The 144,179-nt window shown below is 49.2% G+C and overlaps 1 protein-coding gene across 1 annotated transcript; it reads right to left on the bottom strand.

Moving 5' to 3' along the window:
- Positions 1–32,708: 32,708 nt before the first annotated feature.
- LOC119849046 (vasoactive intestinal polypeptide receptor 1-like) lies at positions 32,709–105,375 on the bottom strand. Its single transcript, XM_038385652.2, has 13 exons — positions 105,194–105,375; positions 90,831–90,954; positions 74,496–74,603; positions 72,192–72,292; positions 71,434–71,531; positions 54,615–54,747; positions 54,330–54,483; positions 52,269–52,329; positions 50,106–50,172; positions 49,805–49,896; positions 37,592–37,721; positions 35,484–35,525; positions 32,709–34,886 (listed from the first exon to the last, which is right to left on the bottom strand). The coding sequence occupies exons 1-13, from the start codon at positions 105,263–105,265 to the stop codon at positions 34,794–34,796; spliced, it is 1,275 nt and encodes a 424-aa protein (XP_038241580.1). The 5' UTR covers positions 105,266–105,375; the 3' UTR covers positions 32,709–34,793.
- Between the last annotated feature and the right edge of the window lie 38,804 nt (positions 105,376–144,179).

Raw genomic sequence — 144,179 nt, 5'->3', positions numbered from 1 at the left:
CATCACAGCTAAATGCAAGATTGTTTAGCATAAGTAGTTAGCACATATTGTAAGGGACCATTCAAGGGAGAGTGGCCCACTAACATTGCTGCAGTCACAGGACAAAGAGGGGGTTAGTGGGTTGAGTTAGGACTAGTCTACACTGGCAATGTTAAAGCGCTGCCGTGGCAGTGCTTTAACGTGCCTTGTGTAGTTGCAGCAGAGTGCTGGGAGAGAGCATTCCCAGTGCTCTAAAAACACCACCTCCACAAGGGGCATGGCTCCCAGCACTGGTGCACTGGCCACACTGGCGCTTTTCAGCCCTGAAACTTGCTGCACTCAGGGGAGTGTTTTTTCACATCCATGAGTGAGAAAGTTGCAGTGCTGTAAAGTACCAGAGTAGACAAGCCCTTAGTGAGCTCTGTGTGGCTCAAAAGCTTGTCTCTCTCACCCTCAGCCCAATAAGAGATATTACCTCACTCACCTTGTCTCTCCCATCCTGGGACTGTTATGGCTACAACTACACTGCACACTTATCCTTAGAGTTAAAAGTTTCTTAATATCACATCTAAAGCTCCCTTACAGCAAACAAAACCTCTTCTACCTTCAGTGGACATGGAGAACAAGCCTCTTTATAACAGCCCTGAACATACTGGAAAACTTATCAGGCCACCCCCTCAGCCTTCTTTCCTCAAGACTAACATACCCAGGGTTTTTTTCCAAATCTTTCTTCAGAGATCAGGTTTTCTAAACCTCTGATCATTTCTGTTGCTCTCCTCTGGACTCTCTCCAGTTTATTCACATCTTTCTTCAAGTGCAGTGCCCAGAATTGGTGGGTTCTCACAGTTTTATGATTATGAATCCTGCTTGTGGCATTTTCCCTAATTAACGTCCGGTGACTTTCCTCCTCTCATTAAAAGTTGTGTTTCTTTTCTACACTCAGACTCTGTGCTTGCGAGTGGGGAAGTATTGCCTCTTACAGGCACCCAGGGGTGGTGTGTAATTTTCCCAGGTTACTGTTGGGGGCTTGAGCTGGTTCTGTGTTGTATTGTTGAAAAGGAACCCCTAGATATTAAGCCAGCCCTCCCACAGTACCACCCTCCTTCTGCAGCTCCTCCCCAACCAAGCTCTTCCAGACTGCTGAAACCACCTAACTCCTTCCCAGGTGGGTCTGTTATTGACCAAAGCCAACTTCCCTTAAAGTGCCAGCTGGCCTATACCACTCCCATTTTCTCCTGTTGGCCAGACTCCCTGATCAGACTATATATCCCATGATGCATCTGTAGCCATGTGACCCACCCCCTTTGATCTCCCCCACCCTCCTGGGCAGGGGGAAGACTGCATTGCATCGCCATCATTCGTGGGAGATGCAGTTCAGACAAGCAACCCAGCCCACAAGGCAGGACACCATGAGCGGGCAATGCAGTTTAATGCTGAATAGATGCCAAATGAAATACTTTGTTCTTCCTGACAGAAAACTGAAAAATTTTCAGCAGAAACTGCCTTATCTGTTAGAAAATTATTTCTATGGGAATTTCCTAGCCCCCTCTAGCTGTGAATGCTAATGAAATGGGTGGCAAGTGACCGTTTTGCTGGTGTTGCTGTCATTTGAGTTACGCAATGACAATGAGGGAGGGTTGCAGCAGGATCAGTTAAAGTGGCCTGAAAAGCTAACTGTAAAAATAGCACCTTTGTATGCCCCAGACCTGCCCCGGGGGATCCCCGAGTCTCCCCCACTCACCAAGAAACCTCTCCCCTAACAGAAGAGCTGGGTGGAATTTTTCAACTGAAACTTTTTTTCCTGAAAAATGCAGACCTAGGTCAACCAACCAAAACATTTAATGAATTTGTCCTGAATTCACCAAGTTGTTTCAGTAGAAAGAAAAGCGCTTTAAAATTATTTTCTTAAAAAAAGGGAAAATTTTGTGTTTGTTTTTATTGACACTTGAAATTTTTTGATTTTTCAGTTCAAAATGCCTTTTTGTTCTGAAATTTACTTCAGTCTTATTTTAAAAATATATTAACAAGGTTAAAAGACTTTGAAGATTAAACATTTAGTTCAACTCCAAATGAATGTTTCTCAACTTTTGGTTAGCTGAAAAACGTTCATTTCAGGTCTACCCTTGAGTGGGCCTGACTGTTATAAAAAGCCAGTCAGCTGTGAACCAGCTGAGCAGTGAACAGCAGAGAGGCTAACAGAGGAAGTTTGCCTGGGAGTTCACCCGGGGAGAGCCCACTGAGGCTTACATCTTGCCGGCTTCTTTGAGTAGTTACTACAACTCCTGAGGAAGCTCATAGAAGAAAGGTAATATGGATGGGGATTGCTCATCTGTTGTGACCTGCACTGGATGTGCCATGTTTGTCTTTCTTCCACAGGACAGAAGCAACTTTGTCTGTACAAAGTGCAAGCTGGTCTCCATATTGGAAGAGAAGGTTCAAGGTCTGGAGCAATAGGTATCGACCCTGCGTTGCATAAGAGAAACTGAAGATTTCCTGGACTGATGTCAGGATATGCTTCTACAGACACAATGTTCTGAAGATTCAGAGCAGGCTGCACTGCAGGGACAGGAGGACGGTGAAGAAATTTGGTAGCATGTGACTTCCAGAAGAAGAGAGGGGAGCGTCCATGTACCAGTGACACAGATACAAGTAACAGTTTTAATGTTCTTTCCACAGGCACTAATTTGGAGAGTGGACTAGATGATACATCTGAGGGAAGGGAACAGAAGGAGACTCCGCCAATTGGAAGGCATGAGATGCCCTGTCCTAGGGTTGGGGGTTCCATGACCACCGCTCCCAAGAGAAGGAGGCGGGTGGTGGTGGTGGTCAGGGACTCTCTCCTCAGGGGGACTGAGTCATCTATCTGCCACCCTGACCGGGAAAACCGAGAAGTCTGCTGCTTGCCAGGAGCTAGGATTCACGATGTGATGGAGAGACTACTGAGACTCATCAAGCCCTCGGATTGCTACTCCTTCCTGCTTCTCCACGTGGGCACCAATGATACTGCCAAGAATGACCTTGAGCAGATCACTATGTGGCTCTGGGAAGAAGGATAAAGGAGTTTGAGGCGCAAGTGGTCTTCTTGTCCATCCTCCCTGTGGAAGGAAAAGGCCCGGGTAGAGACCGTCAAATCATTGAAGTCAACGAATGGCTACGCAGGTGGTGTTGGAGAGAAGGCTTTGGATTCTTTGATCATGGGATGGTGTTCCAAGAAGAAGGAGTGCTAGGCAGAGACGGGCTCCACCTAACAAAGAGAGGGAAAAGCATCTTAGTAAGCAGGCTGGCTAACCTAGCGAGGAGGGCTTTAAACTAGGTTCACCGGGGGTCTGAGACCAAAGCCCTGAGGTAAGTGGGGAAGTGGGATACCGGGAGGAAGCACGAGCAGGAGCATGCAAGAGGGCAGGGTTCCTGCCTCATACTGAGAAAGAGGGACGATCAGCGAGTTAAATCAAGTGCCTATAACAAATGCAAGGAGCCTGGGAAACAAGCAGGGAGAACTGGAAGTCCTGGCACAGTCAAGGACTGATGTGACTGGAATAACAGAGACTTGGTGGGATAACTCACATGGCTGGAGTACTGTCATGGATGGATATAAACTCTTCAGAAAGGACAGGCAGGGCAGAAAAGGTCGGGGAGTTGCATTGTATGTAAGGGAGCAGTATGACTGCTCAGAGCTCCGGTACGAAACTGTGGAAAAACCTGAGTGTCTCTGGATTAAGTTTAGAAGTGTGTGCAACAAGAGTGATGTCATGGTGGGAGTCTGCTATAGACCACCGGACCAGGGGGATGAGGTGGATGAGGCTTTCTTCCGGCAACTCACGGAAGCTACTAGATCGCATGCCCTGATTCTCATGGGTGACTTTAATTTTCCTGATATCTGCTGGGAGAGCAATACAGCGGTGCACAGACAATCCAGGAAGTTTTTGGAAAGTGTAGGGGACAATTTCCTGGTGCAAGTGCTGGAGGAACCAACTAGGGGCAGAGCTCTTCTTCACCTGCTGCTCACAAACTGGGAAGGATTAGTAGGGGAAGCAAAAGTGGATGGGAACCTGGGAGGCAGTGACCATGAGATGGTCAAGTTCAGGATCCTGACACACGGAAGAAAGGAGAGCAGCAGAATATGGACCCTGGACTTCAGAAAAGCAGACTTTGACTCCCTCAGGGAACTGATGGGCAGGATCCCCTGGGAGAACAACATGAAGGGGAAAGGAGTCCAGGAGAGTTGGCTGTATTTTAAAGAATCCTTATTGAGGTTACAGGAACAAACCATCCCGATGTGGAGAAAGAATAGCAAATATGGCAGGCGACCAGCTTGGCTTAACAGTGAAATCCTTGCTGATCTTAAACACAAAAAAGAAGCTTACAAGAAGTGGAAGATTGGACAAATGACCAGGGAGGAGTATAAAAATATTGCTCAGGCATGCAGGAGTGAAATCAGGAAGGCCAAAGCCCACCTGGAGGTGCAACTAGCAAGAGATGTTAAGAGTAACAAGAAGGGTTTCTTCAGGTATGTTAGCAACAAGAAGAAAGTCAAGGGAAGTGTGGGCCCCTTATTGAATGAGGGAGGCAACCTAGTGACAGGGGGTGTGGAAAAAGCTAATGTACTCAATGCTTTTTTGTCTCTGTCTTCATGAACAAGGTCAGCTCCCAGACTACTGCACTGGGCAGCACAGCATGGGGAGGAGGTGACGAGCCCTCTGTGGAGAAAGAAGTGGTCTGGGACTATTTAGAAAAGCTGAATGAGCCCAAGTCCATGGGGCCGGATGCGCTGCATCCGAGAGTGCTAAAGGAGTTGGCAGATGTGATTGCAGAGCCATTGGCCGTTATCTTTGAAAACTCATGGCGATCGGGGGAGGTCCCAGACAACTGGAAAAAGGCTAATGTAGTGCCCATCTTTAAAAAAAAAAGGGAAGGAGGAGGATCCTGGGAACTACAGGCCAGTCAGCCTCACCTCAGTCCCTGGAAAAATCATGGAGCAGGTCCTCAAGGAATCAATTCTGAAGCACTTAGAAGAGAGGAAAGTGATCAGGAACAGTCAGCATGGATTCACCAAGGGCAAGTCATGCCTGACTAATCTAATTGCCTTCTATGACGAGAGAACTGGCTCTGTGGATGAGGGGAAAGCAGTGGACATGTTGTTCCTTGATTTTAGCAAAGCTTTTGACACAATCTCTCACAGTATTCTTGCCAGCAAGTTAAAGAAGTATGGGCTGGATTAATGGACTATAAGGTGGATAGAAAGTTGGCTAGATTGTCGGGCTCAACGGGAGCGATCAATGGCTCCATGTCTAGTTGGCAGCCGGTATCAAGTGGAGTGCCCCAATGCTCTGTTCTTGGGCCGGTTTTGTTCAATATCTTCATAAATGATCTGGAGGATGGTGTGGATTGCACCCTCAGCAAGTTTGTAGAGGACACTAAACTGGGAGGAGAGGTAGATACGGTGGAGAGTAGGGACAGGATACAGAGGGACCTAGACAAATTAGAGGATTGGGCCAAAAGAAATCTGATGAGGTTCAACAAGGACAAGTGCAGAGTCCTGCACTTAGGACGGAAGAATCCCATGCACCGCTACAGACTAGGGACCGAATGGCTCGGCAGCAGTTATGCAGAAAAGGACCTAGGGGTTACAGTGGACGAGAAGCTGGATATATGAGTCAACAGTGTGCCCTTGTTGCCAAGAAGGCCAATGGCATTTTGGGATGTAGAAGTAGGGGCACTGCCAGCAGATCGAGGGATGTGATCATTCCCCTCTATTCGACATTGGTGAGGCCTCATCTGGAGTACTATGTCCAGTTTTGGGCCCCACACTACAAGAAGGATGTGGAAAAATTGGAATGAGTCCAGCGGAGGGCAACAAAAATGATTAGGGGACTGGAGGAACACATGACTTATGAGGAGAGGCTGAGGGAACTGGGATTGTTTAGTCTGTGGAAGAGAAGAATGAGGGGGGGATTTGATAGCAGCTTTCAACTACCTGAAAGGGGGTTCCAAAGAGGATGGATCTAGACTGTTCTCAGTGGTAGCAGATGACAGAACAAGGAGTAATGGTCTCAAGTTGCAGTGGGGGAGGTTTAGGTTGGATATTAGGAAAAACTTTCACTTGGAGGGTGGTGAAACACTGGAATGCGTTACCTAGGAGGTGGTGGAATCTCCTTCCTTAGAAGTTTTTAAGGTCAGGCTTGACAAAGCCCTGGCTGGGATGATTTAGTTGAGGATTGGTCCTGTTTTGAGCGGGGGATTGGACTAGATGACCTCCTGAAGGTCCATTCCAACCCTGATATTCTATGATTCTATGAAACTGTTGTTCTCATTTTTTGGAATGGCCACCAAACCAGAACACCCCCTCCCCCCAGTCCTTTGCACAGTTCTTCATACAAGACAAAAGAGGAACCTTTGCAGTGGCCTAGCACCTGAAGGCACAGACCAAACTGACGGGAAATGATATACTAGAAAAGGAGTAAATCAGCAGAGTTTGACTGGAATTAATGTGGCTGGGCCAATGGATGCCAGATGGGACACAGCGAAGTATTTGAACATAGGTGCAGCAGTGAATGTACAGTGAGCTCCCGTCAGTGGGAGTGAATGCAGCCTCTGATCCTGCACACATATGCTAGTGTAAAGCAGAAATAACTCTACTGAAGTCAATGGAGTGACTTTGGTGTAAGGGAGCTAAGAATCTGGCCCATGTGCTTCTTTTTACCCAAGTACTTTTGTACTACCTGCACCATGATTCAATCTAAGCTAACTCAGCCCCACTAGCAACAGGGCTGCAGCTAATAGTGAATGCTGGGTTAAAGCTCCTAAGGCTAATGCAAGTCCAGGCAGGGAGGCATGATCCACATCCTATCAAGGTCTAGGCTGTTTCTTATTCCTCTAATCAGCTGCAGCTGCAGTGTGAGCCCGGGCTGGATGGAGGAGACAGCAGCCCACAAACTGGCACAGCCAGGCCTGAAGTTGAATATGTCACATTCCCTGTACATTGTATCAGCTGAGATACTGCTGGATTACTTGCAGCTCCTCCGAGGTGAATTAGTGCCTCTCAGGGATATAATCAGAGGGCTAATTTGAAAGGCCAGGCCCCTAGAAATGGAGACATGGCAGCAGCTGGAGAAAAGGTCAACAAAAGCCAATTGTGTGCAAAACAGAAACCCTGTTCTATCATACGCACATTCTGCAGCCTGCCTGCACATCCTCCCAGATGCCCTATGATGCACATACGCACGCTGCATCCTCTTTACACACCCACTACATGGCCCTACAATACACACACTTACTGCAGCTCCTTGAACACCCACCGGGCTTCTCTATGATACACACAGTTACTGCACCTCCTCACACACCTGCTGGGCTGCTCTGCACACTGCCCCTGGCCCATGTGCTGCTGGGAACCAAGGCCAATGGGAGCTGCAGGGGCGGTGCCTGCGGATAGGGCAGCGCACAGAGCCACCTGGCCACACCTCCATGTAGGAGCTTGAAGGGGGACATGCCGCTGCTTCCAGGAGCTGCTTCAGATAAGCACCACCCGAAGCCTTGGGCCCTGACCCCCTCCTGGGTCCTAACCCCTTGCCCCAGCCTTAATCCCTCCCACCCTCCAAACCCCTCAGTGCCAACTCAGAGCATCCTCCTGCATCCCAAATCCCTCATCCCCAGACCCACACCACAGCCCACACCCACAGCGAGAGTCTTCAACCCCCTGTACTCCAACCCCCTGCTTCAGCCCAGAGCCCCCTCCCCTTCTCCAAACCCCTCGGCTCCATCCCAGAGCCCAGAGCCTCCTCCTGCATCCCAAACCCCCATCCCTGACCCCATCCCCAGTCAGAGCCCTCACCCCCTCTTGCAGCCCAACCACCTCACTCAGCCTAGAGCCCCCTCCCGCACTCTGAACTCCTCATTTCTGACCCCACCCCAGACCCTGCACCCCCAGCCAGAGCCCTCACCTCCTCCCTTATCCCAGTCGCATGAACCAGCCTGGTGAAAATGAGAGAGTGAATGAGGATGGGGTGAGTGAGCGACAAGGGGGGGATGCAGTGAGTGGGGGTGCAGGGTCTCAGAGAAGGGGTGGGGGAAGGATGTTCAATTTTGTGCAAGTACAAAGTTGGTAACCTTAGAGCACGCTCACCCCAGAATGGTACCATGCACTGCTCAATCTAACGGCTAAACACTGAGCCATGGGACAGAGATCAGCTCCTACAACCAACAGCTAGAACAGGAACTAGCCCCAAGACCAAACTGGAAGCTGATGAGCTAAGCAAGGGCCCGGAATTATTCAGGATTTAGACTGTTATAGGCTCCAAGCAGGGTTACCATAGTTCAAGTTCCCAAATAGAAGACACGGTCAGGAGGTGGGTGGGTGTGTGTATTCTGGAAGGGGGTATTTGGGGTGCTAGTGTGAGTATTTGGGGGTACTGGAGGAGTGTGTTGGTACTGGGAAGGGGTACAGTTGTGGGGTGCAGGAGGGGGTACCTGCGGCCTCATATTTGAGGTAGGGGACAATGGCGCACTCCTTGACATAGTGGGTGGTGCAGTCCCATGATGCATAGGCCCATCAGTTAGTGCCTCCCAGGGAGCTCTCCACCTCCCCCGGGTGGGGAGCTGGGGCCTGGCCCTGTCACCCCGCCCTGCTGAGCTCTGAGGCCCCACAGCAGGGCAGGTGACCCAGCTGAGTGGTGCTTGGTAGCTCCGCCTACCTGGTGCTGGGCTGGATCTGGCATCTGCGGATGCAGGGGAGGGACCAGTCGGAGCACGGAGACAGCTCTTTCCAATCTGCAGCGTCTGCTCCACAAGGAAAAATCCCGGACATTTCGTTGTATTTGAAAAAATCCGCCCAGACAGAGATCAGCAGACCAAAAAAGAGGAAGTGTCTGGGAAACCCCAGATGTCTGGTACCCCTAGCTCCAACAGAGATCAGGGCCCCACTGGGCCAGGTGCAATAGCAAGAAATAGCTGCTGCCCCAAAGAGCTAACTGTTAGATAACACAAGCAAAGAGGAGGAGGGAAGACAATTTATAGAAGATCAGAGGCAGGATTAGAACCCATGTCTCCTGTACGGTAGTCTAGCACCCTGGTCGCTACACCCCACTACCGCTCCTGTGGAAGTAAAAGTCAATCCTTTTAGAATTCTAATAGTGCCAAGCCAGCCAAGGTTGATGGGCGAGCAGGACCGTCATGTGGTTCGTTTGCATTCTATTTCCTGCACCGACTGCCTTCTACCCACATGTGAAATATGTAGTGTTTCTGTCTGGCCAGGCCAGGTCCCTGGGCTCTGTTCTTAGCCTTCACCATACCTGTTGGGGCCCTGCAGATCACGCTTAGCATCTCTAACCTGATGCTGTGCCTTATTAAAGACTGAGGCAAAGTATTTGTTTAGATATTGGGCCATGCCTAGATTATTTTTAACCTCCACTGCATTCTCAGTGTTTAGCGGCCCCACTTCTTCTTTCTTAGTTTTCTTCTCATTCATATGGCTATAGAACCTTTTACTATTGGTTTTAATTCCCTTTGTCAGATACTCCTGACAGCTACCAGAAGCTCCATGCTGGGCCTGCATTTCCCATTTAACAAGTACTTGTGCAATTTATAGATCATTCTCTGATGTCTGAGTGATGTTTTGCACAATGCTTTCTGTAACACAGCTTCCAATGGTTTATGGTCTCTGTCTGCCATATTGGCTAATATGCTCTGGGCATAACTTAAACATCACTGGGGTTGCTATTGCTTGCACCAGGGCTAAAATTGGCCCCATAACTCTGGCCACATTCCAGCTGGCTAACGACACTAAATTCCCCCTACCATTTCAATTGGGTACAGTGTTCTTCTTCACTTCCTGTCCTAAAATCTGTTCTAAGAACCTAAGATTCCTAGGATTACCAAAGGATGAGGAAGGAGATAACCTTATTGCTGGCCATGGGGAATTTTATCCTGGGAGATAAAAAAGGATCATATGTCTAGTGCTCATCCAGAACGCAGGGTGAAAGATCACATGCGTGAAGACAATCATTGCCCATGTCTCACACTTGTCGGACATAAAAAGAAAAAAGAAAAAGGAGGATTTGTGGCACCTTAGAGACTAACAAATTTATTAGAGCATAAGCTTTCGTGAGCTCCAGCTCGCTTCATCGGATGCATTCAGTGAATGCATTTCCATGATGAAGTGAGCTGTAGCTCATGAAAGCTTATGCTCTAATAAATTGGTTAGTCTCTAAGTTGCTATAAGTACTCCTGTTCTTTTTACAGATACAGACTAACACGGCTGCTACTCTGAAACTTGTAGGACAAAAGCAGCACACAGTTCTGGGGACAGCAGGCTGGTAGAAGGAAACACAGCACCAAAGCAACCATCTGCTGTTCTGGATTTCAGACCGTTACAGGCTGTGCTCACTCTGGTTCTGCCACTGTCCTGCTGTGTAACCTGGGGCAAGGCTCTGTGCCTCAGTTTCCCCACCTGCCCTTTGTCTGTGTCGTCTGTTCAGACGGCAAGCTCTTTGAGGTCAGGGTTGAGGCCTGGGCTGCAATAGAAAATTAGGTCAGTTTAACTACATCACTGCAGAGTGTGAAAAATCCACATCACTGAGCGACGCAGTTAAACTGACTTAATCCCCGGTGTAGACAAGCTCTAGGTCAGGGGAAGGATTCTTCTGTCATCCCAGCTACCACCTCTCAGGGAGGGGGATTATCTACAGCGACAGGAGAACCCCTGCCCTTACCATAGGTCGTGGCTACACTGAAGCACTGCAGCAGCAGCAATGCTGCGGCTGTAGCATTTCAAGTGTAGACAAGTCCTGTGTCAAGTACAATGGGGCCCTGATCCACGCTGAGGACGCCACGAGCTATTGTTAACAGATAGGATGCCAATGATAAGAGTGCAGATACTGACAACATGCATCAGCATCGTGCAAACCCTTGTGGATGGTCAGGGAAAGAGGAGCAGATGCCATGCAGGCAGCACTTCCTGCTACATCACATCTGAGACCTCTTCACCCTTCAAAGCAATGTCTCCTGATACACCAGTGCAGACAGTTGGGAGGGTAACTCCAAACCCTTGGATCCATCACCAATACATTCTGAAACTCCTACGCAAGCTAAAAGAGCCCCAAATGCTTTCAGTGTCTAGATTGCAAATAGAAATAATTCTCATTTCAAAAGCCACAAAATAAAGCTGATTAACATGGGACAAGATCAAAAATCACCATGAAACTAAAGTGACAGCAGCGTTGCCAACTCTCATGATTTTATAATTAGTCTTGTGATATTTGGGGTTTTACTTAAAGCCCCACCTCCTGCAGTCATGTGAATCTCAGCTTTCTCTCTCTTTTTCTTTTAAAAAAAGAAAGAAAAAGTAAGTTTCTAGCTCTGGTGGCTGTGTAGACAAGCTTGAAATTGTGACCCCCGAATGACCTAGAGGCTCAGAGACCTGAAGTTAAAGGGAAAGAGCTCAACATTTGTTATTATTTACCCTGCAATGACACTGAACGCAGCATTCAGATTCTGCCACCAGCATGATTTTTATCTTGTAGCTCCCATCGGAATATTTTGGTTCTTTGTCTGAAGGCTGGCTGAGACCAAGCTGCGCAGTGAGGAACCTAGGGAGGTGGTAGAATCTCCTTCCTTTGAAGTTTTTAAGGTTAGGCTTGACAAAGCCCTGGCTGGGATGATTTAGTTGGGGGTTGATCCTGCTTTGAGCAGGGGGTTGGACTAGATGACCTCCTGAGGTCCCTTCCAACCCTGATATTCTATGGATGCAGGATGCTTCCAGGCAGCATCAGTCATGCTGTGGAACTGAGTTAAACTATGTTGCATGCACTTTCCTGCTCCCCAGCAAAAGACCTAGTCTGCTTACTGCTGCCCTTGAGAGCAGTACTGGACAGAGCCTGTGCTTCTGAGCCAGCAAATACCTTTCCACGGCCAGAATAGATAGATACAGACTCCGCTATGGGTTTACTCTCATCAGGTGTCATTATGGTATGGGAAAAAAATCCAGATTATATGGGGTCACTCTCATTAGGTGTCATCATGGCCAAGAGCATGACATTGTACATATTACAAGAGGCTTCACGTTCCCAAGGCAGGAATACATTGACGTGCACACTTAACTTTACATGCAAGTTAAGTGCTCGGTAGAATCTGAGCATCCCAGGTTACAGAAAACAGTTCAGCTCCTTTGCATTATGTTCTGGTGTGTTATTTGCCAAGAGGTCTGTCTCAGCATGCAGTGGTGTGTGATCATGTCAAGAAAGCCCCAATCGTGGTGCATACACATAAGGGGGCAGAGTTCTGGTTGTTATGGGGCATGTAACTCTAAATTCCCTTACTGATGTTTGTAAAATCTTCAGCTCCTTTCTGCATTCGCTTAGCTCCTGCATTCCTTTTTAGAAAGGTAACTTAAAGCCAGTTAAGCCAGCCCCTCTTCTCCTCTGAGGAGATTCATTGCCACCTTGATCTTCTGATTGAATTCTAACTCTAAGCACCCAGTGCCTGCCAGCAAAGGGGACAGTTGTGATGGTGGTTTGGGGTCACCAGCCCCAGGGTGAGGTCCTTTAATCCTTGGTTCCCTATCACCCTATTTAGTCCAGAACACCTTCCCAAGCAGTATAAGATACTGTGTGCAGACAGGATTCCAGATGCAGCCAATTGTTGCCTACAACATGGCGCTGTTTGCTCCAGATTCAGTAACAGACAGCTTGTATCTTGGACTCAGAAATGCACCATTCCGAATCGGTCTGTTGATGGACAATCAACACAAGGCCTCCGTGGTTGGGCTGGGGGCTCCAGGAGCAAGACCATTCAGCTTGTTTATTAGCTCAGACTTTGAAAAGAGCTCACTGCTGGGTGTGGGTCAGACCCTCTCTGTTAAAAGGACATTGCAGGCCTGTGCCCATTGTCCACTGCGAGCAACTCCCTGGACTACTCTAAAGCATAGGGGCAGTAGCCAGCTGCTATGTAGGGTTATCACCTTTGAAATGCAAAAAACCCACCCAGCAGGCCCCCACCCCAGAAGACAAGCCCGCTGCCACCCAACAACAAGGCAATTCCGCAACCTCCCCCCCCAACAGTCACTTATAGTATCTAGAGATATAACACATATAGATAAGATTGAGGACATCCCAGTCTCCTTACTCTTGTGTGGCACAAACCCTCTCTCACACACCCATGCAGCGCGCTTGCATGGTGGTGGGCAGACAGGTGCAGTATTTCAACAGTTTTGATCCGTTATCATGTAACCTGAGGAAGTAGAAACACTGCAGCATCTCTGGCTGGACACAGACACTTTGAACATTAGCTAGCCTAGTGCAGTGTGAAAATAATTCAAATCTTTAGACCCATGTTAAAAAAAAACCTGGCAGATTAAATTATTTGTCTGGCAACTACTCAAGATAGTTAAATCCAAAGCAGACTGCAAAAAGTTACAAAGGGATCTCACAAAACTGGGTGACTGGGCAGCAAAATGGCACATGAAATTCAATGTTGATAAATGCAAAGTGATGCACATTGGAAAACAATTCTAACTATACATATACAATGATGGGGTCTAAATTATCTGTTACCACTCAAGAAAGAGACCTTGGCGTCATTGTGGAAAGTTCTCTGAAAACATCCACTCAATGCACAACAGCAGTCAAAAAAGCAACCAGAATGTTAAGAAAGAAATAGATAATAAGACAGAAAATATCATATTGCTGCTATATAAATCCATGGTACACCCACATCTTGGATACTGTGTGCAGATGTGATCGCCCCATCTCAAAAAATTGGAATTGGAAAAGGTCCAGAAAAGGGCAACAAAAATGATTAGGGGGTATGGAACGGCTACCATAGGAGGAGAGATTAATAAAACTCATCTCTTTTCCAAGCTGAAGAGTCCCACGGGGGGGGGGAGGGGAGAATACAATAGAAGTCTATAAAATCATGACTGGTGTGGAGAAAGTAAATAAGGAAGTATTATTTACTCCTTCTCATAAAACAAGAACTAGGGGTCACCAAATGAAATGTACAGACAGCAGGTTTAAAACAAACAAAAGGAAGTATTTCTTCACACAATGCATAGTCAACCTGTGGAACTCCTTGCCAGAGGATGTTGTGAAGGCCAAGACTATAACAGGGTTGAAAAAAGAACTAGATAAGTTCATGGAGGATAGGTCCATCAATGGCTATTAGCCAGGATGGGAAGAGACCCTGCCTATGTTTGCCAGAAGCTGGGAATGGGTGACAGAGGATGGATCACTTGATGATTACCTGTTCTGTTCATTCCCTCTGGGCACCCGGCATTGGCCACTGTCTGAAAACAGGATCCTGGGCTAGATGGACCTTTGGTCTGACCCAGTATGGCCATTCTTATGTTCTTAACTGGCAAATCCATAAAAAACCTGGCCAGGTTCGCCACCCCCAACATACCCCCTACACTAGCTCTACACTAGCCAGACTCCTCAGTACAAAGGGAAGAGCTCTGGAGGGCGACTATGTCTAGCTTGACTAAGGGTCTACTTGAGTGGGGAGGAAAAGACCTATGCTGGCACCCCCCTCTACTGGACAGGTGCTCATCCCCAGGAGGAGAGGAATTACTTAGGATGCTGCAGGGGAAATATCTCAGACAAATAGGATAAGCCTGAAAAGGGAGATGTCATGAAGCAACGACTCGCTGTTGTGGTTGTCTCAGGAATTAGCTCTCCAGCATATGGAGCATCTCCTCCTGCCTGGTGTCTCACCTGCCACTGGCCCCCCCATGTCCCTCCTGGACCCTGGTGCCCCTTTACCTTGGGGTGCTGCCCCCTGCCAGTGCCCCCACACTCTGGGTCTCCCCTCCCAAGGGAACCCCCAACCCTCTATCCCCACCTTGCCTCACTGGGGGAGACTCTGATCTGTAAACCACTCATCACTGGCGAGGGGGGTTTGGACCTGCTGCCTTTGCCTATCTCCTGGCTGCACCTCTGTAGCCCCAGTACCTTTGTAGGCCTTCACCAAGGCCTGCAGCTTGGGGGGTTTTCCGGCTGGAGCTCCCTTTGCCCTAGCACAGCTCTGCCTCCAGTACCTTGCTCCCAAGCAGCTAGCCCTTCCCACTCCAGGGCTAGAGTGAGACTCCTTCGGCTTCTGGCCCACAGCCCTCTTATCAGGGCCAGCTGGGCCCTAACTGAGCTGGCTCCAGTTGTGGCTGCTTCCCCAGTCAGGCTAGGTTCCCTGCTTTCACTCCCTTTCCCCAGCCACAGCCCTCTCCAGGGCTGCTTTTATCCCCTGTTCAGCCGGCGTGGGGCAGCTGCCCCACTACAGGAGGATTTAACCAGAAAAGCAGGAAAGGCTTCCTGGGAGCCAGCGGCCTGGTGTGGGGAGTGTCGTAGGAATCCCAGGAGGTGGGGTGCTGAGTCTGACCAACCAATGCACTAGGAAACATGCTGCAGAGGGATGGCCTACCAGGCTCTCAATGGTGATCAAGAGGCCTGACAGGTCTTTTCCTTCTTTCTTTTCCATGGGGCTCCCTCCAAGTCTGAGCTCTAAAGATTTGCCTGAGTTAAAACCTCAATTTCTGTGCTGCAGCTCAAGCACCTTCCTCACTAGTGCCAGACCCCTGCCCGGGTCACTGAATGGCAAGTCACAGGGACAGGGTGAACTACCCTCCCGCACCCCAAAACTGAAGGGCTCCCTTTGGGCTGCTCCTCCATGTGCAGAGCCAACTTCTCTCTGGGCAGCAATCGGGTGACTCCCCCTGTGCCTCAGGGTCTCCTCTGGGCCGCTCACTACTGCGGCCCCACACAAGAGGTGGGAAGCTGGGGGATGTAGGTGTGGAGTGCCCTCTATTAAACTGCCTGCCTCCACGTCAAACCGACAGCAGAGAGATCTAGGGCTGACCGGGAGAGCAGCCTGGGGGGGGTTAGTCGGGTAGAGGACGGAGGTGGGGGCGTCTATTTTGCTGCTAGTCAGGGTTGGGTTACGCTCTCAGAGTTGCTGGCTGTTTGGTTTGGCAGGCCCATTTCTGAGTGCCGCTATTAGATACCGGCTCAAGATTATTTCTGGACTGCGCTTTGAGCTGGGCTTTCAGACAGCTTTCAGTTTTCTTGCTTGTTTCTATAGAAACATAGAATCACAGAAATGTCGGGCTGGAAGGGACCTCAGAAGGTCAGCGAGTCCAACCCCTGCGCTGAGGCAGGGCCAAGTAAATTTAGACCATCCCGGACCCGTGTTTGTCCAACCTGTTCTTAAACACTCCAGGAGTGGGGATTGCACAGTCTCCCTTGGAAGTCTGTTCCAGAACTTAACTACCCTGAGAGTCACAAAGTTTCTCCTAATATCTAAATCTTCCTTGCAGCAAATTAGGCCCATTACTCCTTGTCCTACCTTCAGAGGCGATGCAGAACAATTGATCAATGTCATCTTCGTAACAACCCTTAACTGAGGAGTGTTCTCAGGTCCCCCTTTTGTTATCTTTTCTCAAGACTAAACATGCCCAGTTGTTTTAATATTTCCTCATAGGGCAGGTTTTCTAAACTGATGAAGTAGGTTATAGCCCACCAAAGCTTATGTCCAAATAAATGTGTTAGTCTCTAAGGTGCCACAAGGACTCCTCATTGTTTTTGCTGATACAGATTAACACAGCTACCCCTCCAAAATCTTTAACATTTCTGTTGCTCTTCTCTGGACTCTCTCCAATTTGTCCACATCTTTCCTAAAGTGTGGCACCCAGCACTGGATGCAGTATCCAGCAGAGGCCTCACCAGGGCTGAGTAAAGCAGAACAATTAGCTCCTGTGTCTTACATACAACATTCCTGTTAATAAACCCCAGAATTATATTAGCCTTTTTTGCAACTGCATCACACTGTTGACTCATATTTACTCTGTGATCCACTATAACCCCCAGATCCTTTTCAAAGGTACAACCACTTAGCCAGTTATTCCCCAGTTTGTAGTTGTGCATCTGATGTTTCCTTCCTAAGTGGAGTACTTTGCACTTCTCTTTATTGAATTTCATCTTCTTGATTTCACACCCATTCTCCATTGTATCACAGTCATCCTGAATTCTAATCCTGTCCTCCAAAGTGCTTGCAACCCTTTCCTTTTATAAGCATACTCTCCACTCCATTGTCCAAGTTATTAATGAAAATATTGAGCAGCACTGGACCCAGAACTGACCATTGTGGGACTTCACTAGATACGCCCTCCCAGTTTGACAGCAAACCACTGATAACTACTCTTTGAGTATGGTCTTTCAACCAGTTGTGCACCCACCTTATAGAAATTTCATCTAGACCACATCTCCCTGGTTTGCTTATGAGAATGTCATGTGGGATGGTGTCAAAAGCCTGACTAAAATCAAGGTATATCACGTCCAACACTTTATTCAGGTTTGATGGCTTCGTACCAACCAGCAGATGAAGAGACACCCTCTACTCCATCCAAATGGCCACCAAGCTGCAATTGATCTAGGACAATTTTTGCCCCCCAGCTGTTGGGATGGAGAGAGCCAGCCCCATTGTTCTTTGCAGGAGCGTGCTTTTGGGGGAGGTTCCTGAAGGTTCTCTAACAATTTTGCCCCAAGCCAGGAAGCTCCAGAGATGAAATTCTGAGGGCCCATGAAAGCATCCACCTCAAGGTGCACAGTAGAGCTCAGCATGTTGAGCCTACCCCCGGGCACCAGAACAGCACCTACAGACACCTCCACACACCTTCCCTGCCTCCTGAATCCTGGGTTACACTCAGGTACCTTTTCATTGTTCTGGCATTGGTGTAATTCCAGACCAAGCCTTGAGGGCATCTCAGCCTCCCTGACCTCATTAGCTCTTGTCACCAGCTCTCCAGATAGTGGCCACAGTTCTTTGTTTTGCAGCAGTAATGGTTCGTGTCTCTGGTTGGTTTTCATCCCAGTTGGGATCGGATCAGCTCAGACCAAGGTCATGTCTATACTACAAAATGAAGTCAACCTAACTTACACCGGCATGCCGCTGCTGCAGTAATTACAACAATTATGCGTGTCTACACTTTTCTTCTCGTGTCAGCAGTGTGGGTCCTCACCAGGAGTCATTTTATCAATTGCACTAACAGCGTGGTCCATTGTGGGAAGGCTCATGGAAGCCAATAAGTCGACATAAGCAAGGCAGTGACTAAACTAACACTGTGTTGGCCTAACTACATCGATTGTGACTCTACACCACCCATGGAGGTGGAGTTATTAAGTTGGTGTTGCAGGGCAGTTATGTTGGTAGGATTGAAATCTAAATGTACACTTCCATAGTTAGGATGGCATAAGTGGCTGTGGATTGAAGGGGGAAGTCGTAATTCCATCAGCCTTTTGTTTCCCAGGCATCAGTTGCCTCTTTGCAGTGCTAATATTGCCCGGGGATCCAGCCCCTTCCATCCGCACGGTCCCCAAGTGCTTTGCAAACTTCATAGGCAGAAACCACTCCACCCGGAAATGCAGCCACCTTTAGGTGACCCAGTGGCCTGGCAACACTCTGAGAAAGCACCGAGTGCCACACCAAGCTGAAACTGCAGGAGGGAGGTGGAGGATGGTGTGCAATCACAAACCGCAATGGGCTACGGCCCGCAGCCAGGGGCGCTGGAACAGGGGAGACCAGGGGGCCTGGCCCGTCCGCTTTTTGCCACAGGATCCTGCTCCCTTCCCCTTCTCTTCCCCCCAAGATCCACCCTCCAACCAGGCCAGCAGCTGGTGGAGCCCGGCCAGGGAGCCTGGGCAGTTGCGAGGAGCTGTGTGGACCCTTCACCTGCCCAGGGTGCGGAGGGCCCATAAGCAGCTCCCAGCCCATGTCCCAGCCTCCCCCACCCCCCAGGGCTCCCCACAGCTGTCTGTACGGCTCTTACCATAGCTGGGCTGCGGCTCCAAGGTGCTGCCCCCCGGCTGGAGCCGCGTCAGGGTAAGAGCCACACAGGCAGCTATGGGGAGCGTGGGTCCCTTCACCTGCCCTGGATGGGAGATCCTGGGGACAGGGACACTGGCCGGGGGTGCTTTCACCCCCCCCCACTCCAGGTGGGGCATGCAGGCTCCCCAGCTCTGCTCTGGCTTCCAGCTTGGCCATGAGTGGGGCCTCTGGGGGAAGAGGAGGGGCCTCAGGGAAAGGGCATGGTCTTTGGGAAAGGGGTGGGGCCTAGGAGAAAGAGAAGGGGTGGGGCGGGGCACCAGGGGTAGGGGGCCTGCCCTCCCACTTTTGGGAAGGCTCCGCCGCCCCTACTTGCAGTGCCCTGCTTTTGCTAGTACACTCCCGGGATCTCCAGTGACCCGGGTTCAATGCTCCTGTCAGGAAGTGCTCATCAATTAATCTCCCATCACTTAAGGGGAGCCTGAATCCCTCCACCTGGCCACTCTCTCCACCTAATTTTCAATGAGGCACCACAGACCCACCCTGAAAAATGCTCTGCACACTGCCCTAAAGGCTGGGAAGCCACTGGCCAACTTGAGATTGGAGCCTATGCCCACAGCACCCTCTCCATCCACTGCACAGGGCATCGGCACCCCACATTGCCCCCATTTGTCTTCCAAATATTGCCCATGCAGCAGGCTGCCCCAGGCCCTGGCTAGACAACACATTGCTCCATGGCTGACCTAAGCTCAGCATCTGCCCAGCCCGCTAACCCCCCCACACTCTTACCAATGGGCTCGAGGCCCACTCTGTATTAGCTAGCTCAGAACGGTGAGGGCAGGCAGGATCTTCCTACAACAAATCACATGCTGTTCTGAGCTGCTCCTGCTGCAGTGCAACCCCTGGCATAAGGCAGAGCAGCCCCCTTGGTTGCTCTAACATACCGCAGCTGCCCCACATGGGCTGCAGTATAGCTTAGAACTGCCAGGGCACGGCATGCTCCAGTCTCTCTTCCTTGCACCCCTATTCACACCTCGTATCCTCAGCCACATCCGCAGCACATCCCTTCCCCAGGGCTACCGGGCAGGGAACAGCATAAAAGCTGCTGCTCCTGCTTGGGAAATCCCCCCAGAGGCTGGTCCATGCCCTGCACAGTCCCAATGGGCCACCTGAGGCATCCAGTCCCAGATCCACACAAGTATTAAGGTGCCTAACTCCTACTGGTTTCACTGCACCCTCTCCCCGGTCACAGTATACATCAGAGATGGAGAAGATGATCCAGTTCATTCTCTGGGCACCAGTGCAGGGTTGTCCCCTCCAGGGATTTCTCCAGCCAGGTTTTAAACATCTTGTACACTGAGGGTCTGATCTATTCCTGAACTGACTCTGTCTCCATCAGGATCAGGCCAGGGCACAGACAAGACTGCACTTCGTTCATGCATTTAGTGTATTTATTTGCAGACCTTTTTCTGGTCCTCAGCCCCACCGGGTGGGAGTTAAAACAACTGCTATTGGGAGAATTGACCGCGAGGCCACAACTGAAGTTAAAGGCTGGCTTCCAAAGGAAAGTGGAGAAAGGTCTTATAGAACAGGGCAACGGCTCGAGGGATGCAGCAGGTTCCTGGCCCCTTGCATACACAGCAGGTACATGGTCCATTTTGTATAAAGCCGGTGCATCACCACTTGCATACACAGTAGGTGCATGGCCTCTTCTGCATAAAACAGGTGTCCAGCCCTTTGCATGCACATCAGGCGTTGGGCCTCTTATGTATACAACAGATGCATCAAACCTTGCACCTGAGGTGGATTCATAGCCCCCTGCATATACAGTATGTGCATTACTGCTTGTGTAGTTAGTAGCTGCATGGCCCCTTGTGTATGCAGCAGGCACGTGAAAATTGTCATCAAGTGTGAGTGAGTCCTATGCAGAATCTATCCAATCTGTGGTTTGTTCCCAGTCCCCCTCCCTTCTGGGTTTCCCTCTTTCATCCCCTTCCTTCTTGCCTTTCTCAGTCATCCTCTCTCCTTTTCCCCCTCCCTGCTCCAGTTCTTCATTTCCCTTCTCCCCATCTCCTAATTCTTCCGCTCTTTAACCTCCATCCTCTCCATGTTATCCCTGCACCAGGACCACTGTTCCCTCTAAACTGTGTGCATGTGCACGTGCGCACAGATCCTAAACCCCCGCACACGGCAAAACACCACACGCACAAAAATTTGCACAGAAGCACAACAATTTGCAATGAAGAAATTTTTTGCACACGCGGCCTATCAAAAATTAGAGGGAACATTGGCCAGGACCCATGGCCCAGGGAGGGACCAGTTGCCTGTGTACACACCACACAGTGCAATCTCAGGGAATCTTTCGCTGGGAAATAGGAGAGGATTCGCAATGGCTTCAAATGGCGTCTTCTCCTTGCACGTCACCTTATAGCATTTCGCAACAGTGCAGAAATTGTTCCCTCCTCGCTACCTTCCCCACAAGGGGCTCTTTGCACTTTCCCACGGGGCCCAACTTCAGCACAGAAGAGGGCCAAGGGACCTCTTCCACAAAAGGAGATGCAGCAAATGCTCCCTACCCAGGGCAGCCTGAAGACCTTTCATGCAACCTCCGGCTTAGCCCGGCCAAAGTTTATATTTAGAACCTTAGGAGGAGAAGCCAGGAGCCAGGGGATTTCTGACTTTAAAGCTGTGTTTTGAGCTATGTGCTTCAGCAGAAAGAAGATGGAAAAGAAGTGTAATATCTGCCCCCACCCGCAGTCTCCCCTGCCAGTAATACAGTTCGTTCATTGGAACAGCCAATTTGCAGTCACTAGAGTCTGTGTCCTACTGGGACAACTGGGATTGATTAGTCCACGTAACTCTGTATTTCCTTTCTGTTTATTACCACTCTCCATGGGGACTTTCTCCCCTTTTCCTAACATGACTGACCAAGTCTGGAGTGAGGGTCACCTGATGTCAGGAAAAGCACAACCGAGCGGTCTTTCTTCAGACACTGTCGGCTCCTTACGAGACCCCGGGGACGTTGCAGTGCTAAGTTAACAAGAGCAGGGTAGCGAGAGCACTCAGGCTGCGCTGTCATTTAGGCAAAGCACAGGGAGAGTGGGGGCTTGTTAGTTTGTACCAAACACCGATCTGTGCTACTCTAGGGAGAAAAAGCTCCGAGACACTGACCGGCTGCCTGGCAGCAACCCAGGTCATAATCAGATACTTACTTTTTGATGGAAAAAGCAGTGTCCCAAGGAAAGAACTTTTAGGGTCAGATTTTCACTCTCCTTCGACTCCGAGAGTGTGAGTGGCTTTGGCTCAGCTGGTGCTTGCTGGCAGGACAGCTGCTGCTGCTGTCAGATGGTCACGAGTGAAACCTGAGGACCTGAGGGGTTCTTCAGGTAGCATCGGTCTCTCTCGGCTTCAGCATTCGTCCTCTGTGCAGCCAATCAAGTGGGAGGCAGTTCCTCTGGCTCTGCAGCCCCATCGCAGGGTGCTGGACAGCGGGGACAGGCTCCCTGGGACACACACACAAGGGGGACCCCTTAGCCCAAACAGCTCCTGAGTGATCCATGGTGAGCAGAGTTGGGAGCAGCTCACTAATTGTGTCCCCAGCGAAAGGCTGATCCAGCCAGGCAGCTCCTGGGTTCAGGGCAGAACAAGGGGCAGGATCTGCTGGCCGGCGAGGTCGCTTCAGACTCGAGCTGGGCAGCAGCTGGTTTTTTGGTGCAGGAGCCGCCAAACCATCGAAAATAATCCGGTTCCATCTGTGCCACAATGACATTTTCTTTTCATTTTTTCAGTTAAACAAAACAACAAAATTCACTTCAGCCCAAACCAAAAGGTTTCTTCTGAGTTTGAGTTTGATACTGTCTTCTTTTTAAAAATAAAATAAAATGGAAGTCAAATTTTGAAGTGAAGGGTAGTTTCAAATCAAAGACAAAAAATGTTTCATTTTGATTGTTTCTTCTTTCTTTTTTGGGGGGCAAAAAATGAATGTGGCATAAACTATTGCAAACTATTACAGTTGACCTAAATGTGTGCTTTTCAGGGGGAGAAAGTTTTTTTTTCCCAAAAAGGGTTGCCCTGTTGCCCTCCTGACTGAGTCTGGCACATCAGGGATCCCACAAATTGCTACCAAACAGGAGTGGGGCAAACCAAGGCCATCACACTCCAGCTGTTCTAACGTGAAGAGAAATGACATGCAAACAGACAGGGCAGTAAGACAAGACAACTGTTAGGTAGGGGTGTTCTGAAACCACTGCCCTTTATGCCAACCAATACTGTCTCATTGCCTCCTTGTCCTGCCCCAATTGTACACTCCAATTGTCAGCTCTTTGGGGCAGGAACCAACTTTTTGTTGTGTGTTTGGACAGCACCTGGCACAATGGGGGGCTGGACCATGGGTTCCTAGCTGCTACCTGTATAGAAATAATACATACTAATAGCTGGAGGGTCAGGCTGTAGATTGAGAATATACCAGCTCTGCTCGGATCCAGGTCTAGCACTGAATGGCTCCCAGGGGCCAATTCTCCTCTCATTGCTCCTGAAAGAAACTGTCTGTTCTCAAGGGCAGTCATGCCGCAGCACCCAGCCCAGGAAACCAGGAAAGCACCAGCATCCTGGCCCAGAACAAACTCAGGTCCTATGTTGCAAGCCTCATAAATGGATGTGCCTCAGTAAGTGCCCCCGGAAGCAATGAAAACCCTACAGGGGAAGGGGAAGGCACCGAGAGCATACTATAGAATAAAGAGGCTGCTCATAATCCCAAGCTCTCATATAGAACTTGTCATCAGTTGATCTCAAAGCACTTTACTGAGGAGGTGAGTCTCATTACCTCCTGTTGCTAGGACTCAAACATGGTTCTCAGTTGTCATCAGTTCTCAGTTATCATCAAGTTCTCAATAATCTGGTTCCAGCTGTGCCACAACCCCCCTGAACAAGAGCTCAAGCAGCCCACCCCTCCCCCACCATAGGATAAAATCCTCTGAAGAACAAGTCACAAACCATGCCAGTCTGGATGGCTACAGGTCCCCAAGCAGAACCGTGGGCTGGGCAATTAACCCTCCAGGGTTAAGTGTGCAAAGCAAGGGCAGAGCCTCGGAGTGCAAATGGAGAGGGATGGTCAGTGTATCCAATCTAGGGAGACAGAAACCCAGAGATGCTCTTGACTCTCCTGACCAAGGGAGAAAGACACTGCCTCAGAATTGCAGAAATCATCAAAAGCCTCAAATTAAAACTGGACGTAAGCCCAGGGGAGGGACTAGGAAGACGGCAATGCCAGTCAAATGGCAAATGGGTGAGACAACCCCGCACATTGGAAGGAAACTCCACCCCAGGCACCTGCTTGCGGATGTATCCACCTGGTATGGAGGTGCATAAATCCAGAAGGGAGCACTGTGACCCCCAGTCCGATCTCCTGTATAACACAGGCGGCTGAACACCCCCAAAGTGACTCCTGTTTGAATTGGAGCAGATCTTTTCAAAATTTGATCTAAAACTTGCCAGTGCGGCTCCAGCTTCCTACCCTTGTTTTCCCTACAGAGACACTCATGTAGCTTGTTGGGGCAAAACTGATTTTGCCGCACACCAGAAAGAAAAAGAATACAAAGCTGAGCATCTCATCCACGTATCCCAGCTTTTCAAAGACACAAACCACCTTCTCTTATCTGTAGTTAGGACAGGTGGCACCAGGCAGCACTGTTACACAGCTTTCTGCATATTCTTCTTCACATGTGAGCAAATGTTCAGTCTTGGGAAGACATGCTGTGTTACTGTTAGCTTTGTTACATGAGGTTTGGGTATAGAGAGCTGTGGGAGCAGCCCTCTGCCTTGGTCTCTCACAAAGTCAATTCTTGGTGCAGAGTGGCTCTCTGGGACCTAAGCACTGGTGCTGAGCTGAGTTCCACCAAGTGGGTATTGCCTGTGTGCTGTTTGTGATTGCCTCCATCCCAGGACTGGGATATCCATGTTCTGTTCATTCGCTTTGTGGCACCTGGCATTGGCCACTCTCAGAAGGCAGGATACTGAGCTAGATGGACCATTGGTCTGACCCAGTATGACTGTTCCTATGTTCTAATTTTTTGCTAGAAATTTTAAAAATCAGGACTGTTTAGAGAGGCCTGGGTAGTAGTCCCTGATCTTCCTGACTCAGAGGAATCTGGAATGAAACACTGTGGTTTGAATCAAGCTGGGCTAGGACCCGAACATGGTTCTCCCACAGTCCAGTGAGCTATCTCCAGACTGTGGACACACAGACTCCTCAAGCTCAGGGGTTGAGCTGAAAAGTAACATTCGGACACAATTTGGTTGTCACAGAAAGTTTGGGGCTTGTTCCACAGCAAACCAAAAACAAATGTCAGAACCTCAAAAGTTGCTGTGAAGTGGGACTGTGACTCACTAGGCAGCTCTACTCACCAGTGCCCGGCTCCTCCTCATGCTTTCCACCAAGAGGTGCAGGCCACTAGCATGCGCTAGATTGGAGAGAGGCCCATGCCACGACAGAACAAGCTCAGCACCGCACAGGCTAAAATGTGAATGGGGAATATTGGGTCCCTCCTTCCCTCATGGCCTGCTTGCTTTCCTCCCCAAGAGCACAGGGTTTCTCCATGGTCCTCACTGGGGGCTCAGGATAGCTCTGCGTAGACCAAGGCTACTTTGGCTGGACTGGCCAATCTGAACCAGAGCAAAGGAAGCCACATGGATCTCACCTTTCAGTCTTTGAAGCGGTTTCCACTTCCCCACGGCACTTCCCCTGGCTTTAGATTAGGGGCTGTGCCGAGCCCAGGTTTGATCCTTGCTGCACATGCGCATATGTTACAGGCCTATGCAATCTGAGAGCAGGGTAGTGCTACTGTAACACTGACAGACCCCAATCATTGGGATCAAACCTGGGTCCTCTGGAGCTTAGTGCATGTGCCTCTACCGTATGAGCCTAAAGCCAACCGGCTGTTAGCTAAGGCTGTAGAACAGACTCATTAATCTCTCTCTCGCTAAGTGGTCTTGGCACCACTAGGTGGGACACAACACCACACCCAGAAGGTGTGTGGGTTATAGTACCAATTGCAGCTTTGTGACTGGTCTGGTGACAACTCCTGTGATTCAGATCAGGATAGGAATACACAGCTTCCTAAGGCAAAGCAAGTTATTTAGTACCGCCCCCAAGGTCCCTTGGCACACGGCGAGCTCCACCTTAGCTCTGCACTCCCCTCCCCTCTGCCAGGCAGAGAATATTCCCATTGCAAAGGCCTGCATGGATCTCCTGAAAAATGAAGGGCTAAATTCTACTCTCAGTACAATGAGCAGGGATCCAGCTATATGGCTCCCATCCTTGTCAGTGGGAAAGGCCCCGAGAACACAGAACTAGAAAACCTTCCCTGGATACCCTGGGGTGTCTAACTCTAACAGGATGCAGAGGGGACAGCAGGGCTCTCACTCAGGAGAAGCACAAACACTAGGTCACCCGGATCTTCCCGCAGCACAGATGAGGTTCTTGTGGGATGGCTGCTCCCAGCGCTGCCTGGCCTCCAGGTGTCTATCTAGCTGCCCATGGAGCTGACTGCCTGTGGGGGTGAGGGCTGGCTCCAGGACTTGACTGGGATCCTGACTAGCTGCTGGCGAGAGCTGCTGTGAGTACGCTGCCCAACCAGCCACAACGAGAGCAGCCAGTGGAGGATGCAGCAGGCCCAGGCTACAGGCTGTGAATGCACCTGATAGGGGCTTCCCCAGGTACCTCAGTGTAACAAGTTGACTTGCCCTTCCCTGAGCCTGGGGCCAGCCTGGCCTAATTGCTGAAGAGGCACACCTGAGAGGGGTCAGGTGCTTCCCCTACAAACAGCAACAGGGGACCCCAGAGGAGGTGGGGGATTGAGAGGGGTCAGAGCCGTGCCGTGCCGTGCCGTGCCGTGCCAAGCCAAGCCAAGCCAAGCCAAGCCAAGCAAGCAAGCACGCACGCACCAGCAGAGAAACCTGTAAGGGGGCTATAAGACTCACTCCAGGTAGGAAAGACCTTGCAGTGCTCTGATCAGAGGGTAACTGGTTCTATTGTGCCCAGGGAATTGCAGGTTTATTTTGAGTTTAGTTTCTGTCAATAAACCCAGACCCCAAGAAGGGGCCTTGGGAACAGCTGCTGAAAAGGCTGCATGAAGATTATTTAAGAAGCTCCTTGAGGGGGAAACTGAGGCAGGTGGGCTATAGTGTGACCCCAAACCCTGAGATGGTGTACAGGAAACAGCCAGCCTGGTGACACTCAGCCATAATGAGGAGGGGAAAATGGCCAAAGGGAGGTGGCCCTCAGGCCAATGGAAAATCCTGCCATGCTGTCTCAGCTGCAACCAGCCTCTCAAGGACTTTCATGGACTTCCCAGTGAACTGGGCTGCCTGGCAGCCATGCCCCCAGTGAGAGGGAACCAGGCGTGTCTGGGAGAAAGCAAGAGACCTTCTCCCTGGTCTGCCACAGGGAAGCCATGGGCGAAGGCGAAGTGGAGAATCTGCCCCAGAACACTTGGCTCCAGTCATTGCCAGTGGTCATCCTGCTGTGGCCCATCGGAGAAGAATGTCTCCACCCCGGAGCAGCAAAGCACAGAGTGCACACAGCACGGTTGCAGCAGTCCCTGGTACATGGAGTGGTCCGTGTGTCTTTCCTCGTTACATCATGCAGCTGGCTCAGAGCATACTAATGTGGCTTGTTGGGTCTCATTGTGGGGTGAGAGTACCTGAGGGTGCCCATGAGCTCTGGCTGAATCCTCCCATCTTGGCCCTGCTCTTCTACAGAAGGTCCTGACTCAACAGCTACCCAGTCAATTCAGTCAAGGCAGAGGGAGTCAATGCAGGCGTGGCCAGTCCCTGTTGTTCACCCCACATCAGACACCAGCTCTCTGTGCCTATTGCTGGCTCTTATGGCCTAGCAAGCCAGCTCCTAGCATGGCCCTGCGGCCCATCAGCAATGGTGCATATGCATCACTCTGATCCATTAGAGTAGTCATGTACACTCCAGGCAATTCTTCACCCCCAGGCCTGAGCACCATACGGCAAGGAGGGCTCACATCCCCACCAAGGCAGGTGGGGGTGCAGCCGAGGGACAGAGGGTGGTGGTGCAGAGAGGGAGAAGATAGGTCCCAAATACCCCTCAGAGGAGAACAGCCGTCTTTCCCTTCCCATCTCCCAAGAGCAGTGAACCTTGTTTGCTCGCCTACCTCTCCCAATGGCAGGCCCTATCTTGTCTCTCAGAGCAGCACACACTCCTCTCTGGAGCACCAGTCATTCACATTATAGCTGCATTGACCGAGGTGTTGAATTAAGAAAATTCCAGGGCGACAGATTTCAGGCTGTCTCCCCAAAACTGTGCCTTGCAGCTTACAGCTGGTCTGTACCATCTTTCCAAAAAGAAAAGGAATACTTGTGGCACCTTAGAGACTAACACATTTATTTGAGCATAAGCTTTCGTGAGCTACAGCTCACTTCATCGGATGCATTCAAATCTCACGATGCAATCTCACAAAAGCTTATGCTCAAATAAATGTGTTGGTCTCTAAGGTGCCACAAGTACTCCTTTTCTTTTTGTAAATACAGACTAACATGGCTGTTACTCTGAAATCTGCCTTCCCAAAGAATCCCTGGAAGAGACTGGCCCTTATATATAGTGGAGATGCAAAGTTCTTTGTCCTTTCCAAAGGCACCCTGTGCTACTGGTGTCTGGCCTCCCATTAGCCCCTGCCTGGGTATGTCTGGACTTGCTTCTTTCACCCTACCTCACCCTTCTGGGAGCCTCCTTGCTGCAAAGAAATCCACAGCTTTGACCTCACCCCGACCTTAGAATTGCCTGGCTTTCTAACCGTTATTTTGTTGATAATGCTTGTGGAAGGCTTTTTCCCTGTATACTTAGACTGTGGAACTCCCTGCCATAGGGTGACAAAAACATCACATGAGCCAAAGTGGGACTGGACATTTATATGGATCACAAGAATAGCCAGAAGGCAACGATTAATGCTAACAAGGAGCATTGGAAAGGAGGAAAAACGTTGTGGTTCAGGCTTTAAATCAGTGTCTTACTATTAGGGACCAAGACGAGACTTATTCTGGGGGGGAGATCATCCCACATTGGCTACTGCAGGTTTCCTGCTTTGTCCTTGCAGCAGCTGGTGCTGGCCACTTCAGAGACAGGGCACTGGACTGACTGGACCTTGGCGTTCCCGCCTATTCCCAGCCTTAACTTTGCCTTACCAACCTGCTTGGTCTAGAACTAGGAATGAAGGCCTAGCTGGGTTCCCTGAGTACACATGTCCTGCAGAGAATATCAGCTGCACCACAGGAACATTAATGAGCCCTGGTGAAGGGTCTAGCGAAGGCCATTCGGAAGAGACCCCTTCTTTGTGCTCCAAATGCTGCCATAGTCCTGCACGCGTTGCTGTGAGCCAGGCTAGGACCCAGGGAAAGGAGGCTATGCTCAATGACGCTAGCCCTGCTGGATCCCACGGACACAGCGGGCAGGATCATCCCATGCCAGGATCTGGGATCGAGGAGTTTGCACGACTCTCCCCCACTCCCGTGTCATTGCTCGTCGCGTGACAGACTCTTAGCAGCTGGGCGCACACAGCACCAGGCCCAATGAGTGCCCTGCATAGGCTCCATAGCGGGACGTCTGGGCACGCAGAACAGACTTGCTGGCTCCCTGTGTCCCAGCTGTGAGCTTCACGGGGCAGCTGGATGCTGAAATGGCTTGTGGCACATCACCAGTCAGCAGCAGGTGACTGGGGATGGGAGCAAACAAGGGGGAGGGGCGGAAGAAGCACCAGGGAAAGCACTGGACTTTTCTGGCTCAGATAAAAGCTGGCCTGTGAGCAGGACCTTTGGCTTATCCCCCATCCCAGTCTGTTCATTAACCCCCTAGCAGCCAGGTCTCTGGGGTGACAAGTGCGGAAACCCTGGCTCCCCAAGCTCTCCCTCTATTCCAGGTGGGCCCAGGTGCCAGGCGCTGCTGAGAGCAGCACAGCCTCCCCCACCTTCCTCCACGAGTGCTCTCAAGTCCCCAGAAGAAACACTCATTGACTGCTCATGACAGCAAGGAGAGGGCAGCAGCCAGCGCTACTGGGGGTCGGACAGGACTTTCCACTTCAGCTGAGCCTGTCTCCAATGCCCGCTGCTCTGGGGGCTGCTGCTCATTCCACAGCCCATGCTGCTGTATCCAGTGTCAGCACTGGCTGGACTGCTACAGGCTCACAGTGCCACCCGCAGGCTCTCAGCAAAGCCCTGCGCCGCTCCCCGCACTAAAGACGCAGCCCAAGCAGTTGAAGGGCCTTGTGTAGCCAGGAGGCTACAGCATATACTTCCCAATGAGGCAGCACCAGGAGGTGGCTCAGGTGCTTGTACCACCAAATCATCTAATGCTGATGCCTGAGCCTTGTCTGTACCAGGGCCTTGAACAATGCTACCATGGGAGCTGCCCCCGCAGGGAGAACAGCCCAGAAGCAGCCAGGCGTAGGCGAGAACTCAGGGAGTCAGGCCAGACTGGTCAGGGCAAAGAGCTCCACAGAAGATTAGCTGAGGCAGGACCATGGCCCAGGCTCCTTCCCATTCATCTGTGGATTGGGCCCAATGCACATCAAGGAGAGGCCGGGCCACCCAAAGTAACCTGCAGGGCCCTGGGGCCCCAACACTCTGTTGCTACAAGAACCTGGGCACCACTGGGAATAGAAGCACACAGCAGGCCAAGCAACACGGAGTAAGGGTCTGTCTGCACTGGAGCAGGAGGGGTGGATGTACTCACGCTAGCTCCACTGGTGCTAGTCCGTGAAAAGTAGCAGTGTTGCCATCCCAAGTACACTCCTTGGGTCTGCACCTGAGTGACTAGCCCATCCCACTGCTTGTGTCTGAAAATTACCCCCCTTGCTCCAGTGCACACATCCCATTAGGGGCTCCCACAAAGGATTCACCACCCACTTGCCTGTGTGTGTTGTGTCCTTCTTCTGTGCCCAGGCCACGGGGGCTAGGACTGTCCATAGCTCCTAGGAATGGCACTTAGCCGTTTAGCCAGACACATTAAGGCCAGAAGGGACTGTTAGGTCATCAAGTCTGAGTTCCTGTAAAGAGCACAGGCCAGAGACTTCCCCAATAGCTTCCTCATCAGCCCTTACCTTCCCTGTGAGCTGCAGAGTATCTCTAAGAATGACACCCCATCTTGACTTAAAGATGGCGAGAGATGGGGAATGCACCCCATCCTTGGGCAGGAGCTGCCGTGGGTTAGCTCAAGCTTCAGAGGGCTGTGATCTCAGTGTTGCAGAGCCTGGGGTTGGTCACATGCCAAGAGCATGAGAACAGTTGCTGCCAGGACCCTTTGCATCCTTGTGACGTGGTTCCATTGTCGGGGAAAGTACGTTGACACCTGCAGATGTCTGTGCAGTGTGGCGGAGTTAACGCTGCTGCGTGGAAGCCGACATTCCCGACACCCTGCCCCTAAATTCCCCAGCCTAGCACAGCACGGACGTAGGTCTTTGCATTGAAATCACTCCTATGTGCACAGATAATTACAGAAGGAGAAGAGCTTTTAGTCACCTGGGCTATGACCATGGTTACAGAGTGTGGCAGTATTGCCTAGTGGGGAGAGCAGTGGGCTGGAGTACAGAGACCTGGATTCTAATCCCAGCTCTGCACTGGCCTGCTGAGTGGCTAGATCTCTAGAGCTATTGATCTGTGCACAGGAGTGCGCTAATCTGTCTAGGGAGGCAATGTGGCCTAGTGTATAGCTCTTGGAGTCAGGACACCTGGGTCCTGTTCCTGGCTCTGTCATGGGCATGTTGGGTGACCTTGAGAAAGACACTTTCCCCTCTCTGTGCCTCAGTTTCCCTGGCTATAAACTTGGGATAATGAAACTGATATCCTCAGTAAAACACTTTGAGATCTACTGATGGAAAGCTGATTGATCAGGGCTGGCCTAGCCCCAGGCCTTTAAAGGGGCAGGCTATACCCTTACAAGGGGCCACAGGAGCTGGTTCTGATACTTTATCTATGTTAGATACCTACTTGCCCCTCTTCCATACCCCAACAAGACAGGACAGGGCTGTTATCCCCATTAAACAAATGTGAGGGGAGAGAGAGTGCATGTGTGTGTGTGGGGGGGGAGGATGCAATTCTCCAGCAGGCTGAGGACCCTTGGGAAGCTGTATGCACTGATTTTATCACAGGCTGGGCAGCAACAGGAAAAAAACCAGAGGAACTGAAAATCACTGGCCAGTGGCCACTTCACTGTGTCGCTCAAAGGCCAGACTTTGTTGTTGCTTTTGGCTCCCTCCAGGTCTGAGCTCTGAATGCCTGGGCTGTGGGGGCTCTTCTGAGTGGACCATAAAATTAAACAGTTTCATAACCCAGGAGAGAAGAAATCAGTAAACAGCTCAGGGATTAGGGAAGCCAGCGGAGTGGTCTCACAAAGGACAAGTCTTGCTGGACAAACATGACCGGGGCTTTGCAATGTTGTTGTAGCCGTGTTGGCCCCAGGATATTAGAGAGCCAAAGTGAGAGACAGTCAGAGCGTTGGTAGGTCAAGGGCTCTGGATTTCAGTGCAGCCCTTGACACAGGAAGTATCTGGGACATCTTTTCAGAATGCCCAGTAGTCCAGGTTATCTAAACAGGCATTTCTTTGGCACCCCTAGAGCAAGAGACAAGAGCGGCTGATGCTAGAGGCACACACCGTAACACAGTAATGTCTGAAGCAGCTTTATTACATCGGCATATAAAATGAGCTCAGAATAGGAACGACTGGCACAGTTTAACTCCTGCTTGATGCCCCTTGCAGCCAATGATTTTAGTTTATCATCCAGTTATTGGGAGATGTTATGATTAATTACCATGTTATTTGAGCATAAGCTTTCGTGAGCTACAGCTCACTTCATCGCATCCGATGAAGTGAGCTGTAGCTCACGAAAGCTTATGCTCTGATAAATTTGTTAGTCTCTAAGGTGCCACAAGTACTCCTTTTCTTTTTACATGACCGATAGAAATTGGGGTTCCGTCTGTTTCTACAGAACATCAGAACAATAAGGAAAAAGAGGGATGACACTTGCATGTCCATGTGCGGAACGTAAGTATAGGGAGAATCACATTATAAAAAAGGGGTGCCCAGAGCAGGAAAATTGAGCTTCCTATGGGCAAACTCCAGCAGGAAGCATCCCTGTACTGATGATCAGTCCATGAGAGACCCACCTGACCCTAATGCTGTCTAGGAGGATGCGAGTCTGGCTGCAGTTAGAACTGGTGCCTGGATAGATCTAGGCATTGTATATGCTGTGATACTCATAAGTGTGTTGGTAACGTTAATAAAATGGATACAAGATAATAGACCTTCTTGTGATTGTTTGTTACTTGCTTATGGCTTCATGTGTTCCTATAAGCTCTAGAGCTAAAACAGGCAGAGAAAGTTCTGCTGAACTGTAAAAACAACAAGAAGTCCTTGTTGCACCTTAGAGACTAACAAATTAGTCTCCAATTTGTTAGTCTGTTGAACTGTAGCCGCCAGAGCCAAGCCCTTGATGGTGTAATAGAACAGCACTAAAGTTACCTTTAAATAAAAATAAAGGCTACCTACACCCCAATGGTGTAGGAAGACTGGTGATGATGATGGCTTGACACAGGGTCAGATTTTCTGAGGCATTCAGCACCCAGTGTGCACCCAGCCTGTGGTGCTCAGCTCTGGGGAGAGACCAGATCAGTGTCTCACCAAATCCTGCTACAATGTGAAATTCACCCCGTGCACAGGACCTGTATGAAGCCAAGACATCATTAAAAGCCTAAAAGAGTGGGACTGAAGCAGGACCTCACCTTAATGCTGGCTTCTCGCACAGGAGCGAACCCTGTCCACTCTGATTCCACCTGCTGGGTGTGAGTATCCTGTCCTGTGGGCAAGGACAGGGCTAAAAGAACCAAAGCCAAAGGGGGAAGTATCAAATGAAGTGTTGGCCGGGGTAAGCAGCAAGGCACAGAGCTGGGAATGTGTGTTGTGCAAGGACTGGCCTCATCCAACATCTTCATTACTGGGCTGGGCAGAGGGAAAAAGCCACATGCTGACAAACTCTGCAGTTGGCACTAAGCCAGGAGGAGCTGTGAGCACCAAGGAGAGGAACAGGAATCACAGAAAATAAGATTCAGCTTGGAAACGTGCAAAGCCACCCGAGAAAAAGCATCTTGGGGGGAGGAGAAAAATCTGCCAGGTAACCAGGCTGAAATGCCCTGGGAGCGAATGTAAAGATCAAACGCACGATGGCAGCAAAAGAGAGGCCTTCAGGGCAGGTAGCACATCATGGTGCAGGAATACAATTGCCTTCTCTTTATGGCCTGGGCAGGCCATGCCAGGCGATGCCGACATCTGGCCCTGGGCAGGCCGTGCCAGGCGATGCTGACATCTGGCCCTGGGCAGCCCGTGCCAGGCGATGCCGACATCTGGCCCTGGGCAGGCTGTGCCAGGTGATGCTGCATCCCGTGCAGCTCAGGACCAGAAAGATGCAGAAAACCCCTAAGTATTTACAAGAAGGGCAACCCACCTGCTAAGGAGACTGGTGGATTGGATGTGTGTGGGGGACGTGAGTCACAACAGCTGAGAGCAGGGTGGGGGCCCATGGCAGAGAGGGAGAGGATTGAGTTAGAGCAGTTCATGACTTATAACTAGGAGGAAGGCAATGAATGGAGAATACAGCCTGAATCTCTGGAAACTTTTCCCAAGTGCAAAATCTTTGCCTGTGGGGTCATTTCTCCGAGGGAAGGGGAGGAAGGTCTGTTTCTTGGGACATTGAACACAAAGCTGGACAAACCCTGGAGAATAGAATGCAGAGTATGACCCTGCAATAATCTCTGGGGAGGGGCTAGAGTCGATCTACAAGGTCTTTTCCCTCAGTCCCCACCTCTGTATGTTTGGCCAAGGAAGCAGAAACAAACTAGGTGGCAAAGTGGAATGCAAGGCGCTGCCCTACTCCCCGCTGGGGCTGCTGCTGCAGGGCACGGAATAGCAGTCAGGCTTTGGAAAGCTGTTTATCACCAGCCTTTTCCCTTTTTAGGCTGTAAAGTCTTGGGTCACGAGGTTGAAGACGTTGCTCTCCATGGATGACTGCCATTTGCCCCAATTCCTCCGGATCTCAGCCTGCACCTGGAACAGCACAGCAGAGAATCACTTTGGAACAACGCTGGGAGAAGCTGGGCCTTCCCCACTTTGAGCTTCACTTCAACCCATAGGAAATGGAGGCCAGCACCCAGACCCCTCTCCCGAGGATTCATTCAGGTTTGGCAAAGGTTTTTGAGAGCCTCACAGGGAAGGGTCCACAGGGATGCAGGGGGCTCTCATACCTACAGGCCAATGAAAGGTGGCTTTTTACATCATCAGCTCAACTAATTTAGCCTCCCAGTGTCAGAAACCCCCTCCCCCAGCACTCAGAGAGCCCCCTTTAACAGCTACAGATGGCACCAGCTAGATGGGCTGGAGCCAAGGAGGGATGTGGTAATAAGGACACAATCCCTGTGCTAGACACTGCACTGGGGAGGTTAATTAGAAAAGGCTCCTTGTCTGCTAAAAGGAACCCTGAGACAATGCAGTGCGTGTGCACATCCTTGTATATATGTGTATATGTGTGTGCACTGCATGTATCTGTGTGCACATGCATGTGTTCACAAGTGAATTTGTGTGCACACATGCATGTGTTTGTGCATGCATGTGTGCACACGTGTGCATTGAAGGGAAATCACTCACCTCCCCATTCAGGAAGCAGTACAGCAGAGCCACCAGGAACCCCTGAAATACAATGGCAGGGGAAGAAGTTTCACAAAACATGTTGCTGCATTTCTCCACCCTCCTGGAAAGCCCAAGGGCTAGACTCCTCCCAGAGGAGTTGTCTCTGGCCCCATATGCCCAGCTCTGAAACCAGAGGGCAAATGAGCCCAGGACCTACCTCTGGGAGCCTTTCTGAGACCCTATCAGCTATGTCCATTATTTGAGAATATGGAGGTGGGCTTCTGATGATGGGCCCACCAGATCTGCCCTGGGACTTTGCCTCCTGCTGCGTTTGTTTGCCTGGAGGGATCTGCTTAGAATACGGCCATCGCCGAAGTGGATGAGGGGCTTCTAGGGCCTGCAGACAGGAATCTGGGAGAGAGTGTCCCTGAGGGATTCAAGAGGGCTGGGCTGGGAGGCAGGTCTTCCCATTTTATCCCAGAACAGAAGGCTGGCTGTGGACTTTGTCTGGTGGTCTCTGGGCCATGGGCCACAGTATAGGTGCATGCAGACTGCTTAATAGGGGTGGATCTCTCTCTTTGCGTTGGTCTTCCTGAATTATAATGACATCCTCCCTCTGCTTGATGCCAGGTTGGGGAGGTTCACCGGAAAAGGCTCCTGCTCTGCTAAGTGGAACTGGGAGCATTTGTGGAGTTTCAAAGTTGCCGGAAGAGAAGTTGAAGACTCAAATGTCCGAGGCTCAGAAGATTAGCACAGGTCTGAATCAGGGCACCAGAAAGCGAGGAGGCCAGAATCGGGCGGCACTTCGGAAAAGATGGGCATTAGGAGCCACAGCTAGACAAGGCCAGAGAGAAGCTCGGTGATCACATCTGGCATGGCCTGGTGTTCGTTCTTTTCTATCTTAGGTTTTCCTGTGGTACCCATCACGTCGCATCTAAGCAGTAGATGTCAAACTAACAGCCAGGGTGTGATTGGACAGGCGCAGTAGATCTCCTCCTCCTGATTTCAGCCATGGCAGGGAAGCATGAGCTGGCAGGTGTTTCTTGCAGCATCTTCCCAACTAAACTTTGATTTAGTCTAATGTCCTAGGGTAGCTCATTCCACAAATAAACCCCATGGACTGCCAGTGCCATGTCTCCAGCTCTTGGATGTGATGCTCTAAACTTGGTTAGCTGTGTTGGCCCGGAGGAATGCAGAGGTCTCAGAGTCCTGGATGCAGAGCTGGTTTCTGATGTAGCTGGGTCCTGACCCACAGAGGGCTTTGGAGATCAAGACCAAGACCTTCTGTGGTCACCAGAAGTGAAATGGAGACCAATGATGGGTGCAGGGTGCTGGGGTCCCATTGACCTCGGCCCAGATCCTCAAAGGTATGTAGGCTCTCAACTTCCATCTGAGCCACTTCTCATGTGCAACACAGGTAGCAGCTGAAGTGGGAAAGTCTCCTGTATCTTATTTTCCTGGGTATCCTCCATGCAGAGAGCGAGTCCTTGATGCTTGGGACAAAGAAGTCAGCAGAAGTGGGATGCAAATTTCACCTCTTAGCCTCCTAGCATTGCGGGTAACACAGTGTGGCCATTTTATTTATGCTATTACAAATACTCTGTGGATGTTTATCTAAAGAAGGTGGTTGCTGCTGTTGGGGCCTAGCTATTCATAGGAGTCACATGGAGTTTATCTGGCTGGTTTGCAGCCCTCACAGCAATGATACATTCTGTTCCTTGGTAAGATAGGGACTATGCCTGGGGATTCTGGGTAATTGCATCAGGGAAGGGAATCAGGGTAGTACTGAGCTGGTTACAATCACATCCTGGCTGTTAGTTTGACATGCAGTGAAAGGGTGATGCTCCGTTTGAGTTCATGGACAGTCAGACGTCTCCTTTGACTGTATTCCCCCCCCCCTTATTTTGTAGATGTTCTCTTTTGTAAAAAAAAGAAATAAGAGCCCATTTTCTCCCTCTGTCAGCCTGCGGTATCCCCCTCCCTGCCATGTTTTGATGTGTGGGCAGGGCACAGGGTGCAAGGGGCTGCACATGGGTGGCACAGGGAGAGAGAATCTGGGCCCAGGTTCACAGCTGTGGCTTCTGTTATTACTCCTCTCTGCGCCAGCTGCTCCCTCACTCTCATACCTGATAGGAACCAAGAACCAGTTCAAAATAGAGTCTTGCTTCAACGCCAATATGCTCCGGGAAGAGGGCGAACACCACGTAGTGAACCCCAAAGAGGGGGATGAGAAGCAGTGTGGATTTTGCCAGTCTCCTGGGAAGAATCAAAGTGACAGGTTCTGGTTATACAAGAAATCGCTGGGTTCGCACTGTTAGTGAATTAAATAGAGCTACTGGGAAAGTATTCAGAGTAGCAGCCATGTTAGTCTGTATTCGCAAAAAGAAAAGGAGTACTTGTGGCACCTTAGAGACTAACAAATTTATTTGAGCATAAGCTTTTGTGAGCTACAGCTCACTTCATCGAATGCATCGAATGTGTCACTTGGGGGGGGTCAGGAAAAGTGACCCACTAGTTGGAGCCATGTTGGTCCCAGGATATTAGAGAGAGACAAGGTGGGGGAGGTGATATCTTTTATTCCACCAACTTCAGTTGGCGAGAGAGACAAGCTTTCAAGCCAAAAGGAGCTCTTCTTCAGGTCTCGAAAAAGCCCTCCGAATGTCACAGATAAATACAAGGTGGAACAGATTGTTTAGCATAAGTAGTTAACACATTTCAAGGGCCCATTCAAGGTGAAGTGGCCTGTTAACACCTCTCCAGTCATAGGGGGAAAAGGAGAGAGAAAAAAATGAAATATTGAGGGGAGGTGGTGTTAGTGGGTTAGTGTTGTAATAAGCCATAAATCCAGTATCTCTATTTAGTCCACGATTTTTAGTGTCTAGCACAGTTATGAATTTTAGCTCCCACACTTGTCTTCTGAAGGTTGTGCAGGTCTCCTTTGAAGATTAGGCCTGAGAGGTCAAACACAAAGTGTTCGCTTTCTGTGAAGTGCTCACCCACACGTGAAAGGATGTTTTTGTCTATCATTTTCCTGTGCGAGTTTGTTTGAGAGCATAGTGATTGTCTGGTTTCACCACAGTGTTGTTGCTGGGACATTTAGTGCATTGGATGAGGTACACCACATGTGACAGGCATGTGTAGGACCCATGGATCTTGGAAGGTGTATTTGGGGGAGGACTTTGATCATCGTTGTAGCCATGGGCAGCAGGTTTGTATAATTTTTGGTGATGCCCAAGCAGAGCTGTCCCATCCATAGGACGGATTGGGGCACTGCCCCGGGCCCTGCGCTTTGGGGGGCCCCGCGCTTCAGTGGGACAGAGGGTCCAGGGTGGCCTGGGGTGCTAGCGGGGAGCCTGGTGCTGGCAGCAGCAAGCAACCTGGCCCCAGCATGCCCCGCTATGCCCCGCCTCTTCCCACACCACCCCCACTCCACCCCATCCTCCAAGCCCCAGCCCCTGAGCAATGCCGGGAGCTGGCAGGGTGGAGCGGAGTGGGCTGGGGCTGGGTCATCGCTGCTGCCAGTGCCAGGCCCCCTGCTAACCCCCCAGGCCGCCCTGGACCCTGTATCCCCGTGAAGCACAGGGCACCACCATGTTGCGTGACAGACACTTAACAAAATTACCGGACTTAGTTATGGACATTGGTGGGAGGTGGGGGGGGTATTATGTTATTCAATCATTCAACCCATAAAATAGCACACAATTTTTCACACTGAACCTCCCCCCCAGTAACCTAACTAATAATAACAACAACAACAATAATAATAATAAATTCAATTAATATAATTAATTAAAAATGTGTGTATATGAGATTATTATATGAGAAATGAAAATGACCTTTAGGAAAAATTATAAATGGACTTCTTTGTAAAGAAAATGTAAGTTTTCTTACAGGAAAAGCCACAAACTGTCTAGAGCAGAAGAGTCGATTGAATTACTTGCCTCAGTGAAATTAAATGCCCAGAGAATTGCTGGTCCTGTGATGATGACGACCTACAATTGCTCACCTGTGGCTACCCCTCCCAGTGCTGTGGAGGCACAACCAGGCAGGTCTGCATCTGCAAGCAGGGCCCCTGCCTCAGGTGCAGCTCCCATTGGCAGAGGTGGCCAATAGGCTGGGACCCTCCCGATCAATGGGCTGGGGGGGAGAGGGGGAAGGCAAAGGGGGAGATTGTAGGGAGCATGGGAGGTAGGGTGAGAGGAGTTGTCTTTGGAGGCACAAAGCGGGGACTTTCTGGAGAGGGGTGACAGAGGCACAGGGGTCAGTGGGGATTTTTCAGGGGGGCAGAGGGTTGTGTGTGGCTGGGGGGGAATGATGGACGGAGCCAGCTGCACCCTGGGTCTACTCTGCGGGGGGTGAGGGTGTTCATAAATTCATAGATACTAAAGTCAGAAGGGACCATTCTGATCATCTAGTCCGACCTCCTGCACAACGCAGGCCACAGAATCTCACCCACCCACTCCTACGAAAAACCTCACCTATGTCTGAGCTAATGAAGTCCTCAAATCGTGGTTTAAAGACTTCAAGGAGCAGAGAAGCCTCCCTCAAGTGACCCGTGCCCCATGCTACAGAGGAAGGCGAAAAACCTCCAGGGCCTCTTCCAATCCGCCCTGGAGGAAAATTCCTTCCCGACCCCAAATATGGTGATCAGCTAAACCCTGAGCATATGGGCAAGATTCACCAGCCAGATACTACAGAAAATTCTTTCCTGGGTAACTCAGATCCCATCCATCTAATATCCCATCTCAGGGGATTAGGCCTATTTACCCTGAATATTTAAAGATCAATTAATTACTAAAAATCACATTATCCCATCATACCATCTCCTCCATAAACTTATCGAGGAGAATCTTAAAGCCAGATAGATCTTTTGCCCCCACTGCTTCCCTTGGAAGGCTATTCCAAAACTTCACTCCTCTGATGGTTAGAAACCTTCGTCTAATTTCAAGTCTAAACTTCCTGGTGGCCAGTTTATACCCATTTGTTCTTGTGTCCACATTGGTGCTGAGCTTAAATAATTCCTCTCCCTCTCCTGTGTTTATCCCTCTGATATATTTATAGAGAGCAATCATATCTCCCCTCAACCTTCTTTTAGTTAGGCTAAACAAGCCAAGCTCCTTAAGTCTCCTTTCATAAGACAAGTTTTCCATTCCTCGGATCATCCTAGTAGCCCGTCTCTGTACCTGCTCCAGTTTGAATTCATCCTTTTTAAACATGGGAGACCAGAACTGCACACAGTTTTCCAGGTGAGATCTCACCAGTGCCTTGTATAATGGTATTAAAACCTCCTTATCCCTACTGGAAATGCCTCTCCTGATGCATCCCAAAACTGCATTAGCTTTTTTCACAACCATATCATATTGGCAGCTCATAGTCATCCTATGATCAACCAATACTCCAAGGTCCTTCTCCTCTTCCGTTACTTCTAATTGATGCATCCCCAGCTTATAACTAAAATTCTTGTTATTAATCCCTAAATGCATAACCTTACACTTCTCACTATTAAATTTCATCCTATTACTATTACTCCAGTTTACAAGGTCATCCAGATCCTCCTGTATAATATCCCAATCCTTCTCTGAATTGGCAATACCTCCCAGCTTTGTATCATCTGCAAACTTTATTAGCACACTCCCACTATTTGTGCCAAGGTCAGTAATAAAAAGATTAAGTAAGATTGGTCCCAAAACTGATCTCTGAGGAACTCCACTGGTAACCTCCCTCCAGCCTGACAGTTCGCCTTTCAGTAGGAAACCAATTCCTTATTCACCTTTTGATGTTCATATTGATCCCCATCTTTTCCAATTTAACTAATAATTCCCCATGTGGCACGGTATCAAACGCCTTACTGAAATCTAGGTAAATTAGATCCACTGCATTTCCTTTGTCTAAAAAATCTGTTACTTTCTCAAAGAAGGAGATCAGGTTGGTTTGGCACGATCTACCTTTTGTAAAACCATGTTGTATTTTGTCCCATTTACCATTGACTTCAATGTCCTTAACTAATTTCTCCTTCAAAATTTTTTCCAGGACTTTGCATACTACAGATGTCAAACTAACTGGCCTGTAGTTACCCGGATCACTTTTTTTTCCTTTCTTAAAAATAGGAACTATATTAGCAATTCTCCAATCATTCGGTACAACTCCTGAGTTTACAGATTCATAAAAATTTCTTGCTAATGGGCTTGCAATTTCAGGTGCCGATTCCTTTAATATTCTTGGATGAAGATTATCTGGGCCCCCGATTTAGTCCCATTAAGCTGTTTCAGTTTTGCTATAGGCCCCGCAGAAAACACCTCTGTACTGTGTATTTTATGCCAGCCCTGGGTTGCCCATCGCTGCTCCTTTCCCCCACCCCCAGCTCCATCTGTCTGTCCTCACAACCCCCCAGCTGTGTCTGTGTGTCTCTGTCTGACAGTGACAGGCTCCTGCTGCTCTCTCTTTGGGGTGGGGAAGCGGAGACGGAAGGCAGTATGCAGAGCTCCCCTGGCTTGTGGGGTGGTGGGGGAGCTTCCCTCAAGGTGAGAGTGCCCCACATTGCTGATCTATGCCACGGGCCCCCCAAAACACGGGGCCTGGGGCCTAAACATTGGTAGAGCCGGGCCCACCTTCATAAATGTTAATGGAGAATGGGCACCATGGCCTATGGTTGTAGCAGTGGAGATATGGCCACAGGTTTTGCATCCATTGTTCTGGCTGGGTCTGGTGCTCCTTTGAGTTGGTGTGTCCTGGTCTGTGGGTAGCACTAGCAGTGCTAGTGCCTGCCACCACCATATTACCAGGCCCAGTAACTCATCATTATTGTTTCATTTATACAACACCCTAAAGGCACATGGTGCGGAACAGGCAAATCCAATGTGAAGTATCCCTGGCCAGGAAAGCTTGCAATCTAATGGCCTAATTGTGCCATGAGTGAAGTTGGCAGATCTAGGCCTTATATTAAAACACCTAACTTGCAGCCAATCAGATTTGTGAGGCGGGGTAGGAGGGTGGGGGAGGAAGTGTTGGTTTTATGATAAAAGAATGCCAGAGTCTTAGGGCATGACCTAATAAAGATTTTCAGATATGGGACCACCACCAGCTCATGCCATGCTGACTGTGGCAACCATTTTAAACAACATTGTCATAGTCATCAAATAACATTGGTCTACAGATGAAATTTAAGGGCTGGCTTCTTGGTGTTGCCTCAGTGTAACTTTACAGTCAGTGTAAGGACACATTTTGTACTAATTTTGATCAACATACTCTTGATAGAATTTAATCACATTTCTCTTTTTTCTTTCAGATGCCACATTGGGTAATATTAACTGTACACAGTAGCAAAAAGTATTAAAATTATTATTGGCTATTACTAGTGCTTCAAAACGTTTCAGAAAGATACAAGCTTGTTGGAGAGCCAGGTCCATCTACAGGGACAGCCCATTCCTCTAGCAAGTGTGTGCGTTGTCAGGAAGACACAGGTGCAGCATTGATTAAGTCAGCGGAACCACAAAGAGAGCATCTTGGATTTGGCTATCAAACTCTAGCAGAAAATAGCAGCTGTTTCCATAAACTGAATGCACTTCCCCAATCCACAGACATATGTAGATTAGATGATGGTGATATTGAAGTGACATTGAACAAGAACAATGGACATTGGCAGAAAACCTGCTACATTAAGTTTAACAGGACCAAACCACGAGGGCTGAGTTAAAAAACAAAAAAAAGAACTGAGAAAGCTGTGAATCACCCTGATGAACTGCAGAAGAAATATGCATGTTTAAGTGACCAATACAAAGGACCTCCAGAAAAAGAAGCGTGCTTCATTTGTCAAATGAACATACCATCAGAAGACCACCATGAAGCTTATACCTTCCGCATGGGTAGTCTGCAAGTGTGTACTTCAGCTGCGAAACCAGTGCTTGCATGCAAAACTAAGTGCAGGGGACTTAGAGGCCCAAGAGGCAAAGTTCTGTGCAAAATGTTTGATGTCTCTCTACAATAAAGTCGGGGAGAAGAAAACTGAGCAAAGCAACACAGCGAAGATGTCACAGAGCTTTGCCTTTGCTGAACTGACAACATACATTGAAGAGGCAAGACTGAATGAAGATGTGTCTCCAGTGTTTAAACAATTAGACCTCCCTAGGTGCTATACATCTAGACTAGAACACTGGCTGGGTGCATTCACAGCGCTAAACCAAAATCCCACATCCCATCACATATTCCAGATCTCCAAGCACACAGAGGATGTGATGCACTCCTTGCCTTCAGCCAGGATTATTGGACATGCCCAACAAAAAGCATATGGGGAAGATTGTGACAAAGAAGCACTTCATCTGTCCCAAACAACAACAAACATTCAAATGGACATGTTTGAAATGAAAAACGCCGTTTACTGGATTGTTTGATCCAGGATGCCAGGGAAAGACTGTGCCTGGTCACTATTGGCAGCGATGTTCATGATATTGGATGGTCCAAACATTAAAATTCAGTCCGAACAAGTTTCCATTCGTCCAGCTCCCCCTACTTCAGCACAGCTGGTGCAGTGCAACAATAACATCCGTTGCCATGAAGGAACAGAAAGTTTGTACCACAACAAAGCTCAAGAAACACCTTTCCCAATCGACACTGGTTTGACACTTCATGCACAGACACAAAAAATAAGTGAGCTAGTAGATACCTTTTTAAACTTGGATTGCCCATCTCCTAGGACAGAGCACTGGCTATCTCTACCAGCATGGCAAACCATGCATGCCAGAACTTTGAAGAGAATGTAATCAGTCCTCTAAAACTTCTGGTGATCTGTTCGCTACCGCGGCCATAGATAGATGACAATCCCAGCTCCACCATAGCAATCGACTCCTTCCACGGAACTGGGATATCACTTTTTCAGCATCCCAGTGCTCAGCTGGAGAGAGCTGTCTGGGGAATTCCCAACCCGGACTGTGAGACTGCAGCATCAGTGAAGAATCTTGAATCTCTAACACTTGTCCCTCCATTGATTGTGAAGAAAACCAGCCCCTCCCCCCCATCCCTGCTGCAAATGGTGAAGTCAAGACTGACTGCCAACAGATTCTTCTTTGCCCCCTTCCAGCTGACTCCAAGTCTGTGGCAATGATCCGTCTTGCCATGGATGTGATAAGGAATGCTATACACCACCTAACCCATACCACGTGCCAGTGTTCACTGTGGATCAGCCCCTTTTCACCATAACCAAAAAGATACTAAGCCTGGTCTGCTGGGGACAGAGAGGACAATTTTGTTATTAGGCTGAGTTGTCTTCACCCGAAAATGGCAAGTCTAAAGCTGACTGGGGACTGGCTAGAAGACAGCAGATGCACACAAGTCCTTGTTCAGGCCCCAGTGGCCTCTCTGGGAATGGTCAACTTCTCCCTGAAAATTGTCTCATGTCACACGTACCAGGTGTGCCCACCAAGTAGCTACCAGCAATCTGTACTTGTTGCTCCAGAATGCATGCACATAGTACACAAGATCTCGGGGAAGAGGAGTCCCCCTGGGAAATGATAAATGGTGTGACAAGTGAAAACGAGAAAACCCAGAGTTCTGCTTCTGGCATACCACACTTCATCTGGAGCTTCAGGTGTTGACCTATGTGCAGTCAATCCAACAGGCCAACTTTGCTCTATAGACTGAATGCTGGGAAAGCTCTCACTCTGGGTCTTTGCATTAGATCATACTAATTATGCTCATTGGGCACCTGTTCACCTCCGAGATTGGGACCCTTCACATATCCTGACACAGCTAAGAGGGAACCTGTCAGGTTCCCAAGACACAGCATGTTTTCTCTGCAATCGCACAGGCTCATGAGCAAATAATGCCACAATCAAAGAGGCTGATGGAGCTGTTGGTTTAACACAAAGTCCAGAAGCACTTTGTTGCTGGACAATAGCAGGACCAGAGGTGGCCAGGTTGGGAGGAGAATTTGAAGCCACAGCGGAGAAAGGAGCCCCCTGAAAAAGTCTAACACAAAGCACCATGAGCAGGTGAAAGGTGCCTAGATTTCTCTTGCATGACATGTCAAGGCACTTGTTGAGGTCACAGAGGACATAGGCAACACTTTCTCAGAAGAGAGTGTAGACTTAGTTAAACTGGCCACCAAAGATATTGCAGACCCTGTTGTGATTGTGTTATGGAGGTTGAGAAAATCAGGCAGCAGCAAAACACCAGGTTTGTAACAGAGATCGCAAGCCAAAGCAAAGCCATCATCAGAGGCTACCAAGTGAAATAAACTGCCCTTGTTCAGCAGCCCCCTTCAAGGGAGATCTCAAGACCAAATTGCAGTTTTCCTCCTTGACAAATGACTGCTCCCCTTTTCTGACCTGTACATACCATGCCAAACACATGATAGTCACCGGGATATTTCTCTCAGTGTGAGAATCAGACATGCTCCCTTTCATTGTATCAGATGGGCAAACTGCACATTGGCAAGCAATCTGACCTGATGGCTATTCTGGAAGGGCTATGTTCAACTGCAAGGTACACCTCTGGCAGTAGATGCCATAGTTTTTGATGGGGCAGCTCTTGTGAAGATGTTGAAGCCCATTGCTAGCAAAACATTTGATGATGATGCTATGAACATTTTTATTCCCTACTTCGAGACACAGCTGCAGTGTTGTAGGAGGGTGGGATGTTTGCATTCCACATAGTCTCAAAGCCCAAATTAGAAGCAAGATCAGAAGGGAGTAAAGAGGAGCACCAAGCCTTGCATCCCTCTACCACTAAAACTGGCAAGAGTTTCTGCGCATCGATGAAAATAAAAATGAATCTGCTGCTTCCTTGCATAGTCTATTACACAGTTAGCAGTAGAAGGTAAAGAGCTAATCACCACGAATGGTCAAGATGTACACCGCAGCCCTGCCTGTGACAAGACCAGTCTTTCCCCAGGCAACCACAAGGGAGCAGAAAGCAGAATGCTGCTCCTGTATTCAGTCAAAGAGGTACTCCAGTTCTCATATGCACAGTTGACACCGATGGCATAGTCCTTGCTGTCACATATGTACAAAGACCTCAGATCCCTGCAGTGTGGATTGGATTTGTACCTGCCCATGAGACAGCTTCTTCACTCTGCCTAAGCAAGTCAAAGGCATTCCCAGCGTTTCAGGATGATACCTGTTGTGACGCAGCACCTGCTTTTGCTGGAAGAGGAAAGAAATCTCCATAGGAACCCTGGCAGGCATCTGTCCCCTGCTTTCATGGGTTTGTCTGCACCACAATCCACGGCGGACGGAACGATGTCTCTGCTGCAGTGCCCTGTGGTACCTCTGCATGACAGGACAAGTGGCACAAACGCTGCTGAGACAAAGGCAGAGCGATGGAATCCCTCCACTGACCAAACCTGCTCTGGTTCAGCACAGTGAGCGAGCTGTATACCAAGCAGGACACTGCTGGGGTCAGACTCCAGAGCTCCCCTCCCTCAAGGAATGGAAATGGCCTGGGGGCACTGAGGGATGGAGCCCACTGTGGACCACCCTCCCAGAAGCACATGATTATTGTCGTGAACTCCTAAAATGGGGCTGCAAAATGGAGTGCCAGGCAAGGTGCAAGCATGGCAAGGCAACACTGAGCTGGCTGCCCTGTGCCCTTGTGGTGGGGAATGTGATGTTTGAACATATGGAAGACTGTGAAAGAGACTTTCTTGTTTCTTATTTTGTTTTAGGCTGCCTGTTTATGTACACTGCCTTTTCAACCTTTGAGACACAGCAATATCCTGATATACCGAGATCAATAGAGAATATTGTTATTGGCAAAGAGAAATGTAACTTTAGTTTGTGAACAGAAACTTGTAAATGTTCTGTGTTATTTTTCTATATAATTAATATTTTAGTAAATATTCCCCGGTGACGTGCTACAGCGCATGTACTAAAATTTCAAGAACTAATAATCTCAAGCCATTGCAATTCATTGCTTTCATTTTCAGGACACCTAAGACAATAGGAGTATAAACGTACAAAAATAAAACCCCACTGGGATGATTTAATTCCATAAACGATCACTATCAGAAAAAAACAGCAGTAGGGAAAAAAATGAATTCTGAATTTAAAATCTCTGCCACAGCCAACATGGCATGAGTTGGTGATGACTCGCTCTCTGAAGATCTTTATTAGATCATGTCCTAAGGTTATGGAAAATTTCACGCTTTTATCAAAAACCCACAATTCTTTTACAAATCTGATTGGCTTTTGGGCCCCAATTCAGCAAGGCACTTAAGCCCATGCCTGAGAAGGAGTTGGCCCATTGGAATCCATGCCTTGGGATGTTAGTAAATGGGAAAGGGTTCAAACAAAAGTTGCAAGGATGATTCTAGGTCTGAAAAAGACTAAAGCACCCAGTCTGTTTCATTTACCCAAGAGAAGCTTAAGAGGTGACTTGATGATGATCTATAGTGAGTTTCTGAAAGTCAAAAGTCCTTGAATCTAGGAGGCAAAGGCAGAGCAAGCTCCAGGGGCTGGAAGCTGAAGCTAGACAATTTCATACCGGACATATGGTGCAATTTTCTTAACAGGAGGATAATTAAACATTGGAATAACTTACCCACCCTCTCTTCCTAAGCTTCAGCGCCCAAGCTTCAGCCCCAGCCACAACTTCAAAGCACGTCTCTACAGCTATTTTCAGAGTGCTATTATGAGCCCCACTAGCCCAAGTCTGTTGACCCGGATCAGGAGGCTTACTCCAAAACTCTGTGTAAATGGACCCATACGGACAGTAGGGTCTGAGGCTGAAGGAAGGGTGATAGTAACTGCTATCAGGCTGTGCACTTGTTTAACTCAGCTCATGGTGCTTCTGCATTTTCTAAATGGGTTTGACACCATTTATGTCAAGGGATGAGGAGGGTCAAATGGGTTCCCAAGGGAGGAGTTTTAAGGAGACACTTGGAAAAAGACAGTGAGGGGGAAATGTACCATCCCAATATTCTAACTACAGCTTCTTGACACAGCTCCAGCAGAGAGCTCGAGCATGACACCTGGCATGGATATAAGCTATTTTCAGTCCTCCATGGGGCCTTTCCTTGTTTGGGTTTGATTTAGCAAAATGATAGCTTACAACTGCTGGGAAATTCTGTATTGAATACAGTCTAGAAAATGTTACAGCTACAGGTGCCACTTGGGGCCTGCAACTCTCTCATGTGAGTTTCACGTTTTACTTGCATGAGTAAAGGATGCAGGATCGGACCCTTTCAGGCTGATTAGGCCTCAAGTGGAGTGTTGTGTCTAGTTCTGGGCGCCACATTTCAGGAAGGATGTGGACAAATTGGAGAGAGTCCAGAGAAGAGTGACTAAAAATGATTAAAGGTCTAGAAAACATGACCTATGCAGGAAGATTGAAAAAATTGGGTTTGTTTATTCTGGAAAAGAAAAGGTGGAGAGGGGACATGATAACCATTTTCAAGTACATAAAAGGTTGTTACAAGGAGGAGGAAGAAGAATTGTTCTTCTTAACCTCTGAGGATAGGACAAGAAGCAATGGACTTAAAGTGCAGCAAGGGAGGTTTAGGTTTGACATTAGAAAAAACTTCCTGACTATCAGGATGGTTAAGCACTAGAATAAATTGCCAAGGGAGGTTGTGGAATCTTCATTATTGGAGATTTTTAAGAGCAGGTTAGACAAACACCTGTCAGGGATGGTCTAGATAATCTTTAGTCCTGCCATGAGTGCAGGGGACTGGACTAGTTGACCTCTCGAGGTCACTTCCAGTCCTATGAGTCTATGAGGGTTGGTGATTTAACTATCTAACCTTCATGTGGCATTAGGGCATGTTTTTTAAGACCTTATGGCCCAAAGTTTCTACTGTGGCTGAGATCCATGTAGCACTGGGGATCTATTAGGGCTCCTAACAAAGCACCTGATTTTATGAGCTGATGAGCATAGACCCCATCACAAAGCCTCCCTCTTTGGATAGCATCTTACTGGAGTTACTGTCACTTAGCATTTTCTGTTCTGGTCCTGAATCCGTGACAGTAAATGATTGGGGACAGATATATAAATTGGTGCATTTCCATTGCAGTCAATACTGATACAAGCTAGGGATCTGGCTCTATTCTGCAAACTTTGGAAAGTTCTGATATGGGGTTGGGGTGTCATACAATCACACCCCATATGACACCCCAACCCCATATCAATCACACCCTGTACGGCACCCAAGCATAACAGCCACTGGCCTGGTGAAACGTGAATCCTTGGGAAGGACCCTGGCTGGCCAAGCCAGGCCTAAGTGCTATGCAGGAGAAGGGATCAAATTTCCTGGGACCAGACCATAGACATGGTCACTAAGCCAAGTGGTTTATCTGGCCTGGGGAAGGGGCCCAGACTACTGGAGTAGAGAGTGTTAACGCTTTGCTTACATATACTGCTGCTTGTAGTTTTTGCCGACGTCAGGGGATAGAATCTTCTGCACTAACATTCGGATCACATTCAGGAATATGAGGAAGTTCATCTTGCAAAAGGAAGAGAAGGTTTGTCTCAGCCTCGAAATAGAACCGTCCACCCGACAACATTCCCAAAACCCGCAGGCTGGACTCCTCCATCTCCCTGCAGGTATCCCAGCCTCCCAGGCACACTCCAAGGCATGCTGCCCATCCCTTCTCATGCCACTCACCTGGCAACCGCGCATTTACAAAGCAAAACACCCTGCGGCATACTCACGAAGATGGCAAAGAGAATGGGGGCCTTGATCACCCACCAGTACAGACTGGCATAGTCATCCCAACACCTAGGAGAGAGCAGGGAAAGCACAGAAGCATTATCAACTCATTGTGCTTTTGCTCCCTGCAGCAGGGGTTCCTGCGAACAGCTCCAGCCTCCGTGTGATTTTGGAGCTAACATTGACACTCACGCGGGTCTGGATGCCTCGGGGTGCTGCTAACGAGCTATAGAGCCTTTCAGCTGTCAGTCACCAGCCCAAATCCAGTCCAGCTCAGTAATGGTTAGCAGCCGTTCCCAGCTAATGACTGTTTGGTGGCCCCTGTATGAGTCTGACAATTCTCAGCCTTATCCCTCATGTTGCAAAGTCACCACCACGTTTTGCACAACTCTGTAAGCTCTTCAGGGCAGGGACTGTCTGTGTCTGTGTGTGCGCATGTGCCCTCATGTAGTGCCTGCACAATGAGATCTGTGTTGGGTCCTACAGCGAGGCCTCCTGCAGTGGAAGCCACAATTGCCTTGCACGCTATCCATTTGTGAGTTGGTGGTGGAGTCATTGTCACACACACGGGAGGGGAGGGGGGAGTTCAAAACTCAGACAGAACAAAACACACAAGTGAGTCTTTTTTAAAAACCTCACCATTTTTTAGCCAATTTCATGATTTGGTGGGGGTGGGAGGAGGAAGAGAGGGTTCCACTCATGTTGACATTGTCAACACTTGGGAAAGTCCCTCCTAGCCCGGCCCAGGACAACTAGGAATGTTAGAGAAGCAAGAAAAATGAAACATGGCGAGATGAGCGGTCACAAGGTGGTAGAAAGGGCGGGCAGGGTCTGAAATGAGTGGGGGAAGGGTCAGGGAGGTGGGCGTGGCCACCACTGGCAATGGGCTGAAGGGTGGACATGACCATCTAACTAAACTTCCAGAAGAGTCACGTCATTTTCACGTTGCCAATTTTTTCACCACAAAAGCAAAGGTTCAGGTGTAAAAAGGCAGCCCAGCCCACTGGGAAAGCAACATGGACCCAGTCCATTAGCTCTACTGCTTAGGGCTTGTCTACACAGGGAAACTGACCGGCATTGCTATAGCGGAATAGCTATTAGTCCATCTAAGCTCCCTTCTTCTCAAAAGTCACTAGTGGATCCCCACAACCACCCTGTGAGGTAGGCTAGAGTTATCCCTGCTGTACAGGCCAGGGTCTTCTTTTCAGGGAAGCCCCTTAACACTGCACTGGCACTTTAATTCATTCTCACGTGGCCAGCACGGCATAGAGGGGCTGAGATTACATGAGAAACCAGCCCAGCAAGTTTAAATGAGTGCCCTTGTTCTAACCACAAAACTTTGCAACTCTTCGAGGCTGGGACGCTGTCCCTAGTATGTGTGTGTGTGTACAGTGCGCATCATGATGGGACCTGATCCTGACTGGGGCCTGTGGGCACCACCAGAACAGAAAAGAGAGAATAATAAAGCGTTGTCCCTCTCTCCTCCCTTCCTTCATTCTGCCGGTCAGTTTGGGCAGCCCCCAGGATCCATGGTTGCGCTGGGGTGGCAGGAGCCCAGGGTGAAATGCTGGCCCCATTGAAGTCTGTTAACAAAGCCCTCATTGACTTCAGTGGTGTATCTACAATGCACCTAGCAGCAAGCCTCCCAGCCTGGGCCCACAGGTTCACATTAGTGCTCTAAAAACAGTTGTCTAGATGCTGCAGCTCAGGCTCCAAAGCCTTGGAGGTGCGGGGAGGTGTCAGAGCCCAAGCTCTAGCCTGAGCTATGTCCAAGCAATGCCTACACAGCTATTTTTAGAGCCCTTGGACTAGCCCCAGATCTTGGATCTAGGCTGGGAGGTTGCCCAGTGAGACCAGGATCTCATGCACAGGACTTAGAAGCCTTGGCATGATCTCTGAAATGCTGGATCAGGCTGGGGGAGGGATCTTGGGGGACATTCCCCTTGACAACGGAAATCTGTTTTTAGCTGTCAGAGCAGGAAACCCCCCTGGATTAGCTGTTGGAGCAGCACACCCCCACCCCCAGGGTGCGTAATGGCTGCTCTCTAAACCTGGAGGCTCCATGTTGCTCATCTGGCTCCAGTCATTCCCCACGGGACCTAAGCTCATTTGGGATGCACAGGTTTTAATGATGTCCCTAGATAAAGGGGCTGGGCGGTTCTTACCCATGGTTGTCGTATTGTAGCCGGGCGAAGATCCACAAGCTCACAATGAGCAGAGGTACGCCTGCAAGGAAAGAGGCCAGTTGTTCTCCCACAGGATGGTAGAGTCCTACCATGACTGAGCAGGAAGCTGCCATGCCACACGCCCCCCAACCCAATATGGATAACAGATCCTGACAAATCCATAGCACTTCCATCTCCATTGGGAGAGAGGCTTTCCCTCCCCCCTCTGCCCACCGCAGACCTGGTGTCAGGGAACTTGTTGCTCAGGGGATGCTTCCCACTCTGCTAAAAGCTTGAGCCTCTTGGTGTGGAGGCATGGGACACAGTGGGGCATGCATGGGCAGGATGACGTGGAGGTACACTCTTCCTGATGATGGCTGTGCCAACTGCTGGGGAGCTGGCAGAAGAGGTTCACGATGCCAGGTGGCCACCACCCAATCAAAAAAGGCAGCGATACATGAAAGGAGTCAGACATGACAGCATGGTCCAGTGGTTAGAGCAGAAAGCTGGGACTTAGGAGGGGAGGGGTTGTCCCACTGACTAGTCCTGTGACTCATTGCTGAACCATTCTGTGCTTGTCCTTCCACCTGATCCAGTATGAGGCACCTAAGCCTGGCCCTGCACACAGCTCCTGGCTCTGATCCCAGCAGCTGCATCTTCTCCTGTTAGCAGCTGCATGCTCCTCTGTCCATGATGGTGAACATGGGATCCATCTACCTATCCCCACACGCTCGCCTGCCCCATCCATCCCCATACACTCCCATCTGTCTACTCTGATCTTCCTTTGTGAAGCATGTTGAGATCTTCAGATGGTTGGTGGCTGAAAAATCTGCAGTATTTTCCTCTGTCCTGTCCCCCACTGTGACCCTGCCCTATACACAGGACCTTGATGTACTACATCCCCTCCAGCAGCACCTGGGTCCTTTGTTGTGCTGGGTCAGGAGTGGGGCTTGAAGTTTTTAGAACAAAAGGTTTTTTTCATTGAAAAAACAGCCGTTTACCAAATTCTTTGTGATAGACTGTCACCATTACCAATGCTGTCCGGTTTGCATGACAATTTTAGTGACTTCTTTGTCTATGCTTTTTTCAAAATCATCATGGACATTTTTCATTTATCAATTCTTTAACAAATGAAATATTTCAATAACAATTGCTATCAAAATGTCAATACAAAAATGTCATGAAAAACAAAAAGTGGGCCCATTTTAGACTCCCTGCAGCAAAACCAACTTCAGCATTTCAAATATTTTTGTGAAACTGTTTCCCCCCGCCACTTTTCCCCACCAGCTCCAGCCAGTGGGTTGGCCCACACCTAGCCCACCCTGTGAAAAAACAGTCAACCTAAAGAAAGGTGAACTCATACATTATGGCAGCATCCAGGGGTCCCAGTTGCTAGACGGTTTACAAACATCTTTGCTCCAAAGATCCAGGGTGAAACCCTGGCTCAATGGAAACCAATGACATAATACCAGTTGTTCTATTTAGATAATTACATGCCCCCCCTAATTAACAGAGTCTTTATACATACACCTCACAAGTACCTTCTGAGGCAGGGCTATTATCCTTATACACAGGTGGGGAACTACAACCCAAAGAGACCACACAATGCAGAGACAGAGCAAGGAGTTGAACCCAGCTCTCTGGAGTCTCAGACTAGCCCCCTAGTCACTGGTCCATCCCTTGCTCTGCTTCCTTCAGTGGAACCAGTCTAACAAGGCACGTGACAAAGATTCAGTGGTAGGGGCCACCTTTGGTAGAGAAACAGGCAAACAACAGATTTTTTCTGGCTCATGGGAAATTAAAAAAAAGTCAGGGAAAAAATTTCAGGTTGAAACAAAAATGACTCAAATTCACAAGACGTTTCGGCATTGCCAAATCTGCATATTTTTTTCCCCACTGAAGAAAAGTTTTGTACAAAAAAGTTTCAGCTTTGCTTTGGTGTACAGCTGTCAGCTAATGGGCTGCTCTGGGAAGATTCCTAGAACCTTTGGTCCTTCTTTAATGGTCCTTGCTATGGACATCCCGGGTTTAGTGCATTTCATGAGCATTCACTTTACTCACCCCAGCCGATGAGGGTGTACCACCAGAAATACCTCTTGTCAGAGGTGAAGGTAAACAGCAGCAGTGTTTGCAGGTACATCCCCTCCACAAGGAGCCAGTAGAAGTTGGCCAGCACTGAGTACTGGAAGAAGGCAATGGCCGCTTTGCAGTTCACCTAGCGAGGGAGAGAGGAAAAGGTTCACATGGGCTCTTCTCTGCGCCTGTTCGCCAGCAGGTTGATGTCGGAGCACCATGCCAGCTCTGGCCCTGGAAGGAGCCAACACCATCTGCTGAGCACCCTCTTACTGTTGACATGGTGCAGTGATTGATGGACTCATCTGCGAAGAGCACGGAGTCTTTGATGAACACGGCAGCTCCCCGCATTATGAAGGAGGTGAAGAAGTGGATGTGGATGGAATTCCTGGTGCAGTGAAGCTTCCTACAGAAAGAAGAGGATCCCAGTGATTTGGGGCAGGCTCTGCATTCTTTGTGGCAAACAGGTGGCAGGCTTGCCACAGCCTTCAACCCTAAGGGCCCGATTCAGCACAGTCCACGGGAGCTTGTGGAGCTGCCCCAGGGATGAATTTGACATGAAATGTGATTGAGATGGATACAACACTGAGGACCATTACTTCATAGAGTTTAAGGCCAGAGGGGACCATTAGATCATCCAGTGCAACCCCCTACATAGCACAGGCCACTACATTTCACTTTGTTCCCCATGTTCTGAGCTCAATGACGTTAGCTAGATTAAAGCATTTCAGTCCTCACAACAGTGAGCAGTTGTGCAGCACCAGCAGAGACCTGGGAATAGACTAGGTGAGATATATCTGATGATCCCTGCAATCAATCCATGCCCCAGGCTACATAGGAAGGTGCCCTTCCCCCTTTCTCCCCCAATATCCCTCTATTCTGCTCTGGGAAAAATTCCTCCTGACCTCAGATCTAGCAGCTCAGTTTGCCCCTGATCATGTAAGCACGACCCAGCCAGGCATCTAGGCAAAGGATTTTCTGAACCATCTCAGAGCACTGGCCCACCCCGTCTGGTGTCCTGTCGCCAGCTCTGGCCAATCCCCAATTCTTCAGAGGAAGGCCAAAAGAACCCATACATATCTGGCCCATTGTCCATGGGACGGGGAGGGAGGAATCCTTTCTGATCCCTGCAGGTGCCCAGCTGAAGCCTGCAGACCTTGTCTAAGCAAGTGCATCTCTACTGACTGCAAAAGGTGTTGCCCCACTTACCGCAGGGTGGAATTGGATCCAGCGAGAGCAAAGGAGATGGTTGTTATTGCTGAGCCCAGGGCACAGTGAACAATCTCTGTTCCACTCCCTGAGGCGAATTAGACCCAATCAGCTCCTCAGTGCACACAACAGAGCTCTGTGCCATGCTCTTCCCAGGCCCAGCAGTGCTGGGCTACAACTAGGCTCAAGTGGCTGGTGGCAGAGTACCCAGCCAATACAGTGGAACCAAGTGATGGTCCATAGGAATGTCACCATTGGAGCATCGACTACATTTCGACCCCGGGTTCCTAGCACCATGATGCTGCCTGGGGCTGTTTCGCGTGATGCTCCACCTTGGTCCTGTGCTCTGATGGCCATGCCCTATCTCCACTCACTTCCCCTGCAGCCCTGCCCTTGGTGTCCTGTGCATGTGGACTGCATAGTTTGGGGATGGCAGGGGGACAGAGCACAAGTGCCTTTTCTGAGGACAAGAGCTTTAGTAGGGGTCCAAGAGCACTGGACAGTCAGAGATAAGGAGAACGCCCACCACTCTGTCAGCGAGGACGGAACAGCTAAAAGCTTGGGGAGGGATGTAAACCTTCCTTCTCCAGAGCACTGTCCAGCCTCTGACTGAAGGGATGTCAGAGCTGGGTCGTGGGCGACCAGCCCAGTAGCTAGAGCCAGAGCCAGATTTCAGGAATCGGAGTAGTGGTCAGTCTGAGGTCAGGAACCAGTGGCCAGTTTCAGGAGCCAAGGCCAAGTCAGGAGTCGAGAATCGGGACCGGGAGATAAGGCTTAGGTCACAGTCAGAAGTAGGAGACAAAGCTGGGTCAGAAAGCAGGCGGCAGAGCCAGGAGGGAAAAGGCAAGGTCAAGAACCAGAAGCAGTGCAAGGAAGCAGGGTCTGTACCAGCAGCTAGTTGGGGAACCACCTAGTTGCACAGACAAATTTCCTGTAGCCACCCCAGGCTTAAGTAGTATGTCTGGGCCAATCACGAATGGCCTGTCAGTCAGGCCCACCGTGGGTGGCATGTCCTGTGGTGTGGGCCACTAAGGCTCATGACCTGCCAAGTGCTTCCACTACCACAGCTGTAGATGGTAGCATGGAAGTGGTTGTTCCCTGGAGAATCTGCAGACCCAGGTTAGAGACCTGCTGCTCCTTATGTCATGGCCACCCTGGGGAATTGCTGGACTTTTGTGAAATGCTTCTATGAGAGCAGGGACATGTACATGTTGGGCCAGTTCCCAGGACTGCTCCTCAGGATTATATCCATCCCAGTGCACAAGATACCATGATTTACCCCACTTCATCTTGGAGTGCTGAATGGCCCAGGGAGAGTGGGGATGTGTTTGGCTGGGAAGCAGGTTTCTGTTGAATGGTTTCAAAAGGGAGATATGGAAAACAGGGTGTATTTTGAGCAGACTCAGCAAGCGGAGTTTAACAGTGATGGAGTAAATTAGTTGGCAAATCTGAAACAATGTGAGATATCAGTGATCGCCTTTATGAAATGGTTGGTGTGAAGATGTTTGGTGGATAGTCAAATCTCCTGGCCTACCTTGAATTCTGTGTCTGCCTGTCTCTGGTGATCTTCCTATCACTTGTAGGCTTTCTTTGCCTCTGCCAGGTATTCCTTGAGTTCTTCCTGGAGACAGTGGATTTGCTGAACCATATCACAGGCTGTTGAGGTGTAGGAGGCAGTTGGGAGTATGGGATGAAATTCCTAACTGGTGAAAAATGGGCTTTGGCTTGTGGAAACGTGGTCAGTATTGTTATATGTGAACATGGCATACGGGAAGAGAGTGGATTGAAACAACACTCCAGCACTCAGTTTACTCTTTCTGTTTGGCTGGGTGTGGTACACAGATGACATGCAGATACGGATGTTTAATAGTTGGAGAATCTCACACCAAAACCTGGAGATGAACTGGGACCCTCTGTCAGATGTTATGTGGTCAGGGATGAAAGACATGTGCAAACAAAAGTTAAGCTGTGGCTCTGGGGAGTTGGGCGCAAGGGATGAAGTGTCAACAGGTCTACTACCATGAGCATAGTGATATATCCATTCAATTCAGGGAGTTCTTTGATAAAGTCCATGGTGGTTGTTCCCTAGGGTTGAAAGGGGATTTCTAGGAGCATAAGGGTGCTGAAAGGTTTTATGCACAGAACTTTGGCATGAACATGTATATTGCAGGAGTTGACATTGGTCCAAATATTCGTCTACCTCCTGGGCCAGCAAAAGAGGCAAGAGGTTAGACATAAGGTTTTAGAGAGACTGGAATGGCACACTGGGTGCATCATGGCATATCTGGAACACTTCTAACCAGGGGCACCTTTACAGGATGTAGATGCAGCCGCTAACATATCTTATTACATCTATCATGGTATGCAGTCTCTTGGTATTACTTCCATAGATTCATAGATACTAAGGTCAGAAGGGACCATTCTGATCATCTAGTCCGACCTCCTGCACAACGCAGGCCACAGAATCTCACCCACCCACTCCTACGAAAAACCTCACCTATGTCTGAGCTAGTGAAGTCCTCAAATCGTGGTTTAAAGACTTCAAGGAGCAGAGAACCCTCCCTCAAGTGACCCGTGCCCCATGCTACAGAGGAAGGCAAAAAACCTCCAGGGCCTCTTCCAATCCGCCCTGGAGGAAAATTCCTTCCCGACCCCAAATATGGCGATCAGCTAAACCCTGAGCATATGGGCAAGATTCATCAGCCAGATACTACAGAAAATTCTTTCCTGGGTAACTCAGATCCCATCCATCTAATATCCCATCTCAGGGGATTAGGCCTATTTACCCTGAATATTTAAAGATCAATTAATTACTAAAAATCACATTATCCCATCATACCATCTCCTCCATAAACTTATCGAGTAGAATCTTAAAGCCAGATAGATCTTTTGCCCCCACTGCTTCCCTTGGAAGGCTATTCCAAAACTTCACTCCTCTGATGGTTAGAAACCTTCGTCTAATTTCAAGTCTAAACTTCCTGGTGGCCAGTTTATACCCATTTGTTCTTGTGTCCACATTGGTGCTGAGCTGAAATAATTCCTCTCCCTCTCCAATATTTATCCCTCTGATATATTTATAGAGAGCAATCCTATCTCCCCTCAACCTTCTTTTAGTTAGGCTAAACAAGCCAAGCTCCTTAAGTCTCCTTTCATAACACAAGTATTCCATTCCTTGGATCATCCTAGTAGCCCTTCTCTGAACCTGCTCCAGTTTGAATTCATCCTTTCTAAACATGGGAGACCAGAACTGCACACAGTATTCTAGGTGAGGTCTCACCAGTGCCTTGTATAATGGTATTAAAACCTCCTTATCCCTACTGGAAATGCCTCTCCTGATGCATCCCAAAACCACATTAGCTTTTTTTCACAGCCATATCACATTGGCAGCTCATAGTCATCCTATGATCAACCAATACTCCAAGGTCCTTCTCCTCTTCCGTTACTTCTAATTGATGCATCCCCAGCTTATAACTAAAATTATTGTTATTAATCCCTAAATGCATAACCTTACACTTCTCACTATTAAATTTCATCCTATTACTATTACTCCAGTTTACAAGGTCATCCAGATCCTCCTGTATAATATCCCGATCCTTCTCTGAATTGGCAATGATCCCAGCTTTGTATCATCTGCAAACTTTATTAGCACACTCCCACTTTTTGTGCCAAGGTCAGTAATAAAAAGATTAAATAAGATTGGTCCCAAAACTGATCCCTGAGGAACTCCACTGGTAACCTCCCTCCAGCCTGACAGTTCGCCTTTCAGTAGGGCCCATTGTAATCTCCCCTTTAACCAATTCCTTATCCACCTTTTGATGTTCATACTGATCCCCATCTTTTCCAATTTAACTAATAATTTCCCATGTGGCACGGTATCAAACACGTTACTGAAATCTAAGTAAATTAGATCCACTGCATTTCCTTTGTCTAAAAAATCTGTTACTTTTTCAAAGAAGGAGATCAGGTTGGTTTGGCACGATCTACCTTTTGTAAAACCATGTTGTGTTTTGTCCCATTTACCATTGACTTCAATGTCCTTAACTAATTTCTCCTTCAAAATTTTTTCCAGGACCTTGCATACTACAGATGTCAAACTAACTGGGCTGTAGTTACCTGGATCACTTTTTTTTCCTTTCTTAAAAATAGGAACTATATTAGCAATTCTCCAATCATTTGGTACAACTCCTGAGTTTACAGATTCATTAAAAATTCTTGCTAAAGGACTTGCAATTTCAGGTGCCAATTCCTTCCGGGTTGCTCTGGGGAGGCTGCAACTTTCTGAGCCAGCAGGTCACTTTGGGAAGCCAGGCAGAGTAAGGAGATGCTGTTGCATTGCAGCACTGAGGAAGTTACGGGGTTTCAGGAGGAGGGACTTTTCCCCAGGTAGGGGTTTCTTCTTCCTTGCAGTACTCCCCCTTGTGCAATAGGACGCCCACTTTCCCATTCTTGGTTTCTAATTGATACGTGGTGGTGAAATCAAAATGGGAAAAGAATAGTGCCCAACAGAGCTGTCTTGGGTTCAGGGCTTTGGTCTTGTATAAATATTCAAGGTTCTTGTGGTCTGTGTATACCTGTATTGGATACTGCCCCCCTCTCCCGTCCCCCTCAAGGTAGTGGCACCACTCCTCAAACCTGAACTTGATTGTGTGTAGTTCTTTGTTGAGAATCTTGTATTTTTTTCCAGGAGGACAGCTTCAGAGAATAGTAGGCAAATGGATGCAGTAGGTGTTGGGGCCTGTGACTCAGGGAGAGTGCTGCCTCAAAAGCCACATTGGATGCATCAGCTTCTACTGGAAATGAGCAGGGTGGTTCTAGGTGTACCACTGTGGGACCCTCAATGAAAGGAGCTTTGAAGCACTAGAAAGAGAGCCTAGCCTCAGATGTCCAAGTGAACGTGATGGGCATTTAAAAGAGGGCTATAAGGGGTGGTATGTGCCTCAAGAAGTCTGAGAAAGCACCGATAGAAGGCTGTGATGCCTGTGAATCATCGTACCTCTGCCACTACATGGGGACACCCAGTCATGGATAATCTCTCTCTTTTGGGGATCTATTGGATATCCTCTGTGCAGAGGATGTACCTAGGAACACCAGGGAGGTCTGGTCAAATCATAGAATATCAGGGTTGGAAGGGACCTCAGGAGGTCATCTAGTCCAACCCCCTGCTCAAAGCAGGGCCAATCCTCAACTAAATCATCCCAGCCAGGGTTTTATCAAGCCTGACCTTAAAAATCTCAAAGGAAGGAGATTCCAGCACCTTCCTAGGTAACACATTCCAGTGTTTCACCACCCTCCTAGTGAAAAAGTTTTTCCTAATATCCAACCTAAACCTCCCCCACTGCAACTTGAGACCATTACTCCTTGTTCTGTCATCTGCTACCACTGAGAACAGTCTAGATCCATCCTCTTTGGAACCCCCTTTTAGGTAGTTGAAAGTAGCTATCAAATCCCCCCCTCATTCTTCTCTTCCGTAGATTAAACAATCCCAGTTCCCTCAGCCTCTCCTCATGTCATATATTCCAGTCCCCTAATCATTTTTGTTGCCCTCCACTGGACATTTTCCAATTTTTCCACATCCTTCTTGTAGTGTGGGGCCCAAAACTGGACACAGTACTCCAGATGAGGCCTCACCAATGTCGAATAGAGGGGAACGATCACGTCCCTCGATCTGCTGGCAATGCCCCTACTAATACAGCCCAATATGCCGTTGGCCTTCTTGGCAACAATGGAACACTGTTGACTCATATATCCAGCTTCTCGTTCACTTTAACCCCTCGGTCCTTTTCTACAGAACTGCTGCCTAGCCATTGGGCCCCTAGTTTGTAGTGGTGCAGGGGATTCTTCCGTCCTAAGTGCAGGACTCTGCAGTTGTCCTTGTTGAACTTCATCAGATTTCTTTTGGCCCAATCCTCTACTTTGTCTAGGGCCCTCTGTATCCTATCCCTACCCTCCAGCATATCTACCTCTCCTCCTAGTTTAGTGTCCTCTGCAAACTTGCTGAGGGTGCAATCCACACCATCCTCCAGATCATTAATGAAGTTATTGAACAAAACTGGCCCGAGGACTGACCCTTGGGGCACTCCACTTGATACTGGCTGCCAACTAGACATGGAGCCATTGACCACTACCCGTTGAGCCCGACAATCTAGCCAGCTTTCTATCCACCTTATCATTCATTCATCCAGCCCATACTTCTTTAACTTACTGGCAAGAGTACTGTGGAGACCATGTCAAAAGTTTTGCTAAAGTCAAGGAACAACACGTCCACTGCTTTCCCCTCATCCACAGAGCCACTTATCTCATCATAGAAGGCAATTAGATTAGTCAGGCATGACTTGCCCTTGGTGAATCCATGCTGACTGTTCCTGATCACTTTCCTCTCCTCTAAGTGTTTCAGAATTGATTCCTTGAGGACCTGCTCCATGATTTTTGAGTACATCTCAGGTTTGGTGTACAGGGCATGTTGCTGGAGTCTCTCTGGTATGGCCCAGATCATAGAATCCTAGAATAATAGAATATTAGGGTTGGAAGTGACCTCAGGAGGTCATCTAGTCCAATCCCCTGCTTAAAGCAGGACCAACACCAACTAAATCATCTCATCCAGGCTTTATCAAGCCAGGCCTTAAAAAGCTCTAAGGATGGAGATTCCACCACCTCCCTAGGTAGCCCATTCCAGTGCTTCACCATCCTCCTAGTGAAATAGTTTCCTAATATCCAATCAAGACTTCCCCCACTGCAACTTGAGACCATTGCTTCTTGTTCTGTCATCTGTCACCACTGAGAACAGCCGAGCTCCATCTTTGGAACCGCCCCCTTAGGTAGTTAAAGGTTGCTATCAAATCCTCCCTCACTCTTCTCTTCTGCAGCCTAAATAACACCAGTTCCCTCAGCCACTTCTCATAAGTCATGTTCCCCAGCCCTCTGATCATTTTTGTTGCCCTCTGCTGGACTCTCTCCAATTTGTCCACATCCCTTCTGTAGTGGGGGGACCAAAACTGGATGCAATACTCCAGGTGTGGCCTCACCAGTGCTGAATAGAGGGGAATAATTACTTCCCTCAATCTGCTGGCAATGCTCCTACTAATACAGCCCAATATGCCGTTGGCCTTCTTGGCAACAAGGGCACACTGATGACTCATATCCAGCTTCTCATCCACTATAATCACCAGGTCTTTTTCTATGAACTGTTGCTTAGCCAGTCGGTCCCCAGCCTGTAGGGTGCATAGGATTCTTCCTTCCTAAGTGCAGGACTCTGTACTTGTCCTTCTTGAACCTCATCAGATTTCTTTTGGCCCAATCCTCCAATTTGTCTAGGTCCTTCCGGTCCCTATCCCTACCCTTCATCATATTTACCTCTCCCACGAACTTAGTGTTAACTGCGAACTTGCTGAGGGTGGAATTCATCCCATCATCCAGATCACTGATAAAGTAGTTGACCAAACCATCCCCAGGACTGACCCCTGGAGCATTCTGCTTGATACAGGCTGCCAACTAGACATCAAGCCATTGATCACTACCCATTAAGCCTGACAATCTAGCCAGCTTTCTATCTACCTTATAGTCCAGGGGTCAGCAACCTATGGCACGTTTGCCAAAGGTGGCATGCGAGCTGATTTTCAGTGGCACTCACACTGCCAAGGTCCTGGTTGCCAGCCTCAGGGCTCTGCTGCTGGCCTGAGGCATTGGCCGCCAGCCCCCTGCCAGCTGCGGTCCAGGCTGCCGGTCCTGCTCAGCCCGCTGCCAGTCTGGGATTCCATCTGCCAGCCCCCTGCCAGCCGGGGTTCCATCTGCTGGCCTCGCTTAGCCCATTGCCAGTTCCAGCCACTGGTCCCAGGGGCTCCACTGCCGGCCTATGGTCCCAGTTGCTGGCCAGGGACTCTGCTCCTGGCCTCGGCCTGGCACTCTGCAGCCGCCCCCAGCTGTGGCCCACTGGCCCCGGTCTGGGGCAGTGAGGGGTGCAGCTCAGCAACACCTCCCCCCCTTAAAAATTGTTCCAGCGCCACTGGGATATTTTTAAATCCTGGTTTGATGCTTATATCACATGGAACAGCACACTGCTTTTGACCTTGTGCGTGCCCTCTGTTGCCCTTTTTCCCTCCCCCCACTGAGAGTTGAGGGGAACATTTGACAAAATGTCAGCTCCTAAGAAAACAAAGTTAGAAGTCCGTTCATTTCAGCCTTCTTGGACAGACACAATTGGATTTATTCAAGAGAAGGACCATGCTGTTTGTGCTTTCTGTTGTGAAAGTGTAATTGTTGCACATCAAGTGTTCAACAACATTTTCAAACGAAGCATGAGAAAACCTTTCTTGATGATTCAGACAAGACTGAATCGATCAAAAAGGCTGTAGCAGGATATGAGAAGCAAAGCAGTGTTTTTAAATTCTTAAGTGTAAGTAAAAATCAAGCTACAGAAGGAAGTTGCAAGATTGCATAGTGCATTGCAAAAAAAACAGAAAGCCGTTGACAGATGGGGAATATATAAAAGAAATTTTTTCAGCAGTTTGGAGGTTTTGTTCAATGATTTGCCAAATAAAGATACGATCGTATCTAGAATAAAAACTTCCTGTCTCTGCCAGAACAGTTGAGAGACGCATAAGCGAAATGGCAGAAAACATTAATAAAAAGCAGACGACTGCATTAAAAGATACAGCAGTGTTTAGCATTGCAGTTTATGAGAGCATGGATATAAGTGACATTCCATGTTTGGCAGTTGATGCAAGATATTGTGCTTCCGATGAAATCTAAAGAGGAACTTTGTTGCCTAAAACCCGTGCATGGCACAACAAAGGGGGAAGATATAGCGGAAACTTTTGTAAACCATTTTGAAGAATAAGGAGTTGACATCAGAAAAATATTTTGTGACAACAGATGGTTCTCCTGCCATGGTTGGAAAACAGAAGGGATTTGTAAAGTTACTTGAAGATCAAATTGGCCACCTGACTGTCAAATTTTACTGTATCATCCATCAAGAAAACCTGTGTGCTAAAATTTCTAATTCAGAGCTTAATAATGTGATGAATACAGTGGTGTGAATTTCTTTGTTGCTCGGTCTGCTTTGACTCACAGACAATTTCAAGCACTGCTAGAAGAGATGGACAGTGCTTATAACAACAAGGAGTCTTGTGGCACCTTAAAGACTACCAGATTTGTCTGGGCTTTCATGGGTAAAAAACCCACTTCATTTCACTTCACAGCAACATTCGGTGGTTAAGTCGTGGCAAGGTTTTGATGCGCTTTGTCAACTTTGATACAAATCAAGGCCTTTTTGTTGGAAAAAAAGGACAAAACTACCCCGAACTGGATGATGACAAATGGCTGTGTAAGCTCATGTTTCTAACCGACATCACTGCTCACCTAAATGAACTCAACCTCTGTCTCCAGGGTGCAGGGCCAAACGGTTCTGGATCTTTATGAAGCCTGGAAGGCATTTGTTGTTTAGCAGTTTTTTCTCGGGATATTTGAACTTTGACTTTCCACTACTTCCAACACATAAAAGAGCTAACAACACGTTGCACTGTCAGTGTCAATGAGATTGGAATGTACATGTAAGAACTGGAATCAGAATTTTCTGACAGATTTCAAGATTTCCAGCGATTTGGCCCAGTGCTTTCTTTATTAAACCTGAAAAGTTCAATGAAAGCGACTTGGATTTGTCTGTATATCAGTGGATGGGTGTTGAAGATTTCAAAATTCAGCTCATTCAGTTAAAAAGCTCAGAATTGTGGGCATCAAAGCTTGGATATCTGTGGAGTGCACTTGAACCTACCAAGAGAGATCATGGGGCCTCTATTCTGACCTGCTGGATGTCCCTGCCAGTGAAATGTAACTGTTTGAAGAAAATTGGTTTGAAATGCTTTCAGCATTTGGATCCACATATCTGTGTGAACAGGTATTTTCACACATGAAATCTGTCCTCTGTCCCTCTCAGAGCCAGTTAACAATTGATCACTCAGAAGCCTGTGTGGAGCTTAAAATATCCAAATACGTGCCAGACATTGGAAAACTCAGCAAGGAAAAGCAAGGGCAAGAATCACATTAAACTGATAAGATCTGCATTAATTTAATTTTAAATTAAACTTCTTAAATGTTTTAAAAGCTTATTTACTTTACATACATCAATAGTTTAGTTATATATTATAGACTTATAGAGAGAGACCTCCTAAAAATATTAAAAATGTATTACTGGCATGTGAACCTTAAATTAGAGTGAATAAGTGAAGACTTGGTACACCACTTCTGAAAGGTTGTTGACCCCAGTTATAGTCCATTCATCCTATCCATACTTCTTTAACTTTCTGGCAGGAATACTGTGGAAGACCGTATCAAAAGCTTTGCTAAAGTCAAGATATAATCACATCCACCGCTTTCCCCATATCCACAAAGCCACAAGTGTGCTGGTCAGTCTGTTTTAGTCCTCTGAGAAGATGACGATATCATCCAGGTAGGCTACCACTAGGCTCTTGGTCTAGAACAGGGGTGGGCAAACTTTTTGGCCTGAGGACCAAATCGGGTTTCCAAAATTGTTGAGGGCTGGGTAGGGGAGACTGTGCCTCCCCAAATAACCAATCATGGCCCGGCCCCCACCCCCTATCTGACCCCCCCTGCTTCTTGCCCACTGAGCCCCACCAGGACCCCTGCCCTATCCATTCTTCCTGTCCCCTGACAGCCCCTGGACCCCCCACCCGTCTATCCGCCGCCACCCCATCCAACCCCTCCTCTCATTCCTGGCTGCCTCCCTGGGACCCTTGCCCCATCCAACCACCCTTCTCCCTGACTGCCCCCAGAACCCCTGCCCCTGACTGCCCCATCCAACCCCCCCTCCTTCCTGACTGTTCCCCGCCCTCTTACCAGCCCAACCCCTATCCACACCCCTGCCCCGACCACCACCCTGAACTCCCCTGCCCTTTATCCAACTCCCCCTGCTCCCTGCCCCCTTACCGTGCTGCCTGGAGGACCAGTGGCTGGCAGCGCTACAGCCGCACCGCCCAGAGCACCAGGACAGGCAGCCGTGCCACCTGGCTGGAGCCAGCCATGCCACTGTGCAGCACAGAGCACCGGGTCGGGCAGCACTGCTGCAGAGCCACATCCTGGCAAGAGCTCGCAGCCCCGTCACCAGAGCATTGTGCCAGCGGTGCAGTGAGCTTAGGCTGCGGTGGAAGGGGAACAGCAGGGGAGGGGCCGGCGGCTAGCCTCCCAGGCCAGGAGCTCTGGGGCTGGGCAGGAGGGTTCCGCAGGCCGGATGTGACCCACGGGCCATAGTTTGCCCACCTCTGGTTTAGAATATCCTTGAATATGTTGTTAATGAAGTGCTGAAATGTAGCTGGGGCATTAGGGAGGCCAAATGGCATAACTGAATATTCAAAGTGTCCATGGCATGTTTGGAAGGTTGTCTTCCATTCATCCCTTGCTTGGATGTGTACTAAATTGTAGGCCCCTCAAAAATTCTGCTTGGTGAACACCTGAGTAGATCAGACGTGGTCCAACAGTTCCAGGATTAGTGGCAGAGGTTATCAGTCCCAAACCATTACTTGGTTTAGCGCTTGGTAGTCTAAACAGACTCATAGACCTTAAGGTCAGAAGAGATGATCATGATTATGTAGTCTGACCTCCTGCACTTTGCAGGCCAAAAAACCTCACCTACCCACTCCAGTAATAGACCTCTAACCTCTGGATGAATTACCAAAGTCCTCAAATCATAGTTTAAAGACTACAAGTTACAGAGAATCCACCATTTACACAAGTTTAAACCTGCAAGTGACCCATGCCACATTGTGGAGGAAGGCAAAAAACCCTCAGGCTCTCTGCCAATCTGACCCAGGGAAAAATTCCTTCTTGATCCCAAATATGGCAATTAGTTAGACCTTAAGCATGTGGGCAAGACCTACCAGCCAGAAACCTGAGGAAGGGACCCATCTCTCTTCTTTAGAGAAAGAGCAGGAGCTCTGGCAGGAGATGTTGAGTGACAGCTGAATCCCTTAACTAGGTTCTCCTGGAAATACCAACAGAGGACTATGAGTTCCAGCTCTGACATTGCTTAGATCCAGCCATATGGAACTTTGGCTCTGGGCTGCAAGTCTATTGGACAGTTGCAGTCTCAATATGGGGGCTGTGCATCTGCATTTCTTTTTTCAAAGATGTTGGCATAGTCTTGATATTTTTTGGGAACATGGAGGGTCATCTCTGATGAGCATATACTCTGGCTGATGGCTGTGGCATTGGGTCCAGACAATGGTTGGGTTGCTGTTGTCTGGCAATGAGACCCAGGGTCCAGGGATTTGTGGTCCACAGTGCACAGGCAGACCTGCCTGCAGTATGCGGAAGAGAAGATAACCTTTTGGTCTCACCAACAGATGTGTGGATTGTGACATGCCAGCCAGGTTATGCCAAAGATCAAAGGGAAATGAGGGGAATGAATTATACTGAACTGCAATACTTCTTGGTTCCTCTGTATCACAGCCTCTAGTCACAGTAACATGGTCTCCTGAGTCACTGGTCCCGAGGACAGGAGGGTCCCATCTATTGTCACCGCAAAACCAGATGCGGTTTCTGTTGGGACAAGAATTCACAGAGCCCAGGCCATCTCCGCATTCATGAAGCTGTCAGGAGCACCAAAGTCAATGATGGCCCACTGTGGGGGAATTCTCTGGGCCTTGTCTGGGATGTACAGCTGAACTGGCAGCTAGTGGTGTGGTGAGAGTCTTAGTAACCTGGGACAGGTCCCAGACAGGGTTTGGGAGGCATTCCAAGGGGTAGCTCTGAGGTTTTGCCTAGGTCTAGCCCATTTATGGGGCCTGGGCTCACTTGTTGCTGACCCCTGCTGAGTAAGGGTTGTTAAGGGACATGAAGCAAGTATGCGGCACACCTTACCATAGTAACAGAAAAGATTGTTGAGAACGGTGACAATCAGCCACCTTTGGGTCAGGTCACTTGCGTAGCCTCAGGATTCTGGTCTGGAGGTATTGGAGTGGGACCGCTCTTCTCTCTTCACTCACACAGCCAGTTATCAATGTGAAGAGTCAAGTCCGTGAACAAAGTTAAGTCCGTGGCAGCCTTCACCTGGGCCAACACGTGTTTGATCTCTTCGCTCAACCCTGCCCTGAACTGGCACAGCTGGGCTGCCTCATACAACTCAGTACATTCAATAAGCTGAGGGAACCAAATGGCATACGTGGCGGCCGGCCCTGACCCTTGCTGGAGTTTCTGAATGGCAGCTGCAGCTGAGTGGGTGAGATGGAGGTTGTTAAAGATGGTAGCAAAGGCTCTTAGGAAGGCATTTGCTTTGCTGTTCTTCTCCAGTAAGGGAGAGCTCCAGTCTAAGGCCTATCCCAACAGCAGCCTTATCACCATTCCCACCTTGGCCTGTTCAACGGGGAAGGCCTGAGGGCAAAAGATGAAGAGGAAGCGGCACTGGTTCATGACACCTCTGAACTTCCGCTGGTTCCTGTCAAACCGTTCAGGCAAAGGCATGCTGGGGCTTTGTTCCAGGGACAGGCTAGTGCCCCAAGTTTGGAATGCAGCATTTCCCACCTGCACATAGGCAGCATGTGCTGCGTTTAGATGGTCTGTGCAAGCTGTCAGAGCCAGGTCATGGGCCGCCAGCCTCACAGCTAGAGCCAGAGTCAGACATCAGGAATCAGAGTTGTGAGTCACTGTGGGATCGGTAACAGAATCTGGAGTTGAGGCCAAGTCAGGAGCCAAGAGTCAGGGCCAGGAGGTAAAGGCGAGGTCACAAACCAGAAGTCAGAAGCAGGAGACAAAGCCGAGTCAGAAACCAGGTATCAGAGCCAGGAGGGAAAAGGCAGGGTCAGGAACCAGAGTGAGGAAGCTAGGTCTGTAGCAGCAACTAGCTGGGGATCCATCTAGTTGCACAGACAAACTTCCTGTACCCTCCCCAGGCTTAAATAGTATATCCAGGCCAATCAGCAATCAGGAATGTCATGTTAGTCAGCCCACTGTGGCTGGTACTACCTATGGTGTGGGGCTCATGAGCCTCAGGGCCCCGAGGCTCATGCCCTGCCAAGTGCGTCCACTGCCACAGCTGTTAGGTGCTGGCATGGAGATGGCTGCTGCCAAGGACTCTGCAATCCCATTTTCTTGACCTGCTGCTCCTTTCAAGGGGTGAGGAGGAAACTTTTCCTAGGGGTGGGTTATCCCACTTTGTACCTTCCTCTCAAGCAGCCACTTCTAGCCCTGTTGAAGACAGGACCTTGGCCTAGATGGACACTGGTCTGATTCAACCTGCCATACCCCAGATTCCTAAGCAGTCCCTCAAACTGTATCCTGTTTGCCCTTGTCTGTCAAGGTTGTTTGTCAGAAATCACCCAGCCTTCTCTTCCTTTAGTTTTTTTACCTGGGGAATACTTGGGGCATAGTGCTAGATGCCATTAATGATTCCACCGTATAAGCAAGTTGGGAGGGGAAAAATTGCCAAGTTAATTTTTAGATCTATACCCAGGGGGCTTGAACTCTCAGCCTTTATTGCAAGAGGGCAGCTGTATCCGCACAAGGCCCGCAACACAGAATAGCTCTGGTTGCTAATTAGCTACAAGAATCATGTCTGTTAGCCCACAACTACAACAGACAGAGCACTATGAGGATAGAATCATTCAAACATTGCCCATAAAGGTTGCAGAGTTCAGGTCACACCTGTTCCCCTGAAGGCCATTTCACAGAGGGGCTTCACTTCTTCAGCTAGAAGTGAGAAGAAAAACATGAATTTCTTTCATCTCTGACATGATGTGAGTGTCTGACGCTTGGCAGTGTCAGGGTAATGTCGGCTGGGTTTGCAGGAGGTGGCAACAGGAGCTACTTACATGACTCTGAAAAAGAAACAAATGTTCCAGATTCCACTTCTATAGACTGGCCCGTCTAAGCTGAACAGTGTTATTTGGGGATTTATTATTGTTCAAATAGCATTTAAGTGAATTGTGTCCCTGTTCACCCTACCTGCACCTCCTGTCATCGTGGAGATGAGTGAGAAATGCTGCCAGACCAGAACGCTGGAGTTCACTTGCACTTCTCACTGGGGTGAATGACAGCTCCAAGGGCAGGTCAGTGGAGAATGGGGCCCTTTGTAGGAAATGCATCTTGGACTTTGTACAGAGAGGAAGGGCTGAACCTGCACATACCTCGGGTCTTGGAGGAGCATGGACTGGAGCAGTTAGCCCAGGGCATTGTTTGCACTGCCATGGCCATGCTGCTATTTGTAGCACACTAACTCAGTCAAAGCTAGCATGTGTATGTCTCCACAATGTGGAGATTATCCCCCCCATCTCCAGTGTAGATGGACCCTGACCCTGCAGCAGATGGGAGCAACCAGGGTGTCGGAACAGGGCGGGGGCAGGAGGCCATGGCTCCACCACTTTTAAAACCTTTTTTTACCGGCCATAAGGGAGATTGACTGGGAGAGGGGGCAGAGAGGAGTGAGCAGGGAGGAAGGGGCAGTGCAGGGGTGGGGCCACAGTTTGGGCAACAGTAGCCCCTCCCCACACTTTTAGGAAGCTTCCCCTGCTACTGGGAGCAACCTGTGACTGCAACTAAGCCATTGCCACCTGGAATCAGCAGCTTGCAGACTCAATGTCCCCGCTTTGTATCTGTGCGTTGGTGGGTCAAATGGGGGGCAGATTCCCCTTTGCCTGTAAGCACTCCTGTTTCCTCCCATCAGTAAGGGTCTCCTCCACCTCCCACATTCTCCCCGTGCTCCCAGTGGCTCAAATCCGCCTGCTGTAGCCCCTGCTCTAGTTGGCTTCTGTCACTTCATGGCAAACCCCTGGACCCAGTGGCTGTGAGCAACTGGGACCTGGATCTGGCCTGGCAGCAGGCAAGGGGCTCAGCTACCTCCTGCCCTCCCACAGTGCATGGAGCTGTCGGGGCCACAGCCTACCTGAAGCAGGAGAAGATGCCAATGGCCAGGAGAAGAGCAGCCAGGGAGGCTGAGTAGCCGCAGGTATAAAGTGCCTTCACAGTGGCAAAGTAGGCCCCCTGGAAGAGAAAGGCACAGCTGAGTTAGCAGGTCAGCGCGGCAGTGCCAGGCAGCTGTGTGGGCACTAGAGCATGGCCGCACAGCTGGGAGCACCACTGATCCTCTGGACATGCTGCTCCCTGACACGCTGTGGGGTGGAGACGTGGGGTGGGGGAGGACATGCTACTGACAGACTTTGGGTCCTGCAGTGTTCATGCCACCATCCATGAGGGTAGCCAAGGGACCAACCTGCCCCCTAGACACCTTGGCATACTGCTCACCAGCCCTAGGGGACCAGGCCTGCCCCCTAGAGCCCCCAGCAAACCACCCACGAGCCCCAGGGGACCCAGCCTGCTCCCTAGAGCCTGACAACCTGTCCACCAGCTCCAGGGGACCCAGCCTGCCCCAGAGAGACCCTGGTTAACCACCCACCAGCCCCAGGGGACCCAGCCTGCCCCAGTTAGTGGAGTTCAGTTTGGTGCAGATGTGGGTGCTCGTCAGTGTTTAATTAAATCTAGGCTGGTTCATTTTTAAACAACTCTTCCATTAAGTGGCAAACCGCAGAGCCCCCTGCGCAGCCTTGCAATGGGGATACCAGTCCCAACCCTACTCCCCAGCAATGCCTTGAAATGGGGATACCAGCCCCTGCCCACTCCCTGGCACAGTTTTGTTGCACTTGCCTTGGCTTCTGTATCCTTATTGCTGCCATCCAGCTCACAGGCGTAGTACGGAGGGCTGGGGCTGCTCCAGCCAGACTCTGTGCAGTTCTTATGTATCAACACTGCATCGACAAAGTGAAGCTCTTACAAGGACCTCAACCCCCAACCTCCTTGCCAGCACCCCAGATCCTGCCTCGGCCCCCAACCCTCTGCCCCAGCACCCAGGCTGCACTGTAGTGTTTCCGTTCTAAGGGGCTCCGATGTCAGTTTCTGGTTCTCAGCCATGCCCTGAGGCTTGAAGCTGGGGGCCCATCCTAGATGCCTGGCGCTGACAACCCTGCTGTAACTGGAGAAGAGGGATTTGGAGGGGACTCGACGCCACTCATGCCATGTCCCAGACCACTCAGCACTGGCCTAATCCTGCTCCAGCTGGTGGCACTGGGAGCAGTAAAGCCAATGCTGAGAGCTTTTGAGAATCCCACCCAGCACAGAACAACTAGATTGGAGGTCATCACACAGCCCTCTGTGTAATGTCTATGGATTAGCCCCAACATACATCACACCACATATAAACATCCCAAAGATCATTTCATCACAGCCTCAGTTGCTGGTAAGATTCTCAGCAAGTCTCCATCTCAGGTGACCTATCCCAGGCCTACACTATGACCCAAGGCAAATGTTTATCAAAGCCCCAGAGCATTAGTAAATTATATTCATTTGCCTCTGTGGCTGGTCAGTTTTCTTTGTGCTCTGACAACGCTGAAATGGGTGCACTCAGAACCTAGTTTGGCTGCAATCAAAGCCCAATAAGGGACTCCTGCTTTGCTACCAGGAAAGAACAGCTTTGAAATAATAATAATATCTGGTTCATATCTAGCACTTGTCAGCAGTAGATCTCACAGCACTTTGCCAAGGAGGTCACCATTATCCTCATTTTACAGATGGGCAAACTGAGGCACAAAGCAGGGAAGTGATTCACCTAGCAGCAGAGCCAGGAATAGAACTCAAGCTTGCTGTGTCCCAGGCCAACATTCACTCCACTAGGCCCCACTGCTACCTACAGGTAACTATTTTAAGGTGCATGCCCAGGGCACTACTGCCCATCAGTGCAGCTGCCTAGAGCCAGAAAGCCACACTGCACATGTCAGGAGATGTGTGCATTGCACCAGGCTGAGAGGAAGCAGAAGAACTTTGCTCTCTGGTTGCCTTTACATCAGACCTTCCTGCCCCCAACTCACTGTGATGATGGTATTTGGAATGACCTCTGTCTGTCCTGGCCCCTGCCCCTTTAAGGTGGGCTAGAATTTAAGAGGGCTGCCCAGAAAGGTGCAGGAAACTAGGCTGGCACTGCCAGGGCCCAGTGCAACTGGCAGCCTCTCCATTGTCCACTGCAAGTGTCAGGCTACTAACGGTGCACAGCGCCCTACAGTGTTCAGGCTAGAGTGTGCACTAATTTACTCCAAGGGATGACTCAATCCCATGACAGCCTCTTCTGACCCTGTTATAAGCCTGGTTCCCTCTCTGTCTGACTCTGTTCAGAAGGGTCACTCCACCTGCAGGTAGACAGAGGGACTACCCATGGGAGAAGCCCTCTCCTTCACTAGGGCAGCCCCTGGGAGTGGGCTGCTGGGTGGCTAGACAACCCCTTTCCAGGTATCAGCAGTGGGAAAGGCCTGGCTAGTTAGGGGGCTGGCAGGATTAGAGATCCCACTTCTTCCAGCCCAGGAGAAGAGGGGTGCCGGGGAGAAAGATAGGGGTATGTGCAGCTGCAGAGGCTCAGGGCTAGGGGACTGATGCCAGAAGCAGCCTGTGGGCCTGCTCTACATGGCACCGCAAGCCAGAAACAGCCAGAGCCTAAAGGGAAGGAGGCACCTGACTGTTGGATGGGTGACAGATGCTGAAGGGGCACTCAGGCTGTGTCTCTGCTGAATAAGGGGTGGGGTAATTCCTGAGTCCATGCCCTCCCCAAGGGCCATAGGAGCAGCCTCCGCTAGAACTGAGCAAATCACTGATTGAAATATTTCATTCAATCAGAAACTGAAACGGCCAAAGCGAAGCTTTTCGGCTTTTCAAAAACATTCCTTTTTTTTTTTTTCCCTATTCGCTGAATTCCTCCTGAATTTGGGAAAAGTTTCAGAGTCCCGTGAAATGCATTTTTGTGCAAATTTGCTATTTGCTGAAAACAATTCACCCCCAGCTCTAGTCTCCATCCCCAGCAAAAGGTAGGAGTGAGGAACCAGCTACCCGAGCACAGAGCCCCCAACATGGTGGCTTTGAGGGATACCAGCCCCTTTACTAGAGGGCTGTGGGGTGCCAGCACTGCACCTTGAGATTTCTTGAATACTTGAAGGATCTCTTGACAGGTCACTGCTTGGGACTGGCCAACTGACACCGCCGGCCAGCAGCTGACGCCATCCCACTCCCTCAGGCAGCCTGGGAGAACCAAGAACAATGTTAGCATTGGGGTGGAAATGAGCAAGTTGCCATGTGGCATCTGGAGAGTGTAGCCATCATTTGGTGGGCACCAGGCAAGTTACCCCCAAAAGAGAAAGGGGTCTCCTCATCAGCTGCCACCCCATGGCCTTCCTCATCAAGAACTCAGCACCCACACCTGCAGAGAAGTTACTCAACCACACCTCCCTTCTCCCCAGTCCTGGGTCGACTCACTGCAGTCAGTAAAGGAGAAATTTCACACCAGATCCTCAGTTAGGCGCTAGAAATAACAACATTGCTGCGTCAACATGCTATCGTTCAAAGTGAAAGCCAAAGGCAGGTGAGGCTGCAGCAGCCTCAGAATCTGGAAGGTGGCTGTCCATCTCCGCAAGCGGGGGTGCAGTTGCTCTATAAGAAGAGAACAGCTGCACTGAAGCAAGCTAGTCTTTAAAGATTTGATCCCCCTGGCTCCTTCCTCATCTGTGCAACCCCCCTGTGGGAATTAGGATGCACGCAGCGCAGAGGGTGTGCAGCAGACTCGGTCATTCACCTATGCAATGAGGATTACTAACTCCATAGGAAGCCAGACAAAATACAGATCCCCTAAAGCCAATGGGAATACTTTCTGCTCAAAGCCTCAGTCATTTCTTTTCTTGAAGTCTGACAACAGCTGGATTGGCTAAGTCAGGGTCATGCAGCCCTTGACAATCACCCAATAGTCCACCCAGTGCAATAGGCAAGTATTGTTATCCCCCATCATACTGATGGAGGCACTGAGACCCAGCAGTTAAGTGACTGTCCCAACACCACACAACAACTCAGTGGCAGAGTCAGGATTAGAACTGAGGAGTTTGTACCTGCCACCGTTACGTGTATTCTGCTAGACCATGGCTCTGGAGTGGAAAATAGCTTCCTGTTTGCAAAAGGAAGGCAAGTCATGCTGTCAAATAGGGTTCCCTCCTAACAGCTAAGCTACAAGATTCCCCCAAGATCATATTTACTTTCCTATAGGTCTTCTGTCTTGGTTGGGTTTGGTCCCATTTGATTGGCACTAAGAATAATTCTGCCCTACTTATTTGATACCATGGCTCCCACTGACAATGTGTTGTGTCTCATGCTCTTTACACCAGATAAATAATGCGAAGAAACCACAGTGTACAGCTGGGTTCCACAGAACCATATGTACCAGAGCTCTGTGAAAAGCAAAGTCTCTGTCCTGGGAGAAATTCTGATATTTAAACAGTTTTTTGGTTCCAGATCAGGACAAAAATGAAACAGTAAAACTTTCCATGGAACAAATTGCTCAGAAAAATTTAAATTCATAAATAACAAAATTGTTGTATGCAGTATAGTTGTAGTTGTGTCAGTCCCCAGATATTAGGAAGATAAGGTGGGTGAGGTCACATCTTTTATTGGACCAACTTCTGTTGGTGAGAGGGATAAGCTTTCAGCCATACAGAGCTCTTCTTGGGGTTTGGGACTGGAAAAGCATTACAGCATCCCAGCATTACAGTTTATGGCTTATTACAACAATCTGTAACCCACTAACTCCCTCTTTTTGTCCTAGGTCTACAGAGGTGTTAATGGACCACTCTACCTTGAATGGGCCCTTACAATATCTGCTAACTATTTATGCTAAACAATCTGTTCCACCTTGCATTTAGCTGTAACACTCCGAGTACCTTTCCCGGATCTGAAGAAGGACTCTGTGTGGCTCAAAACGTTGTCTCTCTCACCAGCTGGTTGGTCCAATACAAGATACTACCTCACCCACCTTGTCTGTCTAAAATTTTTTGTTACAAGTCAGTTCAACATTAAACTGCATCGGTTTGATATATTGCAGTTCGTCATATGGACCCCGCTCCCTGGCCAGACTACATCCCACATGATGCACCAAAGTTATGGGACTTCCATGATGCACTTCTGTCACTTTATCAGAGGGGAGACTTTGGTGCATCATGGAAGATGTAGTCCAGACAGGGAGCCCAAACTACAATTCCCATGAGGTACCGTGACAGCTCATGCAGACAGATTAATATCAAACTGGCTTGAAACTAAATGGATTGATTTAGTTCAACAAATTGAAATGTTTCAATTTGGGCCAACCTGAAACAAAATTGTATATTTGTATTTTGCCAAAGGAAAAATCAAAAAAGTTCTGCAAAATTGAAATTTTTCTGCAGAAAATTTTGATTTTGTGAAAACTATATTTTCCATCAAAAATCATTTTGATGGAAAATTTCTGACCAGGTCTAATCATAATAATAATAATACCTAGCACATTTCATTAGTAGCCCTCAAAGTGCTTCATAAATGAGGTATCATTATCCTAAGCCAACTCTCGTGTTTACTAGCCCTACGCAACATGGCAGGCCTAGCTACCTAGAGCAGCAGGATGCAACTGGCTTCCGGAGGCTTCTAAAATCCACAGAACACTGAGCACCACAAGAGGGCTCACAACCTATTTAAAGTGATATTAACCTTTTCCTATACATGTGTGGTGCCCAACCTTATTACACAGGAAAGCCTCATAAATCTAAGCATGACCTTGTGTGGGCCAAACAGATTCTACATACTTTAATATTTAAAGTCACCTGTATTGATATATATATTTTAAGTTCAGCTTATTTCATCTGTATTTAGACAGACAATACTGTACAGAGAAACAACCTATTTACACATTTGTGTAAACTAAAATGTAAACATGATGAGAAAATGCTAATGAATCAGCTGTTATATTGTGTTGAAGCAGGCTGTGAGCCTTATGAAATGCTTTGGTAGGCCATATAAGGTATCATTACAAAGCTTATAATCTACTGAATATATTCATCCTATTTGTATGACTGTATCATTCTTGTATCTGAAACGAGAAATATAAAGTATAACTCTGAAGTCCTATTGTAATTATGCAAAGTGTGGGCCATTAACGGTGGTGTAGAATCTTAATGACTCCCATTGCCTAGGACAATTGACTGTAAATGGCTGTTTACCTGAATGAGGTCCTACAGTGACATGTGACCATGTCACCTGATACTGGAATCTATCTTAAATCTGGTGTTTTTTCCATTTAGAAGTGGGGGGGGGGACCTAGAGAGAGACACAAAGGATTCCTGCTTTGTGCCAAAGCTATAAAAGGGGGTGGAACAAAAAAAAGAAGGCCCAGTCATGTGGAATCCCCTGCTTTTCACCTAAAATGCCTTCTGGAACTAACAAGGATTGGACCAGGGGAAAGGATTGGGCCCAGACTCGGAAGGAGTCTAGTCTGTGAAAGAAGCTTATTGGAACATCTCTGAGGGTGATATTTACCTGTATTCAGTTTCTTAATGTATTAGGCTTAGACTTGTGTGTTTTGTTTTATTTTGCTTGGTGACTTACTTTGTTCTATCTGTTATTACTTTGAACTACTTAAATCCTACTTTTTATACTTAACAAAAAATCATTTTTGTTTATCAATTAACCCAAAGTAAGTGATTAATACCTGGGGAGCAAACAGCTGTGCATCTCTCTCTATCAGTGTTAGAGAGGGCAGACAATTTATGAGTTTACCCTGTATAAGCTTTATACAGAGTATAATGGATTTATTTGGGGTTTGGATCCCATTGGGAACTGTGTGTCTGGGTGCTGGAGATAGGTGACCTGCTGAGCAGTTTTTGGTTAAAGTCTGCAGCTTTGGGGGCATAGCCCAGACCTGGGTCTGTGTTGCAGTAGTCTAGCATGTCTGGCTCAACAAGGCAGGGTTCTGGAGTCCTAACCTGGCAGGGAAAATGGGCTCAGAGGCAGTTTCAGCACATCAGGTGACAGTCCCAAGGGGATCCCTCTGTGACCAAACCTGTCACAAATACTTTATACTAACATTACAGCTTTAACCCAGGTGATCTGTTTTACAGGTGAACAAACATGACTTACCCAAGCTCACAATCTGGCATGGACCCCAGGCTTCTGCAGGGAAGAGCTATCAACCCAGTCAGGAAGGGAATGGGAAGCCAAGTCTACTGATGCCCCACAGACCCTATTGTCTTCTTCTCTCATCCTGCATTGCTAAACATGGGCTCAGTTCTTCAGAGGCACTCTGGGCCCAATTTCCAAGGGCTCATTGTGACAGCTTCCACCTTGGTGGATATGAGGGACTGAGCTGGGAATCTCCTAGCTAAGAGGAGGGGGTTTGTAACAGGGTCATGTCTCACCACCCCTGGAACCTCCTGTCAGTTGCTCCGGGAACTAGCTTTTGTCTGCTGCAGAGCACCCTCTGCGTGTGGGGTCTCACCCATCATCTGCTCTGCTGGTTTGGGACCCACATTGCTCTCCACTCAGCAGCATTCTCTTCAGGACCCTACCCTCCATCAGTACCCCCTACTCCATTCTCACCCCCTTCTGGGGTGGGTGGGAATAGCAACAGTCCTTCATCTTGCACCTGCCTCAGTGGCCAACCACAACCCCAAAGTCTAGCCCCTCATCTCAGGGGCAAGTTGCAGTTTGTCTCAGCCACACTCCTCTGTGGCCAGGTACAGTGCAAGGGGGGTGACCCAGGCCTACCCACTACTCTGGGTCCAACACAGGGACCTTCTAGCAGCAGCCTCTCTCTGCCCTCCTTCGCTCCCCTCTAGCTTCCCTGGGCCATGTCCCCTTTGGCCGCATGCACCTTCTTGACCCTTTCTAGCAGGGGCCACAGCCTGGCAAGTAACTGGGCTGGAGCTCTCCTCTACTCCCCCTTGAGCCTGCCCAGCACTGCTCTGTCCAAGCTACCGCCTTACCTCAGGGACCAGTCCTCCTCCCTTGCTAGTCAGGAAAAGAATGCCCTCTCCTGCACTAGGCAGCCTTTGTATAGGACCAAGCCCAGCCCTGATTGGCTGCCTCTCCCTTTGTCCTGATTGGCTCTTCACAGACCCCTGTTGATTGGCTGCTGGTCTGTGTAGCCTCTCGGGCCTGCTTTAGCCCTTTTTCTCATGCAGTGGGGCAGCCGCCTCACTACAGGGTTCTACAAATCAAGCTAAGGAGCCATGCACTTTTGCTAGGGCTGTGATAGATTCGTCTCCTCTGCACCTCAGGCACAGAGGGGGATGTGCAATATGCAGTCACCAGCGGGCTACACTCAGCATGCACAGTTAGGGCCGGCTTTCCCACACAGCTCAGCATCCAGTGTGCTGAGCACTTTTGAGAATCCAGACACATCTTTAGTTGCCTGGGTGGGGGCTGAGCATTTCTGGGACTCTGGCCCAGAGAGGCACAGAGCTCTGGAATTGTAAATTCCAGCAGGTGTGTTATGAGCCGTTCACCAACTGGCTGGCCACCTGGTGCTGGCTTCTCCTTGTTTCCAGCTGCAAAACAGCACAAGTACGTGGCATCCTCACCTGAGACTGTTGATTCATGGCAGCATGTTATGGGAAAGGGGATGGGGCCACATGACAGTAAGCAAGTGGAGCAAGGAGACCTGCATGATTTTGAATGGACGGTGTGCACAATACAATCTCTTGACTATGACATGGCCTTGATTATGAGAGCCCCTGCCACAGACATGCTTTCACCTCCTACCCTTGTTGGAGTGCTTCCCACCAGCTCTGCCCTGCCTGCACTCCTCCATCACACCTGTTACAGGCAGCTGGCAAGGTCCATTCTTAGCCCCTTGCTCACCTGGCTCAGGGCTAAACTGGCTGTGTTCCTGACCCCCTTCCCCACCAGGCTAGCCTGAGCTTTTTTGTTGGGATGCTTTTCCCTTCTTAATCAGTCAAATCCTCCCCCGTCTGACTCCTCCAGCGAGTTCACGGTTCAGCACATGCCACGAAATCTCTGGGATTTGGGAATGGAGAGACTGGCACAGTTAAATCAACCTAAAGGGGCATCCAGAGGTGACTTGCTGCTGTATTGTCAGCAGCCCACCCCCTCAGGCCAGGATTTAGGGAGACCCAGTGTTGTGAGACTGGGAAGTGCAGGCTGTCAGTCAACCTAGGGGCTAGAGAGAGCCACGGGGTCTCTCTGCATCCAGCAGCCTCAACAAAGGCCCCCTTTGCACAGAGCTCCTCCTAACACACTGGGACCCTGGCAAGCAGGAGGAGGTTGATAACATCTCTTTAAGGTGCTTCATTTTAGGTTTTTACCGATTTTTACTGAAAAAGTCCCAGGTTTTACAAAAGCCATTATTCATCCAATTTTCACCAAAATGTTCGACGTGCCAGAACTCCCCGGACCCAGCTCCCAGCTCCGGAAGGAGAGATGGCAACTCAGGAACCTCTCCTTCCAGAGCAGAGATTCAAGTCAGACATACTGGAATGACTCAAGGCTGGTGTATGTACAGTTGTCAATTCATGCCCACCACATACTGGCTCTAGAGAGCATGGATGGTTATCCACAGTTAAGCAAATAAAAGTCAGTGAACTGATTTTCATGCTAACATGGGTCGAAAATGAAAATGTGGATCTGACTATATTTCAGCATATAAGCAGGTTTTTTTAAGTTTGGGGAAAAGCAAATGCTATTTACCCAGAAAACTGCTCAGTTAATTGTTAGTGCCAATTTTCACCTGCATTTTAATTTTTGTAGTAAACACTTATAAATTCCCAGGAAATTTTAAAGAAAATAAAAAGTGAAAATGAAGGGCCGGACATGTGCTGTACACTGAGCTCTGCAGCATGGATCAGCAGCTTGTTAATGGCAGGCAGAGGGTTTGCACCAGAAATTTGCTACAAGGGTTACCCTCCCGCCAAAATCCTTCCTCAGCCTGTGATGGGGGGGTGGCTTGCCATGCAGCAGCAGGGAATGGGGAGGAACAGGGCAATCTGTGCATTCCTTTCCCTATTCCAACCAGTGTCTGCATAACCCCAGAAGGAGGCAGCACGGCTTGGCAAAGAGACTCCCCAGCTGGCAGTGGCCACGCTTTGAGCTGTGTGTGGAGAGCAGAACATCATGGGTGCCCCATGGCATTTGGAGAGGGGGAAAGAGTCTGCTCACCCAGGGCCATTTGGTCTTTGCATCCTCCTCTGTTGTACCCTGTGTGACACTCTACATCCCAGGGAAGCACCCTGTGACCCCCATCTTCATCATTTGAATATAATTGTGATATTGCATACAAAGCATGCCTTGTAAGGTATCATGGGACAGGTTATGATCTGCTGAAACCCACTGTTCCATCTAAATATGTGTATCATTCATGCATATGTAGTTATGAGATTGTGTTATATGGTTGTCACTAAAAAATGCTGTGGGTTTGGGAAGCACCCAGATACTAGCTCCCCAAAGACAATAGCCAGAGGAATAACCAACGTCCACGCAGGTGTTGAACAACCATTACAGCCATTGTCCAGCAAGGGAGCTACAATTCAATGACTCACCTGCATAGGGTCACACCCAGGGAATTGCTCAACCTTGCCTGGGGACTCAGCAATGCCCACCAGACATGCCTAGATTTGTGTTCTCCAAGAACATGGAATAAAGGTATATATTTTACTTTATTTTATTTTATTTTGGTAACCATTCTGACTTTTTGCCTATCACTTAAAATCCATCTTTTGTAGTCAATAAATTTGTTTAACTGTTTATCTTTACCAGTGAGTTTGCCTGAAGTGTGCGGTAAATCTGCTCAGATTTGCAAAGGCTGGTGTATATCCACTTTCCTTTGATGAAGTGGTGAACCAATTAATAAATCTGCATTGCTTGTCTTGAGCAGTGCAAGATGGTGTATTCCTGAGGTACAGTGCTGGGAGCTGCGGGGATTTGGCTGGTGCCTTTCTCTGTGTGATTCATGTGTGGCTCTGGGAGCATTCATGTAATGTAGCTGGGTGTGGGGCTCCACATGCAGATGTGCTGAGTGATCACAGTGCCTGGAGGGGTTTGCTGCTGGTCATTAGCAAGGCACTGTGAGAGACAGCCCAGGCTGGAGAGTTTAGGGGGCAAAACAGTCCCACCATCCTAGGCTGCACCCTGGGGATCCTGTCACATCCAGCTGTGGGCGCTGTTGGGCACGGGAGCCTGAGTGGTTGGGCCTTGGCTCTGGCCAGGGATGGCGATTTCTGAGCTCCTGCCATTGGATGCAATCCGGTCTGTGCCAAAGCCAGACACACTGCTTCTCGGAAGGGTCATAAGCCCTGCAACTGGCAATCTGGGCAGGGAGGGTTCAGCAGGATCCGGTGGGGAGTGGGGGCAGCTCTGACAGAGCCCAGGAATTCCCCTCCATCTGTCTAGGAGCCTTCTCCATGACATCGCTGCCCTTCAAGCGGCTGGGGCACTTCCTTCGGCCACCAAGAGCCTGCACAGCTGGGAGGGGAGAGCACCAGGGAGTGGGCAAGTAAGCAAAGGCTGACAGGTTTGTTCTGTAATAAGCCTGGTCTTTGTTCTGTGAGTGATGGGAGGATGGTTAAGGAAGGAGAGGAGACAATGAACTCAGACAAACACTGTGTGTCTGTGTCTGTGTGTCATGTGTGCATGCACTTATGTTCATGTGTTTCTGTATGTGCATGTGTGTGCACTTGTGTGTAAGCATACATGCATGCATGTGTGAGCATGTGTCATTCAGTGATACTAGATTCGGGGAAGGGTGGGCCCATTGTCCAGTTAGCCCTCTCCACTCTGGGGGCCCCTCACTAATGCCCACTCCATTAGCAGGGGTCAGAAATCACTAAGATCCCAGTGCCTGCATCAGCACCACACGCTCCCATCCAGCCGGTCCCATTACATAGACAGATTGTGTCCGCGAGGCAAGGCACAGTGCTGAGCACAGAGCTTGGGGGTGAGCTGCATAGGCCAGCCATGGCAGGCACCCAGACACTGCTGAGCAGGGCCTGGCAATACTCCCCCAAGGCGCTGCCCTCGTCTGTCAGCCTGGCGAGGTGATCGGGGGATGGACCCCTCACTGAGCCAAACAGGATTGGCCCTGGCAGTGCCAAGCATCCATGGCGGAGGAACTAACCCAGGACACAGCACCCCTGGAGCTTTGTTAGGGAGCGGAGTTCCCAAGGAAGCCGCCCCCAGCTGGGCTATTCTCCCCTTTCCATCCAGGGTGATCCCAGGGTGAGCCCTCGGGGGGTGCAGTGGGGGAGGGGACTAGCACGAGCTATTTATACTAGGCACTCTTTGTGTTTCTAGACTCCCCTTCTTTGCCGTTTGCAGAGCAGACTCTGGGAGCCCCCTCTCTCTCGACACAAAAACAGGTCCCGGAACATCAATTACAGCAGGCTCATCCGAATGGAGTTAACTCAGCTTCACTCACCTAGTGACAAACAAAGGCACCCTGTCTCCCCACACGCTGCCTGCACAGCTGCCACTGCTCTCCACCCACGGCTGCCCTGCAGCCCCCTTCCGCCAGGGCCAACGGGATACAAAGCAGCCACTCAGCCCCCCAGCAAATGCCCCTCCAGCTTTGTGCAGGCCCTGCAGAAATCCCACACACAAAGGGGGCATCCTGGGGCAGATGGCAGTTTGGCCAGAGGAGGGCGAAGGCAGCTTGGGGGCAGAAGGAGCCATGGCGGGGGCAACTCTGCACCTCAGCTATTTCCTGGCTGCAGCAAGGCCCAGAGATCATAGCATCTGGGTCACAGGCCTGAGGCTACACTGGTCTGTGCTGGGGGGTCAAAGCTAGAACCAAGGAGGCAACCCCCCTCAGCCCCTGCAGCAGGCCTAGCAGGATACATGGACAGGCTGAGCTGAGTGCCACTAGCTCCTGTGAAGCATTCAAGCCCCTGGGTGATGCTGAACCAGGAACAGAGAGCTGCCCAGCACCATCTCCTGAGCCCAGGATGAAGGGCAGGTGTCTCTTCTCTTTCCTGAATGTTCTTGCGGCTTGGTCTCAATGGTTCTCATCCCTGACATCTGGAATTAGCTCTAGAGTTGCCAACTTTCTACTCGCACAAAACTGAACACCCTTGCCACACCCCTCCTCCAAGACCCGGCCCCTGCCCTGCCCCTTATCTGAGGCCCCACCCCCTGCTTACTCCTCCTCCCACCTCTCTCTCTCGCTCTCTCCACCCTCACTCACTTGCTCATTTTCACTGGGCTGGCTCAGGGGGTTTGGGTGTGGGAGGGGGTGAGGAATCTGGCTGGGGGTGTGGGCTCTGGGGTGGGGCTGGGGATGAGGGTTTTGGGGTGCTGAAGGGTGGGATCAAGGGATTCAGAGGGTGGGAAGGGGATCAGGGCTTGGGCAAGGGGCTGGGGCACGGGAGGGGGTGAGGGGGTGCAGGCTCCGGGTGGCACTTACTTCAAGCAGCTCCTGGAAGCGGAAGCATGTCCCTCCTCTGGCTCCTACGCGAGGTGCAGCTAGGTGGTTCTGCACATTGCTCTGCCCATAGGTACCACCCCTGCAGCTCCCATTAACCATGATGCAGAGCCCCCTGGCTGCCCCTTCGGAGTGCAGGGGAACATGCCTCTGCTTCTAGGAGCTGTGTGGAGCCATGGCAGGCAGGGAGCCTGCCTTAGCCCTGCTGCGCCACTGACTGGACTTATAATGGCCTGGACAGCAGTGCTGACCAGAGCTGCCAGGGTCCCTTTTTAACCAGGTATTTTGGTCGAAAACCGGACCCTGGCAACCTTAGATAGCTCTGTATGAGGGGAAGCATCATCCACCATCTCTCACCAGTCTGCAGCTCAGGACAATGCCCTGGTCTCACTGCTTTCAGGGAAGTGCCCTTTGGAGGCAACATTCCCTCTTTGGTTAGTTTGTGGGATGTGGCACAGGGCTGTGTCGGCCTGTGGGATGTGACATAGGGCTGTGTCAGGCTGCGGGACATGGCGTAGGGCTGTGTCAGGCTGCGAGACATGGCGTAGGGCTGTGTCAGGCTGCGGGACATGTTGTAGGGCTGTGTCAGGCTGCGGGACATGGCGTAGGGCTGTGTCAGCCCGTGGGACATGGCGTAGGGCTGTGTCAGGCTGCAGGATGTGTCGTAGATCTGTGTCAGGCTGCAGGACGTGTCGTAGGGCTGGTCAGGCTGCAGGACATGGCGTAAGGCTAAGTTGGCTTGCAGGACGTGTCGTAGGGCTGTGTCGGCCTGCAGGATGTTGCGTAAGGCTATGTCAGGCTGCAGGACATGGTGCAGGGTTGTGTCAGCCCGTGGGACATGGCGTAGGGCTGTGTCGGCCTGCAGGATGTGGCATAAGGCTCAGTCAGCCAGCAGGACATGGTGTCAATCGGTGTCAGGCTGTGGGATGTGGTGCAGGGTTGTGTCAGCCTGTGGGATGTGATGTAGGGCTGTGGTGACCTGCGGGATGTGGTGTATGGCTGTGTAGGCCTCTGGGACGTGGCGTAAGGCTGAGCTGGCCTGCTGGATGTGGCGTCGGTCGGTGTCAGTCTGTGGGATGTGGCATAAGGCTGTGTTGACTTGCGGGACATGGCGTCGGTCAGTCAGTGTCAGGCTGCAGGACATGGCGTAGGGCTGTGTCAGGCTGCAGAACATGACGTAAGGCTGAGTTGGCTTGCAGAACGTGCCGTAGGGCTGTGTCAGGCTGTGGGACGTGGCGTAGGGCTATGTCAGGCTGCGGGATATGGCATAGGGCTGTGTCTGTCTGTGGGATGTGGCGTAGGGCTGTGTGAACCTGTGGGATGTGGCGCCGGTCAGTCAGTGTCAGGCTGAGGGACATGGCGAAGGGCTGTGTCAGGCTATGGGACGTGGTTTAGGGGTGTGTCAGGCTTTGGGATGTGGCATTAGGCTGCGTCAGCCTCTGGAACACAGCATAAGGCTGAGTCGGCCTGCAGGACGTGGCGTCAATCGGTGTCAGGCTGCGTAACGTGGCGTAGGGCTGTGTCAGGCTGCAGGACATGGTTTTAATATGACCCACAGGGAAGCGCTTATGGTCTGAGCTAGGAATCTGTGTCCTCGGCTGTCTTCCTGCAATGAGCTGTGCTGAGGTACATGGCCCCAGGAGGTCATTCATAGGCCGCAGCGTTGCTGACAGGTTAGGAATAAATCTGCCTAAACAGTGGATCTTATTTTGGATACTTGTCAGCTCCAGATGGATTCAGGAGGCTGCATTTCCTTTTGGCCTTTCACCTTCTTCAGTCTAGGCTTAGGCTGGGCTCACTCAGAGAGGCCCCAAGCAGTTTGGCCATTTCTGGCTCAGCAGGCAGCTTTCTGACATTCACACCAGACCATGATTTTCCTCTTCTGTACACCCATTGTACAAGGCCGTCATCTGCGTGACTCTCCCTCCCTGAGGGGCAGAAACTGGAGGAGCTCAGCCGCCCCACTGATGGCAAAGGAAGGTGGGGGAGGTCGGAGCCAAACGAGGCTCTCTCTCGGGGTAGAGAATCTGCCATGTGGAAACCCAAAGGAAAAAGGCCAGAGCTCTTGCTGACACTGAGGAATGTATCTCATTTTTATCCAGCTCATAATGGAGGAACTTCAGGGCCCTTTCTGGAGAAGCCAATGAATTTCTCTTTCAGATCTCACCCTGATTCTCTGTGCACCCCAGAACAGATCTCCCCCCCCCCATTTCTGAGCCTAAAATGTTCTGCAGCCTTTGGCCTGGGTTAGTTTGCAGGGCTGGGGCTTCTGCCGGTTGAGTTCACGCTGCTCGCTAGATGCCGCGTGATCTGGTGCATGGGGCAGCACTGCAGAGACCTGCGTTCTCAGCCTGGCTTTGCTGATGGGTGACCTGGTGCAAGTTGTTTTGTCTCTGGCTCTCCTCCCGCTCTTTGTTGGTTCAGACCGTTAGCTCGCCGGAGCAGGGCCTGCGTCTCACCCCATGTTGCACCTGGCACGATGGGGTCCTGGGCTCAGCTGCAGCTGTTGTAATACTAGTAACAGAGCAGATTGTGAGGCTCTTGCTCATATCGGCTTGTTCACAGTCCAATGTTCCTCTTGATTGTCCTCCTCCCAAATGTATTTTCTCCCCCTTGGTCCCCATGCCATCCTCCAGCTAGCACAGAGCCCTGCAGTGCGTCTCCTCAGCCACATGGGCTATCTCCATCCTGTGCTTCTTATATCAGCTTCCCACAGAACAGCAAGTCAAGTTCAAGGTCTCAGTCCCTACCTTCAAGGCGCTACAGGGCCTGGGACCAGCATATCGACAAGAGCTGAGAGCTCTGGGATGAAGACAGCGCAGGACAGCTCTGCTACTTTGGTCCCACAGAACTTTCTTCCCCAAGTGGGAAGCTTGAACACTCTCGGGGGCCAGCCCAAGACTCTAGAATGAACTCCCAGAGGAGAGAAACCTCTCCACCTCCTGGTCTGAACACTAGTCATGCCTCTCTATCCGGCCTTCGCTGACACACGTACAGCAGCATGGACACATTGAAACAAAGGCCTACCAGAATGACCCTCTCCACCTCCCCTGTGCTATCCACATGGGGAGGGGATGAACTAGATGGGAAAGAGGTTAGTTATGTCACGTAGTGCACAACTGGAAGACGCTCGGATACCATAGGGATGGGGTGGGATGAGAATATGCCTTGACGTGAGTAGAATCCACTCTGGGTTAGCACCACCCGGAGACACTGTCACCATGACTACCACTCCAGGCCAAGAAAGTGTGAGTATCCCTGCTCCAGTGCAAGGAAGGATTTTCTGAGAAGGGACTGCAGACATGCCAGATCTTGTCCCCAGAGTAAGGAACAGAGCTGGAGTCCGGGGCATGGGCGGTGGGTATAATAGTCCAGGAGAGGCTAAGCCTCCCCTGGTGCAGCCACCACTGACCCTGTCACCAGACCCTTGGGCCATGGTGGCCCCGCCCCTTCCCCTCCCTCCTGGGAGTGGGCTTCCGCGGGACATTTTTGCTTATTTATCATGCGCCATGCAGGTTCCAGGGCAGCTGAAGAGGCAGTATCTGCTACTCAGCTTCCCGGGTCCCTTGGATTCCCCAGGGAGATTTCTGATGATCCTGGGAAGCTGAGTAGCAGACACCACCTCCTCAGCCGCCCTGGAACCTGTATGGCACATATAAAAGCTCAGCGTTCCCAGCCCGCCACTGCCTGGCTGCTCCTCTCCAGCACTCCACCCCCATAAAAACCACACTGGAGGGAGCAGGCACAGAGAAAATCCCTCCTCCAATCTACACATCCACTGAGGGGCTGGGATAGAGCCTCTCTGAACAGACACACTGATGGGGGGATGGCTAGGGACAGAGCCCCCTACACAAAAACAGTAGGGACAGCTAGAGTGACAGGTTAGGAGCAGAGCACACCCCACAGACCAGAGGGGAACCAAAGCTCCCCCAAACATGCAGCAGGGGGAGACAAAGCCCCCCACTCTCACACACATGGAGTGGACAGATCCCTGCATGGTACTATCCCTAACCCCCCATAACAGCTCTGGACACCCCCACCCCAGGGTCAATGCATGCCCCCGCCGTGGGCCCCACTCACCTCCCATCTGCCCCAAGGCAGCAGCTCCCTTCCGGGAAGGGCTTGCCCAAGGCAATGGCGAATGTGGGCACTGAAGGGGCAGGTGGTGCGTGCGTGAAGGCACCGAGCCAGAGCGCAGGTTGGGACTGTTGTGTTTGGGTTGCCTGGGGTGAGCGGGGGGGAGGAGGGAGTGGGGGCCCCGCTGCCCTGAGGGTCACAGGCCTGGCTGCCCATTGGGGATGAAGGTGTACATACTAGCACACACCAGGCAGGTTTGCAATGCACACACTATAATTAATTTGCAAACTGGACACCATTAAATTAGGCTTGAATAAAGACTGGGAGTGGATGTGTCATTACACAAAGTAAAACTATTTCCCCATGTTTATTTCCCCCCTCCTACTGTTCCTCACATGTTCTTGTCAACTGCTGGAAATGGCCCACCTTGATTATCACTGCAAAAGGTGTTGGTTTTTTTCTCTCCTGCTGGTAATAGCTCACCTTATCTGATCACTCTCGTTACAGTGTGTATGGTAACACCCATTGTTTCATGTTCTCTGTGTACATAAAATCTCCCCCCTATATTTTCCACAGCATACATCCGATGAAGTGAGCTGTAGCTCCTGAAAGCTTATGCTCAAATAAATTTGTTAGTCTCTAAGGTGCCACAAGTACTCCTGGTCTTTTTAGGATACAGACTAACACGGCTGCTACTCTGAAAACTATAATTAATGTAGCCAGCCCAATATACTAGTACAGCTGTTCATGTTTTAATCCTTGCTAGCAAACAAATGCTGGAACAATCAGCCCTGGGAGGAGAGGAAGGATGCATGCAGTGACTGGGGAGGGGGCCAAGTGGGGAAAGGGATGGGGCCTGGGGTGGGGTGGGGCCATGGGTGGAAGAGGTGGGATGGGAAGCTAGTCTCCCGGAGCGGAAGCTTCACCTGCCGTTCATGGTCTGGAGGTTAAAGGGCACCTGTCTATGCAGCCTACCCTCCCTGCAGTAGACAGACAGATGCTTTAACTGCCTCCTACCCCCTGGTTTACAGTGTTTGTTTAAAAAGCAGAACATCAACCCTTGAATCCAAATCCAAGAGCAAATGAATGCTTTCTTTCTCCTAAGAAGGAGTGTGGGCACCAGCAATAGGCTTTTCCTCCAACAATAGCCTTCTAAAAGGCTTTGCTGAACTTAGATGAAAACTTCCCCAGAGTGAGGAACTATTCAGGTTTTGAAGTATTGTGAGGTGTCCATGTTCGACTGCCCATGTGTGAACTGCACAACTGCAGGAAGGATTTTGAGGCTGTGGCAATGGTGCCAAGGCCACATACCCCCAGGCACAAACGCCAACGACCCACAATTAACTTGTCAGCCTTGGCACAGCAGAGCAGAGGTTCTAAGAACATCTTAGCACCTAGGAGCCTATGACAGATCTTCAACACAGCTGGCTAGAGAGATAGAAAGGGCCTGATCCCTGACTGCCCAATCAACTGGCATAAAGTTGTGGCAAGGTTTTGATTTAAAAAATACGACCACTTTAACCCAGACAGATCTCCAGCCCTGTTCCCTGCCCATCTCTGGACCTTTGCAACCCCAGCTCTGTCTGTTAAAGTGACCTGCAAAGGAGCTTTCTTTTTGTAAACTGGGTTTGTGACCCATTTGGCTTCTTTTTAAGTATAAAAAGGGATTTAAGGAGTTATAAATCAGCACTATAAGATCCTTGGTTCTTTTACTTTAAAATATCTGGCATGTCAAGTCTGATCCACCCTGCTTTTCTGGAGGCCTTGTTGGAGTTTCCAACATATTCTGCAAATCTTCACCCAGGGGCCAGTGTTGGTGAAACTTTCACTGAGGCTTTTTTTCCCCCAAGTGTTTGTTAAGCATTGGAGTCAAGTCCCTCCCTTCTCCACTAGAGACCTTGCCCCTGTCGGAAAGGCTTCAGGAATGCCCAGTGATGCTGGAACTCACTCACCTTTCCAGCTGGAAGGCTCTGGAGACTCATTGCTTTGGTTTTCACTCCTGATTGTTTCCAGACACTCAGCCTCTCGTTCCTGTAAATGTAGAATGATGGAGCACTCCGGGTGGGTCGTCTGCACCTTCAAGAGGAAACAGACAGACACCAGAACACAGGGTGTTAAAGGGCTTTCACTCTTAACATACCTGTGCCTTCTGTTCAAGGACAAAATATTCCTGTGTGTCATATTTCTGCTAGCCCCAGCACCAGGCAGTCCTTGCGGTGCACCCTTTATCCCTGGTTTTGTCATATTTCCTTTGCTTTAGGGTTTTTGCCTGGTGAACACTGTTAACAAACATGGCAATCATCATTTACAATCCTCTCTGACAGGTTTCAGAGTGGTAGCCGTGTTAGTCTGTATCAGCAAAAAGAACGAGGAGTCCTTGTGGCACCTTGAGACTAACAAATTTATTTGTTCATAAGCTTTCGTGTGCTAAAACCAACTTCATCGGATGCATGCAGTGGAAAATATAGTAGGAAGATATATAGATATATATATAGATATATATATATACACAAAGAACACGAAAAAATGAGTGTTGCCATGCACACTGTAACAAGAGTGATCAATTAAGGTGAGCTATTATCAGCACTGTGTTTAAGAGGTCTCCTCTGAGAGCCACGAGTGCCATACAGAAGACCTGTGCTTTCAATATGGAGCCATCTGAGCCCCTTACTGGGATGATGGGGGAGATAGACAAACAGCAAAGTATTTGAAACACAGCAAGAGAACAAAATATATTAGGGACAGAAAAAACTATTAGGACATGTGTCTTGCATTCCTCTGTCAGCCAGGACAGGGTTGTTCCCTGCAATAGATTTCCTAGTTCTTGGTCCTGTCCATTTTAACAGGTTTGAAGAGGAGACACCTGGATGGTTGTAGGAAGGCAAAACCTTTCTCTTATTCCTATACAAACCAGTGGGAAAGTGTCTCTGCAGTGCAGGCACAGGAGGTTCATTAAAGTTTCAGGCTCTGTCATCTGGACAAGTGCTGAATGTACAGGATAGTGAGACATCTGGGAGAGAACTCTCAGACACATTTGGATTTCAGGATCATTCCAGGAGAGTCCATTGCTGGCACATTTTTTTAAAGGACAGGAAGGTTATAAACCTTTAATGAGATTGGACAGTTACATAGCCTCCCACATCCCTAAGCCTCCCAAAGCAATTCACAAACTCTGCTCTGTGCCAAAGGAAAGAACAGTAGGCAGGTTGTGAAGTCAAGCATGCAGAAGATAGGAAATGCCCATTCAACCTCCTTGGGCACATGCATCACGACACCATCTTTATTAATATGATTGCCCTGATTTTTCCCCATCTATTTTTACAGTGGGAGAACTGAGGTTTAAAAACAGTAAGGCCAATGTTTGAAAAATGTCCAAGAATTCTTCCCGCCCAACCCAACCTCAGGCCCGGTGTTTCAGAGGCACTAAAGCATCCACAGCTCCCCTGATGTTGGAGAAGCCAGGGTTCAGTGCTTCGGAAATCAGTCCTTAGGTGTCTCAAACTGAGTGCCCAGATTAGCCCTGCCATGCCGCAAATTGAGGGTCAATACGGTACAGAGCATGAGGCACTCAGATACTATGGTAACAGTAATAGATTCATAGATACTAAGGTCAGAAGGGACCATTCTGATCATCTCCTGCACAACGCAGGCCACAGAATCTCACCCACCCACTCCTACGAAAAACCTCACCTATGTCTGAGCTAGTGAAGTCCTCAAATCGTGGTTTAAAGACTTCAAGGAGCAGAGAAGCCTCCCTCAGGTGACCCGTGCCCCATGCTATAGAGGAAGGCGAAAAACCTCCAGGGCCTCTCCAATCTGCCCTGGAGGAAAATTCCTTCCTGATCCCAAATATGGCGATCAGCTAAATTCTGAGCATATGGGCAAGATTCACCAGCCAGATACTACAGAAAATTCTTTCCTGGGTAACTCAGATCCCATCCATCTAATAACCAATCTCAGAGGATTAGGCCTATTTACCCTGAATATTTAAAGATCAATTAATTACCAAAATCCCATTATCCTATCATACCATCTCCTCCATAAACTTACCGGGTAGAATCTTAAAGCCAGATAGATCTTTTGCCCCCACTGCTTCCCTTGAAAGGCTATTCCAAAACTTCACTCCTCTGATGGTTAGAAACCTTCATCTAATTTCAAGTCTAAACTTCCTGGTGGCCAGTTTATACCCATTTGTTCTTGTGTCCACATTGGTGCTGAGCTGAAATAATTCTTCTCCCTCTCCTGTATTTATCCCTCTGATATATTTATAGAGAGCAATCCTATCTCTCCTCAACCTTCTTTTAGTTAGGCTAAACAAGCCAAGCTCCTTAAGTCTCCTTTCATAAGACAAGTTTTCCATTCCTCGGATCATCCTAGTAGCCCTTCTCTGTACCTGCTCCAGTTTGAATTCATCCTTTTTAAACATGGGAGACCAGAACTGGACACAGTATTCTAGGTGAGGTCTCACCAGTGCCTTGTATAATGGTACTAAAACCTCCTTATCCCTAATAATAATAATAGAAGTACTTGAGATAGATAGATAGATAGATAGATAGATAGATAGATAGATAGATAGATAGATAGATAGTGAATTAGCTCTTGCACTCAGCAGAAACTGAAAGAAAGATGGTCTAAGGCCATATGGGCATCTGCTAATTGGTTCTGCAGTGTCACCATTTGACCCTCTTCTGTTCTGTTTCTAAGGCTAGTGTGTTGGCCTAGCCATTAGCCACTCACGCGAAGGCACAGGCGGTCAGTAAGGTCAGTTATTTCACCTCTTCAAGGAATATTAATTTCTTTTGGGTTTTACACAGGAACATGGGCATTGCAAGACTGGATCTGAGACGAGGTCCACCCAGTCCAATATGCTGCCTCTTGACAGCACCAGCAGCAAATACTTCAGAGAAAAAAGAAAAGGAGTACTTCTGGCACCTTACAGACTAACAAATTTATTTGAGCATAAGCTTTCGTGAGCTACAGCTCACTTCATTGGATGCATTCAGTGATGAAGTGAGCTGTAGCTCACGAAAGCTTATGCTCAAATAAATTTGTTAGTCGCTAAGGTGCCACAAGTACTCCTTTTCTTTTTGCGATTACAGACTAACACGGCTGCTACTCTGAAACTTCAGAGAAAGGCATTGGAGATCCCTCCCTAGCATGTGTGGGATAATCTGCCCCCAGGAAGATCTCATCATAATCCCTAACAATTAGAAACAATTAGAAATTTCATTAATGACCTTTAAAATGAAAAAGGAAATTGTGTAAAAAGTGGAAACATGGCCAAATTGAAAAGGAGGGGTATAAAAGAACAGCACCAGTATGTAGGGACAAAATCAGACAGGCTAAGGCACAAAATGAGTTACACCCAACCAGGGGCATAAAAGGCAACAAGAAGAGCTTCTTTAAATACATTAGGAGCAAGAGAAAGACAAAGGAAAATGTAGGTCCTCTACTTAGGAAAACTAATAATTGACATCAAGAAGGCTGAGGTGCTTAATGCCTATTTTGCTTCAGTCTTCACTAAAAAGTCAATTGTGACCAGATACTCAACACAATTAATATTGACAGGTTTCAGAGTAGCAGCTGTTTTAGTCTGTATCCACAAAAAGAACAGGAGTATTTGTGGCATCTTAGAGACTAACAAATTTATTTATTAACAATTAATATTGACAACCAAGGGGAAGGAAAGCAAGCAAAAATATGTAAAGAACAGGTTAAAGAATATTTGGATAAGTGGGATGTATTCAAGTCAGCAGGACCTGATGAAATTAATCCTAGGTTACTTCAGGAACTAGCGAAGCAAATCTCGGAGCCTTTAGCAATTATTTCTGAGGACTCCTGGAGGATGGGAGAGGTCTCAGAAGACTGGAAAAGCGCAAACATGGAGCAAATTATTAAACAATCAATTTGTAAGAACCTGGAGGATAATACAGTTCTAAGGAACACCCAGCATGGATTTGTCAAACCAACTTAATTTCTTCTTTGATAGGATCAATGACCTAGTGTGCGGGGGGAAGCAGTAGCCATGATATACCTTGATTTTAGTAAAAAGAAAAGGAGTACTTGTGGCACCTTAGAGACTAACAAATTTATTAGAGCATAAGCTTTCGTGAGCTACAGCTCACTTCATCGGATGCATCCGATGAAGTGAGCTGTAGCTCACGAAAGCTTATGCTCTAATAAATTTGTTAGTCTCTAAGGTGCCACAAGTACTCCTTTTCTTTTTGCGAATACAGACTAACACGGCTGCTACTCTGAAACCTTGATTTTAGTGCTGCTTTTGACACAGTTCTGCATGATGTTCTCATAAGTAAACTAGGGAGATTGGTCTAGATGAAATTACTATAAGGTGGGTGCCCAACTGGTTGAAAGATCATACTCAAAGAGTAGGTTTCAGAGTAGCAGCCGTGTTAGTCTGTATTCGCAAAAAGAAAAGGAGGACTTGTGGCACCTTAGAGACTAACAAATTTATTTGAGCACAAGCTTTCGTGAGCTACAGCTCACATCATCGGATGCAAGTGAGCTGTAGCTCACGAAAGCTTATGCTCAAATAAATTTGTTAGTCTCTAAGGTGCCACAACTCAAAGAGTAGTTATCAATGGTTTGCTGTCAAATTGGGAGGATGTATCTAATGGGGTCCCTGGTGGGTCAGTCCCTGGCAGGTCAGTCTGGTACTATTTAATATTTTCATTAATGACTTGGATAATGGAGTGGAGAATATGCTTATAAAATCTGCAGATGACACCAAGCTGGGAGGGGTCACAAGCACTTTGGAGGACAAGTTTAGAATTCAAAATGACCTTGACAAATTGGAGAATTGGTCTGAATTCAGCAAGATGAAATTCAATAAAGACAAGGGGAAAGTACTTGACTTACTAAGGAAAAACCACATGCACAACAGCAAACTGGGGAATAACTGAGTAGGTGGTAGTATTGCTAGAGAGGGTCAGGGGTTTGTGGTGGACCACAAACTGAATATAAGTCGCCAATGTGATACAGCTGCAAAAAAGACAAATACAATTCTGGGATGTATTAACAGGAGTGTTGTATGTGAGACACAGAAGGTAATTCTTCCACTCTACTCGGCACTGGTGAGGCCCTAGCTGGAGTACTGCATCCAGTTCTGGGCACTACGCTTTAGGAAAGATGTGGACAAATTGGAGAGAGTTCAGAGGACAGCAACAAAAATGATCAAAGGTTTAGCAAACCTGACCTCTGAGAAAAGGTTGAGAAAACTGGGCATGTCTTGTCGTGAGAAAAGAAGACTGAGGAGGGACCTGATAACAGTCTGACAATGTGTTAAGGGCTGTTATAAATAGGATGGTGATCAATTGTTGTCCATCTCCACTGAAGGTAGGACAAGACATAATACAGAAAGGGAGGTGTAAGTTAGCTATTAGGGAAAACGTTGTAACTAGGACCACCAAGGGAGGTCGTGGACTCCCAACCATTGGAAGCAAGCTGGGCAAATCCCTGTCAGAGATGGTCAAGGTTTACTTCGTCCTGCCACAGCACTGGGGGCTGGACTTGATGACCTCTCAAAGTGTCTTCCAGCCTGACATTTCTATGATTCTATGAGACCCTACAGCAGGAGTCTTTAGCTCCCTGCGGATGCTCTGTGCTAGCACTAACTGCGATAACACAGGAGAGCTCAGGGATCCATAGACATGTCCAATCTCTCTTTGAATCCTGCTAAGCAGGTTTTCGTACAGCGTTTCAGACATTCCAAACGTTTCCCAGCAGGGGGTACCCAGGGACACTGAATCACTATCTCAGCATTCTAGGAGCTGGGAGCTTAGGTCATTGGGACAAGGGGGCTGCTGAACTGGGGGCTTGGACAGAGCCAGAGACAGTGAGGTTCTGATGTGGAGGCACTTTTGACCACATGGAATGGCTAAGGTCCATCACAAGGGAAACCTGCTCTGGGGACTTTAGAAAGCCGGGCTCCACAGGGCTCCCTCCCATAGACCTTCACAAAGGGAGAAGAATAGAGTGTACAGCTATGGTGGGCTGCAGCCAGTGAATAAGGAGACTGGCTGGGGACTGGAGGCAGACAGAGCTAAGGAGTCAGGGCTGGAGCTGAGGAGTTGTTTAAACCAGTGGTTCTCAACCAGAGGTCTGGGGCCCCCTAGGAGGCTGTGAGCAGATTTCAGGGGGTCCGCCAAGCATGGCCAGTGTTAGATTCACTAGGGCCCAGGGCAGGAAGCTGAAGTCCAGCTGCATGGGACTGTTGCCTGGGGCACCAAGCCCCACCACCCAGGGCTGAAGCCAAAGCCTGAGCAACTTAGTTTCACAGTGCCCCCTGTGGCATGGAACCCCGGGCAATTGCCCTGCTTGCTACCCCCTAATGCCGGCTCTGGCTTTCATATGCAGAGAAACAGTTGTTATGGCACAGCTGGGCCATGGAGTTTTTATAGCATGGTTGGGGGGGAGGGGCTCAGAAAGAAAAGGCTTGGGAACCCCTGGGTTAAACCATCATAACTGCTCTAGGAAAACCTCTGCACCCCAACGCAGAAAGCATTAGCCAGTGTTCAAGCTTCCTGCAGACACACACACTCAAAACCAGAGGCACCTGGCATGCTACTTTACAAACAACAAAGGCAATTCCCATGCAAAAACTTAGCTACAGTTATGGTTGCTGTGTGCAGTTCTAGAGCAGACATATGTGACCCCTGAGCACAGCCATGAACTCCCTCAAACATTAAAGACGAAGGATATCATAAGGTTCCATCAACTGTTTTGACATCAGTCTTAGCCTCCAGTTCACACAGAGACACCGTCTCTCTGAGCAGCATCCAAACAACCTTAACTCTGCCCCTGCTCTAGTATTTTATGAGCAGATCCAGCTTCCACTTAAATCAATAATAAGCCTCTTTCTGCTGACTTTAATGGGAGCTGGACCAGGCATTTTTACTGTGTGCCTTTTTAGCATGGCAAATATGGATAGCTGACTATATGATTAGTTGTATCACCATGGACTAGGATGCCATTGTGTGAGGTGGTGTTTAAATACAAACCAAGAGACAGTCCCTCCACATAGAGCTTACAGTCTGAGTACATTATTTGTTCTGTGGCATCCAGTTGCCTCATTCATTATGACACATACAATTCCTGCTTTTATAGAAAAGCTGTCATTTTATGATCTGGTGTGAGAGGTCTGTTTAAGTCAATGTTCATTATATTTGTCTAATTATCAGTGCCTGGAATTATTTTGCTCAGTAGGAAAATACTGTAGTTTGGACATGTTTCCATGGTACAAAGCTGGGCACTCTCAGGAACTCTAATGTACTCTCTTGGTGGCTTTTGGGAGCACACAGTCTCCCTAGGACTCAAGGACGAGGAGTTCAAATCCATTATGCAGATGCTGCATATTCTGGGTGTAGCTGTGCTCTCAACCTGCCTTTCTGTTTGCCCGCTGGAAGCAGTGGGTAGTGTCATGCTTTGTGTGCATGTCAGGGCAGATTCCGAGTCTCTTGCTAGATCCCAGTAGTCTGGAAGGAACTGGTGAATTTTGTGCACAGCTGTGTGAAAAACCAGATTCTCACAACTCCGCATGACTGAGAGGCTGGCATAAAGTGCTTGCGCATGGTTCTGAGAGGAAGCTACAGCTTAGTCACAGTGGATAGCTATCTTTTGGTCACAGGGTGTTTGCATGCTAGCGGGTGAATGCTCTGGTTCCGTGGTCTGCATGTGTGAATGGGAGGCTGGACTGGTTCATGGAACCTCAACCCATGGTTTAATGTTTGGGGGGCAGGGGAAATGGCTGAGTTCAATGATCCTCTGAATCATGCTGAACCACCTGAACCACACCTTACAATGTGTCCTTTGGGATTAGACTACAGTGATCAGGAAGGTAACCCAGCCTTGCTTATAAAGAATTAAGTTAAGCCCTGTGGACTTCTGGGAGGTTTGCACAGGTGAAATTGTTTGCTCCCAGACATCATGGTGATGGGTGTGTTCAAAATATGTGGCTGGATCCTTCACCAGCTCAACATTTTCCATCTCTATTCATGGGGATGGATCCTTCACCAGCTCAGCATTTTCCTTCTCTATTCATGGGGATGGAAGTTGTCTCCAGAGCTTCGGAGCCTGCACAGAGCCCTGTGTCAGCAGGTTGAGCAGACAGCCGACAGGCTCTCACAGCGTGACCTATGGAGCTAGGGCTGAGCTGTCACTCTGATCTCATCTCAACCCAGCTGTGCAGAGACTCCAGAGAAGAGGAAAGTCAGGTGAGGGGTCTTCCTTATTGTGGGCCTGATCCTGCATAGTGCTGAGCTCCCGCAGTTTGCACCTAAACCAATGGGAGCTGAGACTTCTCAGGATCGCCAGGGGCTGCTGAGTACCCCGTGGGATCCGGCCCTAGAAGGACTCCCCACATTGTACAGCACGATGGCATCTGCTGGACCCTACATGCACAAGTCCTGCTGCGATTGCTTCAAGTCTTGGAGGCAGCGAGCACCCAGTGGCCTTGCTTTGGAAGCTTGTTCTCTCTTTCTATTAGCAATTGCTCTCAACTGTCATTTCCGGGAAGGAGCTGCTGCTGAGTTTGCCCTGGGGTAATTCAGCAAGTGGCCCTTTGGGGTGGTCGCTAACTAATTCCATTCTCTGTCTCTAATGCTGGGATTGTCAGGTGTAGGAACCAAGCCGGAATTTGCAAATGCAATACAACTGCCCTCCCTCCAGGAATGTGTTAGTGCTCTCCGTGTTCTGCTGTGCAGTCTAGACGTGTGGCTGTTGCAAGCACACATTTCTCAGGGCTCGCAGCAACTGCTGTTATGATTGGTCCTGGGTTCCTCATCCCGACAGCGATAGTTTGGCATAGGGGCTGAATTCTCTCTCACCAAAGGAGATCAGGGGAATCACCCTAAGAAAGGTGATCCCAGCTCTCAGAATCAGCCATGCATAACTGTGAGTCACCTCTGCAGCTCTGTTACTAAAACATAAAGGTCAGGGTGAGGATGACAGCAGAGTTATTGGCTGGAGGCAGAGTTAAGGTTACTGTGAAAATTCAGGTTTGGGTCATTTTAAAGTAACTCCAGCTGTATTAGTGTTGGAGTCAAAGAGACCTTAGGTTTCAGGGTTGGGGTTAAGGGGACCTGCCAGCACTTCACGTTGGACTTCCCTAAACTCAGAGGCTGCTTTCAGGTCTAGTGGCCTTGGGTACCCAAGAGCTAGCTTGGGCCTTTAGTCACAGTCCTGAGCAAAGCATGATGGGTAAGACACTGTGCCTCAGAGACAGGCCTCTGTGGCATGGCTCCCTCCCTGTGCCTTCCTCCTGGTGTTAGTTGTGTGCTGGGGACATAGAGATGCAGCAAAGCAGAACACCACAGCTGTGCTGACTGGCATAGCTGGGGGGGGGAGCCACGATTCCGCCCCCCCACCTGCTCTAAAGGGAGCTACACGGGGTTGCCAGGGAGCACCTCTGCAGTGGCACACGGGACAGCCCTATGAGGCTGTTTGGTCTCCTAGCTGCTGCACCAGGCACCCAGATGGGACACCTGAGCCCCACATTCAGACACTGACCCCACTGCAGAATCTGCCCCATTTGGAGACAGCAGGCTCCATTCAGTACTCTCCTCTCCCCCCCTTCCATTCCACTCCACACCCCCCCTTGGCAGTGCCTGTATCTATAGGCAAGGGGTGGGGGTGCAGTCTGCCCCTGGAGCCCATCTGCACCCCACAGACAGCTTCACTACAGTGTGATGGGCAGGGTCTGCTCCCTGGGGGGATGAATGTGCAGGTGAAACACCAGGGAATTGGGGGCAGGGGAGTCCCTGGTTGCCAGTGGCACTGGGTTCAACACATCACCTGACTGTGTTCCCAGCCTGGGACCCTGCCCTCCCTTATGGGCTCTGGGATGGGGACACCGTGAGAGTCGGGGTCAGCGCTGAGGAATGGAGCAGCAGCAATAGCCAGGCAGAGCCAGGAGCCGAGAAAGGCCCTTCCTGCTCCACACATTGGCCCCTGTAACAGAGATTCCAGGTGGCCCATGGTCTCCAGACCTGGCCCTACAGGTAACAACCCTGCCCATTAGCACTGGCTGGGCTGGGCTACAGCATGGTTCGGCTCAGCAGGGTTAATGTGAGGCTGTTCCTAAAGCAGGAAGCTGTGGAGTTGACACACGCAGGGGCCCCAGTTCACAGGGCGTCTGAGGAGGAGGTTAAGGGGGCACATTCATGCCACCCCTTTGGGGTCTAATGCAGGCTCCAGTGCCATTAGAGCATGTCAGGGTGGCTCTCACTGATGTGCTGCTTCCCAGGGTCCCAATGGACGCTGAGGAGCAGAGACTCTCCGGATCGCAGTGTGTCCCCCCATGCCCTCTTCCTACCTTGCTCCATCCATTCTGACAGCCTCCTGCGCTGGGGCCTGGGAGCAGGTGGGGACAGGAAGGTGGGGGAGCCCCCTCACCCAGGGGCATTCCTCTCTCCACCACCACATCAGCTTGCAGGGGCTTTAGGCCAAGGGGGACTTGGCCCCAGGGGCAGGGGAACCGTGTGAAAAGTAAAGCAGGTCCTGGCTTCCGGGAGAGTCTGCCCAAGGCCTGAGGAGCCCAAACCAAGCTGAGAATGGAGAGCTGGTAATGCCCATTGCTTCGGCATCCCCCTCCCCGGCCAGCTCTGGAATCGTAGTGTCCTTTGCGCTGGACCTGGGCGAATGCTGCCAGCAGGATGGGGGTCCATGGTGCTTCCCCATCCTGTGCCCCAGGTGTTGCCTGGGGGCCATCCCAAAGGGAGAAGTGGGGAGGGTTGGCAGGCAGAGCTGGGCTGATGTGGAACCGGTCATCTAGCGCCCCTCTAGTGTACAGGATGCCTGTGCTGGACCTTCATCATCTCAGGCATTGGCACCCTGACAGCAGGATTGTCTGGCTATGTAGACTCCCTCCTCAGGCCCTTCGTTACCAGCACTCCCAGCTATCTTCGAGACACCACCGATTTCCTGAGGAAACTACAGTCCATTGGTGATCTTCCTAAAAACACCATCCTAGCCACTATGGATGTAGAAGCCCTCTACACCAACATTCCACACAAAGATGGACTACAAGCCGTCAGGAACAGTATCCCCGATACTGTCACGGCTAACCTGGTGGCAGAACTTTGTGACTTTGTCCTGACCCATAACTATTTCACATTTGGTGACAATGTATACCTTCAAATCAGCGGCACTGCGATGGGTACCCGCATGGCCCCACAGTATGCCAACATTTTTATGGCTGACTTAGAACAACGCTTCCTCAGCTCTCGTCCCCTAATGCCCCTACTCTACTTGCGCTACATTGATGACATCTTCATCATCTGGACCCATGGAAAAGAAGCCCTGGAGGAATTCCACCATGATTTCAACAATTTCCATCCCACCATCAACCTCAGCCTGGACCAGTCCACACAAGAGATCCACTTCCTGGACACTACGGTGCTAATAAGCGATGGTCACATAAACACCACCCCATATCGGAAACCTACTGACCGCTATTCCTACCTACATGCCTCTAGCTTTCATCCAGATCATACCACTCGATCCATTGTCTACAGCCAAGCGCTACGATATAACCGCATTTGCTCCAACCCCTCAGACAGAGACAAACACCTACAAGATCTCTATCATGCATTCCTACAACTACAATACCCACCTGCTGAAGTGAAGAAACAGATTGACAGAGCCAGAAGAGTACCCAGAAGTCACCTACTACAGGACAGGCCCAACAAAGAAAACAACAGAACGCCACTAGCCATCACCTTCAGCCCCCAACTAAAACCTCTCCAACGCATCATCAAGGATCTACAACCTATCCTGAAGGACGAGCCATCGCTCTCTCAGATCTTGGGAGACAGACCAGTCCTTGCTTACAGACAGCCCCCCAATCTGAAGCAAATACTCACCAGCAACCACACACCACACAACAGAACCACTAACCCAGGAACCTATCCTTGCAACAAAGCCCGTTGCCAACTCTGTCCACATATCTATTCAGGGGATACCATCACAGGGCCTAATCACATCAGCCACACTATCAGAGGCTCGTTCACCTGCGCATCTACCAATGTGATATATGCCATCATGTGCCAGCAATGCCCCTCTGCCATGTACATTGGCCAAACTGGACAGTCTCTACGTAAAAGAATGAATGGACACAAATCAGACGTCAAGAATTATAACATTCAAAAACCAGTTGGAGAACACTTCAATCTCTCTGGTCACTCGATCACAGACCTAAGAGTGGCTATCCTTCAACAAAAAAGCTTCAAAAACAGACTCCAACGAGAGACTGCTGAATTGGAATTAATTTGCAAACTGGATACAATTAACTTAGGCTTGAATAGAGACTGGGAATGGATGAGTCATTACACAAAGTAAAACTATTTCCCCATGGTATTTCTCCCTCCCACCCCACCCCCCACTGTTCCTCTGATATTCTTGTTAACTGCTGGAATTAGCCTACCTGCTTGTCACCATGAAAGGTTTTCCTCCTTCCCCCCCCCTGCTGTTGGTGATGGCTTATCTTAAGTGATCACTCTCCTTACAGTGTGTATGATAAACCCATTGTTTCATGTTCTCTGTGTGTGTGTATATAAATCTCTCCTCTGTTTTTTCCACCAAATGCATCCGATGAAGTGAGCTGTAGCTCACGAAAGCTTATGCTCTAATAAATTTGTTAGTCTCTAAGGTGCCACAAGTACTCCTTTTCTTCCCCTCTCAGTTTGCTCCCCCTCCAGGCAGGGCTCTGGAGGGTGACGGGATGTGGGGAGGAGACAGGAGAGGCTGTCCTTTGCTCAGGTGAACTCAAGTACCTCTGCCTGGGAGGAAGGCAGGGACAGACAGGACAGAAGAAGTTGGGATTTCGCTGCTAGCCTGGGGCTCAGGAGACCCGAGTTCAGTTTCCCGCTCTGCAACAGACTCCCTTCATGATCTTGACCAAGTCACTCTGGCCCAGAGCCAAAGGTAATTAGGTGCCTAATTAGGCAGGAGTTCAGAGCCTACCTGCTTTGGTGTCTCTGGGCCTCAGCCCCCATCCATGCAATGGGGAGAACACCCCTGCTGGCCCCCGGGGTGGGGGTAGGGGGGTGAGGCTAAATACATTACAGTCTGCGAGATGCCCAGGTACTTCCAGGAAGGGGATCAGATGAGAGATAGGGGTCAAAGGAGTCTCAAGTAATGACTCCCGAAGTCCCTGGGGAGGGTCAGGGATAATTCAGGCAGGAGCAGAGGGGTTGTCTCCAGAGAGGGCAGAAGCAGCTTCCAGTACAGGCTTTCTGAAGGAGCCTGGCAGTGCCAGCTGCTATCCACCGCCCCACTCCTTCCACCGCGCTCCCTTGGGACCAGGGGCCAGCAGCTCCCGAGCTCCCTGGGATGTTGCTGGCAGCCCCTGCCTGAGACCTTAGTGGCAGGTTTGTTTCCATCCAGTGAGTTCCGCCTCACTTCACCATCATCACATTAGCCAGCGCACAAAGGGGCAGCCTTGGCTCAGAGGCTCCGGGGCGCACCTAGCCCTGGCAACCCCAGCTCCTGGCTTATCACCTCTCTAGTGGGGTGGGGCGGGGGAGGAGGGAGTCTTTTGTTCCTTGAAAGAGAAAACTCTGCGCACTGCAGGGCGAAACTGAAAGTGTCTCTTTGCCTGTCCGGCTCCAACCCTGCTGCTGAGCTAGTATTTCAGAGACTTCCCAGCTAGCCCACCACTGCAACCTGCTCCAGAATGCCCAGGGAGGGGACGGTCGGCAACTGAATCAGAGAGCGGGGCAGGCCCCGCCTGGCAGAGGTCTCTCGGGGAGCTGCCCCAGGGCATGCAGACCTCTCCCATCCCACTGGGGAGCTCCAGGGCGAGCCCTGCTCTCCTTGCTCATCCACTTTTAAGTGCTGCTCTGGGAGGAAACAGCCTGAGGAACCCCTGTGGCAGAGGGACTGAAAGAGGTGCCAGGGCTCTGAACTGCCAGGCCCAGCAGTGCCGGGGCTTTCAGCTGCCAGGACCAGAGGTGCCGGGGATCTGAACTGCCAAACCCAGAAGTGCCAAGGCTATGAACTGCCAGGCCCAGAGGTGCCGGGGCTATGAACTGCCAAGCCCTGGCACAAATTAAGCCCTGGGGACTGGTAGACAGAGAAATGGAAGCCAATCTGGAACTGGCTGCCCTGTGGCACCACACCACACAGTGATGAGAGAGGGTGGCTAACGCAACTCTGTCTGCCAGCGTAGGTGCTGCCCCTCCCACCCATCACAGGCCCTCCCCTGCCTCCTGTAGCCAGGATCTTCGGCCCAGAGCACTGGCCCGGGGGGGGAGCCGGGGCGGGGGGGGGGGAGATTTTGGGGCCTTGGCACTGCACTTACCGGTGTGAGTGGGATCGCTGCCAGCAGGAACAGCAGCCACCAGACCCCAAAGGGCCGCCATGTTCTCTGCATCTCTGGAGCAGGGAGCTGTTTCTCCCCCTGTTTCTGGGGGTCAGCACCGAGGACAGGGGATTAGTCCAGCTCCTCTTTCATGTCCCTGCCTCTGCAGGGGCGGTGCTGTCCCCTGCTCCTTCTCCGATGGGATCCACCACGTGTAATCAGGACACCTGGCCTCAGTGATGGCCCTGGCATGCAGATCCCTCTGCACACTCAGCTCCCTCTGCGTTCCCAGCTCCCCCTGCACGCCCAGCTCCCCCTGCACGCCCAGCTCCCTGCGTGCTCAGCTCCCTGCGCGCCCAGCGCCCTTGCGCGCCCAGCTCTCCCTGCGCCCTCCCTGTGCACCAGATCAGCCCAGTCCCTCAGGTCCTGCTGAGCCCTGGCACTGTCTCCTACTTCCTCCCTTCTCACCCCACAGAGTCTTCTGCCAGTTCCTTCCTCTGTACTCTGCTCCAGCCAAGCCCCCGTGCCTGCCCCACACACCTAGCTCCGGCTGTTCTCCCAGCTCCCACCTGCCCCTTTGCTCCTTCCCTGGGCCCTGGCCCTGGCTCCCCTTCCCTGCCCAGCTCCAGCAGGTCTCCGTCTCTCCCAGAGACTGCATGTGACAGCTCCTGTATCTGGTAGAATGACAGGCTCCACCCTCCTCTCCCTCCTCCCCACGCAGGAGGCTGGATGGAAAGTGCAGGGATTGGGGGATTCCCAAACTGGGCGCTACCCAGTGCAATCCAGGGCCTGCCCCCACTGCTGCCCCCCACAAGGGGTGAGTCCTTCCCCAGCACTCTAAGCTTTCCCTGGTGATCTAGGGGTTCCAAGCTGAGCTACCCCAGGCCCACACAGGGAGGGGGAGCCCCTCTGCATCACCAGGCGTGGGGCTTTCTTGTGCGCCCCATTGGTCAGAAGCCCATAGGGAGAGGGACCCCAGCCGGCCGCTAGTGCAGCCTGGAAGCTGTTCAGCCCTGGTGAGGGGGCTGCCTGGGGCACCGAGGAACATACAGCATTGCCAACATCAAATGAGCAAAAATCATGAATCAGAGCAAAAGAATCAGGTGCCCTGGCACCTCAGAACATCACGAGACTGAGGGGCGGAGGGGTAAGACTGTCTCATGGGGTTTTGTGTGTCTTTTGCTCACTGAACACCCTGGCCCGACGATCAGTGCTGTCCTTGTTCCCAAACATACTGGGTGGGGGGATTATGGCCCCTGCTGCAGGAGCTCTCACCCCCCCACACAGCTGCCTGGCCCCTGCCCAGCAATTAACCCTGCCTCCACCCAGCCCCCACCCCAATCAGCTCACTGCCCCCAGCCCCAACTCTGCTCCTCCAGGGGCTCTTCACCCCCCACTCCCAGACCTGAAGGGATGCAGCGGGGTCCCCTTTGCCCCCTCCAGGCAAGGGGGGCCAGCTACACAGGCTCTTCACCCTCCTCCCAGCCAAGCTGTTGCGGGGGGGGGAGCAAAGGAGTCACCCTCAGCACACAGGAGGGGAGGAAGGGGAGGAAGGGGCCAGGTTGCCCTGAGTTACCAAGCTCTTTCTGCTCCTCCTCCCCTCCTGTAAGGATGGGGTGGATTGCTGATGGGAGGGGAAGAGCGCTTAGGGTGACCATCCGTCCCTTATGTCAAGGTGCATTGAAATGGATTACAACTGATACTAAGTGCCGGTTTAAAGATTACACTGAAGCTCATGGTAATTGCATTGTATGGCAGAGGGCAGGAGAACCCCAGGCTGGAGAGATAAATGCTTGCTGTGCTATGGGAAAGGGAGTTTCCCTTCAAATAAAGACAGGTTTCAGAGTAGCAGCCATGTTAGTTTGTATTCGCAAAAAGAAAAGGAGGACTTGTGGCACCTTAGAGACTAACAAATTTATTTGAGCATAAGCTTTCGTGATGCATCCGATGAAGTGAGCTGTAGCTCACAAAAGCTTATTCTCAAATAAATTTGTTAGTCTCTAAGGTGCCACAAGTACTCCTTTTCTTTTTCCTTCAAATAAAAGCTTTATCTTTTCGGTTTTGTGTGCTTTTCCCTTGTTTCCATCTAGCAGCCATGGTCACCCTAAGAGCACTGCATTTGCAGCCTCACCACTCTGGTGCATGTGTGTCTCTCTGAGCTGCAGTCGCACCTCTGAGGGCAGTAGAGATACACCCTTAGTCAGTTATGGAATTCATGCTTCAGTGTGCATCTCAATAACACCAGGGGCGAATGCAGGGCCAGATTCCACTGCGTTACCCTTGGAGAACCTCACCGGTTTCCCTGGACTGACACTGGCCCAGAACTGGAATAACACAGGGGAGGAACACTGGGGTGTGATCATTATTAATTGTATTGCAATAGCTCCCCTCAAGATCGACCCCCCACCCCATTGTGCCAGGTGCTGTACACACATGCAGGAGTTGACCTGTAGGGGGAGCTAGGGGACTCTTCCAAGCCCCACCCACAAACAAACCCCTGCCCACACCAGTTGTTTGGCAGACCAGGACATACCACTTCCAAGTCTGTTAATGCTTATCCATCCCCAGGCTTTCAAGGGGGCAGGGATTGCACTGTAAGTGCTTTGGGACAGGGGCAGTTTCCTGGTTATATGTAGTGAAAAGACGATCCCTGTCCCCAAGGAGTTCCCATCTGACCCCACTATGCCTGGAAGCCAGTAGAAAAGACAAGCTGGACATGTAAAGTGTAGATCCCTTCAACAACCTTAACACTGCCTCGCACCCCAGTGCCCTGTGTATCACATGTCAGATCTGGGAAACCAGCCAGTTTTTCTCAAATCCTGACTATACCCAGGAGACGTGGCTGACGGAATCTCTTAGCTGTGGTGGTGTCCTTTTGGTATTTCACCTGCAACAGCCATCATCTTCCCCATGCAAGAGGACCAATTCTGCTACGGCTGCTGCTGCTCTGCCTGTTTTTTTTCAACTGCCTCTCCTACATCAGGGGGGCAGCTCCAGGGGAGCCTCTTCATGCCCTTCCCAGGCAGCAGTGGATTTAGAGGGGGGGATGACTGGAAAAAGGCTAATGTAGTGCCCATCTTTAAAAAAGGGAAGAAGGAGGATCCTGGGAACTACAGGCCGGTCAGCCTCACCTCAGTCCCTGGAAAAATCATGGAGCAGGTCCTCAAAGAATCAATCCTGAAGCACTTAGAGGAGAGGAAAGTGATCAGGAACAGTCAGCATGGATTCACCAAGGGAAGGTCATGCCTGACTAATCTAATCGCCTTTTATGATGAGATTACTGGTTCTGTGGATGAAGGGAAAGCAGTGGATGTATTGTTTCTTGACTTTAGCAAAGCTTTTGACACGGTCTCCCACAGCATTCTTGTCAGCAAGTTAAGGAAGTATGGGCTGGATGAATGCACTATAAGGTGGGTAGAAAGCTGGCTAGATTGTCGGGCTCAACGGGTAGTGATCAATGGCTCCATGTCTAGTTGGCAGCCGGTGTCAAGTGGAGTGCCCCAGGGGTCGGTCCTGGGGCCCGTTTTGTTCAATATCTTCATAAATGATCTGGAGGATGGTGTGGATTGCACTCTCAGCAAATTTGCGGATGATACTAAACTGGGAGGAGTGGTAGATACGCTGGAGGGGAGGGATAGGATACAGAAGGACCTAGACAAATTGGAGGATTGGGCCAAAAGAAATCTAATGAGGTTCAATAAGGATAAGTGCAGGGTCCTGCACTTAGGATGGAAGAATCCAATGCACCGCTACAGACTAGGGACCGAATGGCTCGGCAGCAGTTCTGCGGAAAAGGACCTAGGGGTGACAGTGGACGAGAAGCTGGATATGAGTCAGCAGTGTGCCCTTGTTGCCAAGAAGGCCAATGGCATTTTGGGATGTATAAGTAGGGGCATAGCGAGCAGATCGAGGGACGTGATCGTTCCCCTCTATTCGACACTGGTGAGGCCTCATCTGGAGTACTGTGTCCAGTTTTGGGCCCCACACTACAAGAAGGATGTGGATAAATTGGAAAGAGTACAGCGAAGGGCAACAAAAATGATTAGGGGTCTAGAGCACATGACTTATGAGGAGAGGCTGAGGGAGCTGGGATTGTTTAGTCTGCAGAAGAGAAGAATGAGGGGGGATTTGATAGCTGCTTTCAACTACCTGAAAGGGGGTTTCAAAGAGGATGGCTCTAGACTGTTCTCAATGGTAGCAGATGACAGAACGAGGAGTAATGGTCTCAAGTTGCAATGGGGGAGGTTTAGATTGGATATTAGGAAAAACTTTTTCACTAAGAGGGTGGTGAAACACTGGAATGCGTTACCTAGGGAGGTGGTAGAATCTCCTTCCTTAGAGGTTTTTAAGGTCAGGCTTGACAAAGCCCTGGCTAGGATGATTTAACTGGGACTTGGTCCTGCTTTGAGCAGGGGGTTGGACTAGATGACCTTCTGGGGTCCCTTCCAACCCTGATATTCTATGATTCTATGATTCTATGATTCTAGAGTTAGAGGGGCCCTGTGCTCAGCTTCATTCTCCCCCGCCCTCCCCCGCTCCAGGACCCAGCCAAGAAAAAGAACATTCTCTCTTATCTCCCCCACCCCCTGTTTTTCATTCTTTTTTTCTTCATCCTCCTCCTGTTTTATAAGTAATAGGAAGTAAATGAAAATAAAGTGAGGTACCTTGATTGTTTTTGTAGTCTAACTTTTTTTTAACAGACCACTTGAAAAGTGCTGAGGGTCTTGGCAGACCACTTAATGATCTTTCCAAATATTGTTTGTACCGTTAGCTAAGAGCGCTTTATAAAAAAAACATCATGACCTTTCCACGGTCCACCTGAATTGATTCTCAGACCACAGTTTAAGAACTTCTGGTCTAGATTAAAGCTTGTGTTTGCATTACGCTAACATGAAAAATGTGTAAAAATAAAAAGTATAGATGATGCATGAATGGAAAAATAAAAGTTAACTTTCTCTGAAGAAACTTATTCAATTTGAAAAAAAAATTATTTCTATACTTTTTCTGACAAAAATCATCAGTTAAATCATCATAAGTAATATTTTGAAAAGAGGCACTTTCAATTGTATCTAGCGAATCCACAGCTTGTGTAGTCGTGGCAGAGTGCTGAGAGAGCTCCCAGCGAGCTAAAAAAACCACCTTCACGAGGGGCATAGCTACCAGTGCTGGTGCACTGTCTACACTGGCGCTTTACAGCGCTAAAACTTGCTGTGCTGGGCGGGGGGGGGGAGGGGGGCTTCACACTCCTGAGCGAGAAAGTTGCAGCGCTGTAAAGTGCTCGTGTAGACAAGCACTAAGACAATCAGTTTACTCATAGGAAAGATGCACACTGTTCTCTGGAGAAACTCCAAATAGGTCAGGCTGTGGGGCCAGCAGCCCCTGTTCTGCACTGCCAAGCATGGAATCAATGACTTTTGTTGTATCCTTTCTACATTAGGTATTTTCTTACGTTCAGACTTTTGACTGCATGAAGAGCTGCATTCTGTTCCCTTGGGCTGCCCTGGCAGGGGTGAATGAGAACAGTACTGAACACCCACCTGAAGGTGAGAGGTGAGCACAGTCCCATCCCCCAGCCGGCTCCCCCTGCCGCCGGCCCCACCATGGGCTGCGCCCAGCCACTGCACAAAGGTTTCCCCTTCAAAGCACTACTTCTCTCCAGCCAGCTGTGCAGCCACCCTGTGTGCCTCCTGCATCTTCTGGCCCGCATTCACGGCACTCGCTGCCACCCATACCTCCCGCCTACTCCCCTGAGGCTGCAGGTGAGCCTCCCTCCCTGCTCTCCTGCCCCCCACAGCTTCTGCCCCTGAAATCCCCCCCTGCGGAGCGGGCTGCCCGAGTGCCCGGCCCTGGGCCCCCTGTCGTTGGGGGGCCCCATGCCAGGACACGGTATGTTTCACGGTAAATCTTCTCCTGCTCCCAGGCTGGGGCAGTGGAGGGTGGTCAGTGCTGGGGTTTTTCACCACCCCAAGGCCTAGAGGCAGAAGGAGTCAGAGAGAGATGGAGACCTGCAGAGCCACTGGGAGCTGCAGTTTCCCAGCCAGAATCCAAGGGCTAATGGCTTGGATAGCACTAGACCTGGCTGGAAAATGAAAATCTTTTTCTGCAAAACTTTTTCTTCTTTTTTTAAAAAAATTTTGAGATCCAAATCCAGGATGAAACTTCAGAACTGCCACATGTTTCATGGAAAGGGATTCAAGAGAAGTTCCCATTGCAGGGGACTCAAAAGAGAATTTTTCAACTTCCCAGTCACCCACCACAAGAGTCTTCCAGCCCAGCTACCAGAGAAGCAGAGACTCCAGCCACTCTTCCTTCCCCAAAGGTCTGGAAGGTGTGTGTGTTTGTGGGTGGGTGATGAGGCAGAATACTGGGGCACTCTGAGTATGTCTACATCATCAGTGATCTACAACCCATCCTGGACAATGATCCCACACTTTCACAGGCCTTGGGAGGCAGGCCAGTCCTCGCCCACAGACAATTCACCAGCTTGAAACATATTCTCACCAGCAACGACACACTGCACCTTAGTAACTCTAACTCAGGAACCAATCCATGCAACAAACCTCAATGCCAACTCTGCCCACATATCTACACCAGCAACACCATCACAGGACCTAACCAGATCAGCCACACCATCACCGGTTCATTCACCTGCACATCCACCAATGTAATATACGCCATCATGTGCCAGCAATTCCCGTCTGCTATGTACATCGGCCAAACTGGATAGTCCCTATATAAAAGGATAAATGGACATAAATCAGATATTAGGAATGGCAATATACAAAAACCTGTAGGAGAACACTTCAACCTTCCTGGACACACGATAGCAGATTTAAAGGTAGCCATCCTGCAGCAAAAAAACTTCAGGACCAGACTTCAAAGAGAAACTGTTGAGCTTCACTTCATTTGCAAATTTGACCCCATCAGCTTAGTGTAAGGGGACTGTTGCCCCCTTACTAACATTTAGGGGGGTGTTTTAGTTGCTAGCTCCCAGTACTAAAAGGGGGAAGGGTCGATGGGGAATCAGGACCCTGAGACTGACAGGCCGCAGGAACATGCGGGGGGGCAATGCTCCAGGTCAGCCTGAATGACAGGGCGGGCAGGCTAATCAGGGAGTCAGGAGGCCAGGGAGGTCCCGTCCTCCATGTGAGCTGGTTTTGCCTGGGTCAGTCAGAGTGAGGCCGAGCTAAGGAGAAAGCAGGGGCCCGAGCTGAGCTGGGGAGCAGAGGGACCAGAAAAGCAGCCCAGAGAGAGCAGACCCTGTCCTGGGAGCAGAGCTGCAGCCCCAAAGCCAGAGGCACAGCCCAGAGACTGCAGACTTGCCCTGGAAGCAGAGCGGCAGCAACCAGAGCCAGAGGGACCAGAAAAGCAGCCCACGAAGCAGGTCAGTGCTGGGAGCAGAGTCACAGAAGCAGCCTGCAGAGCAGACCTGTCCTGGGAGCAGAGCTTTGGCAACCAGAGGCAGAGGGGCCAAAGAAGCAGCCCAGGGAGCTGGAGGCAGCAGCAGCAGCAGCAGCGCTGAGACAGAGGGGTGAAGCTGGAGCAGTCCAGAGCTGGGTGCGGTGAGCAGCTGGGAAGAGCGAGGGGGACCCTGGGCAGCAGGCCCAGCACAGGGAGACGCCTCATCCAAGAGGCTCTGCAGGCCAGGCTTGGATCGTAACCCTGATAGGGTGGGGGCGACACTGGGAAGAAGGGTCCTACCACTTAGAGCCTGAGAGCGTGTGGCCACCACCAGAACAAGTGTCCAACCCACAGCATCCTTGCAGCACAGCCAGGGCCTGAGAAGAAGGCCTGGGACTTACAAGGAACAGACTGTGAACTGCCCTGACATTCCAGAGACACCGTTTCTGATGTTCCCTGCCACAGAGCGGGTTGATGTGTTTCCTTTAAACTTTCCCATTTCCCCTTATTCTTTTTAAAATTAATTGTTGATAAAATAGCTTGCATTTGCTTTAATTTGTATGTAATGGTCAGTGGGTCAGAGAAGTGCCCAGGGCAGAGAGAGTACCCCGGAGTGGGGACGCCTGAGCCCCTGTCCTAAGTGACCACAGCAGGGTTGGAGGTCGGGCCCCCCAGGAATCCTGGGCCCAGCCTTGTTGGGGTTACGAGAATTCTGCCAGACAGGAGAGTGGAAGGGGAGTCCTCAAGGACAGGGAGGCCACTGGGTAAAGGAAGTGGGAGTGAGGACTCAGATCCTTTCGCTAGCCCACTTCACCGGGGTAGTGCAGAAGCCAGGAAAGTTCCCCATGCTAGCGGGACTATTCCCCCACTTACATCAGGATTAAACAAAGACTGTGAATGGCTAGCCACCTACAAAAGCAGTTTCTCCTCCCTTGGTGTTCACACCTGAACTGCTAGAAGAGGGCCTCATCCTCCCTCATTGAACTAACCTCCTGTTAACCCTAGCCTGATTCTTGCTTGCATATTTATACCTGCCTCTGGAAATTTCCACTACGTGCATCTAACGAAGTGGGTATTCACCCACGGAAGCTTATGCTCCAATACGTCTGTTAGTCTATAAGGTGCCACAGGACTCTTTGCCGCTTTTGTGTCTACACTGCAGCTGGGAGCATGCCTCCCAGCCTGGGTAGAAAGATACACACATGGGCAGCACGGGAACCACCTAGCCCCCTGCCCTGCCTCTACCCCACCCCTTCCACACACACCCTCACCTTCTGGAGCCAGAGGAGCACCAAGCCCTCCACTGCAGTTGGAGGAGCCCTGGCCATGCTGCCCTGAGTCCTGGGTCACTCAACACATACACCCCTGAGATGCCCCAAGTCCTGGCCCAAGCCCTGACCCCATGCTGGGTTCAGGGGAGAGGCGGAGCAAGGGTGGGAAGAGAAGCAGTGTGGGCGAGGCCATGGGGGAAGAGCAGGATGCAGGAGCAGGGTCTCGGGGTGGAGCCTGGGCAGGGCCATGGCCTGGCTGTTTGGAGAGGCTTAGCCTCCCCTGGCCTATTATACCCACTGCCCATGGACACAAACTTGCTCCGCTCAAGCCAGCCTGCTAAAAATAACAGTGTGGATGGTGCAGCAGGGATGGTGGCTTGGGCTAGCCAGTCAAGGTCTGACCAGGGTGTCAGGTAGTCTCAGACTTGCATGACTAGCCTGAGCTGCTACCTGTGCCCTAACATCCACCCTGCTACATGTAGCACACTAGCCTGAGCAGAATTAGAGTGAGACTATCTACCCGAGGTCATTGAGCCAGCTAAAAAAGGAGCGGGAGGATTCAAAAGTGGTGGAGACCTTGTCAGAACAGCTGTTAATGAAGGGCAGGGAACCTTTGGGCATAGGTGAATCAGCCGCAGGCTAATTGACACACATTCCATTATTACTGGCACCTAGAGAGCCTGACGCAGATCAAGGCCCCGTTGTACTGAATACTGCAGAGGTTCAGTCCCTGCCCCACAGAGCTTCCAGTCTAAACAGACGCAAGTCAAAGGGAAAACAAACACCCAGAGGCAAAGTGACTTGCCCACAGCCAGGACTAGAACCTGAATCCGAGACCAGGTCAGTAGCCAATGGATCCCCTCAGTGTATTAGAGCCTATTAAAGGGATTAAACAATTGATTTACTGACTTTCTGACTGGTTTCTGAAAAGTCTTGTAGAAGTGGGGATGTGTTAGAAGCATGGAAAGAAGCAGAAAGGGAGCTGCTTCTCAAGAAGAGAGCACATGGTGATCCTAGCAATCACTTAAGGCAAATTTCTATCCCTAGTAAAATAGTGGGACAAACAGTAAAAATCAAATCACTAAAACTCTCCAAGATGATGGAACCATGGACATCAGACAGACAGCTCTTTAATCAGAGCTGTGTCTCTGCAGGGCCCCACAATACACAGCTTAAGGATCTCTTACACCCACAAAACATGTGTGTAAAGAACCTTAAGTCTGCAAAGTCCAGCACCCAACAGTTAGGAAATGCCAGAATTAAGGTTGCCCATGCAGACCCCTCCTGCCAAATTTCAAATTCTTACTCCAAAACATGGAGGCACTAAAGCTTCTCGATAAAACAGTTGTATTTTTTTTTACCATGGGCAAAACAATGTGTTCTTTCCCTAACCTCATGTTTGGAAATAGCTAAACCATTTGAGCTGAAACTTTCCAGAAACATTCAGCTGAAGGCTGACACCTGGTATGGACAATTTCAGCCCAAATGGTTACAATTTGGTAGTTATAAGTGACTGAAAACAGGGCCTTATTATGCAAAGTGTCAGGCAACCTTATCCAAATGTGCAGCAATAAAGAACACATTCTGCCAAATGGATTTCATTGCACAGAGCTGAAAAATCAATGGAGGAAATGCTGGAGAGGTAATCTATTTGGATTACCGCAAAGCATGGGAAACAGTGTCGCATGAAATCTTACTCACAAAAATAATTCAATTTGGCTTGGCAAAGAGGATATGGATTGAAAAACCATCTGAAGGAGTGCAAACAAAGGGTTCTGATGTATGTCCATGTCTAGATGTAGTGGGAGGGCTTTGTAGGAACCGGTGTTCTGTCCAGTCTTATTTAGCATCTACATAAATGACATGGAAAAGAAAATAAATAACACGTTAATGAAATTCATAGACAATACTAAATTGGGAGGTGTTGAGAATGCCAGCGAGTCCAGAGAAATAATGCACAGGGCTCTGGAGAGGCGATATCAAATCTGGAGAAAGATGAGCTAATGCACTTGGAAGAAAATGATCCAATCCTCCAAGAGCAGCACCAGCAAATGTCCTCCAGGCCAGTTCTGCCCAGGCCCAGTGGGGAGTGAGATGGGCTAACAGATCTTTAAGTCTCTGATTCTGTGAAATGACCAAGGCTGAGTGAGCCTGAGGCTATGAGCAGCTGATACAGCTGTGCACTTTGATGGAGATGCTCTAAGCTGATGGGAGAGAGCTCTCCCATCGGCTTAGTTACTCCACCTCTGTGAGAGGCAGTGGCTATATTGGTGGGAGAAACTCTCCCTCCAACATGGCGCTGTCTACTCAGGGGGGTAAGCTCGGTATAGCTACGTCACTCAGCAGGGTGGATTTTTCACACCCCTGAGTGGCATAGTTATATCAAAGTGTAGACCTGGCCTGTGTCTACACTAGAAATGCTACAGCAGCACAGCTGCAGCACTAGTGTAGACACTATCATGACGGAAGTGATTCTTCCATCGGCAGAGTAAATCCACCTCTCTGAGAGGGTATAGCTAGGTTGACAGACTTCTTAGGTTGGTTTAACTACATCGCACAGGACTTGAAATGTTTCACATCCCTGAGCCATGTACTTAAGCCAACCTAACTGTGTAGCACAGACCGGCCTATAACTGGCAGAACTATTCATGGGAACCAGCTGGCATCAAATGGCAGTGACTCTTCAACCTGAAGTCTGTTTCACATAATGGGTGACAGGGCAATGCTTAGATAAGCAGGTGGAAATGTGGATCTCTCTTCTTCCACTACTCACAGTATGGACTCACTTCTTAGAAATCCCTGAATGGATCAGGTCTTCAGACACCATGTTTGAACTGTGCTTCTCGTCCCGTGGTTTTCAGCCTTGTCAAAGGGGCGACCCCTTACTAGAAGTCTTACATTTTCACAACTCCCTTACATTTACTATAAAAGTGAGACTAAAAAAAAAAATCTATCAATGCTAAGCCAATCAGATAGATTATGGGTGTCTTTTGAGATGTTAGCAAAGAATACTTGATCCTGGACTACATTACAGAATTATTTCAGGTTTCAGAGTAGCAGCCATGTTAGTCTGTATTCCCAAAAAGAAAAGGAGTACTTGTGGCACCTTAGAGACTAACAAATTTATTAGAGCATAAGCTTTTGTGAGCTACAGCTCACTTCATCGGATGCATTTGGTGGAAAAAACAGAGGAGAGATTTATATACACACACACAGAGAACATGAAACAATGGGTTTATCATACACACTGTAAGGAGAGTCATCACTTAAGATAAGCCATCACCAACAGCAGGGGGGGGAAAGGAGGAAAACCTTTCATGGTGACAAGCAGGTAGGCTAATTCCAGCAGTTAACAAGAATATCAGAGGAACAGTGGGGGGTGGGGTGGGAGGGAGAAATACCATGGGGAAATAGTTTTACTTTGTGTAATGACTCATCCATTCCCAGTCTCTATTCAAGCCTAAGTTAATTGTATCCAGTTTGCAAATTAATTCCAATTCAGCAGTCTCTCGTTGGAGTCTGTTTTTGAAGCTTTTTGTTGAAGGATAGCCACTCTTAGGTCTGTGATCGAGTGACCAGAGAGATTGAAGTGTTCTCCAACTGGTTTTTGAATGTTATAATTCTTGACGTCTGATTTGTGTCCATTCATTCTTTTACGTAGAGACTGTCCAGTTTGGCCAATGTACATGGCAGAGGGGCATTGCTGGCACATGATGGCATATATCACATTGGTAGATGCGCAGGTGAACGAGCCTCTGATAGTGTGGCTGATGTGATTAGGCCCTATGATGGTATCCCCTGAATAGATATGTGGACAGAGTTGGCAACGGGCTTTGTTGCAAGGATAGGTTCCTGGGTTAGTGGTTCTGTTATGTGGTGTGTGGTTGCTGGTGAGTATTTGCTTCAGATTGGGGGGCTGTCTGTAAGCAAGGACTGGTCTGTCTCCCAAGATCTGAGAGAGCGATGGCTCGTCCTTCAGGATAGGTTGTAGATCCTTGATGATGCGTTGGAGAGGTTTTAGTTGGGGGCTGAAGGTGATGGCTAGTGGCGTTCTGTTGTTTTCTTTGTTGGGCCTGTCCTGTAGTAGGTGACTTCTGGGTACTCTTCTGGCTCTGTCAATCTGTTTCTTCACTTCAGCAGGTGGGTATTGTAGTTGTAGGAATGCATGATAGAGATCTTGTAGGTGTTTGTCTCTGTCTGAGGGGTTGGAGCACACAAGGTGCCACAAGTACTCCTTTTCTTTTTGCGAATACAGACTAACACGGCTGTTACTCTGAAACCTGTGATTATGCAAGGCACTGAATTTAGCTGTATAGAGTGGAAATCTGTCAACTTCATGAAAAAACTCGCACAGATACAGACAGACATCATCTTCCTCTCCAAATGCAAACAGATGGACATCATACCGAAAGGACTGAAGGTAAAAAATCCATTACAATCTACATACCACACAGACTATGCTGACAGCTTGTGCCACACACTCTCAAGGAAACTGCAGAACCACCTGATCAACATCCTCTACAGCAAACAGGGAAAGATTAAGAATGAGCTCTCAAAACTGGATACTCTCATAAAGAACCAACCTTCCACACAAACTTCCTCGTGGCTGGACTTTACAAAAACTAGACAAGCCATTTACAAAACACACTTTGATTCTCTACAAAAGAAAAAGGACACTAAGCTATCTAAACTACTATATGCCACAAGGGGCCACAACAATGGTTCTCGTAACCCACCCAGCAATATTGTTAATCTATCCAACTATACTCTTAGCCCAGCGGAAGAATCTGTCCTATCTCGGGGCCTCTCCTTTTGCCCCTCCACCCCCACGAACATGATACAGTTCTGTGGTGACCTAGAATCCTATTTTCGACGTCTCAGACTCAAGGAATATTTCCAACACACCTCTGACCAACATATTAACCCACAGAGACCTTCCTACCAACACTACAAAAAGAAGGATTTTGGGTGGACTCCTCCTGAAGGTCGAAACAGCAGCCTGGATTTCTACATAGAGTGCTTCCGCCGATGTGCACGAGCTGAAATTGTGGAAAAGCAGCATCGCTTACCCCATAACCTCAGCCATGCAGAACACAGTGCCATCCACAGGCTCAGAAACAACTCTGACATCATAATCAAAAAGGCTGACAAAGGAGGTGCTGTCGTCATCATGAATAGGTCGGAGTATGAACAAGACGCTACTAGGCAGCTCTCCAACACCACTTTCTACAAGCCATTACCCTCTGATCCCACTGAGAGTTACCAAAAGAAACTACAGCATTTGCTCAAGAAACTCCCTGAAAAAGCACAAGAACAAATCCGCACAGACACAACCCTGGAGCCCCGACCTGGGGTATTCTATCTGCTACTCAAGATCCATAAACCTGGAAATCCTGGACGCCCCATCATCTCAGGCATTGGCACCCTGACAGCAGGATTGTCTGGCTATGTAGACTCCCTCCTCAGGCCCTTCGTTACCAGCACTCCCAGCTATCTTCGAGACACCACCGATTTCCTGAGGAAACTACAGTCCATTGGTGATCTTCCTAAAAACACCATCCTAGCCACTATGGATGTAGAAGCCCTCTACACCAACATTCCACACAAAGATGGACTACAAGCCGTCAGGAACAGTATCCCCGATACTGTCACGGCTAACCTGGTGGCAGAACTTTGTGACTTTGTCCTGACCCATAACTATTTCACATTTGGTGACAATGTATACCTTCAAATCAGCGGCACTGCGATGGGTACCCGCATGGCCCCACAGTATGCCAACATTTTTATGGCTGACTTAGAACAACGCTTCCTCAGCTCTCGTCCCCTAATGCCCCTACTCTACTTGCGCTACATTGATGACATCTTCATCATCTGGACCCATGGAAAAGAAGCTCTTGAGGAATTCCACCATGATTTCAACAATTTCCATCCCACCATCAACCTCAGCCTGGACCAGTCCACACAAGAAATCCACTTCCTGGACACTACGGTGCTAATAAGCGATGGTCACATAAACACCACCCTATATCGGAAACCTACTGACCGCTATTCCTACCTACATGCCTCTAGCTTTCATCCAGATCATACCACTCGATCCATTGTCTACAGCCAAGCGCTACGATATAACCGCATTTGCTCCAACCCCTCAGACAGAGACAAACATCTACAAGATCTCTATCATGCATTCCTACAACTACAATACCCACCTGCTGAAGTGAAGAAACAGATTGACAGAGCCAGAAGAGTACCCAGAAGTCACCTACTACAGGACAGGCCCAACAAAGAAAACAACAGAACGCCACTAGCCATCACCTTCAGCTCCCAACTAAAACCTCTCCAACGCATCATCAAGGATCTACAACCTATCCTGAAGGACGAGCCATCGCTCTCTCAGATCTTGGGAGACAGACCAGTCCTTGCTTACAGACAGCCCCCCAATCTGAAGCAAATACTCACCAGCAACCAGACACCACATAACAGAACCACTAACCCAGGAACCTATCCTTGCAACAAAGCCCGTTGCCAACTCTGTCCACATATCTATTCAGGGGATACCATCATAGGGCCTAATCACATCAGCCACACTATCAGAGGCTCGTTCACCTGCGCATCTACCAATGTGATATATGCCATCATGTGCCAGCAATGCCCCTCTGCCATGTACATTGGCCAAACTGGACAGTCTCTACGTAAAAGAATGAATGGACACAAATCAGACGTCAAGAATTATAACATTCAAAAACCAGTTGGAGAACACTTCAATCTCTCTGGTCACTCGATCACAGACCTAAGAGTGGCTATCCTTCAACAAAAAAGCTTCAAAAACAGACTCCAACGAGAGACTGCTGAATTGGAATTAATTTGCAAACTGGATACAATTAACTTAGGCTTGAATAGAGACTGGGAATGGATGAGTCATTACACAAAGTAAAACTATTTCCCCATGGTATTTCTCCCTCCCACCCCACCCCCCACTGTTCCTCTGATATTCTTGTTAACTGCTGGAATTAGCCTACCTGCTTGTCACCATGAAAGGTTTTCCTCCTTTCCCCCCCCTGCTGTTGGTGATGGCTTATCTTAAGTGATGACTCTCCTTACAGTGTGTATGATAAACCCATTGTTTCATGTTCTCTGTGTGTGTGTATATAAATCTCTCCTCTGTTTTTTCCATCAAATGCATCCGATGAAGTGAGCTGTAGCTCACGAAAGCTTATGCTCTAATAAATTTGTTAGTCTCTAAGGTGCCTCAAGAATTATTTCAGTATAAGTATGTCACTCAGGAAAATCCTCACCCACAAGCAATGTAGTTCTACTGACCTAAGCGCCAATGTAAACAGCCCTATGTCAGTGGGAGGGCTTCTTCCACCAACAGAGTTAATGCCTCTCACGCAGGTGGATTAACTATGCCGACAGGAAAGCTCTCTCTTCCTTTGCTTGAGATTGCAATAACATTTTATTATCATTGTTAGATCAAGGGGGTTGAATTCTAGAAGGGTTTTGCACTAGGATTAGCAAAAGAACCACTTCTGTTCCCCTAACAGTACATAAGCTGGCTACTAAATAAGAACGTATTGTAAAGCTGTCTTGGTAGCTGGTTCTATAGATCTATCTAAGGCCTTGTCTACACTACAGTCTATATCAGAGTGTGCAAACCATCCCGATATGCAGAAAGAATAGCAAATGTGGCAGGCGACCAGCTTGGCTTAACGGTGAAATCTTCGGTGAACTTAAACACAAAAAGAAAGCTTACAAGAAGTGGAAACATGGACAGATGACTAGGGAGGAGTATGAATATATTGCTCGAGCATGGAGGGGTGTAATCAGGAAGGCCAAAGCACAACTGGAGTTGCAGCTAGCAAGAGATGTGAAGGGTAACAAGAAGGATTTCTACAGGTATGTTAGCAACAAGAAGAAGGTCAGGGAAAGTGTGGGACTCTTACTGAATGGGGGAGGCAACCTAGTGACAGATGATGTGGAAAAAGTTGAAGTACTCAATGCTTTTTTTCCCTCGGTCTTCACAGACAAGGTCAGCTTCCAGACTACTGCACTGGGCAGCACAGTATGGGGAGGAGGTGAGCAGCCCTCAGTGGTGAAAGAACAGGTTAAGGACTATTTAGAAAAACTGGATATGCACAAGTCCATGCATCCGAGGGTGCTGAGGGGGAAGGCTAATGGCATATTGGGCTGCATTAGTAGGACCACTGCCAGAAGATTGAGAGAAGTGATTATTTCCCTCTATTTGGCACTGGTGAGGCCATATTGTGACAGATTTCTGTTACCAATCTGTGTGAGGCATCAGGTGATCAGGCTGAGGCCCCAGGATCATTGGTGGAGGAGATGACAGAACACACCAAGTGTCTAAGTTTTAAAGCTTTATTAATGAAATAATAAAAAACAGTGGAGAGCGCTGGTGGGGGCAATCCCTACGTCACTCAGAGCAAGGAAGAAAGCATGAGTGCCTCAAGCCCTAACCCACTTTCATACTCACACACGCACTACCCAAGGCTGGCCAGGCTTGGGTGTAACGTAAGAAGAAGAGGGGGAGGAGTGGATGGGAGTTCTGTTCTGTACGCACAGGTCATCCAGGGTCTGCTGTTGAGCTCCGATTTGCCTCGGCTCTTAGAATGGTTTTTAAGTCCTGGGTTCTTTTGGGGGTGTTTTGTTCAGCAACGTCTGTTCCCCGTGCTCTTTGTACCAGTCCAAACTGGGTCTCTGTGCCCTCCTCAGCTTTCCTAAAACACATTGGCTCCAGGGACATGAAACTTTGTTTCCCCCCATCCCTTCTGCTGGCCTTCACCATCTTGTTCATTTTTGTAATTTTTGCAGTCCTGCTCATCTTAGTTCTCCTTTTCTTACGGCTGGCTCGGGTTGGCTAAGATATGAATACAGGGGCAGACTTTTCGTTGGGCTCCATGACCTTGAACTGGGGCCAGCATCTTATCTTTGGACTGAGCCTGCAAGCTGCAGTGTTGAGTTAACCCATTCTCTGCTCTCTTCCTCCTTCCCCCTTTGGCCTCTCACAGCCTGCAAAGTAATCTTTCACTCCACACTCACACCTTTGACCCTTCCCAAAATGCCTTGCAAAGCTTGCAACAGCGTTAGCAATATACAATGCTGATCTGCCTCTCCCAGGGGACCCCTGAGGGAGGGGGGCATTGGGGTGTGACAATATCTGGAGTACTGTGTCCAGTTTTGGACCCCCCACTACAGAAAGGTTGTGGACAAATTGGAGAGAGTCCAGTGGAGGGCAACGAAAATGATCAGGGGCTGAGGCACATGACTTATGAGGAGAGGCTGAGGGAACTGGGCTTATTTAGTCCGCAGAAGAGAAGAGTGAGGGGGGGATTTGATAGCAGGCTTCAACTATCTGAAGGGGGGTTCCAAAGAGGATGGAGCTAGGCTGTTCTCAGTGGTGGCAGATGACAGTGGGGGAGGTCTAGGTTGGATATTAGGAAAAACTATTTCACTAGGAGGGTGGTGAAGCACTGGAATGAGTTAACTAGGGAGGTGGTAGAATCTCCATTCTTAGAGGTTTTTAAGACCCATCTTGAGAAAGCCCTGTCTGGGATGATTTAGTTGGGGTTGGTCCTGCTTTGAGCAGGGGGTTGGATTAGATGACCTCCTGAGGTCTCTTTCAACCCTAATCTTCTACGATGTCGGCAAAACGTATGTCATTCCAGGGTATAAATATTCCACACGCACCCCTGAGTGATATAAGTTACACCGACATAAGCGTTCATGTGCACAGCACTATGTCGGCAGGAGAGCTTCTCCCGCTGACGTAGCCTCTGTCGCTCATAGAGGTGGGGTTTTTTTATGCTGGGAGAACTCTCTCCCATGACATAGATTGTCTTCACCCCACGCACTGCAACGCTGTACGTACAGACATGACTTAAAAATAAATAATGTCTCCAAGCCATTAATTTGACTAATTACAATTTCTTAATAAAGTAGCAAATGATGTTGTCCGTTTCTTCAGGAATGGTGATTAAATTTAATCCTGGTGATTAAATAGTAAATCAATGAATCACTTAACATTACTTTTACTTTGTAATTCAGCTACTTCAATACAAATTACTATGTAAATCAATCACTCAAATACAAAATGGTTTCCTAGCATTTCATATGACATTATTACAAATCTCTGACATCCTTTTAATATGCCAAAATATTCAAAATACTGATCCTGCACTTATATTTACACCTGGGAGTTCTTTGGCCCAGGCAGAAACCCACTGACTTCCAGAGTCTTCCTACACAAATGCAAGTACAGCATCAAGGTCTTCAATCTTTTCATTTCCCAAAAATACTGATCGGTAGTGAATAGTATCGGACACTGTTCAAAAAACCAATCGATACACAAATATCTGCCAGAGATGGATAGATTTACATAGGCCTGCCTCAACGTGGCCGGGGGGGCTGGACTTGATGACTTCTTGAAGTCACTTCCAGCCCGACATTTCTATGATTCTACGATACTCTGTTAATAATATCTGTTACGCTGGCAGACCAGGGGCCGGCTCACACCAAGGTCCCCATTTCCCAACTGAACACTACCCAGTATATAGCTGGAATCAGTCTGGCTCACTTGTGGGTTAATATTGACAAACCAGGTATTAGAAGGGTTTAGTGTTTAGCCTTTATTGTGCCTGGGAGTTGCTACCTGCAACTCCCAGGAGTTAATCTCACTTCTAATACCTGGATTCCATGTTGTGCTGTAATATTTGACTGGTTATATTGTGAGCCTCTGGGATGAAAGGAATCGCCATACAGGAGAGGGACATTAACTAGTGTGAGGAGCTGCTCTTTTACAGATATTGTTATGCCCCTCCCAAAAAAGGAGACCCGTCCATACCAGATGGGTACTGGGTGGATCTTACAACTGGAAACTCCCCACATCTGGATTGCGAAACTGCCAGCAAAAGGACTAAAGACTCTTATTGTCCTTCTCTCCTCCCCATGAAGAGGAGCCATGCCAATGTACTCTGTCCATCAGCTGAGTTTGCAGCTCAAAGAACCTGACAGGATAAAACCTCCAAACCGAAGGAACTGGGTATCTCTATGCTGCTTGGGATCTGGGGGGAGGGGAGGGCAGCGGGGAGGAGTTGTTTCTAGGTATAAGCAAGAGATTCCCCACTGCTTAGCCCTAAAGGTCAAATAGAGTTTGCTGATTATAGAACCTGTATTACCTTTTGAAACCTGAGACTGTAACTCATTCATGGGTCTATGTTTGCTTTAACCTTGTAAATAACTCTCTAATTTTCTTTTCCTATTTAATAAATCTTCATATAATTTATTATAGGATTGGCTAAAAGTGTTGTGTCTGCTGTGAAACCTAAAGCACAGTTGACCTGGGGTAACTGACTGGTCCTTTAGGATCAGGAGTAACCTGAATATTGCTGTGACTCTTGTTGTAAGCATCCATCTATCGCAGAGCTACACACATCTGAGCGGCCAGAGAGTCCCAAGTGCCCCATGGGACTGTCTGTGACTCCGTTTTAAGGTGGTTATAGTGCCTGAGGAGTTTGCACTTGGGGCAGTTGGTTGGTGAAATCGAAGTTAAAACTCACAACCAGTGAGGGGTTTGTACCTTGGTTTTTAGCAGTCTGCCCTGAGGTTGGCACTCATACTTTTGTGTCACCATTGAGTAGCATTACTATACCCAGCAGAATAGAGAGCTTAGCCTTGTTAAACAACCACCACTTCAGACCTGCCTACATTACAACACACCTGGATTAAATTAGACTCTCAGTAGCTCAGTGATCCCTTAAAGTGCCTATGATCACAATTATGATGACTGACTTGTAGTTCAGTTCTCCCTCTTCCCATCCCGAGGTGGTGCAGAAAAAAATCTAGAGCCCCCCATATTGGGAATGTAACCATGGTAACATGTTCAAAGAAATATGTACTCCTGGGGAATTCTGTACCACTGCACATGGGCAGAATTCATGTGCGGTGCAGAGAAATGCTTCAGTTATGCCTTTCTCCCACCAAGGGCCACTGTGGTGCCAGAACAGAGAAGCTGTGGATAGCACCCTGCCGTGCGGTCAGGTCAGGAGAATCATAGAATCATAGAATATCAGGGTTAGAAGGGATCTCAGGAGGTCATCTAGTCCAACCCCCTGCTCAAAGCAGGACCAATCCCCAACTAAATCTTTCCAGCCAGGGCTTTGTCAAGCCTGACCTTAAAATCCACAAAGGAAGGAGATTCCACCACCTCCCTAGGTAACACATTCCAGTGCTTCACCACCCTTCTAGTGAAAATTTTTTTCCTAATATCCAACCTAAACCTCCCCCACTGCAACTTGAGATCATTACTCCTTGTTCTGTCATCTGCTATCACTGAGAACAGTCTAAATCCATTCTTTGGACCCCCCCTTTCAGGTAGTTGAAAGCAGCTATCAAATCCACCCTCATTCTTCTCTTCTGCAGTTTAAACAATCCCATTTCCCTCAGCCTCTCCTCATAAGTCATGTGTTCCAGTCCCCTAATCATTTTTGTTGCCCTCTGCTGGACTCTTTCCAATTTTTCCACATCCTTCTTGTAGTGTGGGGCCCAAAACTGGACACAGTATTCCAGATGAGGTCTCACAATGTCGAATAGAGGGGAACGATCATGTCCCTCGATCTGATGGCAATGCCCCTACTTATACAGCCCAAAATGCCGTTAGCCTTCTTGGCAAGAAGGGCACACTGTTGACTCGTATCCAGCTTCTCGTCCACTGTAACCCCTAGGTCCTTTTCTGCAGAACTGCTGCCTAGCCATTCAGTCCCTAGTCTATAGCGGTGCATGGGATTCTTCCGTCCTAAATGCTCTGCACTTGTCCTAGTTGAACCTCATCAGATTTCTTTTGGCCCAATCCTCTCATTTGTCTAGGTCCCTCTGAATCCTATCCCTACCCTCCAGCGTATCTACCACTCCTCCCAGTTTAGTGTCATCTGAAAACTTGCTGAGGGTGCAATCCACGCCATCCTCCAGATCATTAATGAAGATATTGAACAAAACCAGCTCCAGGACCAACCCTTGGGGCACTCCGCTTGATACCGGCTGCCAACTGGACATGGAGCCATTGATCACTACCCATTGAGCCTGACAATCTAGCCAGCTTTTTATCCACCTTATAGTCCATTCATCCAGTCCATACTTCTTTAACTTGCTGGCAAGAATACTGTGAGAGACCGTATAAAAAGCTTTGCTAAAGTCAAGGAATAACACATCCACAGAGCCAGTTATCTCCTCACAGAAGACAATTAGATTAGTCAGGCATGACTTACTCTTGATGAATCCATGCTGACTGTTCCTGATCACTTTCCTCTTCTCTAAGTGCTTCAGAATTGATTCCTTGAGGACCTGCTCCATGAGTTTTCCAGGGACTGAGGTGAGGCTGACTGGCCTGTAGTTCCCCAGATCCTCTTTCTTCCCTTTATTAAAGATGGGAACTACCAGTGGTGAGCTGGAGCCGGTTTGCACTGGTTCGCTGGAACCGATTGTTAAATTTAGAAGCCCTTTTAGAACCGGTTGTCCCACGACAACTGGCCAAAAGTGGCACCTTAGGCACCGACTCCGTGGGTGCTCCGGGGCTGGAGCACCCATGGGGAAAATTTGATGGGTGCAGAGCACCCACTGGCAGCTCCCCGCCCTGTACCTGGCCCCAGCTCACCTCCGCTCTGCCTCCTTCCCTGAACGCGCCGCCCCGCTCTGCTTCTCCACTCCCCAGTTTCCCGCAAATCAGCTGTTCGCGCGGGAAGCCTGGGAGGGCTGAGAAGCAAGCGGCAGCTTTGTGCTTAGGCCCAGGGAGGCGGAAGCAGAGCGGAGGTGAGCTGGGGTGGGGGCGGGGGGGTGCGAGGAGGGCCACATGTGCTGCAGCAGGTAAACTGGGGGAGGGGGTGCAGGGGAACCGCTCCCTGCCCCAGCTCACCTCCGCCTTCCTGGGCCTAAGTGCGAAGCCGCCACCTGCTTCTCAGCCCTCCCCGGCTTCCTGTGCGAACAGCTGATTCGCGGGAAGCTGGGGGAGGGGGGAAGAAGCAGAGTGGGGCAGCATATTCAGGGGAGGAGGAGGAGTGGAGGTGAGCTGGGGCCAGGCGTGGGGTGGAGTGGGGATCTGTCGGTGGGTGCTCTGCACCCACCAAATTTTCCCTTTGGGTGCTCCAGCCCTGGAGCACCCACGGAGTCGGTGCCTAAGGCGCGACTTTTGATGTGATCAGTGGGGGGAGCAGCCGCTCCCGCCCAGCTATGCTACCCCTCCCCTAGGAGCCAGAGGGACCTGCCGGATGCCGGATGACTCCCCACCTCGATCCTGGCAGGTCCCTCTGGCTCCTAGGGGCAGGGTGGGTACCCACAACAGTGGTCCATGAGACCCTCCTGCCTGGTTCTGGGGGCAGTCAGGAGACGGGGAGGGGATGGATGGGGCAGGGGTCCTGGGGGGAGCATCAAGGAAGGCAGGGGGTTGGATAGGGCAGGAGTCTCAGGGGGCGGGGGTGGGCCACAACCCTCTCATGGGGTGAGGAGGGAACTGGTTGTTGAGATTTTGGCAGCTCATCACTGGGCACTACATTAGCCTTTTTCCAGTCGTCTGGGACCTCCCCCTGATCGCCATGAGTTTTCAAAGATAATGGCCAATGACTCTGCAATCATATCTGCTAACTCCTTTAGCACTCTCAGATGCAGTGCATCTGGCCCCATGGACTTGTGCTCGTCCAGATTTTCTAAATAGTCCCAAACCACTTCTTTCTCCAGAGGGCTGGTCACCTCCTCCCCATGCTGTGCTGCCCAGTGCAGAAGTCTGGGAGCTGACCTTGTTCGTGAAGACAGAGGCAAAAAAAGCACTGAGTACATTAGCTTTTTCCACATCCTCTGTCACTAGGTTGCCTCCCTCATTCAGTAAGGGGCCCACACTTTCCTTAACTTTCTTCTTGTTGCAACATACCTGAAGAAACCCTTCTTGTTACTCTTAACATCTTTTGCTAGCTGCAACTCTAGGTGTGATTTGGCCTTCCTGATTTCACTCCTGCATTCCTGAGCAATATTTTTATACTCCTCCCTGGTCATTTGTCCAGTCTTCCACTTCTTGTAAGCTTCTTTTTTGTGTTTAAGATCAGCAAGGATTTCACTGGTTGCCTGCCATATTTACTATTCTTTCTCCACATCAGGATGGTTTGTTCCTGTAACCTCAATAAGGATTCTTTAAAATACAGCCAGCTCTCCTGGACTTCTTCCCCCCATCATGTTAGTCTCGCAAGAGATCCTGCCCATCAGTTCCCTGAGGGAGTCAAAGTCTGCTTTTCTGAAGTCCAGGGTCTGCTCTCCTTTCTTCCTTGTGTCAGGATTCTGAACTCAACCATCTCATGGAGGCGTGGGGTATGGGGGACAGACAGTGTGGAGCACATGGAGCTGCTGAGGGGTCACAGATTGGGGTTCAGAAAAGCTTGTGGACAAACTAGGGTGGGGTCTGAATGGGAATGGGGGTGCTGAGCCACATGGGGACGGGGAGGGAGTGGCTGAGTGGGGATGCAGGGACAAATAAATAAATTTAAAAATAGCCAGAGCCTCGCGAACCAGCTGAGCGGCAGCGAACCAGCGGAGCAGCGGGGACAGCAGAGCAGCTCACAGCAGGAGTTTGCCTGGGAGTTCGCCTGGAGTGAGCCCAGTGAGGCTTACATCTTGCCAACGTCTCTGAGGAAGCTCATAGTAGGTAGGTGATATGGAAGGGGGGGGTTCAGCTGTTGTGACCTGCACTGGATGTGCCATGTTTGTCTTTCTTCCACAGGACAGAAGCGACTTTGTCTGTACAAAGTGCAAGCTGGTCTCCATATTGGAAGAGAAGATTGAAGGTCTGGAGCAACAGGTAACGACCCTGCGTTGTATACGAGAGACTGAGGATTTTCTGGACCAAACTCAGGATAGCCTTCTAGGGGCACAAAGCTCTAAAGATATAGAGCAGGTTGCACAGAGGAGCCAAGAGGCCAGTGAAGAAGCTTGGCAACATGTGACCTCCAGAAGAGGTAAGCGGAATGTCCGGGTTCCAGTAACACAGACACAGGTAACTAACCGCTTTCATGTTCTCTCCACAGGTACCAATGCGGAGAGTGGACCAGATGATATGTCTGGGGGGAGAAAGCAGAAGGAGACTCCGCTGGTTGGGAGGCATGAGATGCGATGTCCTGAGGTTGGGGGTTCCATGACCACCACTCCCAAGAGGAGAAGGCGGGTGGTGGTGGTCGGGGACTCTCTCCTCCGGGGGACTGAGTCATCTATCTGCCGCCCTGACCGGGAAAACCGAGAAGTCTGCTGCTTGCCAGGGGCTAAGATTCGTGATGTGACGGAGAGACTGCCGAGACTCATCAAGCCCTCGGATCGCTACCCCTTCCTGCTTCTCCACGTGGGCACCAATGATACTGCCAAGAATGACCTTGAGCGGATCACTGCGGACTACGTGGCTCTGGGAAGAAGGATAAAGGAGTTGGAGGCGCAAGTGGTGTTCTCGTCCATCCTCCCCGTGGAAGGAAAAGGCCTGGGTAGGGACCGTCGAATCGTGGAGGTCAACGAATGGCTACGCAGGTGGTGTCGGAGAGAAGGCTTTGGATTCTTTGACCATGGGATGGTGTTCCATGAAGGAGGAGTGCTGGGCAGAGACGGGCTCCATCTTACGAAGAGAGGGAAGAACATCTTTGCCAGCAGGCTGGCTAACCTAGTGAGGAGGGCTTTAAACTAGGTTCACCGGGGGAAGGAGACCAAAGCCCTGAGGTAAGTGGGAAAGCGGGATACCGGGAGGAAGCACAGGCAGGAATGTCTGTGAGGGGAGGGCTCCTGCCTCATACTGGGAATGAGGGGCGATCAACAGGTTATCTCAAGTGCTTATATACAAATGCACAAAGCCTTGGAAACAAGCAGGGAGAACTGGAGGTCCTGGTGATGTCAAGGAATTATGACGTGATTGGAATAACAGAGACTTGGTGGGATAACTCACATGACTGGAGTACAGTCATGGATGGTTATAAACTGTTCAGGAAGGACAGGCAGGGCAGAAAAGGTGGGGGAGTAGCACTGTATGTAAGGGAGCAGTATGACTGCTCAGAGCTCCGGTACGAAACTGTGGAAAAACCTGAGTGTCTCTGGATTAAGTTTAGAAGTGTGTGCAACAAGAGTGATGTCATGGTGGGAGTCTGCTATAGACCACCGGACCAGGGGGATGAGGTGGATGAGGCTTTCTTCCGGCAACTCACGGAAGCTACTAGATCGCATGCCCTGATTCTCATGGGTGACTTTAATTTTCCTGATATCTGCTGGGAGAGCAATACAGCGGTGCATAGACAATCCAGGAAGTTTTTGGAAAGCGTAGGGGACAATTTCCTGGTGCAAGTGCTAGGGGAGCCAACTAGGGGGAGCGCTTTTCTTGACCTGCTGCTCACAAACCGGGTAGAATTAGTGGGGGAAGCAAAAGTGGATGGGAATCTGGGAGGCAGTGACCATGAGTTGGTTGAGTTCAGGATCCTGACGCAGGGAAGAAAGGTAAGCAGCAGGATACGGACCCTGGACTTCAGGAAAGCAGACTTTGACTCCCTCAGGGAACAGATGGCCAGGATCCCCTGGGGGACTAACATGAAAGGGAAGGGAGTCCAGGAGAGCTGGCTGTATTTCAAGGAATCCCTGTTGAGGTTACAGGGACAAACCATCCCGATGAGTCGAAAGAATAGTAAATATGGCAGGCGACCAGCTTGGCTTAATGGTGAAATCCTAGCGGATCTTAAACATAAAAAAGAAGCTTACAAGAAGTGGAAGGTTGGACATATGACCAGGGAAGAGTATAAAAATATTGCTCGGGCATGTAGGAAAGATATCAGGAGGGCCAAATCGCACCTGGAGCTGCAGCTAGCAAGAGATGTCAAGAGTAACAAGAAGGGTTTCTTCAGGTATGTTGGCAACAAGAAGAAAGCCAAGGAAAGTGTGGGCCCCTTACTGAATGAGGGAGGCAAGCTAGTGACAGAGGATGTGGAAAAAGCTAATGTACTCAATGCTTTTTTTGCCTCTGTTTTCACTAACAAGGTCAGCTCCCAGACTGCTGTGCTGGGCATCACAAAATGGGGAAGAGATGGCCAGCCCTCTGTAGAGATAGAGGTGGTTAGGGACTATTTAGAAAAGCTGGACGTGCACAAGTCCATGGGGCCGGACGAATTGCATCCGAGAGTGCTGAGGGAATTGGCGGCTGTGATTGCAGAGCCCTTGGCCATTATCTTTGAAAACTCGTGGCGAACGGGGGAAGTCCCGGATGACTAGAAAAAGGCTAATGTAGTGCCCATCTTTAAAAAAGGGAAGAAGGAGGATCCTGGGAACTACAGGCCGGTCAGCCTCACCTCAGTCCCTGGAAAAATCATGGAGCAGGTCCTCAAAGAATCAATCCTGAAGCACTTAGAGGAGAGGAAAGTGATCAGGAACAGTCAGCATGGATTCACCAAGGGAAGGTCATGCCTGACTAATCTAATCGCCTTTTATGATGAGATTACTGGTTCTGTGGATGAAGGGAAAGCAGTGGATGTATTGTTTCTTGACTTTAGCAAAGCTTTTGACACGGTCTCCCACAGCATTCTTGTCAGCAAGTTAAGGAAGTATGGGCTGGATGAATGCACTATAAGGTGGGTAGAAAGCTGGCTAGATTGTCGGGCTCAACGGGTAGTGATCAATGGCTCCATGTCTAGTTGGCAGCCGGTGTCAAGTGGAGTGCCCCAGGGGTCGGTCCTGGGGCCCGTTTTGTTCAATATCTTCATAAATGATCTGGAGGATGGTGTGGATTGCACTCTCAGCAAATTTGCGGATGATACTAAACTGGGAGGAGTGGTAGATACGCTGGAGGGGAGGGATAGGATACAGAAGGACCTAGACAAATTGGAGGATTGGGCCAAAAGAAATCTAATGAGGTTCAATAAGGATAAGTGCAGGGTCCTGCACTTAGGATGGAAGAATCCAATGCACCGCTACAGACTAGGGACCGAATGGCTCGGCAGCAGTTCTGCGGAAAAGGACCTAGGGGTGACAGTGGACGAGAAGCTGGATATGAGTCAGCAGTGTGCCCTTGTTGCCAAGAAGGCCAATGGCATTTTGGGATGTATAAGTAGGGGCATAGCGAGCAGATCGAGGGACGTGATCGTTCCCCTCTATTCGACACTGGTGAGGCCTCATCTGGAGTACTGTGTCCAGTTTTGGGCCCCACACTACAAGAAGGATGTGGATAAATTGGAAAGAGTACAGCGAAGGGCAACAAAAATGATTAGGGGTCTAGAGCACATGACTTATGAGGAGAGGCTGAGGGAGCTGGGATTGTTTAGTCTGCAGAAGAGAAGAATGAGGGGGGATTTGATAGCTGCTTTCAACTACCTGAAAGGGGGTTTCAAAGAGGATGGCTCTAGACTGTTCTCAATGGTAGCAGATGACAGAACGAGGAGTAATGGTCTCAAGTTGCAATGGGGGAGGTTTAGATTGGATATTAGGAAAAACTTTTTCACTAAGAGGGTGGTGAAACACTGGAATGCGTTACCTAGGGAGGTGGTAGAATCTCCTTCCTTAGAGGTTTTTAAGGTCAGGCTTGACAAAGCCCTGGCTAGGATGATTTAACTGGGACTTGGTCCTGCTTTGAGCAGGGGGTTGGACTAGATGACCTTCTGGGGTCCCTTCCAACCCTGATATTCTATGATTCTATGATTCTATGAAATGGGGACAGGGACAGATGTGCCTGACTGAATGAGAGAGGCTAGGGATCAGCCAGGGTCTCTATGGTAAAGGCTCCCTAACAATCCTTCCCACCCCCCCCAAAAAAACCCTGTTCCATACTTTTCCCACTCACACGCAACAACCCTCCAAGTTCACACCAAGGCTGCTTCCCATTAATCAGTTCTCTCTCCCTCAGCTCCTCCATTACCCACGACTCCTCCAAGCCTTTGTACTGCTTCTGAGGGGTGCGGGAAATATATTTCTGTACTATGGTTTAAATGAATTATTACTCAGAATTCTGTATCAATGTGCCTAGTAAGAAACTTTGTCAAAAATATTTCTTGAATCTTTTTTGTTGTCTGTATTGTTATAGACATATTTGCTGACAGGTATTTTGAAATAAATTACCAAACTAATTGAAAGTGAAAAGGAGTACTCGTGGCACCTTAGAGACTAACAAATTTATTAGAGCATAAGCTTTCGTGAGCTACAGCTCACTTCATCGGATGCATTTGGTGGAAAAAACAGAGGGGAGATTGATATACACACACAGAGAACATGAAACAATGGGTTTATCATACACACTGTAAGGAGAGTGATCATTTAAGATAAGCCATCACCAGCAGCAGGGGGGGGAAAGGAGGAAAACCTTTCATGGTGACAAGCAAGGTAGGCTATTTCCAGCAGTTAACAAGAATATCTGAGGAACAGTGGGGGGTGGGGTGGGGGGAGAAATAACATGGGGAAATAGTTTTACTTTGTGTAATGACTCATCCATTCCCAGTCTCTATTCAAGCCTAAGTTAATTGTATCCAGTTTGCAAATTAATTCCAATTCAGCAGTCTCTCGTTGGAGTCTGGTTTTGAAGCTTTTTTGTTGAAGGATAGCCACTCTTAGGTCTGTGATCGAGTGACCAGAGAGATTGAAGTGTTCTCCAACTGGTTTTTGAATGTTATAATTCTTGACGTCTGATTTGTGTCCATTCATTCTTTTACGTAAATACTGTCCAGTTTGACCAATGTACATGGCAGAGGGGCATTGCTGGCACATGATGGCATATATCACATTGGTAGATGCGCAGGTGAACGAGCCTCTGATAGTGTGGCTGATGTGATTAGGCCCTATGATGTTGTCCCCAGAGTTGGCAACGGGCTTTGTTGCAAGGATAGGTTCCTGGGTTGGTGGTTCTGTTGTGTGGTGTGTGGTTGCTGGTGAGTATTTGATTCAGGTTGGGGGGCTGTCTGTAAGCAAGGACTGGCCTGTCTCCCAAGATCTGTGAGAGTGATGGGTCGTCCTTCAGGATAGGTTGTAGATCCTTGATGATGCGTTGGAGAGGTTTTAGTTGGGGGCTGAAGGTGATGGCTAGTGGCATTCTGTTATTTTCTTTGTTGGGCCTGTCCTGTAGTAGGTGACTTCTGGGTACTCTTCTGGCTCTGTCAATCTGTTTCTTCACTTCAGCAGGTAGGTATTGTAGTTGTAGGAATGCATGATAGAGATCTTTTAGGTGTTTGTCTCTGTCTGAGGGGTTGGAGCAAATGCGGTTATATCGTAGAGCTTGGCTGTAGACAATGGATCGAGTGGTATGATCTGGATGAAAGCTAGAGGCATGTAGGTAGGAATAGCGGTCAGTAGGTTTCCGATATAGGGTGGTGTTTATGTGACCATCGCTTATTAGCACCGTAGTGTCCAGGAAGTGGATCTCTTGTGTGGACTGGTCCAGGCTGAGGTTGATGGTGGGATGGAAATTGTTGAAATCCTGGTGGAATGCCTCAAGGGCTTCTTTTCCATGGGTCCAGATGATGAAGATGTCATCAATGTAGCACAAGTAGAGTAGGGGCATTAGGAGACAAGAGCTGAGGAAGCGTTGTTCTAAGTCAGCCATAAAAATGTTGGCATACTGTGGGGCCATGCGGGTACCCATCGCAGTGCCGCTGACTTGAAGGTATACATTGTCCCCAAATGTGAAATAGTTATGGGTGAGGACAAAGTCACAAAGTTCAGCCACCAGGTTAGCCGTGACGTTATCGGGGATACTGTTCCTGACGGCTTGTAGTCCATCTTTGTGTGGAATGTTGGTGTAGAGGCTTCTACATCCATAGTGGCTAGGATGGTGTTTTTAGGAAGTTCACCAATGGACTGTTGTTTCCTCAGGAAGTCAGTGGTGTCTCGAAGATAGCTGGAGTGCTGGTAATATAGGGCCTGAGGAGGGAGTCTACATAGCCAGACAATCCTGCTGTCAGGGTGCCAATGCCTGAGATGATGGGGCATCCAGGATTTCCAGGTTTATGGATCTTGGGTAGCAGATAGAATAACCCAGGTCGGGGTTCTAGGGGTATGTCTGTGCGGATTTGTTCTTGTGCTTTTTCAGAGAGTTTCTTGAGCAAATGCTGTAGTTTCTTCTGGTAACTCTCAGTGGGCTCAGAGGGTAATGGCTTGTAGAAAGTGGTGTTGGAGAGCTGCCTAGTAGCCTCTTGTTCATACTCCGACCTATTCATGATGACGACAGCACCTCCTTTGTCAGCCTTTTTGATTATGATGTCAGAGTTGTTTCTGAGGCTGTGGATGGCATTGTGTTCTGCATGGCTGAGGTTATGGGGCAAGTGATGCTGCTTTTCCACAATTTCAGCTCGTGCACGTGGGCGGAAGCACTCTATGTAGAAGTCCAGGCTGCTGTTTTGATCTTCAGGAGGAGTCCACCCAGAATCCTTCTTTTTGTAGTGTTGGTAGGAAGGTCTCTGTGGGTTAATATGTTGGTCAGAGGTGTGTTGGAAATATTCCTTGAGTCGGAGACGTCGAAAATAGGATTCTAGGTCACCACAGAACTGTATCATGTTCGTGGGGGTGGAGGGGCAAAAGGAGAGGCCCCGAGATAGGACAGATTCTTCTGCTGGGCTAAGAGTATAGTTGGATAGATTAACAATATTGCTGGGTGGGTTACGGGAACCACTGTTGTGGCCCCTTGTGGCATGTAGTAGTTTAGATAGCTTAGTGTCCTTTTTCTTTTGTAGAGAAGCAAAGTGTGTGTTGTAAATGGCTTGTCTAGTTTTTGTAAAGTCCAGCCACGAGGAAGTTTGTGTGGAAGGTTGGTTCTTTATGAGAGTATCCAGTTTTGAGAGCTCATTCTTAATCTTTCCCTGTTTGCTGTAGAGGATGTTGATCAGGTGGTTCCGCAGTTTCTTTGAGAGTGTGTGGCACAAGCTGTCAGCATAGTCTGTGTGGTATGTAGATTGTAATGGATTTTTTACCTTCAGTCCTTTCGGTATGATGTCCATCTGTTTGCATTTGGAGAGGAAGATGATGTCTGTCTGTATCTGTACGAGTTTTTTCATGAAGTTGACAGATTTCCACTCTATATGGCTAAATTCAGTGCCTTGCATAATGACAGGTTTCAGAGTAGCAGCCGTGTTAGTCTGTGTTCGCAAAAAGAAAAGGAGTACTTGTGGCACCTTAGAGACTAACAAATTTATTAGAGCATAAGCTTTCGTGAGCTACAGCTCACTTCATCGGATGCATTTGGTGGAAAAAACAGAGGGGAGATTGATATACACACACAGAGAACATGAAACAATGGGTTTATCATACACACTGTAAGGATAACTTAAAGTGATCACTATCCTTACAGTGTGTATGATAAACCCATTGTTTCATGTTCTCTGTGTGTGTATATCAATCTCCCCTCTGTTTTTTCCACCAAATGCATCCGATGAAGTGAGCTGTAGCTCACGAAAGCTTATGCTCTAATAAATTTGTTAGTCTCTAAGGTGCCACAAGTACTCCTTTTCTTTTTGCGAATACAGACTAACACGGCTGCTACTCTAAAACCTGTCATAATTGAAAGTGGTGTGATTATGTTGTGTTATTGTGACAAATAAAATATGCAGAATTTTAACATATCATTCACAGAATGTTTAATTTTTTGGTGCAGAATTCCCCCAGGAGTAAATATGCAATACACTGTCTTTAGAACTGCCTCTACCAGCTTTCTGCAAGTTCCAGGGCATTTAGTGCCCCCTCGTGGTGATTTGCCAGGCTGACTGGCCCTAGAGTTTCTAGAGGTAGGGAAAACACCTATATTAAGGAGGTGCTGGCTGTGACTTCATAATTACTGCACCGAGCAAAGCATTTAAAGCAGCAGCTTTTTCCCCTAAATGCATTTTACCAGCCCTACAGCCAGGATGTAAGGGTCTGGGACAAGATGTGAAAGCAAGGTGTTTCCATAGCTGCAACCCTCCAGCAACATCCCCTGCAGCCCTGCCACCTTCCCAGAGGGTTCACCGCCCCTTGTTCTGTGGGGCGGCAGGGCCCAGAGGGCAGATAAGATGCTTGTGTGGGCTCTGGGGGCCACTTGAATCCTTGGTTGGGGGCAGTTTCTCCAGCTGCTTCCCATGGTCTGGCAAGACTTCCTCAATTTACAAAGAGAGACCACCAGGGGCAATATTTATGCCAGCGAACTTGACAGAGAATTTCCGTTGGGCCAGCCCAGTCTCCCATCCTGGCTCCCTGCCCTACTTGCGGCTCTCAGCTGCAGAACTTGTAGCAACCTGCAGCCCCCCTGTAAAGTTTGTTTGTGCAGCAGGATTGCTAGATCCCTTCCTACAGACCCTAGCACTGAAAACACTGGATGCTTGTACTTAGGAATATCATTCGCAGCTCAGTCTAGTCTTGAGGAAACCAAGAGAAGATTATTATCTCTTTTCCTTTGGGTGACATAAGGAAACAAAATATGATACCATGGTAACTAAACAGTAACCAAAAAAAACCATACAGACACAACTTTTACTACACTTAACCAACAAACCTCAACCTCTACAATCTTCATTACCACACAACAATCAATAGCTCATTCCTCCCCCCCACCCAGCTGCCTCTTTCAATAGGTTATGGGGACCAACTTTGTGAACAGCTCTTTCTTTTAAGTCTGATGCAAAACACTTCTGAGAGCCCAAGTGATGAAGAGATTCAGTATGATAAAAACTATAATCAACACAAGGTTTTTAGAACAGTCTGTTACACTTCACAGAAAATCCCAGCATTCCTTTCTCCCGATAATTTGCATGCTATGTGATTTCCAGTAGAATCCTTACCCTGCAAACTGCTGGTGAGTTCAGAGATTGCTGCAAAGAGCCAATGGCTAGAAGCAGAAGCAAGACAAGTTACAATGAGCAATCAGGCACAAACATTTACCAGTGTGGGTGAGTAACTACTGGAACAAACAGATTGGAGGCCTTTCTGGAAGATGCTTTAGCCTGACACAAGCATAAGTGACAGGGCTTAATACAGGGATAACTGGGTGAAAATGATCTGTCTGTGCTAGGCAAAAGATCAGACTAGATGATCTAATGGTCCCTGCTGGCCTTAAACTCTATGAATCTCTGAGCTCAACTCCCATTTCGATACCAGAACAAGTGACCATGGTTTCAAGAGGGCTCAACAGGCTGGGTGTGCATGTGGTGCTGATGAGCCCTTTTGAAAATGGCCCATTAGTGTCACATGGGAGCTGCTGGGGGATGGGCACCTTGAACACTCCAGCTAGCCCTTCTTTAGGTGCCTGAATGGGAGCTGAGCTCTTTGGAAAATCTGGCCCCATATAACTACTGAGACATGATTCTACCCAGTTATTTACCACACTTTAAGAAAGATGTGAACACATGGGAGAGTCTCCAATATAGATAAGCACCTGTCACGGCACCATAGGATCTGTGGAGGAGGAGCGGGGGGTGTGGCCACAGTTCCGGTGCTCCTGTGGAGGCTCCCAAATTGGCCAGGACCCCTGGGCACAGGCCCAGTAGGCCTGTGTGTTAATCTGCCACTGCCTTCAGAGTGCCAGAACCCCTGGGAGTGCCACTCTTCCTGATGGGAGGGCCATGCAGCCTCGGACCCTCTGAGACTGAGCCCCTAGGCTCCAGCCCTCCTGTTTCTCACCATGAGCTCTGCCCAACAAGTCCAGCTGAGACAGAGCCTTGGTTAGAGGCTTTGGGCCCCCTTCAGGGATCAGTACACCTCAGCCAATATTTGCAGTGATGCCAGGCAGCCTTTTCAAACAGACTAGGGTTTATTGGCCAGCTGGAGCGCAGCCTTGGGCGGTCCTTAGCTTAGCAGAGAAGAGCAAAGGTAAGAAGACTGAGTTCAGACAGGCCAACTGTGACGTTCCCCACAGTAACAATCTGGATAGATGAGCAGCTGTGCCTCCTCAATTCTCCAGTCTGGGGTGCTTTTCACATTGCTTCGCTGTGAAAGCTACCACTCCTGGTCTGCTAACAATCAATGTCCAGCATGTAAACCCCAGTCCCAGACTTCCCCCCCAGAAATGTGCATCTTGTACTGCCCAGCACCCTCCTTGACAATGAGAGCTCTTAGAAAGCCTGTCATTTCATTAAAGGAAAATGATATGCATAAATCCTGTTATCTCAAATGGAAGCTCCCAAACACTTCAATCCAAACACACTGGCTTAGCTAAAACAATAAAACAATACAGAAAGAGAGATTTTAAGTGATTACAAGTAATGAGTCATAAAAGTCAGAATTGGTTACAAAGAAATAAAAGGTAAAATGCAAACTAACACCCCAGGCTAGATTAATATTTTGTGGGCCCCAGTGCCTGGACCTTGGTCCTATCCCCACTCGGCCTCTTCCCCATGAGACCCTGCCTGCTGCTTACACAAGGGGTGGAGTGGGCGGAGAGGAATGAGCTGGGGGAGAGGGATGGTGGGGGTGGAGAGGAGTAAGAAGGACATGGGTCTCGGGGGGAAGAAGCCAAGCAGGGGCGGGGCCTGGGGGCAGAGAGTAGGCGGATAGGGGGCGGGCACTGTCTTGGCACCGGGTCCCCTTCTGAGTGTGGGCCTGGGCCCATGGTGCCATTAGCACCATTGTAAATCCTCTACTGCTAATACCTAACTTAACAAGCTAAGTGAATTCCAAGCGAAAGTCTCTCTCACCACATGTTCTAGCAGTCTTGCTGGCTGAATCTTTCAGCCAGATCTCTCCCCAGCCCAAAGTTTTTTCCTTTCTTGTTCAAATGTTGTCTATGGCATGAGTAGAAATGAATGGACAGATCATCTGGAGAGTTTATACCCCATTTTTATATATCTTTTCCTCCTCTTTGAGAATCATCTCCAGATGGGGTCCAGGAGACAGAAAGTCTGTGGGGTGGGAATTTCAAGCTGTTTCTTTGCCAGCATGTAAATTTCTCACACCCTTTTTCCTTCCAAAGAATGATTGCTTAACAAGGTGACAGTCCATTTGATTATGTTGAAAACTGTCTGAGGTGTCAGTTTGCCTTTTGTCTCTGAGGGATTTGTTTGTGCCTGCTTTTGTAAACTTGGAGCATGTCCCAGTAAAGTCATGCAGTAGAATCTTATAACTTTACATACAATATTGCCACACATATTTTACCAGGACAATAATGTTCAGCAGATTATGAGTTTTCAAATGATATCTCACAAGGCATACTTTGTACAAAATGTATGATAGTCTTGAAATGTCTTGAACATAGGAGTAGACTGTCACACCAATATCATGGATCTACCCAGCCAACCTGCTGTAGAATCCATTTAGCCTCTGGTTCCCTCTCTGCTTCAGGTGAGAGCTGCTATTATCTCCACTGACGTTGGACTCTCTCTGGGCCTCCCTGGGTCCAGAGCCTGGTTCTTGGCTTAATCATCCTTCATGCAACAGCTGGATTTTGTTTAACTTCCCAATACTTGGCTTTTCCCCTCTGCCCTGCTCTATGATGCTCTTCTTAGGGAAGTGGATATACACCATTTTCTTGCTGTTCCCTTCAGCTAACCTTGTTTTTACTGCTCCAGGTCACTTGCTGCCAGTTACTCCTGGTGCATTTGGTATCCCATGGCTACCGTCAGCTGTCCCAGATCCTAGCAAACCCCTTTTCCTGGCCGCTCTCTAGGACTGCTGTGAGGGGAATCCAAGCCTCTGTGCTCTGGATCCCCATGGTGTTCATGCTCATGGAGCCTGACTGGAGTCCAGCCACTGCCCCACTCTCAGGGTCCCTATGTACACTCCCAGACCTTCCATCTGGCTTCCCCCGCTGAGGGTATGTCTATACTACCCACTGGATCAGCGGGCAGCAATCGATCCAGCGGGAGTTGATTTATCATGTCTAGTCTAGATGCGATAAATTGACCCCCGAGCGCTCTCCCGTCGACTCCAGTATTCCACCTTGGTGAGAGGTGCAGGCGGAGTTGACAGGAGAGTGTCGACTTCAGCTACATTATTCACATAGCTGAAGTTGCATATCTTAGATTGTCCCCACCAATGTAGACCAGGCCTGAGTGTTGGAACCCACTGTCCAGCCACCTAGCCCCTCTGGGCGCAGTGCTGACCCTTCAGACTCCCAGGTACTTAAACACACCCCTCTGCCAGAGCTCTAGCTGTGAAGCCATCCGCGCACACTCACACTTTGAACTTTCCATGTAAAGCCCAGAAGCGAACAGGTCACACAGAACACCCTAAACACCATGTCTCTTGTTAGCTCACCCTTCCCTGGGGAGTCCTTAGGGGATCCTCTGTGTTTTCTCAGGCAGGCAGGGGGGTCCTCCGCCCCATTGCTTACCCTGCCCCTGCAGCAGCCTCCCACACCTTCATTTGGCTCTTTCTCCCAGTCCCCTCCTGTGAGCTCCTGTTCAGAGGCCTGCTGGGGTCACTAGCTCCTTTGTCCCACCTGTTGGTAATTTTCCATTACTTCCCTCAGAGAAGAGGAGGAAGTGTCTTCTCCCAGATGGAGCAAACCTGCTGTTCCCAGGTTGTCTCTGGCCTGGCAGAGACATGACACCAACCTGCTAACTCATGGGGGATCCCCACACCTAGAGGCATTCCAGGAAACTGTGATTTCACGGTATAATATAATAAAATCATCCCCAGCTCCAAAGTGGTACAGACAGATACAAACACCATTGCCTCCACCCATTTGTTACAGAGGTTTAGAAAACATGACCTATTAGAAAAGGTGCAAAGAAATGGGCATGTTTAATCTAGAGAAGAGAAGGCTGCAGGGGGCTTGTGATCAATTGTTCTCTATGTCCATCGAGGGTAGGAGAAGAAGCAATTAGTTTAGTTTGCAGCCAGGGAGCCTTAGGTTAGATATTAAGAAACACTTTCTCACTCTAAGGACAGTTAAGCTCCGGACCAGGTTACCTAGGGTGGTTTGGAATCCCCTTCACTGGAGGTGTTTAAGAACAGGTTGAGCAAACCACTGTCAGGGATGGTCTAGGTTTACATGGTCCTGCCTCAGCACCGGGGGCTGGACTAGCTGACCTCTCGACATCCCTTCCAGCCCCATATTTCCATGATTCCCTGAGTGAAGCTGACTGTAAGTAGGGATTCAAGCTCCCAAATACCCACTCAGCTCCTCTGTACTGATCCCAAAAATAGCTACTTGCAGGTGAAGTAAGAGTAAGGAGGGGAGACCTAGCACTTGACAACCATAAAACTGCTCTCAGAGTGTGGAGTATCTAGCTAGGACACATGTCAAGGAAGGCCCAGAGTCTCATTTTGGGAATCAGGGAAGGAAAATGCCTCCACAACAGCGCTTGCTACTCTGGGTATATGTGCAATAATCAGGCTCAATGAGGCAAATTCAAAAAGAGAGTCACATCCGCTATCCCTCCAGGAAAAAGAGTCAAAGCCTCCGCATTAAGCAACTGATAAGACACCCCATCTGATCTTAACCCCAAGGCTAAGAAACAAACAGCACCATTTTCTCTGTGTTAGTATCTGCCCTTGAAAACCGCACCTTCCCCCACAAATGCAACTCCAGGAATGGTAACATGCTAGCCAGCTTCATAGCTCATTCCCCCACTCAGCTGCCTCTCTTGACAGCCGATGGTGACTGATCGACAGGTCAGTTCTTCTGCTGAAGGTTGGTGCAAAGCCCATATTCAAATCCAAGTGTATTAGGCTACATCTACACTGCAAATGAAGGTTGCAGAGTACGTAGGTGTACCCGAGTTAGCTTTAGTCTAGCGCGTGCCCAGGGACCTGGGTGTCCAGCAGCTGGGTCATTGCTTGGGTTGTTTGTTTTCTGTATGTGGAATTGACTGTGGCCCCAAAACTCCCTTGTGTGTTTCTCAGATGGGAAGAAAATGGCTATAGTCAGATTTGAGCTTCCCAGAGTCAATAGATTGAGGCCAGCTACAGACTTGAACCTAATTTGAAAAGGAATCCCACCAGATGGGGTATTAGCTGGTGTCTGCTACAGACCATCAAATCACACCAGGAACAGCATGACTGGCCCTTTCTATAATATGTAGGGAAAACAACTGCATGATCCTGGGGGACTGCAATTTGAGTGATACATGCTGCAGGTCTCATGCTTCCAGCACTAAAACATCCTTGGAAATAATATAGATGACAATTTCCTAACTCAGAAAGCATTGTATCCAACATGGAGGCATTCTATATTAGACCTAATCTCAACAGATAAAGGCGAATTAATCAAAGAACTAAAAATTAATGATAGTTTAGGTACAAAATGATCATAACTTGATCACATTTATAATGTGCAAACAGAATAAAGTCCAAACCTGGTATATATATACATATTAGCCAAATCAGCTGGGAGGAAGAATTTAATTAGAAAAATATGAATGATAATTGGG

The sequence above is a fragment of the Dermochelys coriacea genome, chromosome 27, assembly GCF_009764565.3.
Source record: "Dermochelys coriacea isolate rDerCor1 chromosome 27, rDerCor1.pri.v4, whole genome shotgun sequence".
Taxonomy (NCBI): domain Eukaryota; kingdom Metazoa; phylum Chordata; order Testudines; family Dermochelyidae; genus Dermochelys; species Dermochelys coriacea.
The sequence above is the reverse complement of the archived record's forward strand: the minus strand, read 5'-3'. Positions and strand labels throughout refer to the sequence as shown.

What these genes read in the sequence shown, in the direction of transcription:
- LOC119849046 (XM_038385652.2), bottom strand. Translation starts at nt 105,265, where the DNA reads ATGCAGAGAACATGGCGGCCCTTTGGGGTCTGGTGGCTGCTGTTCCTG. An exon ending in GGCATCTTCTCCTGCTTCAG is followed by an intron (nt 54,748 to 71,433) that starts GTAGGCTGTGGC and finishes TTCTTTCTGTAG; the next exon opens with GAAGCTTCACTGCACCAGGA. An exon ending in AACTACAAGCAGCAGTATAT is followed by an intron (nt 37,722 to 49,804) that starts GTAAGCAAAGCG and finishes GATTCTTCCCAG; the next exon opens with GAGACTGGCAAAATCCACAC.